This window comes from Neopelma chrysocephalum, unplaced genomic scaffold (assembly GCF_003984885.1).
Source record: "Neopelma chrysocephalum unplaced genomic scaffold, ASM398488v2 Primary Assembly neopelma1_22, whole genome shotgun sequence".
In the NCBI taxonomy this organism is placed as follows: Eukaryota; Metazoa; Chordata; class Aves; order Passeriformes; family Pipridae; genus Neopelma; species Neopelma chrysocephalum.
This window is the reverse complement of record NW_020897689.1, coordinates 11872343-12016521: the sequence shown is the minus strand read 5'-3', so window position 1 is coordinate 12016521 and position 144179 is coordinate 11872343. Positions and strand designations below refer to the sequence as shown.

At 39.5% G+C, this 144179-nt stretch overlaps 2 long non-coding RNA genes across 4 annotated transcripts; one reads left to right on the top strand and one right to left on the bottom strand.

The window, feature by feature from the left end:
- Nucleotides 1-31145: 31145 nt before the first annotated feature.
- Nucleotides 31146-69756, bottom strand: LOC113977701. 2 transcript variants are annotated; one of them, XR_003537408.1, is made up of 4 exons: nucleotides 69667-69756; nucleotides 63906-65767; nucleotides 35656-35918; nucleotides 31146-33526 (listed from the first exon to the last, which is right to left on the bottom strand). It is a non-coding gene; the product is annotated as an uncharacterized LOC113977701 (long non-coding RNA). The 2 variants fall into 2 exon arrangements; XR_003537402.1 differs by having other exon boundaries at nucleotides 35837-35918.
- A 2801-nt stretch (nucleotides 69757-72557) lies between these two features.
- On the top strand, nucleotides 72558-112186 carry LOC113977767. 2 transcript variants are annotated; one of them, XR_003537413.1, is made up of 4 exons: nucleotides 72558-72952; nucleotides 103421-103523; nucleotides 111368-111466; nucleotides 112084-112186. It is a non-coding gene; the product is annotated as an uncharacterized LOC113977767 (long non-coding RNA). The 2 variants fall into 2 exon arrangements; XR_003537418.1 differs by lacking the exon at nucleotides 72558-72952 and adding an exon at nucleotides 86264-86414.
- Nucleotides 112187-144179: the final 31993 nt, after the last annotated feature.

The window sequence follows — 144179 nt, the reverse complement described above, 5'->3', positions numbered from 1 at the left end:
ATGGCAGCACAAAAAGAACATGGTGAGATGCTGATAGAGTGAGATGACAGATTTTTGTCATTCCTAACATGTTAGTCATTTGTTTGGCCTAGTATTTCTGCATAGGGTACCAGTCTGTTCAATGATAGTGGTTTCTCATGTGATAAACCTTCAGTCAGAAATCTATATATTTTTCATGCCTTCCCCAGCAATGCCTGTGTTTTCTATCAAAAAAAGGCATTCAAAATTATCCATAGCCATTCTATAACATTAGCAACTTTGTTCTTTATGGGGATGAAAGTGAATTATGAATATATTTAAACCCATTCTGTATATGTACAGTACTTTTTTACATTTTTAATGTTTTCAAGCAACCTGAAGGCTGGTATCATTTTGCTCAATGCTACTGTAACTTCTTCCATAATTTTAGACTAAAATGGTCATTTAGGCCCCTATATACTCAGTGGAAAAAAATAAATGCTTCCAAAGGACAGAACACGACACCTTCCTAAACACTACTTTTCAGATAAGAGGAAGTGCTGTGTTTGGGTTCAGCTGGCTTAGACTGGAAAATTAGTGTTTAGGAAGCTTGAGTTAACACAGATAAGTATACAGCTCAACACAGCACACCACAAGGCATCACAAGTGTAAGACACTCTTCTGGTTCCTCATACCCTCCTGCTTTGGTAATATGGTAAGTATTGAGTTTGTCTTGACATTTAAACATGGAAAGGAGGAATGAGGCTTTCTTTATTAGGTGTTTCAAATATGTTTGCATATACATAAACACAATATGTGTAAAATGAAAAAAAAAACCCAAAACCGCAAAATTACAAGTGTTCTTCCTGGAGACTACGTTTCTTAGTTGAGACTCCTTAATCCCATCATGAGCATAAAACTGCACCTGAGAAAAGCTTTAAAATATTGGGATCACAAAATGAAGTGTTCTCAACTCTGCCTGTGCCTTATGCTCAGTGCAGCACTCTGCAAGGAGCAAAGTGGGCCCAGTCTGTGCCCTTAAGCAGACATACCAAGGCCATTTTCACAAACTTATTCTCATTTCTGCACCCAAAACAAAGAGACTGTGCTCTTCATGTGGAAAAAGGCACAGACAATGCATTGTAGTGCCAATACCAGCTAAGCTTTTTCATACAGCTTGTTCAAGCAGACAGTCATGGCCACAGTCATGGTTTGTCCTGCAATATGGGTATTGCTGCCTCAGTTTTAAAGATAAAGACCCTGAGGCAGAGGAGTGACAAGCTGCTTGAAACAACGTGATGAGTTAGTGACAAAGCCAGGTTTAGGAGGCCCATTCTTCAGTGCCTCAGCCTTGAAGACTATGGCTTCCCTGGTTCCTGCAAAGCCATGGCTTGTTAATTATGATATTTCTGCCAAAGAGTGTTTATTGAAGCTAATATATCTTCAAGTTACTACTATCCTAATATATATATATATATGAAAACCTGAACATAGGGGAACTAGTTCTACAGGCTGTTTTGATTTCACTGAAATAAAGACATTGATAAAATAATTTCAGGGCTATATCAGAAATTCCCTCCACAGGAAGAAAAGGAAAAAGCCCAGTAGTAACACATGGAAACACAATCTTTTATTTTTAGAAGAATGGTAATATTTCCCTGCAAGTAACACCTGATTAAGCAAACTTATTGAATAAGGTCCATTATGTCTGCTTGGAAAAGCTATAAGTTGAGACATTTTAAGTTAATCAGATTGTAAAAGTGCACTAAATTCTCACCATTAAGCTACCTCACCTTCATTGAATCCTGAATTCTCATTACAACTAATCATATTTCCATGCTAAGTAAAAATAATTCAAGTACTTGAAACTAGTGTATATTCTGCTCTCAATACCCACATACATCTCCTACTAGCAGTAATGGCAGTTAGACACAGAGTGGGAAAAAATATATATATCCCAGGTTGACAGGTACAATTATTATTTTTGTGATCAGAAAAACCAGCAAAGATGCCAATATATTCCAAACACCAGTTTATCTTCACACTGGAGATTTTAGACAGAGCATTTATTTATCTGCAATTGGCAGCAGAGCTTTGCTGGGGATGGGATTTATCTTATTTAACCTAAGCGTCCAAAAGTTAGATCCTATATCTAAGCTAGCTATCTAGAAATACCTTTCTTTTCACCATCTGGGGAGCTGAGACAGTGATTTTAGAAGGTGTTGAGTATCTCTTTCTTCAAAACATCTTAAAATTTGAAATAAAAATTAGATGAAGCACCTGCTAGCCTAGATATCTTTTAAAGAAAATGTAACAGTTTTTATGTAGGTGCATCTGCATGTGAAGTAATGGAAGTAAAGAATGAAGGCAGTCTCCAATTTCCAAGTGAAAAATAAGAATTTGTTTATCGGTTGTTTTATTTCTTTTCCCCATTTCTGAAGATTGATACAGGAGAGAAAGGTATATTACTTGGCAAAGTCAAGAGATGAGATGTGTAGCAGTTATAAGTGTGTTTGCAGCTGTGTGATCGCATTCCCAAGGTTTGCCCTCCTGTGGAGTTAGTCAAACAATTACTTGAAAATAGGATTTATTAGCCTCCTTTTTGGGAACCAATTTTTTTCAGTCACATTAGCTGATATCTAAAGTCAGATACAACATTCTCAGCTGCCTACAGTTCTTGTTTTCTTCATCGCATGTGATTGGTCAGTGAAACTTTTCCTAAAGGAGGGATTCTTGAGGCTAACCCCTAAATTTGTTGAATTTCAGAGGCATGATCTCAATTTAGGAAAGAATTTACATTTCTACTTCATCTAAGATATTTCTGATATTTTTCTTCTTGTTCCCCATTAAAATCTGTAGCTTGGTCCTTAAATGGGATACATAATTTATGTGCTGAAAGTTTCTCATCATCTGCTTAGGACTTCTCAATGTTTTTATTTGTTTATTTTAAGTGTTGAATTCCTCATTTATATTTAGTTTCGGTAGAATTTATTTGAGCGGTTAATTTCAGCCATCTCTAAAGGTTTTATATCCATGTGATGATGCACGTTGGTCGCTCTTGTTTATTATTTCTATGAAATTTAAACTTGGCAAATGGGGTTTTAGTGGTTTCAGGAAGACTAGCACAATAAAACCCACCTGAGTCTTACAGGGTGCTTTCAGGATTGGAACTCAGTGGGGAAGTGGTGAAGACTCTCAGTGATGTGCTGCTGTAGTCCATCCTACTGTAAATAGAGCTGCACTATGCAGTCTTACAACTTCTCTGGTGGAGTTGACATATTTATTTTTTTGGCTAAAATGAAACATTTTTACCACTGAAATGGAGCCTTCCTGTCCTGCAGCATGGCTGAAAAGAAAGCCAAGCTGGTTAAAACCAAAACAACACAATGAAACAAAACAGCATGCAGCTGCCTCCTCAGGAATATCCCTGCAAGGCAGACAAATGGATACATTTATTTTCCCAGATTTATTTGCTAATGTAAAGATCCCAGTGCACACATTGCATTTCAAATCGTTATATTGTTCTGGGGCAATCTTGTAAGGAGTTTAATTTCATTAAAACAAATCAGTAATTTGAGATTGCAGTAACTGTGGATATATTCTTCTTTCCATATATTCCATGACACAGGGCCAAAGAAACCATTCTTCAGATAAATGCATCATCTTGCTAGATGAGTAAACTGGACATAGTAAACAAAAAACAGCTTGACTTCCTTTTAAGTGTACATCTCCACTGATCAAATAAAACAGGTAGCACTTTCATATTTTCAAATGCTTTTGAAGTAGAAGTTGAAATAATTGTATGCTATTTAGCAGGAGAAAGCACCAAATTTATCAATTTAAAAAGAGGAAACAAGACATTTTTTCCCTGATATTAAAGATCTAACTTGCATGTCCAGCTGGCATCAAGTGATTGTAACCTTAGTGTGAGGTGTTACATTCCTGCCAGAGTCAGAGGCAGCAACTGCATTGCTCAGCAGAGCACCGGCCAGAGCCCCACCAAGGGCACAGCACCCTTCCCACCTCCTTGTTGCCACCCTGGGCTTCCTGTTGCACCCCTTCTGTCCTCACTACATGTGGTATTCTCTCTTGCAATGACTCCAGCCCAGCTTTGCTGACTGAATTTGGCAAGGTGCGGTCGCTGTAAGGCATTGTGTGTACAGGCTGGTGACTGGGACAACTGCACAAAGCCACTTCATGCTGCAGGCAGGAGGGACGTGGCTTTTCTCTAAGAGGGAAGGTGGGAGGGATCAGGCTTTCTCTCCCCAAGCACTGGAGCTTGCTGAATGTCGATGCCACAGCCTGGGCTTGTGTCCACATGCTCTGGGCTTAAGCACAGACTCATTATAATATAGCTATAGCCAATGAAACCCAAGTCCCTTCAGAAAACATGTTAGAGAGGCTTAGAAACCTGCATGTAAAACCACATCAGGTTTTTAGTCATACCTTTTTAATGTACCATCCTTAAGCAATGGTATGCTGATGGGCAAGATGGTTTTGTCACTGCTGTGTGAGTGGGAAGGGCAGTTGAGACCACCAGTGAGCCCATATTTTTCATACTGGGATGACAGAGCACTTTGGCCAATGTCTCTAATTAGGATCTGGTGCATTAGCTGGACAGTCTGTATGGGTAAATAAATCCTACCCTGGGATACCTTTAACTCTGTGTTGTTTGCTCTACATAGGTGAGACATTGCCTATGCTACATCATTTTTTTTCACGTTGCTGTATGGCCTGTGACACTGCAGTCTCAGGGATGTTGCGTAGTACAATCTAAACCTTTGCCTTCTGTCCTCAATGTAAAGCTAACTGCATTACACTGAGGATTTAAACATGCAGATAGACACAGATTTCTCTGACATGGGAACAAACAATTTAATCATAAAATATATACTTCAGAAAAAATTGAGCTTCTTTTAAGGTTTCTTTTCACAAATTAGACTGTTCATGTTGTGTATTTGCGAAATTGTACAGGGATCTAATAACTTCTGTCAATATGGATAAACCTTTCAACTTACACCAGGAGTGTCAGATCTCAGTCCTTGTTCAAGTGTGTTTTGACAAATCCACCACACAATTTTTGTGCTTCATTGCAAAACCTTGCAGAATGTCTTACTTTGCCTAGATTAATAACTTGTAAACAGTGTTTAAGTAGATAGGCAAAAAAGCAAGCTGGTGACTGAAAACCAGGCTCCAGCAGAAGGGTGAGGGAGAGCAGAAGTTTAGCCAGCTGTTTCGATAAAATGCAGGAAGAAGGCAGAATGCCACTTGACAATTTTTAATTCTTCTGGAAGAAACAGTTGGAGATCATATGCTCTCTAGCAGTTAGAATACCAAAATAAGTACTCCTTTTGCCAGCAGCAGTAGGAAAACACGTTTTTGTCCCTTCTGTACATTGTGCCATGCTTCCTAAAATCACATACTGATATCACAGCCGTGTTCAACCTGTGAGATCTGAACACTATATTGAGCTAAAATTTGATGGTTAAGCTGTCTCATGGACACAGTCTCCTTGTGTCATTTAAAAAGAAAGAAAGAAAAAAAGCAAGGTCATCTAATTTTATACATATGAAATCCTTTGGAAAAAAACAGTTTTCCAGAAGTGCTTTTATGAATCCTGAGGGTTAATCATGTCTGGCACATTTGGGTAAGCCAAATGTGGCGTTTCCATCAGTAAAAGGGAAATAGTCTAGCTTGGGCTCTTGGAAGTTCCCAAGAATTCCCCCAGCAATGACTGAGCTGAAGAGCCACAGACCTCAGTGTGTGCCACTACAGCTGGAAAGCTGCAAACTTCATCACAGCTTCCTTTGTCATATGTTAGTCACATACGATGAATCACACCACAGCAGGGAAGTGACATTTCCTAGTTGCCCTTAATAATCTCTCACCTGCCACTAGGACCAAAAACCTACCTCTGGAGAAGTCTTTCCTACTGTTTTTGGAAAGTGAAGAGGCAAGTGACGATGAAGACAGAAACACTCCCTTGATTTTCAGGAACTACATGGAAAATCCAGACACTTTTTCATCACAGTCTGCTTGGTCTGTGTTATTACAGTAAACAGTGGTTTGCTATATGAATACTTCCTGAAATTCCCCTACTTTTTCAGACCTACCTCATTCTGTTTCAGTGGGAAGAGTAAATTGCAGCCTACCTAAAGGAAAAACAAGTAAAATTGTACCCTCTCTGATTATGGAAACTCAGAAATAAGGACATTAATTAAATAGTTCTTTGACATATCTTTTTGCTCATTCAGAGCCTGACTTCATCCTCTGACTCATGCCTTGACTGCTGCTAGCCCATTTAGCAGAGACCCAGTGTAAGCATACAGAGTGCTGCTTAGGTGGGCAAGCTGATTCAGCCTAGAAGGCCATGTGGGAGTATGGCAAGTCTTCCAGCATAAAGAGAAAGTGCCTAGTCTAAAAGCTGGTCTCAGAAAATGTAGACATTTTCAAAGCCATTATACAGCAGAAAACCAGCAGGGTGGAGGGGGAGTTCTGGAAGGTTTACCAAGATGTCTGTTATGAGCATTGTTTCCCACCACCCCTGCTGAAGGTCGGCAATGAGAAGTATTTTCTTTCAAAAGATGCTTGCCATCAGGTAATGTTTTCTTTAGCCTTCCAACCGTTTGCTTCCTTTTTGGCATTCCTCTTGAGATGTTAGTTCAGGGTTAACAACAAAGAACATCATCTAACTTAAAACATCTGTGGAAATGGATACAATCTGCAAACACTGCATGATAGAGAGGGCTGATTTGTACCACAAAACTTAAATGAAAGTCATGGGAAGCCACTTGTTTTAGTGCTTTGAGCCACATTATGAATTGTCCTTACTCACTGTCTAACAGATTGCTAAAGGATGCTACTAGTATTAAGAAAAGTCCTTCAGCAAAGAGGATCAAAAGAGAACTTTTATTGTTTTGAAATCCATACTCTGTTGTTTTTTGTTGTAAGTACTCCAAATTAAAGAATTAAGGAAACAGATCTCCTTTAATACAGTAGCTCCCCTAACTCTCACATCGCTCCTCCCCCACCCCCACCTTTTCCTAGTTTACATGCTATAATCCTAGGCCAACTACCTCAAATGGCCACATTATTTCCTTGAATAAGTCTCTCTTTTTTTAAGCAGCTTTTGACAGAATGAAAAAAAAAAGCAATATTGAGGAATGTCACTATAACAATGTAAATTGTATGCCTGCATTTTTTATTAATAAGGTTGGGCTCTCTGAGGGACTAAGTTACATTGTTTTATGGGATTAAATTATTAGACCTGGAACTGAGAAGGGCCTTGTCCTATTGTTGAAGAGGCTGCTGGGGAGCATGGAACTGCAGGGAGCATTGGCAAATCATGGTGAGATCTTATTTCTCCATAGAGAACTAATATCCCAGCTGCTCCAAATGCACCTGAATGGGTACTAGAGAGATGAGGAAGCTAACTTGTGGCAGATGGGACCAGACCAAATGGTCAGTGAAATGAACACATTCAACTAATGCACTAACCATCTCTAAACTGTTATCCATCAATAATTTAGGGCCTTATGTCATAGTTTGTTAAAAATTATCTTTGATTAGTCATGTTATTAATACAATATGCACATTACAATAGTGTCACATTTTCTATCCATCAAAGTCAGAGTAAGTCAATATGAGTGCATCAATAATTTATATTGGATGTACTAGTCAATTTTCTGCATGCAATAACATTGCCTGCTGGCAATTACTGAATTCAACTGGTGCTTTTACCTCTATATTTTAAATCAGGTCATATTCATTTTCCAAAATACATGCAATACTGGATTATTTGGGTTTTGCTGTTAATTTTCAACAATGGAAGTGGTTTTTTGTGTAAGGCTCAAAGCAAAATGGAGAAGAATGTAATATTTCAAAAATAAAAGCAGACTATTAATGACTTACTGCATGTTGCTCCCATAAGATCTAGCAATGAGCAAATCCTTCTGGTCCGAGTTTAAGTAGAAATTAATATCCTTAATTTAAATGCATTTACAGTATCACAGAACCAAATCTGAAGCACTGGTTTGCAACCCTTATTTAGTTTCACATAAAACAGCAGCCTACTGAAAACCTTATTTGCATGACAGCTTCAGGGGAAAAAACTAGTTACAACTTCTTTAGGGTTTTTAAATATCCTTTTTTGTTTTGGGGTTTTTTTTTTGATGCCATCAGACTTGCATCAATAAGGGAGCATCTTCCAGAGCTCTATGCAAATCTACCTTTATGGAATCAGCCCTCTCAGCTGGAAAGGTCTAGTCACACTGTAGCCTGTATTGTTATGTGCAGAGCAAAGATGTTTATTCTGCTCCAGCTAGAACTGAGTGTACTACTGTCTGTGTCAATGCTAAGATAATCCAAGACTTGTTTGTTTAAAACAAAGATCCTTTACCTGTGATTCAACAACCTGTGGAAACTCATTCCTGAAAACAAGTTGTGTACATTGATAACATCAGGCATTTTTTTCTTCATGACAGTTTTTCCTCAGTTTTTGGATACTTTTGTAAGGCTTCTCCTTTTTTCCACTCACTCTGACTTTTGGAAACTAGGAACATTTTTTATGGGTTATGATGGAAGATACTTGTGTGGTTCTATAAATTATATACTAATTGTGCACTTCAGTGAAATAAAAATCTGCCAGAACCAAATTCTTTCCTCTGCTTTTCTTTTTACAGAAAAAGGCGAGGGGCAGATTTTAGAGGCAAAAGGCACAAAGCCCATCAGAACATGAAATAGGCTGAAAAAGAAGGAACCAGCACTATTCTCTCAAATGAGAGAAGTTAGTTATTGAAGAACTCTGGAAGGTTAGGTATTGAAACAACTTCCTTGTCATTTCTGTCTCAATATACCTCTATAGCAGGTAGCTCAGCAGCCCACTCCTTATTTATATGGATATCAGAGGCACAATTGAGGAAATAATACAAATTTTTTATTGAATAAAGATTTTTCAAGTGTAACAGAAATGCTTTGGCAGTCTCAGACTATACCCCAGTGTTAAGGGATCTACATGTCTTACCAGTAGTTCTGAGCTGCCTCAGGATCTACCATGGTTACAGCTGCCTTCTGCTGCTGGAGGAGTAGGCATGCTTGAAGTGGGGTTAAGGTGCTTGGCCCCTATGGCTTTCCACCTGCTCCCTGAACAGTTTGTTTTCTTACCACCAGCCCTATACTTGGTGTTCTTGTTGTGCTCTTTTCAGTCTGAATGGTCTTCATATTCACAGCCACAAAACATGACAGAGTTCAGATACCAGCTGACACTTGTATACAATGGAGCTTAGGTAACTCAATTTAAGGAGCTTGTTCTTGCTCTGTCTTTTACTGCTGGGATATGCAGCTTCCCAGAAGTCATCTCCTTTGTCTTTCTTGTGTCAGGTGTGACCTGAATTTCATACAAGCCTCAGTAACCTGGTTTACGTGTTAGAATTCCCCAACTTAGAAGGATTGCATCAATAGCATATGCTATCACCATCATGTCCATCAAGAGCAACATGTCTTTCCCTATAAAGGTAGACAAGTGTTGTGCAGCAGAAATGTGCAACACAGCACCTCTCTGAGAGATGGAGCCCCTTAGTCCCATGCTGATTGCTCTGACTACTTCATTTTGCTTATACCCGAATCATCCTGTAAGCAAGTTGGAGGCCTTGTGGCATGAACACCAAGAGAGGAAAATGAACTGTTACTCTCTCTATCAGACTAGTAGCATACACAGCTTCCATTTTTTGCAGACAAACATACTGCTTAAAAATATTTAAGAAGTTTTTAAAGCTTTATCACAGTGAATTTTCATTTTGGTGTATTACAGAATCAGAATTTTCATTTTGATGTATTACAGAATTGGAAAAGACCTCTGAGATCATTAAGTCCAACCCATGACCCAACGCTACCCTGTCAACTAGACCATGGCACTAAGTGCCATATCCAATCTCTTCTTAAATACCTCCAGGGATGGTGAATCCACCACATCCCCAGGCAGCCCATTCCAATGTCTGATCACGCTCTCTGTAAATAATTTCTTTCTAATGTCTAACCTAAACCTCCCCTGGCACAGCCTAAGACTGTGCCCTCTTGTCCTACTGCTGGTTGCCTGGGAGAAGAGACTGATGCCCACCTGGTTACAACCTCCTTTCAGGTAGTTGTAGAGTGTGATGAGGTCTCCCCTGAGCCTCCTGTTCTCCAGCCCCAGCTCCCTCAGCCACTCCCCATAGGGCCTGTACCGCAGTCTCTTCACCAGCCTTGTTGCCCTTGTTGCCCTTCTTTGGACACTCTCCAGCACCTCAGTGTCCTTCCTAAACTGAGGTGCCCAGAACTGGACACAGTACTCAAGGTGCAGTCTAACTACTTCCAAAATACAGGGGCAGAATCACTTCCCTGGTCCTGTTGGCCACACTATTCCTGATCCAGGCCAGGATGCCACTGGCCTTCTTGGCCACCTGGGCACACTGCTGGCTCATGTTCAGCTTCCTGTTGATTAGAACCCCCAGGTCCCTTTCTGTCTGATGGCTCTCCAACCACTCTGTCCCCAGCCTGTAGCGCTGCAGGGGGCTGTTATGGCCAAAGTGCAGGACCCTGCTTATGGAAGCAAAGATGAGAGAAAATTGAAATCACCTCTAGAATAAATGCTGAAGTTTAAGGATTTTTAAAACTCTTAATTATAACAAAGCTATTATCATCAGGAAGTAAAAAGTGAAAACTGAATCCAATAAATGGTTCCTGTCTAATTTCTGTAATAAAGAAATTGACATCAACATGCTATTCTAGTTATTATCGTGGAAAAATACTTAAATTACAGAGAAATATCCACTCAGGTGCACATTTTGGCTAAAAAGCAGAGTACTCTTGTTCTCCTGTTCATCTCTATTGATCACCAGACAGCCTGAAACCAATCTTTCCAAAGCACAGTATAAGTATTTTGAAGCCAGTGTAATAGTCACCTTGTTCACAAACTCGGGATAGTGGCACCTGCTTGCAGCACAGGGAAGGAGAAAAGACCTATGAAGAAAGTAAATTATCTAGAGAAGTGTGTACCTATGCAATGCCCCTACAAAAGCAGATGGGTTCATTGTTTGAAATAGATGCCAGTAGTACTAATAATCTCAGAATTAAGTTATTAATTTATGATTACCGCATCAAGAATTCTCATAGCAAAAGGAAATTAAGTCTTCAGTTGAAAACAGCCACTTCTATTCTCTCTGTTTGCTCATCTGAAGAGCATACAATGCAGCTCTGGATGTTACTCGACAAGTATCAAATGCTGTCATTTCATCAGGTTTGTAGATTTAATGGACTGTGCAAAGTTGGACTACTACAGAGGTAACTTTTATGAAAATGCATCATTAAAATAACTCCTCTGCTATAGATAGTATAAAAGATCATAGAGAGTACCAGAATATTTTAAAATATTTGGTGAACTTAATTCATAAGCATACTATTCCTCTAAACATCTGCTGATATGAATCACACTATTAAGAGGAGCTATCAACAGAAGGGAATTTTAATAAACACTGTTCTTTGTTCCTTGTGTTTTAATGACTGATATAATTAGATTGAAGGTTAAGGGAATATTTGTTTTCCTTCCCATCAGGGCTACTTTGAAACAGTTTGACTTGCAAACAGCATTTCAAACTTTTGCAGCTATAATGCTTGAGCATTCCAGTGTTGTACAAGGGAGAAACAAAAAAAAAAGAAATGGTTACACAGCAGAAGCATCAACCAAACTCTTTTGATTACAGCAAAGGACTACATGGAAATTAGCAGTCCCACACTCTGTTACTACATTATCCCCTACAGATCCAGTTTTGTAAATCCCCCTTCCACAATACAAGCAATGATAATACATGTTCCAGAAATATCATGATGCTTGGTAGCTCAGGTTTTTCAGGAATTTCATAAGGTCTAGTTAGAAATGAGCTGTGTGTCAATATTCATATTCACTTACATCGGTAATTAAAATGTTAGTTCAGCCAACATCTTGAAGTAGACATCATCTTCCACTAATTCAGACAAACTGACATCAGAAAAAGTGCAATTGTTTTTTTCTAAACTTCACTATGAACAGGTCAGAGACTGTTCACTTTCCTTCATATCAGCCATCTTTAAGATAGAATCAACTACTAATACAAGCTTGATCAAGGTAAAGTGTGGATTCACAACTGTCTATCAAATTAGTCAGAATACAGATTTCATTCTGTCCATATATTTTATGAGACTCTGTGTCATCTGTGGGAGGCTAGGTGATGCCTGATTTAGCAAGCTGTATGCATAGACAGTACTTGAGCTGTCAAAAAACATGCTGTATGAAGACATCTCTTCAAAAAAACTTTAAAGGGTTTGATCTGGTTGAATGAGTTCATACTAGACCAGCACTTATAAAGTTGTAGAGGACACAGAATTTGTATTCAGTCAAGAATTAAATCCTTAGGCACTCCAAAAGCTGTGAAGCACTATCAGTCCATATAGAGTCTGGCACTGGATCCAGAATCGTACCTAAATCTAGGGTACCCAATCTGCAGATTCAGAAATCTAGGTTTTTCTTTTTGACTGAAATCTTCACCATGAAGATATGGAGAGCTTCATGTTTTTCTAAATGTTTTGGAGGCAGAGCCATGCAGGGAGAGCTATCATTTGGCCCTACCAAGTATTTATACTGAAGTATATCCATAAACTACCTTTACATATGCAGGTTAGTAACAGTGTCCAAGTCCAAACCTTCCAAGGACCCTTAGATGGATCTTGCATGCCAGAGAGAGTTACTGTGGACAGAGAAGAACAGACAATATTTCTGGAGTGGATGGTGCAAGGAAGGTCTACTGGTAGTAGTTAAACAATTTGTCAATAAGATCATCAGGGAGGAAAATATCCCTGTAAACTGAGGGGTAATTTTGAGAACCAGATCCACTACAAAGCAACTTGAATCAGCTGGCCAAGATGCACATCAAATAAATACTCTTCCAAGGTTTTACAATTACTGTAGGCCAAGGGACACAGCCAGACAGAAGCACAGAAACACAGCCCATAGCACTGGGAACAAGTCAACTTATTGTAGTCATTATAAAGGAGATGACAGGCTCCCACATCCAGCGGGAGAGAAGGCAAGGATTTGGGAACATGAGTAGATCAAATTCATTATAGAAGCCTGGAGACATTGTGGTGGGAATGCTGTGTTATAAATAGTCTAGACAGGACACAGGTGATGCCAGAAAGCATGTTGCTAACGGTCTTCTTCACACACTGGGAATTTTGAGTGATTTGATAATTCAACTGAAGATAGTTTACTTCACATCCACATTGGAGGATCAAGCCCAGTGCCTTGCACTGGTTGTTGGCTGGCCCATAGGAAAAACTACGTGTATAGTGTAAGTATAGATCATCGTAGAACATTTTCTTCACCACACCATCTTAATTCACATTGTCAGAGTTGCACTGTCCAGACTTATTTCTGTGAAATCATACCCATGAGTTGAAAAGACTTTTTTTTTCCTGTTACAATATTTAATCTATAGAAATATGAACCATCATTTGTTGGTTCAATCCTGGGTTTTGATCATCACAATGGTCAGGCATTACTGTACTTTACCTGACATACTAAGGACACAAACAAAAGCAGACACTGACAATCATTTTTGCAAAACAGAATGCAGTCCCAGGATTTTTGTGGCTCCTATTACTAGAACATCACATAAGATAAAAAGGAAAACATCTCCAATTTTGCAGGTATATCCAACTTTTGTTATCTGATAGATATCTGTAAGGTGAATTTTAACTAAGTATCAAGAAACAAACAGGCATAGAGATGGTCCATTTTTATTTCTACTGAGGTAGTATTCAATGTATCATTGGCAAGTGTGAATTGCTCTTGTTTCTATTTGATACAAAAGATGTTTTTTACAAAAAGGCTTGATATGAACACTCTTAATCCTTTACGTGTAAATATTTGAAGTTTGGAGGGAGAAGCAACATTTATTACTAAGAAATATAAAACATCATGAACAAGCTGCTTCAGAAACATGCTCTGAGAGCTTGCCGAAATAAGAACCATCACTAGTATGAGTACAAATCTGATGGCGTTTTCCTGATTGTTTTTAATAGAAGTACTTCACCTTCCCACCCCACTACCAATTTTCAATCCATTTCTGTTTCATATTTAAGCAATCTATAGCTCTTAATCAGGTATAAATAATTAGCATCAAAAACACAATTAGAAGTTGCTCCTTGATGTCAGGACTGAAGTGACTGCAATCTGAACTAAGCAGAATTAACTCAAAACCAACAATAAGGAAATGGCAACTTCTGTGAACCTTTCACTGCAGGCAAACCTGCTGGAGCACTGGCGTGCTGAGATTAGAGCCTGGGGCTACCTCACACCCCAACTCTGGTCATAGTTCCTGGATGAAGCTGCTCTGGTGTGCAGCACACATCAGCACTCAGTTGGAGAAAGTGGATCCCGAATAGTATATAAATAGTGGCACTGCCAGGAGGAGCTCCAAAGAAGCAGCATCCCTGTGCTCAGCTGCCAGCTGCACAAGGCTCATGTGCCATGTGCTCGAGCCACGGTGGCAAGAGGTCTTTCCCTTCCAGCAGATGGTTGTTGCCTGGGTCAAACCCTGTCATGGTGCCTGTGGTGTAAAGTCCCTTCGAATTTACAATAAATTAACAAAACCAGACATAAACACAAGAGAATTAAATGACTGAGTTTAACTTCCTGGGTTTAGATTGCACTTGCCCTCCTGGAAACAGATTTCACTGTCTTTCTTTTCTGGGAACAAAGGCTGCATTTTGCAGGATCCTTTTGTTTTCAGTCTGCCTGAACCCTTTGCAAAGCAAGCCCTCCAGAAACACAAAGGCTTCTCGAGCTTTACTCCAATCCTACTGGTGATCACCCTTTCCTTGGTCCTACAAAAATCTGTTTAACATTCTATAACAGGAACAAACCTGAACATCAGTCATTCCTAACTTTTAGGGATTACCTTACATCAGTGAATCCCCACTGAAATATTTATGCTAGTGGTAATTTGTCAGTAAATGTTATTAAAAGCATGAGAAGGCTGGAAATACCTTCCAGCAAGACCGCATGAGTAATATCAACTGATTATTGTTATACCCAATACTTGTACAGTCTCTAGAGATTTACTAATATATAATGCTTCCATTCAGATTTAAATTAATATTTCTACACTATGATTTCATGGGACACTTTAAATTGTGTTAATGACAGATGCTGTTACGGTTATAAGAGCTCCAAACATGGCTGGGCTAAGTACAATTGCCACCCAGCATCTTTAAAAAGAAGTTTCAGCAATTTATCCAACATCTGAATTTGGTTACATACAAATACAATTTTACCCCAGGCCAGTGATAATTTGACCCGACTTAATATCAGTTTTAAACTCCTATAACATATCTGTGATAAGAAAACATCATGTTGCAAGAACATGATGATCTACCCAGTTTATGTTCTGAAGGGTGTTTGGTAAACACAGCCTCCTACTTTAGATATTTTTTTTCTCCTCCTACAGAGTGGCCTGAAAGGGAAATTCCAAAAGTTGCACAAGAAAAGTAATCACTGCTTTGCCATAGTGTAACACTGTGACCTCAAAAAAATGCAGTCCTATTTTTAATATTTTGTTGTTCGGATTTTTTTACATGGAAGGCTGTAGTTAGAATATTCCATTCATTTTGATTATTGTTAGGGACAGTCTGCAAGCCAGGATTTCACCTGGTGCAAACCTGTATCACTCTCCTAAGACTGATTCAGCTTCCCTGGTTTTTAGTGGCTGGAAATCTGGGGTTTTTTCCTCCATTATTCCATCCTGATTCTCCAAAGTGTTCTGCAGGACTTCTCCCTTTGGAGACTTCTGTGGGTTTGCGACCACTGGTGAGACTCAGCTGGCTGAGTGTGCAGCTGGTCCTTGAGGCTCTCCCCAGCCCTCCGGGTTCAGCTTGGCCTGGAAGCACTGCTTGGGTGGTGTCCAGCTCAAAGGTTTTCTTTGCACTTTGCTGTAAAGCAGCTCAGTTTCTGCTATAATTTATGCTGTAGCATCTTCCCTCATATACCTCGGGCTACTGGCATGAAGAAGCATCACTTAAAAAGTAATTTAGCAAATAAGTATACTTTCCCTAGGGTGCAAATAAGAGGAAAAGTTGTAGTAAATAGCTAATGTAAGCAAAAGGTGCCTTGGGGGAACCCTAAGAATCACTTCTTTGAAACCAGCAATAACTTCTGGTGCTATTGGTCCTGCGGCAGCAGCAGTCAACATTGTTTAAAAAAGCTCCCTTATGGTGTACTCATTAATTAACTGCACTGTTTGTTGATTCTAGATTGATTCAGTTTGTTCTCAGGAGAGCGTTTTTGGAAACTCAGTAATGCCTTGATGCAGAATTTCATCTTCAGGCCCTAAATTCCCAGGATGCTCCTTTACTGGGACATATAGAAGATGAAGTAAAAAGGAGAATTTGTTAGACAAAAATGATAATAAAAATATTTTAAATTCAGATGTAATTTTTGAAGATTTTCCCCACAGAGCTAAAAAATTACCTGCAGCAAAGTTTGACTGACAGGCAGGCTTTATCAAACAGAGAACAAGACAAATGGTATGCAAAACAGAGAGGAAAGTATTTGCTCCTAATTACTCGAGAAAGCATTTTAATTAAGTTGTTTGCCAATTAATGCCTCATTTTTAACATTCCATAAATATTTAAACACATTTCATAAAATTTCTTCACAAGGAAACAATTGCAAATGTTGTTAAAGAGATTCTTAGGGGTCTCTTAATGCAATACACTTTACAATTTCAGTTTTATTTGCTCATCTTTTGAAAGAATAAGCAAGAAAAGAAATATGTCATTTCATATCAGAAATGGCATATCGATATGTCTATATCAAATCTATATCAAGAAGATATTTCAAATATCTTTGTATGAGGATCCCTTCTATTATATGAACTGGAAACAGACAAGTGAAATGCAAAAGCAGATAAATTCAGATACCTCTCTTTTTCCATAATTCTTCAAACTGATTACTCAGAGCTATTTATAACCAGTCCTGCTACTTAAACGTATTTCCATTCAAGAAAAGTTAAGAAAAAATAAGGAGCAAGTAGCAAGGAAACTGGAATTATCTCAGTAGTGCTGAGGCTTCATTCAGCCTACATCTTAAGGCACACAGAACTATACCTTTCATCCACAGGGATTTGCTCAAGCTACAACCTTAAACCTTCTCTCCCCCAGTCTCGTTAGAGCAGAAACCTGCTCCTATGCTCATGTGCACCATGAGTGGAAATGAAAGTACCACCGCTCTCTCTACCTCGGCAAGGCTCTGTTTTTTGGTGTATGGAAAACAAATACCTCTTTCTCCTTGTATTTTAAAGGCTTCCTGGTTTTATGAAGCAGCTGACTCTAAAACTTCTCACAGGCACTTTTTCTGTTTATTTATTCATTCATTTGTTCTCCCCAGAACTTTCCTTACTTGTCCAAGGTTTGTTTGCTTAAATGACCACAACTTCCCTTATCTCAGAGCTTAACTTTAGATTTCGAAAGCCAGATCCTGCCCCATCCCCCTTTGCTGTCATTAGTCATTTATGCCTGGAACTAGGCTCTGCCTGATGATGCAGGAGAGGGACAGCCTGTCTCTAAAACACCAGGAGTCTGGATTGAAGGGGACACAGGTTGGGGGACAGGATGAGATTAAGGGGAAGGAGAATGATGCAGCTGGGAAGTCCACCTCTGGGTGGACTCATCTCAAGGGCTTTCCCAGCCTTTTAGCACTCACTGGGTCACTTCTTGAAGTGAGTGGGTCCCTGATGGCCCCCTGCCATCCAAAGATGCTGTTCAACCTCCTTACTCAACTCATAAAACAGCAGCAAACTCTGACCCCAGGGCAGGAGGGGCCCAGGTCTGGAAGGAGGCCCTGCAGTGTCATCTCTGTCTCACTACTGTTCAAACAAGGATCTGCAGCTCCTGAGCCATGACTATCCAGTGGACATTACAGACTGACAGCAGTTTCTTCAACAGTACTTATCTTAAAAAGTTTTGTTCCTAAAGACTTTTGAATTTACAGCTATAATCAAATCAGAGCACAGTGGAGCTGGCTGGTTCTACTGCATTCAGGTTTTTCTCAGTTTGCACATCGGTACCATGAAATAAAAGCCTGCAAATGTCTCTCCTTGGATGTCTCAGACAAACGTTCTCTTTTTGCCCATTTCTCTGTCTTCTTCAGTATCTCACTCAGACTTGGGGCAGTTTATACCTGCTATGAAGCAGCCCTCATGTGTCCATGGAGATACTCAAGGTACAAGGTCAGAATGAAGATAAGTTTGTGAAACAAAGTAAAAAGTTATTAGTTGGTTCAGAGGGTAACTTTTGCAACCAATACTCCAAAAGTCATAAAGGAGTCAAACAAAAATTTCCAACTAAAATTGTTTATTCAAAAAATACCTTCAAAGAGAAACAAAAAGTACTGGTCATTCAAACTGTTCCTATTACGAAAAAGGAAGATCTCAGAGGAAATTTTCCCCGGAAGGGAGGGTTCTTTGTAACTTAGTCACCAGATAAGATCTAGTAAGCACATTACAGTAAGTATTTTTTCTGTTTTCTCTACTGATTTTCAGAAACAAGACAAAGAAAGAGGTGACAAGCCCTTGAGAAAGAAAGGAAAAATAAATCAAACAAAGTTGAAGAAGCTAAAAAGGGGAGAGGAGACCTATTAACAGGTAAATAGAATAAAGGACAAAGTGTTTGAATGAAGGTTAGCACAAGGGAATCCTGAGACTGACTTAGGCTCCTGGGCCCTGACATACTACGAATATTAAGCAATGACTTATCTTTTCCTCTGCCTTGCAGCTCCCCTTTTGCCAGTGAAGATGCTAAGACAGGGCTCCTGATCATACCTATATACCCAGGGAAGGCACAAATCAAAATAAGAAGCACTCCCTTTTTTTCACCATAATTCATAGTGGGGTGTTACCCCCAAATGAGCAGCTTCTGTCCAAATTGTCCTCAGAAAGGGACACAGTCTCCACAGAGGTTCTGCAGCCATGCAGAACAGAATGGCTCTTTTCAGAGCAGTAAGACCTCCCTTACTAGGGAACATTTTAACTCTGCACTTCAGAGCACTGAAAACAAGAGCTGTGGGACATCATCTACACTAACTTCTCACTGCTGAACTTAGAAAATTATGTTCACATGTAGCTACTCACAGAGAAAATACACTGTTGGGCTAAAGGGCAGGATCTCACAACACCTGAAAACCTCGATGTTTCACAGAGGATGTGATTCCTGCAGCTCCCAAGTCTGCAGGAGGAACTTGGTAAGGCTGGGGAGACTGAGGAGAAGCAGCTGTACTTCATCTGAAAAGCATGCCTCCCCTTTGAAGACAATTAGAAATAGCAGAAATACATAATAATACAACATTCACAATTTTTCTTTTACCAGTGTCACGTGGAGCAGCCAGCTGCTTCCAGAGCAGGGACTGGCGCCTGTGCTTAGTGTGTTTGGGGCAATCCGGCTTTTCTTCCATTTGCTGGTTTGAACTGCAGCTACAAGCAATGAGCAGTCTCAAGTGAAAGGAAAGCATGGGGACATCTGTGTCTGTGTATCAGGCACAGATTTACCACTAGGCAGACAAGCATGTTTTAGTGTCAGGCAATTTCTGTCTGAAGTCTTTCCTTCTCCTGCAAGAGCTGTGTGAAAGAGACAAGTCCTTTGCTTAAGGACTTGTTTTTCTGAGTCTGGATTTTTCTGATGGCAATAAACCAAGACTTCAGGTTTGGAGAACTGCTTTTGCATGCTCCTTTGACCAGAATGAAGAAAAGTCACATATAACCATTTTGCAAGGTCTTGGTAAGATATGTAGGAAGAACATTTCGTCTCCATTACACACCGTGCTCACGGATGTTGGCTTTTTAAAATTTTGTTCTATCATTTGCTGAAATTGAACAAAACTCAAGGGATTTAAGGAAAGAAAATTGCTGTGTGTCCTTGTTAGCAAAGCTAACTCAATAATCAGTTTAATGGCTAAAGCACAGCACAGGAGCGAACCAGAGGTCTTTGGCCCCTCATACACATTTGTTACCTTTGTCTGCACTAAGGAAGACAACTATGAGAATCTGGAGTAACTCCAAACATTTGCCAGCTGGTTTTGAATGTTCTCAGCTGTATGTACTGTTGGATAATCTTGGACTTATTTTGTGCTGCCAGATAGTGTTACTGTTTAACGACAGTGTTAGAGGCAAAAGTGGGTCCAGCTTCTGAGCTAGAAATAATCCTACACAGCTCTGGCTTCAAACAGGAGGCCAGTTAATGCAGTCTGAAAAGAGAAAAAAACCAAACCTCCAGTGCATTAATTTGTTTGCTTCTCCTAATACTTGTGGGAAAATAAACAATTTTCAAACCTTTAGTTTTGGGGTTTTTTTCCCTTCCATTATTAAGGCCAGTACTTTTCTCTGATGTGAAAAAATTCAAGCACAGACTGAAAGCCCTTGCAGAATTTCTGTCAGATCAGTCTGCTCACCAGGAGAACTTAGTTACCTCAATGATTCACACACTCACAGAATGATTGAGGTTGGAAGGAACTCCTGGAGGTCGTCTAGTTCAACACCCCTCCCTTAACCACGCAACAAGTTTTGATGATTTTCCATGCAGGCCCATGGAATTTTTCTGATTTACTCCTAGATCCAAATAGAAACTTCATAGGCAGTCAAATACTCCTGCTTTCTGAGTACTTACCCAGCAGTTCAATGACCCAATGACTATTATTCTCTCTCAAAAATAAGCTGCTCCATCTTGACCCCTAAAGTCACAGTCAGCTTCTTCCCAGCACAAGGTCTAATTAAAGACACAAGTGATTGATGGAAATTTTGCCAAGGTCTGTGAAAACTGTGCATGAGAATTTGCTTAGAAAAGGCAATGTTTTTATTCAGTGAATGAATTCAAAACAGCTGAAACTCTTAGTTAAAAATACTATGGGTTTGTTCAATAACATATACTTTCATATTTTTTTCTACTTTTATTTTTAAAAAAAATCTCCCCCTTCAAGTTTTTTTTAATATCTCCTTCAAATTCTCCTCAAACTTTCAGCTATCCTTTTCATTTGCCTTATAGAAATGTTCCACTTTCTTATTTTAAATATGGAAAGTAATCAATAATTTGGATATTATTAACCTGTTCACACCTCCTCAGTCAGTCTGTTCTGTGGGAAATTTATGCCATCAAAATCTGTAGTTAGCTGCAAATAATTAGCTCACATTTCTAGAAATATCTAATAAATCAGCTATGTTTTTGCTGTCAGAGTACAGAATTAAAAGTGTGGTGAGAGCCTTGTTCTTGCAGACTCAGTTCTTCTAAACTTAAAACTTGTGGAGATTTCTGGACAGCTAGATTCTATCAGAAAATAAAAATATGTCACTCAGCTCTTCCCAGAAAAGAACAATTTCATCCCAAATCTCAGCCATTTTTGGAATGTTGGAATGTTTCTTTTTGTTCCTTGGAAACAAATAAACAAACAAAAAAATGTTAAGTACATGTACACTTCAAAAGCCTTTTTGATTACAAACATGTGATAAACTCCCCACCAAAAGAAGTTCCAACAAGTGGTTCCCCAAAATATTCACAACTTTTGAATCTCCAGATAATATTCCAACTGAATTGAGATGCTGTGAATCTGTTTGGTTTGGACTGGGCCTGATATTCGGTGTAGGTAGGGAGACCCTCAAAGCTAGCCTGGGCTCAGCAAGACCCTGCCCAATCTGTGGCACCCAGGCAGTTTTCCCAGAGTGAGCTGGCTCTGTCTAGGTGAGATTCAGGGATTTCATCATCTCTACCTTGCCATCCCAGAGCCTCCTTTTTTGTCCACAGAAAGGTTACCTGTGTAGAGGCTGGGCAAAATACACAGCGGGATTCAAAGCACTTCCCCTGCTCAGAGGACCAGTACCCTTGTGTGGGCATTCACCCATGCATAAATTTACATGCAGCCTAAGCAGGGTTTCCATGGGCTGGAATAACTCCCATGGCCATATATTTGAGAATACATGGAAGGAGGGTGCACTGCCACAGTCCGTGGGGGGAAAGGAAATGGGACCGGGCACTGCAATAAGGGTTCTGACACAGTTGAGGTCTCATGCAGCAATGCCACTTTATTTAGGGGAAACAAGGGTTTAAATAACGTAGGTTTGAGGGGTGGATTCTAACCTGGGGAGGCGCAAGAGATTGACAACTCAGGGAAAAATGTGATAGGGAGACAGGGGAAAGGTGGGTGGAACTCCCGGGTCTCTGAGGGAATGGGCCAATGGTAGCTCTCCCTGCACTGTGGCAGGCTGTGACCAATAAGCAGCAGAGGAGCGGGAAAACTGGGGAGACAGGGTGACAAACAACTTTTGGAGGGAAAATCTGAGGGAGAAAGGGAGACAATATGGAGGTATGACAGAATTCATAAAATTTAACAATAAACTGAGGTGCATAAGAATTCATAAACACACAATAATAGACTGGGGAAAAACTGTCAGTCCGGTGGGTGAATTATGCAGTAAGTAACAGGTCTCTTTAGATCCCATTTATGCTTTTCCAGGCAAGATATCTTTCCCAGTCTGTCTTCTTATCCAGCACAGTGCACAAAGGCAATTAAGGGTCCAGGGCATCTCTCTTAGGAGGAAAGACGGAGAGAGCTGGGCCCGTTTAGCCTAGAGAAAACTTATAAAGCATATAAGTATCTCAGTGCCAAGAGGATGGTGCCAGACTCTTTTCAGTGGTGCCCAGTGACAGGAGGAGGAGCAACAGACATAAACTAAAACACAAGATGTTCCATCTCAACATGAGGAAGAACTTCTTTACATTGAGGGTGGCAGAGAACTGGAACAGGCTGCCCAGGCGGGTGGCGGACTCTCCCTCTCTGGAGACATGCAAAATCCACCTGGACACATTCCTGTGTAACCTGCTGTAGGTGACCCTGCCTTGGGAGGGGGGTTAGACGAGATGATCTCCAGAGGTCCCTTTCAACCCTAACAAATCTGTGATTCTGTGAGATAGTTTTCAAAAGGTCTAGAAATGCCTTTACAACTGGCATTTCACGCTTACCTCTAGGACATTTCCCATGGAACAACCAAGTACCACTATTTTTGCAAGAGGGAGATTCTCTCAGGAGGACTTGAAATTGTAATTGTGTGTTGTCCTCATCTTTTATTAGAAAGGGCTCAGAAAGTGCATTGCCATATCTGACTTGGCCGTGTTGATCCTCATGGAATGAGATGATCATTTTAAGGAACTTATGGGGACAACCTAAGCGTTCCCTGAAACAACATCTCAGCCTTGGCCATATTGACCAACATAACTGGTCTACTCTGGCCTCCAATCGGGATGCCTGGAGACACTCCATCTATAATGCTGTGATGCTTTTGAGAAAGCTCGCAGGATCACTCTTGAGGAGAAAAGACAACGCAGAAAGAATTGTGCCTTGCAGAATATACCACCTAAGGAGTCTTTCTGCTGTGCCTTTTGCAACCAGACGTGCCTGTCTCATATTGGCCTTTTTAGCCACCAGCGCGCTTGTAACAAACGTGGGTAGAGCCCTCCTCAAATCTTCGTTCGCGAAGCCTAGCCATGATGATGGTGAAGAATGAAGAAGTTGTCCTCATCTACCTGACATGGGATTAAGAAATGTGAACTAGTATTGTTCAAATAGAACAGGAAAATGGTTCAGTATTGAAAATGTTCAGACCAGGCATAGACACCATGAAAGCTCCTGTGTACATCTGGTGCTCCCGAGATATACAGCTGGTGCAGGGGGTAGGATGAACAGCAAGCAGCTGCTCTCTGAGGTATGTTCCCCTCGGGACTGAGTGTATCTCTAGTCAGAAATATGTCAGGGAGTTAGTGCTAGCTGAACCAGAAGTCCCACCCAGCTGAAATAGCCAGCAGGAACTGCCTGGCAGTGCTGCCAGGGTGTTAACACTGTGTAGGAATGGAGAAGACAAGAAGCAGCACTGGATACCTCTGTGTGAGTGCAGCCTTGTGCTTCAGACCCTCAGAGTGTAGTCCACCTCAACAACAAGGGGTAGACAGGGGCCAGTGCCTGTCTCCACGCTAGGATCTCCTCATTGCCCTCCTGCTAGTCCCTGGCAAAAGGGAGCTTCGTGCCTGGCAGCTTAGCCCATTCAGCATAAACCTCTTATTTGAAATGGTGTTCTCACCTGCTAAGAAAAAGCCCGTGCATCCACAGGAAGACTGGAGTCCACACCAAAAACCTGACCAACCAAGAGGCCTGAGAGGGAATTTAGGGACCCATCAAATGGAAGAAATGTGATGAACCTGAGCCTTCCAGCATCAGTTTCTACTCTGTCCCAGAAACAGGGGAGAAGGGAAGTGCCACCTTCTCTAGGTCCTGTCATTTAATAAACCTGTGCCCAGTTTGACTGCTAGAAAGGAGACCATATCCCTGCTTTCACTAGAGATTACCATAACCTGGTGTTTAGGATTATTTCCATCAGTGGTATTCGCTTATTTGTCTGTGCTTAAAACGTTGCACCATGACTTCTTGCAGCTCCTTGCTTTGAGCTGTGTCCCTTTTAAACCCCTCTCCAAGACTTTTAACTCATCCCACTTACTGCATTTGGAGTCCAGCGTCTTCCCCACCTGAAGGCCTTTTCAGATGCCATACTAGACTTGACCTGTAGCCGAAAGTATAAACCTGACGCAAACTGGCCATTTATCCTTCACCTTAAATAGGACATTTTTACTTCCTGAAGGAAGCTGGATCTCCTATGGAATAAATGCATCCTCTGGCAATTTTAGTTTCCAGTTTAGATGTGCTTAGATTAGTGTAACAAAAGAACCTTTCTAAGAGTGTCCTGACTTAGTAGCAAAAGGAGCCCTTGTGAGAAAAGAAAATGAAAATTCATGCCTAGCTTTGCTGTTCCATGTAGTTTTTAGTCACTAACTCACAGAATTGCAATAAGGCTCCCACGTCCCAGCTCTCATTAGAAGCAGCCTACAGTGGTTCCACACATAAAATGGATTTACTTCCCACTCCTTTCTTGCTGAACTCTGGTAGATAGAACTATATAGTGTTGTCCATTTCACAAAGATATAAAGGATTAAGAATATGCAGTCCATATTTTCCTTAGCCCTCAGCATGTCTCCCAGGTCCTCCTTGTTTTTAAATTGCTTCACCTGCATCCATTAATATATAGGCAAACATATGTCGAGATAAATCTTTCACCTTTTTCTCCACTGACACATTACAAAGGTAACAGCTGCCACTAGATTTTGATTAACCTTTTTAGAAGATCTTTAACTAACCTATCTCCAATCCAAATCTCCTACTGTGGAGTGTAGTTTGTTCCGCATCCAGACAGCAAAAATATCCATGTTCTGGTGAAATGTGTCTTACATAAACTAAAAATTAAGAATTTTCAAGTTGGTTTTAAGAACTAGGTGTTAAAAAAAATGCAGAAGCATCTATAAGCTTAAAGAGATCCCCCACCTTCATCATTGTCCTCTAAAACCTGACCCCTGGGTCTAGATGCATCTAGAAAGAAAATATTTTATCCCATATTTGCATATACTAGATTGCTGTCTGGATTTTGCTAGTGAATACAGTTTTCTTTTAAGCTTAGTTGCAAAGACAGGCACACATCCATTTTTATGTATGTCATCCACTTCTGCAGGGATAAAGATCAAAATCCTTAATATCCTCCTTCTAGCCCTCTTTAAACAGAGATTTACACACAGATTTATTTCAATTCCAGTTGATAATGACTTGTAAGAGTCTTGATGTCTTTGGAAAAATCAGCCTTGGCAGTCCTCCATTGACCCCCATAGTCAAGAGCACCACATTAGTTTGAAAATGGCTTATTTCTGTGGCTGAAAAGAAAATCCAATCTACTTATAGACTAGGTCAATTATTTAAATTAAATATTATCATAAGTCTTCCTTTTAAGTGTGCTTGGCATGATTTGGGTTTGTTATTTTCACAAAATATCGGCTAAATATTTATTGCATTGTTATTTATATTAAACATTATCTGCTATCAGCACCATGGGTTAATGGATTTACCTTTTGCATTAGGGGAAACCAGCATGTGGGTTGTATTTCAGCTACAGTAAGTGGTATTATGCTCATGAAATACCAAAAACTTTTGTGCAGCCTAAGTTACTTAGAGGAGAAAAAATACAGTGTAGAAAATGACAAGAGTAAACATGGAAATTAACTCCTGGCACATATTTTGTTCTGGGCTGTAATACTCCTATTAAGATTGCCCCTTTTTAATAGCTTTTGAAAGAATCTCTTGCATAATGGCATTTTAGTCATCATGTTAATGTCAACAAACAAGGCAGATTAATGCTTATAATCCTGAGCTGTCTCACACTCTGCTTATTAGAACTGTAGGCAGATCTTCATTAGGATGAATGACATCTGAATCTATAAGCTCATCACAACAGAGGCACCTTCTTGCTGTGGTGTCACCCTGCAGATGACAATGTCGGCCATTATGAATGACACTCCACAATTCGTTACTTCCTGCCTCAAATTGCAGTTAATCTTTCATCCAAACTGTACACATGTGCAGCTTTAAGTGGGCTATCACAGCAAGTACCCAGTAATGCTGCAAGCACATGGAGAATGACAGAAGGTAAATTGCTTGTCAGGAGGTCTGTATTTCAATTCACAGCATATTCCAAACACGTTGTGGTGAAAGCTCTCCACAACAGCTGCTTTCATTGCTAACTATTTTTGATGTAAATGTCAATAAAGCTCCAGGCCCTTTCATATTTTTGGCCAAGACTGTCCATCTTTCCCTATGCAGGCTGGCAGGTTGAGCTCCATTTATCTACTCTTAGGAACATGTCCTATAATAATGATTGTCTCTGGAGACCGTTTAGAGTGATTGAAAGCAGTGATTGGGACAATAGGCCGCTGAATTTCATTGCTGGATTGGGTTGACAGGTGACTGCTTTTATATCCTCTGGAGGAGAGATGGAAATAAAAACACAGTTATATCTAATCAACAGACAGGCATCTACCGATTGCAAATCTATACCTTCAGCTTACCCTTCTCATCGGAACGACTTAACCACGCATTATTACAGGACTCTCATATTTCTCCAGTGGTGAGAGGGTTTTCAGGAGGAAGGAAGATAGAGAAGATATGTGTTGCCCCACTAGAGGGGAGAAGTAGGGAAAGAACATGTCACAGGCCATATAGCTCTACCAGTTTCACCGCCAGCTGCTGCTTTTAGTAGCTGCAGTTAAGATCATCATTTTGATTTAATGAAAATCCCTGGGTGTTACAGAAAAAAGGAATTTCATTTTTAATCAAAGATGCCATGAATGTTACACATTGTCCATGAATTTTAACACACTGATTGTAACAGCATCCTTTTTTTAGTCTTGCATTTAAGCAAAAGTTCTGTAAACTCATTAAGCTTACTGTGGATATATTTTTCTTTCATGAAGTTGGTAATTAACATACCACTGGGTTTTCCAAAAGAGATGGGAAGATGATCAGGTAGAATTCTGAAAACAGTATGGCAAATGGTCTAAAATATTCACTCTGCACCAGCATCTGGCTGTTTGGCAGACCCCAAAGACAGTTGTGCTGGCACCTTTGAAATTCCCTGTGAGTCCATGTAGTTGCCCATGGTTACACAGCAGCTGGGATCTGGCTTCCCTGCTACCACATCCCCCCCACCTTCATTCACCTTTGCTTCTGTAAACCACATGCCCTTCTGCCCATCAGAGATGCCCATGTTGTATCCATTTCCCCCTCTTATTTTCAGGCTAGGTAGAAGAGTTTAAGTGAGAGTTTACCCTTTCCCATCTCCTTTTGTCTAAATCCGTATTGGTGTAGTTTTGTTCACATTTTACACTGATTTTTGTTTACTAGATTCTCAATTTCTGCAATACTGAGCAGCTTTCTGTAGCTCTAGGCAATGCTGACACAAGTTGTGAGAACAATATGATTAAAAGCAGCTAACTACCCAGCTGTTAGTCACATATCTGACAAAAACGTAATTCAAAAAACTCGACGCTGAGTTCTACCCTTCAATTAAAAAAACCCAAACAACTGAATGCTGTATGAATTCTATAAGTCTTTAATAACAGCAATTTTATTTTGAAATTTTGAGGGTGTATTGGGTTTGCATGGCAAGGTTTTGGTAGGGGGGGGCAACTGGTGTGGCTTCTGTGAGAAGGTGCTAGGAGCTTCCCTTGTGGCCAGTGGGTCCAATGACAGCCAGCTCCAAGATGGGCCTGCTTCTGGCCAAGGCCAAGCCAATCAGCTATGGTGGTAGTGCCTCTGGGATAATGTGTTTAAGAAGGGGAAAGAGAAAACCAGGGGTTGGAGCAGCTGGAGAGAGGAGTGAGAATATGTGAGAGAAGCAACTCTGCAGACCCCAGGTCTGTGAAGAAGGAGAGGGAGGAGGTGCTCCAGATGCTGGAGCTGAGATTCCACTACAGCCTGTGATGAAGACCATGGTGAGGCAGGCTGTCCCCCTGCAGCCCATGGAGGACCCCATGATGGAGCAAGTGGATGTGCCAGAAGGAGGCTGTGACCCTGTGAGCAGCCCATGCTGGAGCAGACTCCTGGTAGGACCTGTGGACCCATGGAGAGATGAGCCCACACTGGAGCAGCTGTGAAGAATCTGTGGAAAGGACTCACATTGGAGAAGGTTGGGGAGGACTATCTCCCATAGGAGCAATGCCACACTGGAGAAGGAGCAGGGAGTGAGGAGGAGGGAGCAGCAGAGACAACATGTGATGAACTGACCATAGCCCCACTTCCAGTCTCCCTGTGCCGCTGAGGGGGAGGAGGTAGAGAAATCAGGAGTGAAGTTAGGTCTGGGAAAAAGAGAGGGGTGGGGAGAAGGTGTTTGAAGATTTAGTTTTTATTTCTTATTACCCTACACTGATTTGAATGGCAATAAATTAAATTAATTTTCTCCAAGTCAAGTCTGTTTTGCCCAGGATGGTAATTGCTCAGTGATCTCCTTGTCCTTATCTTGACTCACAAGCCTTCCATCTTATTTTCTCCCCTCCTTCATCCAGCTGAGCAGCAGAATGATAGAGCAGCTTGGTGGGCACCTGATGTCCAGCCAAGGTCAAGCCACCACAGTGGGAAAAATATCTACTATGTGACAAATCGTCATAGAAACTTTTATTTCTCCATTGAAATAAAACCAGCTCATTTGAATTAGGTTCATATTATAGATTCAATGCAAATTTCCTTTGGAAAGAGAAAAAGATGCAATTATTTCAAATTCTTGAATAACAATTTTTTATATACTTTTGCCTAACTTTAGCTGTATATTGCCAAAGGATTCCTTTTTGGTTTAAGGCCCTAAACTCAGTTTGGAATGTTCAAAACTATTATAAACACTGGGACCCTTGTATCAGATCTGCGTGCAAACTTACCAGTTTGTGCAGATTTCCACAAACTGGGGATAGGAATACTTGATGTGTTGCAGGCCATGTGAGGAGGCTGGAATGCCATCTTAGTGGATGTTACTGCATGCAGAAAACTTCCTAACTTCTAAATATTATGGATTTGCTGACTTTTAGTGCATTTCTTGACAATCTTTCATCCAATTTTCTTTTTAGAAAGAAATAGCACCTCTTTACAGAGAAAGTTACTGAGTGTCACTACCTCACTACAGAGCCAAAAGCACTGCAGTGAAAATACAGAATCTTGTTCTAATTTACCGTTAAAAAGAAAAAAAGTTTAGTTTTATTCACAGAGCTACAGAAATACATGAGCTTTCCATCAGATGGGAGCAGATTGCCATAGAAGGACACTAAGAAAGAAGGAAAAGCAGGGAAATGAATACCAGATTATTTAAACAGAGAACATAAAATAATTTTGCTCATTTGTAGAAGTGTGATTGTTCACTCAAGTAATAGTTTTTAGAAAAACATTGTCCAAGAACTTGCAGTAATTGTTCTTGGATTGTTTTTATGGGCAAGCCACCAAAGAAATATGACCAGCCAAGGCAATTGTCTATAACTTCGGAAACAAAAGTGAAGAAGCTGTTTACTGGCTTGCTTTTTGGTTTATTTATGTAACTTCCCAGAACATGAGTTGCTGTCAGATGTCTTTTGTAACCAGCTTTCACCTTTGATTCTCTGTGCTTATCTAGAGAGATATATAAAAGATTTGACATATGGTGCCATGTACATTGAACAACTTAGGTTTGCTGAGATCTTGTGTAAATATTTTTTGTAGATTTTCCCTTCTTCAGCATTGCTGTGGCTTAGATAAGCCCTCTCTTGAACTTTGTGCAGAACTCATTCAGTAAAGACTTATGTTAAAATCACTCACCCAGAATAAACGTCTACTAGCACTAGATGACACCTCTGATCTTCCATGGAGGTGTCCATGGGGTGGAATATGTTTGATAATGCGTGTGTGCATCCCCCACACCTCTTGTAAAAAGAACTCAGTATCTGTTGAAGATTTTGAAATATCAGTGTTAGTAAAATTCTAATCAACTGTCCTCAGCAGAGGAACCATGATCTGGTATTTCTATTGTTAACAGACATTTTTCTCTAATAGTTACAGGTCTGAACTTTCTTTCAGAATGTCATTAGATTTTAATATAATTTATCCCATGTACCATTTGGCACCTCACTGAGGTAAGCTAGGCTCAGTAGAGGGAGAGAGAGATGTAGTTCAAGGCTGTGAATCCTAATGCACCAGCACAAAACCCAATCAACCTAAGTTGAAGGGCACCTAGATTGCTAACTTAGTCACTTCAGTTACAGTACTAAAGTTAAACAGGATGAATCACCCTCCGTAAGGTTAAAGTCAATGTAGATATAAACCCACTTCACCACTCCCTGGCATACTGGGGTGTCACACACTAAGCTGAAGTGAGACATTATCAGCCCTGAAGAGAGGGTGGTTTATGGTTATTCCATACTCAGTGAAGCACTGTGTGAAACAGCAGCCTGATGCACTGTGCCAGATCTACAGTTTTCTACTAAAAACATTTCTCTGAGGAAGGCCAATATTCCTGGCCTTGCCAGGTATGGAACTGTTGGTTTTAAATTTCTACTGTGTGCTTTCATTCTTCACCAGAGTCCACAATGAAAAATTTCAGTAAAAGTATTCATTGCGTAAAAATGAACTCTGGAGTATTACAATATTCAGTAAGCTAAAGAATACTTTAGAAGACCAACTTGAAAGTCTGATAAGAGCCTGTGTCACATCAGCAGTGCTGTAGCTGTCCTGTGGTACAGAAAGAGCATGTGGCTTTTGGTGAGCATACTTAGCTTACAATATTAGATGAATAATTGTTCTAAACTTCCCTTAAAAAGAGATGCAAGGCATAGCCTGGAAAATGTCACAAGCAGTAAAGCAAATTTTTGATCTATGAGCATATGAAAAAGGTAAAGTGTCTAATAAAGACCTTTTATTTACAGTAAAGTGATTTTTTATTGTCTATAATTTTCCCATTTAATTGTTCACAATGAAGGAGTTAATGTTCAAGAGAGGAGTTCCAATTAGCTCACATCAAAAAGTCAGAAAGAGAGTTTGTCTTCAGAAAGGTGTATCACTATCCTGCAGTTCCTGCAACCAGTGCAGTGTCAGACACGTGTCTCCTGAAATCTCGAATCAGCTTACCGAAAACACATCTACCATGGTCTTACAACAAATCATTGAGGAAGCAAATTTATGTGATAGTGACTGACTGTTACACAATTAAATGTGATGGCATGAGGTATCAGAATAACATGGAAAATTTGTCCGTTGCTATATGTTATGTAAGGGATGATTCATCCCTGAAAATATCTCAGAGAAGAGGTGCAACTCAATCATCTTCATGCCAACTGCACCTCTGACATGATTATTGCTCCTTTGAAAGCAGCTGAGTTCTTTTCTAGTGGCATCATTAATTTGTGCTATTATAAGGCCAGTATGAAATTTATGAAGACGAGTTGGCATATAAATACACGTCCAGAAGGAATGTGAAAAGGAAATACATTGAAGTATGCATGATTTCAGGCATCTATTTCATTGAGTAGGGCATGTCTTGAAAAGAACATTTATGAAAATGTTCCAAATGGTGATTGCTGGGGCAATGGTGGGGTTTTTTTCCATTTTTAAAATGTTTTGTTAGCTGCTGTTGTTGGCATGATGATAAGGAAGAAAATGAAGAAATGTGAAAGGAGAAGAACAAAACTGACAGCCCATCTTTTCTAACACTGATATATATATTTGCTATTCTAATATCCTATAATGCATTATTACAATGGGAATTTTGATTGGTTCATCCATTCACACAGTTGGAGTCCGTGGATTTGAATAGTCTTTATTGGAACAGAACATTGTAAGCAACCAACATAAAGTCTGACCAGGCAAAGATTTGACCTCGTAAAGTCTGTAACTGGACTACTGTTTTTGATATCAGCATAGATCTGTACTGGAAATATGCTGGAAAACCCAAACAACTATTTTACTAGTTTGATTGCAATATCCTAACGAAGTTTTCCTGCTCTGCCGGTTAGAGTCTCTTTAAGATTATCTGACCAGAAACTGGAAAGAGAAGAAATACTATCAGACAGAAAGCTTTAAGTTGCTAATGTTTTTTATAAATGTTTTATAAATGTGTCAGAGAATCCCATGACCCACTCACAGAAAACCTGCAAGAGAGAGAAAAGCCACGCTGTGTAGCATCAGGAAAAATGTAAACCCCAGAGAAATTCCCCTTAGGATCTGAAGTTCACGACATGTCAGGCGGACCCTTTGTATGAGGCTGAATCGCAGTCTAACAAAACAAAGCTCTACTGCATGAATACCACAGTAATTGACATTATCTATTTATCACTGCTTGCAAGGGCTTTTTTTTCCAAGAGATATACTGAACTCTGATTAGAACCAGTGATGGAAATTGGGGAGAAAAGGTGTAAATATTTCAGGCATACATTTTTTTTAAGGACGTAAGAAGGGGTAAGAAAAATTTTCACACTCTTTTTGCATCCTTCTGGGGTATTGATCAACCTTTTGTATCTTGAATACTGTGGGCCTCACCAATAAACCATTTCAGTTGTTTTAGACTAAAAAAGTTTCTGGCATGGGTCAGAAAAACCAGGCAACAGATGCTGCACACATAACTTAGAATGTGTCTCCACAAAAGAGTGAAAAAGTTTAAAAGCCACAAAGGAGAAGTTTGAGGAGCTAGCTACCTCCTTGCTCCGTGCATAGGTGTGGATGAGTCAAGTGAACACACAGCACGAAGCTGGCTCTTAATTTTCCCAGTGCACAGGCTTGTGTTTATTAGTAATTCCCCCTCACTTTTGTGCAGGCACCAAGTCTGCACTCTTTAGCTGGCTGCCAGCAGGATGGTAGATTGGGCTGGGGAGGGAAGGGTTGAAGAAGGGAATGTGGGAGCCCTTGCTCTGGGAGGGTGGCACGGGGCTGTCAGAAGTGAGCAGGCGGTGCCGCAGACAATTGCAAGCAGGGGGGAGAGTACACGCTTCTCTCGTAGCTCCCTTTGATGCCTGGATCAGATCGTCTCTTGGACTAGCAAACTCTAACACCTCTTCTGAAATCAACTCCAACTGGTGATGAGCTACATCTGGCCTGTGAAATGAAAATAGCAAAACCTTTGATTGAGTCCAAGTTAAGTGGATCTTCATCATCTGCTCAGTCAACTTTTGCCAAGATGAATGATACTATGACAGTATTCTAATAATTTCTGAGGTGGATTCCCTCCTTTTTTCATCCATCTGCAAAGAACAAATTGCAAACACTTGGAAAATTTACTGCTCTGTAAGGGAAAAATTTTGCTCTTTTTGAACATATCCATGGCATTTCACTGAGTGAAATGGAGCGCTACCTGGAAGCCTGGTTCAACATAAAAACACAGACCTCAGTGTTGAAAAGGAGATCAGGCTTTTAAAAATGTCACAGTGCCTGTTTTTACATCGTTGATATGTCAGTGTTTTTCCTATAAGAAGTTGTTATATTTAACCGGACTTGGATATCTTCTTTTCAAAGAGCTTTATCTGTGGATAAAGTAGCCTGACAGAAAGAATACTCTCCATTTGCCATGTCTACCACAATGCAAATAAAAACATATCTTTACTAATACATTCACAACCGAGGTTATCAAACAAACAGAAACTTTGGCACTTAGAGTGCAGCTGTACAATGATCATTCATGTTATTCTGAAAATTTGCTGGAAAGCACTGGATTTCTGTACTTACCATACAGTGCATTGACTCTCCAAGTGCTGAAAGTAACTACTTAATGGCTCCAACATAATTTTCCATGTATGTATCAGTATTTCAGTATATCAGAAGATATTCAGCAGCCATGCAAAGCAGACACCCACGGCTTGCTTGCCACAGTGGCAGATACAGCACACTGGGACTCTGCTTCCCTCCTGGCCTTTCAGTTTCAGTGTAGGTCCTTTTATTTTTCCAAATGAGATAGTCAGATATCTACATAGTGATAGGAAAACTGACAAATCCTAGATAAGGGAGGCTACGACCCACCAAACTTTTCTCTCCCTCTGGGCTCAGGGAATAGTGAACTCTTCACCCGCCCCATTTCTGCAGAACATGCAGAGAGCATTTGCTTCACGACACACATTTAAGTAAGTTAGGGCAAGATTAAAGCTACAAGAGGTCAAGCAAAGCAATATGGATGGCTTTTTGCCAGGGAACCATGGTAAGACCTTGTTTCTCTCAGCTCTCCCCTTTACTGAAAAGTAAGAGTTTTACCACCCTGCAAAACAGCAGCCAAGCTGGCATTTCTCTTTCTCACTGTTCCTCACAGTCTGATGTCTGCCCTGGTTGGTTAAACAATACCAGTTCTTTCCTGATACAGGAGAGTAGAATAATGCTGTAGCCTGTCACAGATTTCAGTAATGGGATGTTTCTTTTCCCTGCATCAAACAAAATCATGTTGAGCTTTGTTTTCCTTGAGCTGATGAGCACATTTGACACTATCTTTGCCTCGTATCTATTCTCTCACTGGTTTAATTCCTCTGTTTTTCTCTCTTTTTTCTTCTGTCTTCTGTTTTTTTTCTCACTTTCTCTTTGTGTTCATTCTTTCTTAATCTCTTACTTGATTGCCTTCACCTTCTTCAGACCCACCTGCTGTCCCTGTCTGTCTGAGGTCATTCCTGAGGTGCTGCTGGTTGTCTCTCTCCCGTGGGAACTACAGCCACGGGCTTTATTTACTTCATCCTGCCCCAAAGCTGGATTGCAGCCAACTTCCAAGGTGCCTTGCTGCAGCCATGTGTCAGCATTTCTCCTGGACCACGGTGATTTTATTATGCCATGAGCTGAGATACCACCTTACCAGAGAGTGTAGAGTTATTTATCATTGTTAGATTTGACCCAAAGTGCTTTTAGGATTTTGGGGATCAGTTGGTGGCTTTGAAGATGAGGATAAATGCTTTGAAGGAAGGAATGATAGTTTTGAGCAAATCAGCTTTCTGTTAAATTATAGTCTGCTATAATGCAGCCTCCAACAATGACCACAGAAAATTATCTTTTCTTTTCCTGAGTCTGGCCTTAAGTAGTTGGAAACAATAGTACCAATAGATGGTTAAATAGATAGTTATGTATTACATTTTGTTATGGAGATGGAAAATACAGAGCGAAAATTTTATCATTGGGATTATTCAGAGACAGATTTTAGAGGGAAAGACTAGTAATTAGTCTCAGTTTAATCGCTAGTGGGAGATAGTTCACATTACCAAATGATTTGATGTTTCAGCACAAATGACAAACTGTGTTCAGAGAGGTCCAAGACTCTGTCAGCATGGCTGGAGACTAAATCACCTTTCCTCTTTATAGTAGATTGAGTTGTCCTTCCAAATCAGGGTTAAGGTCATTGGCAGGGCAGTCTGGGAATGAGAGCATCTGTCTGAAATATACCTGGACTGCGGATGTATTCAGAAATTCAATTTCTGACGCTGCCAGTCCCTTGACCTTCACAAGCACATGTGCTTACCAAAACCTATGAAAAGGAAAAAAAAAGAAAAAAAAAAGCCTCGATGTTTTTATTTGACTTGAGCTTCAAACTCCTGCGAATAGACCAGCAAGAGCTGCTGGATAGCATACATTACAGAGCCAAAAATAATCACGTGCTGTGGAGAAAAAGTGCATGCATTTTATCTTAATTCTAGCTTAGATGCTCTGTTTCCCTTCTTCACATGTACAGACAACTCTGCCTGCAAATTTTTTCAGGTCCTCTCATGCTCCATTGACGACAGCTAGACATTTGCTAAAGTCCTTGAGCAATCATGCCTTGTAGTAGATACACTGAAATTGCCACATCAAATAGACAAGCGCAGGAGTCCTAAATACACGTTTGAGCATTTTTCCCACAAGTTGATGTTGGGAGGGATGCTTTGCATATGCTGATGAAGTACAGACTTCCAACTGCCTGGGGAACCAGTGTCCCTCGGAGTTGAACGGTGGTGGCCTCTCCCGGGGGGCTGCAGGGCTCTGGAGGGCTGTGCTCACAGGGGCTACCTGCTTTAGCTCCGTGCAGCAACAGTGAGAGCCATATGTGGAGCTGCAGGAAAACAGATGCTGTTTTTCCATTTGTGAAATCAAGTTGTTGGAAAGTAGTCAGCTTTCCGATGTACAAGAGAGAGCTCATCTGATCAACCTGCAGAGACAGCGTGAGCTTGTTTTTTTAAGAAACATTTGTCAATATTTCCAAATTATTGGTGACTTAGAATAGTGAAAGAAATAATGGCATGGAAATAATCAGCTGATAAATGGCTTTAATAATAGGCAGGTTTTTGATGACCTGTGATTTTCATAAACAAAGGGGCTGTGCGACCTGGATTTTGACTGCCAGATCTGCTTCCAGGCATGCATCTCTAGATCAAGTGTAGGTTTACTGTAACATCTTGATTTATTATACAACAGATATAACCACTCAGTTAGATTTCTTCCTACCGTTAAACAATAACATTATTCCCCTAGAATAAAGTGAGACAGTGTTGTGTTCTCAGAGAAGCCTCAAACATGTTTGTGTTAAACCCAAAATAAATAGCTTTTGTTGGTTATTATCAACCAAAAATGTGTGCTTTAATAGTAAAATATCTAGCTCTTAAATAAAAAATGTTTATAATGTGAAGTGATTTTCTAAATCACTGTGACATAGTGAAATATAACTCTGTGTAATTTGACATCCTTTAAATATGCAATTTATCTTATCAGAAATGCAAAGATTTAAAGTATCAGCTGGCTCCAGTGGCTCCAGACTGATAAAAGGCATATTTTCTATTACTCTGATTAACAGGACAGTTTAAGATACTTGAAACAAACAAAGAAGACTTACTGGTAAATAGCAAACAAAGACTAGTGTCCTTTTACCAGGATTATGCTCTTTAAGACTGTGCCAAGATCTCTAGGATATTTTGTCAGCATGTTAGGATCCTTCACATTTCTCTGCAGTGTATCTACTTTCCACTATTTCAGAGCTATGGAAATCTGTCCTAACTTCAGTATCAAATCTACCTCTTTTCAGAAATATAGCCCTTCTGTTAATTGTATAAAAATTTAGGATATTAGTTGCAAAGAATTTAGGATATTAATCGCTCAGAATTACATCTTGGATGTCTAAAATAGATGGGGTAGAAAGTATGTAATCAGAAGTCAGACTTATTTGAATTTGTGTCAAAGGCAAAAGTTATGCTAAAGTTAACTCCAAAAGATTTAACTGCATGCAGATTTTGTCCATGTCTTTTGAATTTCTTTAATTAAACAAACCGTGTCTCACCATTGTGATGCAATCCTTGTTAAAGGTGAGGATCACTGTCACACCAGTGCAGACATCTCTGTTCAAACAAGGGGTCTTTTACAAATTGTAAAAGATGCACCAGTTCAGCTTACTTTGCCTTGACTCCCCACCAGTAACATTACACAAATTGCATAAATTAAGCTAATTCCATGTTAGTCCCTGGCACAAACAATCTTCTGGTACAATAACAATTTCTATAGAAAAGATAAAGATCATCTTTGCAGAGAATGAAGAAGATCTGAGATCAGTGAGCATCGAATGTTCACTTGCATTCAGAGAGCAAGGAACTTCCCACTGACTTTGCCTCCTCTAACCAGCAAGACAGGACGTGCACTCTGGGGAGGTCTGTATGGAACTGTATGTGAGTTTATCTTTTTCTCTCTCTTGAATACCCGCACTTGCAAACATGCTTAGAACTACACAAGGGGTAACAGCCTAAAACTGAACAAGGGTTGGTTTAGATTAGATGTTAGGAAGAAATTCTTTACTGCAAGGATGGTGAGGCACTGGAACAGGTTGCTCAGAGAGGCTGTGAGTGCCCCATCCCTGGAAATGTTCAAGGCCAGGTTGGATGGGGCCTTGAGCAACCTGCAAGGTGTTCCTGTCCACGACAGGGGCATTGGAACTAAATGATCTTTAAGGTCCCTTCCAACCCAAACAATTCTACGATTCTAAGATACTGTAAGGAGATACAGAGGTAGGACGTATGATACATATTATGTCACCATTCTTGTTACTTCTAAAAAAAAATATAGCTTCACCCTTTTGGGGAAAGGAAGAAAGGACAGAACACATCAGGCATGCTTACTCGTGCTGTTGGATGTTGGTCAGATGTTAAGATTAAGAAAGCAGTAGAATATAGAGCAACAAAGTCTGTAAAGCCCAGATTTCTTCAGCTGCACAGACTTCTATATCTTCACATTCCTACAGCTCCAAAAGCAAATCACTTCCATTCTTGTGGCTTTGTCAAATCAGAAGGAAATGCAAACTGAATATTCAGAAATGTTTTCTTGTAAGTGATATACCTTCATTCAAACTCTCAGCTTTTCTACTTCAGTCAATTAAACATTTGATGAAATTGTAATGGATATGCTTGCCTTAAAGAAGCAATGTCAGGCATAGGTTATATGCCTTATTTCACAAATGGAAGACACCACCCCATGCCCCCCTCAAAAAAAAATACTACCCTGGACAAATAAAATCTGATGGAGGGAATTTTCTGAAATTTTGTTGAACTTTGCTTAAGTCAATATTTTTTCATTCTTTATCAAATGATAGTAATGCTATTCTAGACAATGCACACGAATAGCCAAACTTCAGAACTCAAAGACATTTTAAGCTTCTGCCTAATTTTTTCTTTCATTTGGAATTGCTACTTCTCCTCAAGTGGAGGCATAGGTTAAAAAAAAAATCAAAGTATGAATTTGCTCCCCCATATTTCATAACCTCATTTACATAGCAAAATGAACTACGGGAGAGTGGGGATTTGAAAAGCAATGAAAGGTCTCCGAAAGCTGTCAGCTGCGTTTATTTTTGGTAGAAGAATAGCTTTTCTACAGCTGTTTGACCCATCTTGAAAATTGTGTATCTAAATTCCATAAGTCCCTGCTTATTTGTTCAGCTACAGTTCATACAAGCATCCAGACTTTAGTTATGTACTCAACTCATGGACATGCTAAGTCCATGGAGGCTCACCCATCACGGCTTTTTCATAGACATAATTCACGCTCAGTGAAACACAAAACTCTGAGCCAACATGGCTGCAAGTCTGGTCATCACTTTGGTTACACAGAGGTCAGGGGAAATGTGAACCAGTCATTCACAGTGTAAGGTGCATTTTCCCCTGGACAGTGATTTCAGGGCTAACTTAAAGGGCAACCCACCTGTCAGAGTGCAGGGCAGTGCTGGATTCACTCGCATTAGACTCTGTACTCCCAGCCATTGAGCTACATTGAGTTAGCACCAGTTTCACCTAACCCAATTGCCAGCTCCATGTGGGACTGCCTGAACATACAAAACCATCTGGGGTCTGATATGTGTCATGCTTGAGACTGCATAAAAAGCACTGCCCCACTCTTGCCCACGTTACTTTAAAAAGGGCTTTTTCAATGGCAATTATTTACATGATAAAATATCTATGGCAATTTTGGAGCTGTGGAGAAAGTAGCTGATGGGTAAGATTAACAAGACTTAGAAAACTTTTTCTATAGAAGATTAGCTTTTTTTTTTCCCTAAAATGTATCTCAAAGTCCAAATCTTTCTTTTTGTTTTTTTTTTAGCAGTTACTGTTTTTTGCAGCCAATTACAAGTCACTTGTAAATGAAATTGTCAGCATCCCAAAAATATATAAATAGAATTTAAACTATCCCATGAATGAGTCACTACCCTTGTGTCAGACTGGGCTAAGCAGAGTGGGTAGGTAGAACTGCTAAACTCTCAGTCAGACAACTGCTCTGTAAGCCATCAGTGCCAAGTTACTCCTGATGATTAATTCTGACTTATAGAAATATTCTTGACCTTGACTGCAACTCTTAGATTTTGTTTCTTATTGTTGTATGTGCATGGGGTTGTTTGGTTTGCTTTTTGAGTTTTTTTCTTGTTTTAACTTTATATCATGTTGGTTTGTTTTTTTTTTCATCTAATAAGAAAAAAAAGGAAAAACAGTTTGAATCGTGTCCTGTTGTGGGGACCAAGTTAATTAAAATCCTGATGTATATATACAGCTGATACTCCTCACCCTAATGAAGAACATTAATTCTAGAACATGTGTGGCTGTAGTCACATTGCTACAAATTACTGGACTCTTTCCTTTATCTGTTTCCAAGAAAGTCTCCCCCGGTTAGTTAGGAAAAAAGAAAAATATGATGCCTTAGTTCTAAGCAGCATAAATTACATGCATCAATCAGGGGAAGCTTAAATTAAAATACACATTTGGCAAACAAATATGAATATGTTGATCTCATCTGTGAATCAAAATGATTTAATGCCAGTACTGACCCCCCACTGATCAACATGAAGGTCACTGCAAACTGCTTGATTCTCATTGAGAAATGTTGTTGTGTCTGTTAAAGATGCAGTTTTATACATTCCCTAATGCTCAATCTAATCGGTAATTCCAATGTAGCAGAATTGATTTATTTCAGAAAGAAAATACAGAATTCATTTTTTTTATTTATGTAATCCAAAACAGATAGCTAAATTAAAATGTTAAAAAAATACATGTGGTGTATGGGTCTGGGCTGAAGGCTTTCCAAAGTGTTTATGATGTTTTCCAATCTAGAGGAATACTATTTGTTAAATAGAATGCTACACCTTTCAGATACCAAGTGATCATAAATCAGTCTTCCCTTATCATCCTGTTCATGCTTTCTGGCTATAGGAATAACTAGTTTAACTCAATTATCAGACAAAATATTGCTCTGAATGGATAATCCAAGGCCAGTTGGGTTGTCACTGCTCTCAGAGGTCTTGTGAAAACTGATGAGTAAGGCAAGTGGTTTTATGGAAAACTTGAACCAGTCTTTGCCTTTTATAATGTTTTTGCCTGCAGTTAAACAATCTTTGAAGTAGGGCTGGAGAAAGTCATCATGGCCCCAAGGTAGAAGGCACTGGGAAGAAGGGCCACACCATGTGGTAATGATACACAAGTTCGGGAGCTCCTGTCACTCAGTTTTGGTGCAGTCCCTGATGGGAGCAGAAGCAACAGGGAACAACATCAGATTTCACCTATGGGGACAAAGTCCCCAGTGAGGCTCAGGGGAAGAGTTCAGTCCAGGAAATATATCTTCCTGCAACAGACCCAGTGGATAGAACTCATGATGTTTAGATACATTCAGGCATGTATGGAAATGGGGTTTTCCCATGGGTATGAATGTTTTTACATGGTCGTTTGTGAAAAATTGCACTTTCTAAGTAAACATTTCACACCTCTGTAACTGGGGACTACAGCAGTGGTAAAAGCCAGCTTCTCAGTTCTGCTAAAAAACAGAGTCCTTTTTTGGCTACAGTGTGAAATTATGACTTTCAATATCCAAGACTAAACATTTTTCTTTCTTATATAATCCTTGCCTGTCTCTCTACTTAAGAATTATTTCCATCAGAGGATTTGTTCTGTTTATTTCCCTCTTCTTCTCCATGTGGAGCTGACACATTCTCCACTGATATTCAATAATCAGGTCTTACCTTCTAAAGCACCCAATAGCCCATCTACAGTGTGAAAATCCGTTAAAGCAGACTCCAGTTTTAACTATCTAGTGGGAAAAATCAGAAAGGGACACCTTAAAAATGCATCTTGACAGGACCAGATCAAATGTTCACTAAGGAGAAAAAGAATTTTGAAATTATTGTTCACCTTGAACAAAGCTTAATTCATTAATCTCTGTCATTTAGATGAGAAGAAACAAGAATTCACTCATCTTTTTGTTTAACAAAATAAAACCATCAAAAGCACACACTACTGCAATGTTACAGTGCAAGCCACGAATGAGCTTTTTGGATCTTTGACTTTATTTAGGTCTTACTGGCCTTGACGAAATTCTCAAATAAAGTATTGCAGAACAATGAGGGATAATACTTTTGAGCTTTTCCTACCACATAAACACACACTACATAATATAATAAACCATAAAATTATAAGAACTGCATCTTTGTCTTTTCTACTTCCCATTTGCTATCTTAGGTAGTTTCCTGCCTTAGTCCATCAGTCAAAAATCCCTGAGCAGTCAGAGGTAGTTTCTATTATCAACTGGATATAGAAATATTATGCACCTCTCTATAAAGAAAAAATTTTGTCATTATCAGCCCTTCACACCTCTATGTAGATGTTAAGTTGGACGGCTCCTGTTTGAGTGAGGCATCTCTGAGTTCTAGGGACTAAAAACACTAACGTTTGCTTTGGAAGTTGGAGAGCAGGTAACTGTGGCTCTCAGGGTGGTCTCTGGAACTTGGTTTCAGATCAAGGCATTTTGTAATAGCAAGCCACTGAGACTGTGGACGGCATAGCTAAAAGGCCATTGTAGATACACCTCAGCAAGAAGTAGATACACATGATACGTATGTCCATTCTGCACTTTGAGGCAGAAAGAGTTTTTCAATGAAGAAATCAAATACAAAAATCCACCTCTTATGACAGAAGTACGGCATTGCTGGACCACTTCTTCACATCTCCAGTTACTTCATATTAAAGTCTGCTGGGACAAGGGCAGGTATTACCTTACCTCAATACCTCAGAAAATTTCAATGTCCATAAATTCCAACACTTTTGACAAACCTGAAGGTCATGAAATTTTATGTAAAGGAACAATGTCCTTATCTCAATTTTAATTAAAAGCACATATCATAAATGTACATAATGCACTTCCCAGCTTTGCGTCTTTGAAGTCAAAGCTTTCCCATTACCAAGAGTGGTGGTCTGAAAAAAAAAAGCTAGACACGATCCCAGTATGGGGAAACTGGAATCTTTTACTGAACACGAGAACACAATTTAAAGGCATCTGGGGCTGGACATGTTAATGAAGGGGACAACCTATGTTAATTGGGGAGTTGCACAAGTTTTTACTGCGGTTTCCAAATAGTTAATTTTTCTTCTAGTAGGATTACATGGGAGATAGAGGGATTACAGGGGTTTAGACGTGCTTTTAACAATCATCTCAAAAAGTCCTTTCTTAATTCTTCTTGGAGCCAGGTTTATATCTCCGGGTTGCACATTAACAGGTCTCAAGACAAGGGTCCAAACTTCTTGAATTACGAGATTTTTGTCAACCGAGCTTTCTTTTGTTGAAAGCTGGGTTTGGGCTCCTACAACCAAGCTGTCAGAAAAATTTCAGCATTGATTATTTGCTAAAAGTAATTCTTTGTTGTCTGTATGGAGCCTCTTTGGTTTAAACTAATCCTACCTCTGACACTGAGGAGTGAGCAGGCCTCACTGTTCACCAGCATTCATGTGTGACTGACCTCAAATGAAGTGTAAAGACACAAACCCAGCTCTAACTGGACAATGGTGTGAACATGGCCATCTTCTCTGCTGTGGCATTTGCAGAGCCAAGTAGAGAAGCAAAGCCTGACGAACTTAAGCCATTTTTTTCCCCAAAACTTTATTTTCCTTCTCTGAAGAAGAGAGACGATCTGAGAGAGCATCCCTAATATGATGAAGATGGAGCAGAAACTGACGGTACTTCTGCACTCTGTGATGACATTTGGTGCAGTCACACACAGAACTAGATAATCCAAAAGATCTGACCACTGAAAGTGAAGTAATCCTTTAGATAATGCTGCACATTGGAAACCTGTGGCTCTTGCCACTGCTTACACTTTAACCAGTATCAGTACCAGATCCATATAGGAATTGCATTCCTGTTGAAGTTGAAGATAAAGTGCCAGTAGCCAGAGACATCATTTCAGCGTATAAATGAAGAGAGAAAAGACAATGTCAAGTCAGTACTAGCTTGCAAATAGGGCATGATGCTGCTAGTGAGTTTGCTTCATGAAATTCTATATCCTTGTCATGAGTAAAACTACTGTAATGTCAAATGTCTTTATTTTTTATCTGCTACAGTATGAACAAGGAAAGAATCTTTCCCCCATATCTTTTTAATTTCTCTCAGAAGGTTATCGTTTAGCTATTATTTTAATTTTTAGTCAAATTTCAGACCTCTTTCAAAGCAAGTTTTTATCTTTATTTGCAAGAGGAAGAAAGCCAGATTTTATCTGTTACGATATCAGTAATTATATTAGCATTATATTAGTAATTTTTTGCTGAACAAATGCATAAAAACTAAGACCCTTTTACTCAATGAGTTTACTTTTGGATGAGTTTCGACATGCTTTCTCTTTGCTATCAGTCATAGATTTAGTCAAGACAATAAATCCTCACAAAATAAACATTATCACTTGCAACATTGATGGATATTTATTTATCAGTAAAGAGGAACATTGCTCTTTTAATACATGCAGATTAGCTCCTAACTGATAAACAATTTCCCAGCTTTGCAGCTAGAACTGGTTGATCAGAAATAGATATATGTGTCTGAGTGACTTGACCTTCATCTATTGATCAAGGGTAGTTGGCAAGAACTTAAGTAATAGCGTTCTTGGCTTCGCACATCACTTTCATATTGATAGGGTGAATTGTTTCTGAGTCCAATACTTATCTGCTGGTGAAATAGGGGAACATATGAATCTAGTCAGTCACACCCAAAATATTGTGGAAACTAGAAGCAACATATGTACTTCCTTGAATTTCTCCCACTGTATGGAGCATTTGGAAATGCAGCGACTCTTTGGAGAGGCTCTTGCTCAGTATCTAGCTAATATGTGGCATCCCCTGTTACAATCTGGAAATTGCTTAAACCATTGGGGAAAATCAGCTGCTTCTGTAACAACACAAACCAAAATACGTCTCCCAGCTAAAGCTTCACTCCCAAGCCTTTTAAAATGTCTCTGTTAAAACTACAAAGGCAAAATGAACTCATCTTCCTAAATGCATTAAAAAGAAGGAAATTGGATCCCTCTTCCCTTGAGGTCCAATGTCATCATCATGGCTAGGCTTCGCCAACGAAGATTTGGGAAAGGCACTACCCACGTTTGTTGCAAGCGCGCTGGTGGCTAAAAAGGCCAATACGAGATAGACACGTCCTGTTGCAAAAGGCACAGCAGAAAGACTCCTTAGATGGTATATTCTGCAAGGTACGATTCTTTCTGCGTTGCCTTTTCTCCTCACGAGTGATCCTGCGTGCTTTCTCAAAAGCATCAGCAGCGTTATAGATGGTGTGTCTCCAGACCTCCTGAGTGGAGGCCAGAGTAGACCAGTTATGGTGATCAATATGGTCAAGGCTGAGATGTTGTTTCAGAGAGTCCTTGTATCCTCTCTTCGGGGCTCCTCTCTTGTGGCAGCCGGTGGCAAGTTCACCATAAAGCAAGATCTGAGGTCCAATGTATCCTGCTAACAAAGGTTAGTCATCTTCCGTCACCTTCATCCTCAAACAAACTGTTCTGTAGAGTGTTTTTTGTGCATTGCTGGGGAATAAACATGCCTTCAGCATCCCACCTGGCACCCACACGGCATGGTGGAAGAGGAAGAAATGCTCACTGTAGAGTCAGCTTCTTCCCCCTTCCTGTCTTTCAGCAGAAGAACATCATCCTCCTTCTTCAAAATAAATAGAAAATATTTTTATTTGGTCCAATCTCTCACTGAATACAAATCAGGGTAAAAAGCTCTGCAATGGCTCTACAGCTAAGAACTATTATCTATGTGTTTTGATCAGTTATAACAGCAATGGTCTATAGACTGCAATTTCCTGTTCTGAAGTGCTAAAACTTATGAAAATAAACTCCAAAGCTTAGTAAGCATCCTTTAATCAAATAAAATTGTCAGTATGAATCTACCTATGCTAGCATAACCTTATAAAAAATGGTCAATGGTAGTTTTTTTGCGCTGTGAAATCAAAAACTGCAGTTGACCTCAAATTATGAAGGATAAATTTGATACATCAGTGATGCTTTGTGTTTATTTTTTCCTTATTTATACTCTTTTTCTTCCTTTCTGTCTGTTTTACAATGTTTTCTCATCCTTCTTTGCGTAATCCTCACCATTTTAATTATGTCTGTTTTATTAAATCATGTCTAATTAGAAAATTTTAAATTCCTCATTACAGCACATTCTCATGCAGAATTTGAAATAGGAGTGATTATGAATTGTTCTAATAAGCACCAGATTTGCACTCTTTAAAAGACTGGAATTGTTGTTTATATCTGTATGCACATTAGTTTACTTCAAGATGTGTTAGATTACATTAATTATGTTTGCATTTGCAACAGAGAACATTAACAGTCAATGCAAACCTCATTCCTCCGAATTCTTGAAGAGGTTTTTTTTTGTTTTTCTTCTTGACAACATGTATTTGTCATATAGGGAAAATTTAAGAGGGATGAGCAGATCTTGCTGCTGGAACCTGCAAGACCAGTTTTTCATTGTGCTGCAGACTAAATGTAAATACCTGCACCTTTTTAAGAAGTCTGTTAAAAAGTTCTGATTTTGCAACTAGCCATACTTTTATTTCACTTCAATCCTGATCTGTCTCAAAAGCAGGCAGATTTATTGCAGCAGTGTCTCCATGTGGGCTTCTAACAAAACAAATGTGACCAACTGAATTTTGCCTCCAGTTTTGATGAAAACAACTCCTTGCTAAGCAAAATACAAATAAATGGTTTTGATAGTTTTTAACCAAAGTGATTTAAGTAGGAATTGAGAGAAAATAACTGTCAGCCAGTATCTGGAATTAGCCTTCTGGTGCTTCTATTCTGTCTCTGCCTGCTTATTTCAGGCTGCACAAATCCCTGTAGCTAGCAGACATAACCCTGCTGTTATCAGAGGCAGCATGTCCCTTATATGCACAGATGCACATCGGGCATCCCAGCTGACCTATGGACGCAGTTTTCACAGACTTCTAAGGCTGGCCAAGGGTAGAGAAGAATGCAATATTAAGTAGTTAAACTCCAGCTCCTTAACACTTGGTGTCAGTTTATAAACAGACTCAAGACATAAGCAAAGAAACTTGCTTTATGCCTCATGAGAATAAGTACATCTTTTCAGATCCTTCTAGCCTATGGCCAGAAACAAAGATACTGGGTCAAGTGGTCAAATTATATTTCTTTTCTATTGTTTGGCATTTCCATGGCAAAATCTTTATATTGCAAATGGTACCAGAACCAATCATACCACTGAAATCAATAGGATAAGTTACAAAGCAACTTACTGCTCAGAGGATCCAAGAGCATAGCAGTCTAAACCTTAATTAGCACTGAAGAGTTTATTTAAATATTTTTACTGTATTTGCCTCTTTCTGAAACGTCTGCAGTCAAACCATAATTCCACAACATTTATTTGTTATTCAAAGCAATTTGATGAATAATTCTGTAATAATTTTTCTCAGTATATTGTGAATATTCAGGATTTGAAACATGAACTGTGATTGCTCTCCTAAATCAAGTGCTGTTTTACTATTTCTTTGGTGAATGACAGTCTTAGAATCAAGTGAATGTCTGGGGGGGAGGGAAAAAAGAGAACTAAAAGTGAATATTATTCAGAATTTGCATAAATTAACTTATGGTGGGCACTCTTGCCATGGCAAAAGCAAGCTCATTTATGAGAAGCAAACATAAATGGCAGGCAGGCATATTGTTAAAACATATTTGTTCAGCAATAGTACATGTAACCTGGAATTATACTTTTTAGTTATTAGATGTGCTATAGCCTAAAATTTGATGGAAAACAAAAAGGGGAAAAGACAAGCAACAGGTCTGAGGAGGCATTAAAAAAGAATTCTTGCAAAGGAATTCTCACAAAGGAAGTCTCTGTACAGTTAAAATCAGTTTAGGTATTCCCCTCCGGCTCTGGAAAACAGACATTACAACACTGCACCCAAGAACTTCAGTGTTTTATGAGAATGCAGACACACACTCTAAATGCAGTGACCTCAGAGGCAAAGGCTCATGTTTGGAGGCTGACCCTTACCTCCTGTTTGTTAAATTACTAATCCCTGCATGTTTCTTCAGCAAGCCCTCCACTATTTTCTGGATGACTGAAAACCACGGCTTGGCTTAGCTCTTTCGAGTTTGGCCTGTGAGCAGTGGTGATATGGTGATGCTTGAGGGTGCAGCTGACACCACTGCAGCTCCAGAGGCAGAAGTGCTTCTGCTGGGTGGTCACCAGGCTTAGCAATGAGCCTCCCACCACCACCTACCCCGGGGACGAAACAAACTACAACTATTTGTCCTTGACATTCCTGGGCTGCATGAAAAGAAACATGCCAGGCACCCACCAAAGCTGCTCTATCACTCCTCTCCTCAGCTGGACAGAGGAGAGAAAATACAATGAAAGGCTCATGAGTTAAGGGCAGGGAGAGATCACTCACCGATTACTGTCTCAGGCAAAAGGACAGTGACATTTCCACTTGTGAATCAAAACAAATTGATATTTGATTCCACTTACGAATCAAAATAAAAGCGGGACAATAAGAAGTAAAACAAGCTTAAAACACCTTCCTGCTACCCCTCTGTCCTTCCCAGGCTCTACCTCTTCCTCCCCTGCGGTGCACAGACAGAGGATGGGGGTCCTACAGCATGGGTTCTTTCCATGGGGTGCAGTCCTTCAAGAACAGCCTGCTCCAGCACGGGTCTCCCAAAGGGTCACAAGTCCTACCAGGAAACTTGCTCCATCATGGGCTCCTCTCTCCATAGTCTGCAGGTCCCTGCCAGGAGTCTGCTCCAGCATGGGCTTCCCACAGGATCACAGCCTTCTTTCAGGCATCCACCTGCTCAGGTGTGGGGTCCTGCAGGTGGATCTCTGCCTTGCTGTGGACCTTCATGGGCTGCAGTGGCACAGCTGCCTTACCATGGCCTTCACCATGGGCTGCAGTGTCGTCTGACTCCTGGAGCGCCTCCTCCTTCACTGACCTTGGTGTCTGCATAGTTGTTCCTCTCACATATTCTCACTCCTTTCTTCTCTGGCCTCAATTACTTCTGTGCAATAACATTTTTCTTATTAAATATGTTATCATAGAGGTGTTACCACCATTGCTGATTGGCTCAGCCTTGGCCAGCAGTGGATCTGTCTTGGAGCTGGCTGCCATTGGCCCTGTTGGACAGGGGCAAGCTTCTAGAAGCTTCTCAGAGAAGCCACTCCTATAGCCCCTACTGCTCCCAGAACTTGTAATGCAAACCCAATACACCTGACCAGCACATCGAGTGAGATGATTAACCCCCTCCACTCTGGTCTCATGAGACCCCAGTTAGAGTACAGTGTCCAACTCTGGGAACCTCAACATAAGAAGTACTTGGATCTGTTGGAGCAAGTCCAGAGGAGGGCCATGGAGATGATCAGAGGGCTGGAACACCCTTCCTATGAAGACAGGCTGAGAGACTTGTTTACCTGGAGAAGAGAAGGCCTAGGGAGACCCTAGAGCAGCCTTCCAGTACCTAAAGGGGGCTACAAGAGAGCTGGAGTGAGACTTTTTACAAGGGCATGTAGTGATAGGACAAAGCGTAATGGCTTTAAGCCGACAGAGGGTAGGTTTATATTAGATAGTAGGAAAAAATTCTTTCCTATGAGTGTGGTGAGGCACTGGAACATGTTACCCAGAGAATCTGTGGATGCACCACTCCTGGAAGTATTCAAAACCAGGCTGAATGGGGCTTTGAGCAACCCGGTCTGGTGGAAGGTGTTCCTGACCATAGCAGGGCAGCTGGAACTAGGTGATCTTTAAGGTCCTTTCCAACCCAAACCCTTCTATGATTTACACTGAAAGGGAGTCTTGTGCTGTTGCTTTGGTGCAGATCCTTTAAAAAGTATGAGGAGTTAGTTGGAAAAAAACCAAACATGTCAGAGGAAAGCTGGAGGGATGACACAATTATAGGAAATTCATAGAATCAACCAGGTTGGAAAAGACCTCCAAGATCATCAAGTCCAACCCTTGATCCAACACTGCAGTAGTTACTAGACCATGGCACTAAGTGCCACATCCAGTCTCATCTGAAAAACTTCCAGGGATGGTGAATCCACCACTTCCCTGGGCAGCCCATTCCAATGTCTGATTACTCTCTCTGTAAAGAATGTCTTCCTAATATCCAACCTAAACCTCCCCTGGCACAGCTTAAAGCCGTGCCCTCTTGTCCTACTGCTGGTTGCCTGGGAGAAGAGACTGACGCCCACCTGGCTACAACCTCCTTTCAGGTAGTTGTAGAGTGTGATGAGGTCTCTCCTGAGCCTCCTCTTCTCCAGACTAAACAACTCCAGCTCCTTCAGACACTCTTCATAGGACTTGTGCTCCAGTCCCTTCACCAGCCTTGTTGCTCTCCTCTGGACCTGCTCCAGCACCTCAATATCCTTCCTGAAATGAGGTGCCCAGAACTGGACACAGTACTCCAGGTGTGGCCTCACCAGCGCTGAGTACAGGGGAAGAATCACTTCCCTGGACCTGTTGGCCACACTGTTCCTGATCCAGGCCAGGATGCCATTGGCCTTCTTGGTCACCTGGGCACACTGCTGGCTCATGTTCAGCTTCTTGTCAATCCAAACTCCCAGGTCCCTTTCTGCCTGGCTGCTCTCCAGCCACTCTGTCCCCAGCCTGTAGCGCTGCATGGGGTTGTTGTGGCCAAAGTGCAGGATCCGGCACTTGGCCTTGTTGAACCTCATCCTGTTGGAATCAGCTCAACTCTCCAGCTTGTCCAGGTCCCTCTGAAGAGCCCTCCTGCCTTCCAGCAGATCGACACTCCCCCCCAGCTTGGTGTCATCTGCAAATTTGCTAATGGTACACTCAACCCCCTCATCCAGATCATCAGTAAAGATATTAAACAGGACTGGGCCCAACACTGATCCCTGGGGGACACCACTAGTGACCGGCCACCAACTGGATGCAGCACAGTTCACCAGCACTCTCCGGGCCTGGCCCTCCAGCCAGTTCCTAACCCAGCACAGAGTGCCCTGTCCAAGCCATGGGCTGCCAGCTTTTTCAGGAGTATGCTGTGGGAGATGGTGTCAAAGGCTTTGCTGAAGTCCAGGTAGACACATCCACAGCCTTCCCCTCATCCACCAGGCAGGTCACCTGATCATAAAAGGAGATCAGGTTGGTCAGACAGGACCTGCCCTTCCTAAATCCATGCGGGCTGGGTCTAATCCCTTGTCCACCCTGTAGCTGTTATGTGATTGCACTGAGGATGATCTGCTCCATAACCTTGCCAAGCACTGAGGTCAGGCTGACAGGCCTGGAGTTTCCCGGGTCCTCCTTCCCACCCTTTTTGTGGATCAGTGTGACATTTGCCAACTTTCAATCATCTGGGACCTCCCCAGTGAGCCAGGACTGTTGGTAAATGATGGAGAGCAGCTTGGCGAGCTCTTCCACCAGCTCCCTCGTCACCCTAGGATGGATCCCATCTGGTCCCATAGACTTGTGAGGATCCAAGTGGCTCAGCAGGTCACTAACTGTTCCCTTGTGGATTACAGGGGGGCTATTTGGTTTCCTGTCTCTGTCTACCAGTTCCGGAAGCCACTTGTCCTGAGAACAACCTGTCTTACTGTTGAAAACTGAGGCAAAGAAGGTGTTAAGTACTTCATCCTTCTCCTCATCTTTTGTGACTATGTTCCCCCCCATGTCCAACAAAGAGTGGAGGTTTACCTTGCCCCTCCTTTTGCTATTGATGTATTTGTAGAAGCACTTCTTGTTATCCCTAACAGAAGTGGCAAGATTGAGTTCAAATTGTGCCTTTGTCTCTATAATTTTCTTTCTACATGACCTAACTATATTCCTAAACTCTTCATGAGTAGCCAGCTCTTTTTTCCATTGTCAGTAAGCTCTCTTTTTTCCCCTAATTTCCTTTAAAATCTCCCTGTTCAGCCAGATCGATCATCTTCCCCTCCAGCTCGCCTTTCGATACACTGTGACAGTCTCCTCCTGTGCATTCAAGACTTGGTTCTTGAAGCATGTCCATACCTCCTGGACCCCTTTGTTTTCAAGGGTTGTTTCCCAGGGTACACTCTGAACTAGTCTTCTGAGTAGGCCAAAATCTGCCCTGTGGAAGTCCAGGGTAGAAGTTTTATTGATGGCCCTCCTTGCATCCCTGAGTATTGAAAACTCTATTATTTCATAGTCATTGTGCCCCAGATGGCCTCCAACCACCACATCTCCCACCAAACCCTCTCTGTTTGTGAACAGCAGGTCTAGTGGGGCCCCACCCCTGGTAGGCTCATTTACCAGCTGCAGCAGGAAATTATCCTCTATACACTCTAGGAATCTCCAGGAATCTCCTAGACTGCCTCTTCTCCACTGTGTGGAGTTCCCAGCAGACATTTGGCAGGTTAAAGTCACCCACAGGAACAAGGGCTGGCAATTTTGAGACATCCACCAGCTGCTTGTAGAATAATTCATCACCCTCATCATCCTGGTTAGGTGGTCTGTAACAGACTGCCACCAGGATATCAGCCTTGTTGGCCTTTCCCTTGATTCTGATCCTCAGGCACTCAACCTTATCATTAATGACTTCAAGTTCTACAGAGTCAAGAGACTCCCTAACATACAGAGCCACCCCTCCACCTCTCCTACCTTGCCTATCCCTTCTGAAGAGCTTGTAGCCATCCATGGCAGCACCCCAATCATGTGAGTCATACCACCACATTTCTGTGATGGTGACTACATCATAGCTTTCCTGCTGCATGATGGCTTCCAGCTCCTCTTGTTTGTTACCCATACTGCGTGCATTGGTGTACATGCACTTCAGCTGGGCTGCTGATTTCAGTCTTAACTTAGGGTTTCCACCCTTAGGCTCATCTCTGGAGAGCCTGGTTTCAACCCCTTCCCCCTTCAAACCTAGTTTAAAGCCCTCTTGATCAGCCCCAACAACTTATGGGCTAGAGTCCTTTTGCCCTTGCAATGAAGCCTGTCTGACTCTAGCAGGCTAGGTACCATAGAATTTGCTCCATGGTTGAAAAAACCAAACTTCTGCTGGCGGCACCAATCCTTTAGCCACCTATTGATGAGTTTTCCTACTCCTCATTCATCCCTGCTACTGCAGGAACTGAGGCAAACACCACCTGTACTCCTGTCCCTTCAACTAATCGACCCAGCACCTTGAAGTCTTTTTTAATTACCTTGGCACCTCTGTCATTAATGTCATCACTGCCAGCCTGGACCACCAGCAGTGGATAATAATCAGAGGGCTGGATTAGCTCAGAGAGTCTCCTACTAATATCCCTCACCCGGGCCCTGGGAAGGCAGCAGACTTCCCTGTGGGATGGGTCCAGTTGGCATATAGGGCCTTCAGTTCCTCTCGGAAGGGAGTTGCCTACAACAACTACCCTTCTGTTTTTCTTTATAGCTGTGGTTGCAATCTGTCTGGTAGACAGGGTGCAACAGGGAGGCCCTCCAGAGAGATCCCCTTCTTGACTGCCCTCTGCCTGACTCTCTGGGTCCAGGGCCTCATACCTGTTCTTTAAGGGAACCATGGGAGGTGATGGAGTTCAGGAGGGGATTCCTTTACCTGCTCGATTGGGGACCTGTTTCTATCCCCCCCCATCTACTTGGTTTGCTCCATCTGCCCAATGGCTGGAGGGGCAGGGCTTCACCATCTCCTGCTGGGCTTCTTTTGGGGTCAAAAGGGTACAAATCCACCAGTCTATTTCTATTTCACTCTCTCTAATACTTCTTAGCCTCTCCACTTCTTCTTTGAGCTCTGCCACTACGCACAGCAAATCATTCACCTGCTCACATCATACGCAGGCATCTCTCACACTGTCCTCCGGAACTAACACCAGGCTCAGCCACTCTGTGTAGCCGGTGACCTGGACAGCTGCGTCCTTCCTGGGCGTTCTGCCTGGGTTAGCACAGTCCCCCTGATAGCAGCAGCAACAGCTTTCGCTCATTTGGAAACCATTGCTGCGTCAAGTTGAGTTGCAGGGGGAAAAAAAAAAATACCCACAGCCACATACCTACCTCACAACCCACCAGAGAGAGCTGGAAGGGTGGCTGTGCCCTTCCTGCCCACCCTGCCTGCACAACCCACCACACAAAGCACCATACCTCTGTTTGCCTGCTCCAGGTCACCCCACTCCCTGGAGAAGTTTATATCCCCCGGAATCAATCTTGCCTCCACCTCCTGGTCAGCTGATTAGGCCTCGCAGGACAGCTGGGCCCTGAACTAGGAAGAGCAAATTGCAAGCACCAGGAAGATTTTACAAGTGTGTTATCTGAGGGCTCTGGCAAGTATGGCCCCACAGCACCTGGGCCCTTCATGTGTGTCTATATGACTCCACCATACTGGGATGTTAGAACCCTGTAGCCTGTGTATCCTCACAGTTCTTGTGAGCTGGGAAAATGCTATCCTTTCTACTTTACAGGTTGGCAGAGAAAAAAAAATTACTTAAGTAGGGTTTCAGGAGTCTGAAGCCAGGAGAAATTTCCTCCTAAGTCAAAAGCAAATCTGTTAATCACAGGAGACATGAACTGTAGAACCTGCTTGGGCAGGAGAAGATACTGTGTCTGAACATTCACCAGTTTGCTGTGAGGAAATAAGCGAAAAATGGCCAGATCAGACTCATTTGTAGTTCTTGAGCTCACTGTTAAAGCCAGGGCTGTATGAAACACCCCACTCTTTTTATTTCTGTAGGACGAACTGGTGGAAAAGCTGATTTATTTTTGACTCTTTAATACTCTTTTTGGAATCTCCATCAACATATGACCATTTCTATGCTATTGTGGCCATTTTCCCTAATAGTTAGACCAGACTCAAGGAGCAGATGGCACAGAGGGCCACAGCTTTGTCAGGACATGAGGAAGGCAGGAGACCAGGCACTGCACCTCTGTGCTAAGGGAATCCAAGGGCACCACCCCCAAACATATGTCACTCGTTATGGCTAAGTCACAGATGTTTTCCCCTTAACCAGGAAGCCCTAGGTTAAATAGGTAGCAGCATGGTAAAGGCTCTTCTGCAGCTTCCACCCTGCTTCTGGGAAATGAAACTATTGAAAGACAGAAACAGTGTTTAACTGTTCCTGAAGAGCTTGGTTTTGAGGTGATGTTCAAGTGTCTTAGCAGTGGGTAGGGCAGAAGTCCTCAGTTAGTTAGGATAGATGCAATATAATAATAATGACAATAAAACCCCAACGTCTGTCACACATCTGAAATATGACTGCTTCACTACATTTGTCATAGCAAACATATCAATACACATATTCAGGTAACTGGTGGAGTGACACAGTAAATGTTGCCTAAGAAATTAGGAATTTCTTTTTTATAAAAATCCTGCCCTGTTACAGGATTTGCCTACCAAATCCAAAAATCCCATCCTGGAACCCAAAGTTTCAATTCCAATTGCCTAAAATTTGCCTACTCAAATCCCATTTAAAAAAAAAAGTTCAGAAAGGAGAATGCTACAGTTGTTCAACAATATCTCCTTCGGCAGGGAAAGCAGCGCATCAGTGCTACGATGTTCTATCCAGGCTGGTTGTCAGCGTTGGTCCTCACAAAGCCTGAGCAGTAATCTTTCACTTTGCTTCAGACACTGGCTATTAATGTTAATTTAATAGTTGGTTTTGGCAGTGCCATAGTATGAAGGGGTTTGTCACTTGTGTGAATAGAAGTTGTGGGGTTTGGATTAGGGCTTCCTTTGTACTTGCTAATATGCAGGCAAATACTGATGCAAGGGCTGGGCAACAGGCCGCTCATTGTGAGCTGCAAGATTGGCTTGTGTGCAGCTCCCACAGGGATTTTCTCTTCATTTCTAGCAGTCATACTTCATGCTGAGGAACAGTGTTTGCTCTCAAAGTGTTCTCTCAAATTCAGTATTATTACCTCCACTGCCAAATCAGCCATTTGCCCAAAGTCATGGAGCAGACAGCTTTCAGACTGTGAGGGGTCTCTGGTGATGCCTGTCCTGTGCTACCTACAGGCAGCACTTCTCTCCTGGACACCCATAGGCACTAGATACGCAACACTGTATATTCTTTTCCTTCTTGCTTTCAGAAAAGCAAAAGGAAAATAAGATCAGAAACTTTGCTTATAACTGGAACCAGGATTTCAAAGTCAGAAGTTTAAATTTAGGGTCTTGAATACACACAGGGACATTCAGAGGAGATCCTGAGTGTTAGAACTTCCCATGGAAGCCCATGGTACCAGGGCTCTGCAAAACATGCTTCAGACTGGATGTGGCCCAGGACTGTTTGCACACAAAGCTTCATATGCTTTCAGAGCACATTAAGGCAAACAGCCTTCTCACAGTTTAGATGTGATTTACGGTCAAAATGATGTGAGCCACAGAAAAAGGTATGACCAGGTAGCAAGTCCCTGCAGCAAACCAGTGACTCTGGGACTGCTGAGGACACAGAAACTGAAGAAACATCTCTGACAGCCTTTAAAATGTGTTACATGATGGTGCTTGTGACCCTGCCTTTGCCCCAGGCTGTGCTATAGCTGCTAGAATTTCAAATCTCTTTCAGTGAGGGCTGAGTGGTATCTGGGCAAAGAAAAGAAATAAATAGGTTTGGACATTCCACATTTTCCATTTGGGGAAAGTTAACTTTCCTCAACTTTTGTTCCCCTTGGTTTATTTTATTACTTTTCCTCTCTAATATTTGAAATTTTTATTTTTTCACATTTAAAAAGTCATATGATTACTGGTATCTTGAGTTACAGAATGTCAGGTTACAGAATCCCAATGGCTTAAAATGGCTTCATCTGTAAAGGCTGGAGACCACCACTTTGTCGTCAAGGCCTGATAATACTCAAACATTTCAGGTTCTCATTTGAATCAATAGGGGCATCCACATTTTCTGAGCATACTATAGTAAGACCTAAACACTGACTTTGAAGTTGAAGGTCGAAGTTTTTGTGTTAAAAGCCAGATGTGACACAACCAACATGACAGTAGCAGAGAATATCTTGTACCATATTCTGATTTAACCTTTTTCCTTTTGTCCACACCTTTGCTTTTTGTTACGGTAATTATTCTTGGTAGATGTGTGTGGAGAGGGGCAGGAGGCTGGAGGGAGTGTTTTTTTCCTTTTAACAATAATATCCTTCTTCCATAAAAGATATGAAGCAGAAGACTGAACAGAAAATCTAGCTATTTTATTGCCCCAAGGCATTATTCATTTTCCTGACACATTATGTTTTTAATTAAAATTGCACATGAGTTAATTAAAATGTTCATTCAGCTTTTTTTTTTTTTCCTTGCATGGGTGCCTTGTTACTCTCCCAGCATTTTAGTAGAAGGCTGTTACATTTCAACAAACTGCTGGCTTTATCAGCTCAGACTTCCACTGACAGACTGTCATGTTCTCTACACCTTTTTATCTTGGATGTTCTAATTTTTTTAAATACCTTTTCTAGTGTGGGGGTTGGTTTTTTTACAAAAGTATTATTATTATTTTGCTACCAGCACCTTCCACTAGTTGTTTGAGCTTAGGTTTATTAAGAAGACATTGTCAGGAATGGGCAGGAAGGTTTCACAAATGGGGGTCGCTGAAGTGTTATCCCATAAGAACCAGGGAACATTGTCAAAGCTCACTCTTACGGAAACCGCTCAGATTAATCTGCAATACAAGTACACAGTAACTTGGGAAGCAACACTAAAGAAGAGGAACATTCAAAGAAAATAATCCTCAAAATCCTGCAGACACCTTGCTTACATTGAAATATGTGGAATCCTTCAGATCTATCCATTACACGTACTGAATTTTTGATCACTAGTTTGGAAAAAGGAAATGCTGTAAGACAGACACAGACTTTTGTCCATCTTGTCCAGTCTTAAACTCTATTTTCAAAAGCTTTAGCACAATTTGAACAGTTTGAGAAAATGTTCCTTTTAAGCTGAAAGCGTTCTCGGTGGTATATTAGGAAGAGCAAGAGAGATTTCTTAGGCTGTGAACTAGTAAAAGCTGCTTTACTCAGTTCTCAGGGAATTTATTTCTATCCTTTAAATTCCCAAGTCACTAGTGGAAGTCTGTCCTGATTCCTTTCTCCTGCTACATAATATGCTGAAATGCAGTTATTTCCCCCAAGCACCACCAGAATTCATTTTGGGAAGGGAGCCACTGTAAAAAGTGTTCTCTGCCCCAGGTGTCAACCAGGTCCAAGAAAGGAATAGATTTCACAGGTGGGTCATCTCCGCATTCCACAGAGGTTGTAAACATAAATGGTGCACTTGTTAAGAGTTATCCTTATTGAGCATCACAACTTAGAAAGACATATAAGGCCAGTAAACTATAGCAGGGGTAAAAGATAGAAAGCTCATAGAGCAAATGTTTTCTGAATAGGTGTACAGTAAGCTGTTGTGCCTTTGATGAAGCCTTCGAAGCTTGCAGAAACAGATCAACGTTTGTCACTAACATCTTGCATCCCGGCTGCTGAGCCACCACGTGCATAGAGCTTTGGTGCAATGGAGCTTTCAAGGAAAGATTTATGTTATGTGTAAGTGCCATGCACGCCTTCTAACAGCAACACTGAAGCCAAGTTTAAAAATCAGACCTCAAAACAACAGCTCCCATAACTCAAATAGAGAAGGAGGGATGGGCTGAGAGGTTCAAACTTTTGTCTCAGCTAATATGCATTAGTGCCATTTGCTTTTTTCACACAGCATGAGTTAAGGACAGACTGTCAGCTGTAACTTCGAGCTTCCTGGATGCTGTCAGCTCATTTCACAACCTTCATATTCTTCATATTATTGAAGTGGAGCTTTTTACATTTTATTCTTTGACTTCTCGTTGTATCTTCGTAAGAATAATGTGATTTTGAGGGAAGTGTTGAAAGGTTTGAATGTGGTAACTAAACATTTACAAAAGATCTTTAGCCTGAAATATGTAAATATATTTCTGTCAGTGGTTCAGATAGCAGTGTTTAATTTTGCAGAAAAATTGCAAAGGTTTCTTTTTATTTTTTATACTGAATTTATGTTTTGATGAAAAGCACTTCAGGAAGTAGAAGAAATTATTTATTTTTAAAAGTCTCTTAATATGGCATTTTGCAAAGGGTGTGAAAGATAAGGTTACCAGTCAAGAATAATGTTTTACAACATCATTACCCTCATAACACCAAAGCAGCTCTCTTTGAATCATATAATTTGATATATATCTATATTTTGAATCAAATAATATCCTCCTTGGTTTTGCTAATTTTGTTGTGTGATATTTATGTAGGCATCAAGAACTACTTCACTGAAACTCAGCTAAGAAACCCTATTGCTTTCCAAAAGATCAAGATTTGACTGGTTTGGTTTCAAACATACCTTGATATTTCATTTGTTGTAAGACTATACTCAGTTCACAGGTTATTAAAAATTCACTCCTTTATTACTCTATATTATCTACACATTGAGTAGAAAAGAAACCCCAAAATATTTCTTTGCAACTTTTATTGAAATTTCACATTAGTGGAAGTTTTCTTGCAGAACACAAAAACAGAAGAGGGGGAAAATATACCTTATGCCTGTTGTGCAGCCATATGTAAGCACAACAAAAATAGCCAGTGGCTGGTGCATTTATCACCATTTCTAGGCACAGACTTGAGAAACCTTTACTACTGTGTGGAGTTCTGGGCCCCAAGATTTAAGAAGTATGTGAAGGTCCTTGAATGTGTTCAAAGGAGGGCAACAAATCTGGTGTGAGGGCTGGAAGGCATGTGCTGTGTGGAGCAGCTAAGGACTTTGGGCTTGTCTAGTTTGGAGGAAACAAGAAGACTGAGGGGTGACCTCATTACTTTCTCTTCCTGAGAAGGGGAAGTGAAGAGAGGGGTGAGGATCCCTTCTCCCTGTACCCAGTGATAAGATGCATGGCAATGGTTCAAAGCTGCACCAGTAGAGGTTCAGACTGGACACTGCAAGCATTTCTTTGTTGAGAGGGTGGTCAAACACTGGAACACTCTTTCCAGGGACATGGTCAATGCCCCAACCCTATCTTCTTGCCATTACCATTTTCCACTACTTTCTGACTTGTGTGTAGGGTTTTTTTACTTTCCTGTCTCTATTCCCAATTTTTACTAAAGTCTTCTGGTCCTAGTAAATCCCTAGCCCTTCACAGACTAAGTACCTGTCCCTACCACAGATGCCTGTGTAAAATTTTTATAAATAAGTATCAGTAAAACTGAAGCATTTCATGAAGTTGCATTATTTTTACCAAATTTTTCATTTAGGAATATTAAAAGGCTCTAAAGATACACTGGAACAAAATGAATTATTTTTCTTCAGCACTTTTAAACACCAGTTCGAATTTGTGGGTTTGTAATAATTAGTTCTTCTTGGTTTACAATGTTCTTTAACACCAGTGAAAATCATTTTAAAAACAAAGAGTTTATTCCATTTTTTTTTTTAACAGTTCATCATGCTACCAACATTTCAAAAACACTGATTTGGAAATGGCCTGGAACATTTTTCCAACATTTTAAAAGGGTTCTAAAATTTAAAAAAAAAAATCCCTTTTCTCCTTATTTTTACACCCTGTAATCTGGGTACCTTGAACTTCCCACACAGCATCAACCTTTCGTGCTTTCATGTAGGAAAAGTCAATGTTTAATCATAAAAGAGTTTGAGAGTCTATATTAAGAATACAATCTAACTTGGTATCTGCTGTTTGAGATCCTGCACACTATGAATTTCATACAGTAGGAATTAAAATCTGGTATAATTTCATGACCCATATCACCTTCTCCCTCACAGACTCCAACTGTGTGAAGTTATTTCCATAAAAAAATGTGGGGATATTGTAGGAAGCAAACTGGATTTACCAACAGTGCAAAGCTGTGGTGAATATTACATCTAAAGCCAACTCCTCTTATTATAGATATGTTTAACACTTCCTGAAAATTCCCTTCAAAAAAGTAACAGTAATTTTCATCAGCTCTGGGAAAAGAGTCATCAAGTATCTCCAGGTGTAATGTATTTTTAGTAAAACCACCCAAACTGTTAGCCACAGTTGTGAACTCTGCTGAGGAAGTCTCTCGGTGCTGCAGTGGCAAGCTATCTGCCCACAGGCAGTTTGAGTGCCCCAGATAGAGGTGCAAGACCTTAAAAAAAAATCTAAAGCCATGCCATAAACAGTAAGCATTTTTAAAAATTATTTTTCCCCAGTTTGGAAAGGAATGGAATAATAGAAAGAGAAACAAACTGTTCTGAGAAAGGCGCAGCCTGAGGAGATCGGCTTTGCTGCAGGGTCATTGATCCTCCCCTGCTCTACCTCTCATTTTCTCATGTAGGCACTTACCTAATTCTGGACCTGCAGAAGCCCCTTGGCTTTTCTCTGCTCATGCTCATGCTCTGCCTCCCTCACTCCCTTTATGCTTTCCTAGCAATTCCCAGGAAGTTGATTTCCAATAATCACCTAATTTCCTGCATGAAGCAGCACAGGACGCCCCAGGACTCCCATCATCTTGCATGACCACTTTTAGCATGCTCAGACTTGTAAAGTCCTGCTGCTTTCTGCCCTTGTAGACACAAAGGTTAACGGAGATTAAGCAACTTTTCTTAATTGTCAAACTTCAGCCATGAGACTGGGAAAAGAGGATTTGTAAGAAGGACATTTACAGCCCTCTCACGTTTCCCCCCATTAAGGGGCAGATCTGAGATGAGAAGTCCAGATTGGCTCCAAAAGCTGAGGTCTGTCAGAACAGACTCCTTTTAGAGATAGTTTCCTCTCCTAGAAATATAGGAGAACAAACGAGTAAACAAACAAAACTCTAGCCACCTTGGACACATTTCCTGCATGCTCACAGATCATCCTGCCTAAGCACAGTAGTACTGACAGCCCCTGGCCAGGCCACAGCAACACCATCCAGTCCTGCTGGAAATGCAGCAGGTGGTAACCTCTGCAAGGGAGATAAAGACTTGGAAATGGCAGTGATTTGTACCCTACAGAGATAAAGCAGAGTCACTGCTAAAAATGTTTTTTTTTTTTCTATTTGTTCACTCAGCTTGAGTAAAGCCATTTGGGGAACTTTTTGTTTGCTTTTTTCATTTTATTGCTCTTATTCTTCTACATCATACAAGACTAAAACCTTGCTACGAATGAAAATATGGAGCTGAAAGCCTTTTTTTCGTATGCACAGAGTGAGAGTTCCACTGTGCAGACTTGCATCTCTCTTCGCCTATATCAAGATGCAGCAGGGCCAAAGCACAACTGTCACCCCTTGAACTCTCAAGCTGGCAGTACAAAATAGGTTTTCTTCTGCACTCAGTGAATTTGGAGGTTCTATGTATGTATTTCTATCTTTTTATTTCTCAGTGAATATGGATGGTCTCAGACAAATAGAGAAATAAGGTAATAAAATATCTGGTTTGCTGTCCTAAATTTCATCTATGTATAATTTTAAGGCCTTTGCTACATTTCTTATTCCCATTTATTCCCCTCACTCTCATCAGTAGGTGTGGATAGCAGGTTTACCTACTGACTTGCCAGTTGTATTTGTTCAACAGCTCTAACTCAATGACATCATTTATTAGAGAGATAAATGAGAGCAATTAAGCATCATGGCCATAACTGGTGAAACTTTCTGCAATGAGAGCATTATTAAAATGACAGAGTGCTTGTCTGTGCCTGCCCAAGGTGTATGATTCAGCCTTTCTCCTTTGCCTGGTGGAGTGACCCCCAGCAGCACACCTCATGTGCATTGTTTCTATAGGGCTATATATAACCTCTCCTGTAAAATAGCAATATCTATTGATTGATGGTCATTTAATTTTTAAGAGCCATCTTCCGCTATGTTATTTAGAGTTAAACAGGACAGCTATTAGATATTACACTTTAGTTCATGTTTGTTAAACTACTCACTTGAATAACCTCCTCAGATGCTGATAAATGGCACCTTCACAAAGAAGAGCTGTTACTTTTACACATAATATACTGGTGTTTAAGGCTTCTTATAGTATATCACATGCACAGCCTCACTCTGTCATTCAAAATCTGAATGACATTTTATTAAAACTGTGTTTCTTTTTAATCCTATCTGGCTAATGTTTCCAATAATTTTTAATACTGGGTTTGGAGGAAGAAGGAAAATTGCCCTGAGGAGAGGAAACTCCATTCTGCCAAACCAAACAACTAGGTTTCAAAATAGGGCTTGTTTCCCTTAAAAAATTCAGTTCTCTGATTTGGGAAGAAAAGTGGCTGTAAAAGTGTAGAAAGAAACATACAGCTGAAAAAATAAGACCATCAGAGGAAAAAAAGTAGGAGTAATACATGGAAAGAGAGGTAAAGATGGTCAAATACAGTCTGAAGAAAAAAAAAAGGCAAGAGAGAGAGAGGAAGTAGAGAAGGTGCTCCAGACTTCCTCCAGTATCACCAGGTTATAGGACTGAGCTGTAGGACAGCAGCCTTACCAGTTTGAGGCATCCCTGCCTGCTCCTGCCTTCCTGCAGTAGGGATGTGATCTGCAACCCCAGTGTCAGGAAACCCTATCATCTCTCATGGGACATGATCCCAGCATAGGAGCCCTGTAAGGCTTCTTGGGTGTGCTGGTCTGGCTGCAGACATGCTATATATGTATTGAGCACACACAAAATGCATATAGATGAAGCAGCTGTGATGGCAGATCCTTGCCTTTTTTAGATGTCGCAAAGTAAATGTATTGCACAGGCTGTGATGTGGCTGGCAAGAAAATGGAGACAATGTCCCTCTACTCTTGGATCCAAACGCTTCATTTTATAGAGCATATGATTTACCTGTGGTTTGTATCCTTGCAGGCACTGCCCAGAGCACGGTGCCCAGAAGCCTGTGTCCAAAATGGATCCATTGCCAGGAATGTCAGGGAAGTTGAAATGGGAGCCAGGACCAGTGGGGTAGTGCAAGCTGAGGCCAGCTGCACCCTGGCCTCCAAGGGCTGCCTGGGAGAGGAAACCTGAAGCAAAGCATCACTTCTGAGGAATCTCTTCCAGGTGTGTGAGGAGGGAGACAACCCTGGGGTCTCAAAGCCAGAGAAGAAAAAGAGGCAAATTAAGGCTGGATTTGAAAACCAGACAGATACCTACTTTGGAAAGATTTTGCAGATATGTTAAGCAGAATTTAGAGTAACCTTCCTCTGAAATGCTGCTCATTTTTCTAGATGGCAGGATATCCTGAATGCATTTATTGCCGTCCTTTCCATCCCTGCCAAGCCTGCAACAGTGGTGAGCCTGTAGTATGAAGGTGCAGAGAAAGATGGAAATGAATTAGTGCTTTATTCTTTAGGGGTGTTTTTAAAGGTTGAAAGGTGTCAAAGGTTAAGGAGAAAACATACGGAGGGATGCTGGGGAGAGGTGATGTGTTTACAATGCCAAAGAAGGCATGGGATAGGGGCAGCCAAGGTATGTGAAGTAAAGAATATATTTTTATGTGCTCAAAAACATGCCTAAGTGATGAGAAGGATGATGCTAAAACAGACACAAAGTTAAGCATCTTCAGAAGGGATGTAAGAGTAACCATGCCAGGTCAGACCAACAGTCCATCTAATTGGCCTCTGACATGTCGCAGCAAGATTTAAAAACCAATATTGAGTCATCTCCTGCACTGGAAATAATGTCCTAGCCAGGATGAGCAGGCAATCAGGGTGTTTCGTACTGTAGGATAGGAGTACTCATACTGTTAGGAAATAATTTATTCTAATGTAATGTGACTGAATGCTCTCAATATCCTCAGAAAGGCTTTATACATTTCCTGAATCCTGCTGATTTTTGGCTCAGTAATATCTGTGAAAAGAGTTACACTAGTTATTAAGTAGTTACATAAAGACAACATTTAACTTTGATCACTGTTAAACTATCTGCAATTCAGTTTCATGTATTGTTCCCATTTTATGCTGTGTTTGTGGGGAAATTGTTGCTTCTCTAACCTCCACTTTTTGCTTACCCATCCGATAGTCATCTTGCTCTTCAAGGAGCCAGAACTTCTTTGTTGTCTATGATCAACAGTTTTGTTTGCTGTTGACTTAAGCCAAATAAAAAAGCAAACTCAACCCTTGTATTTCATGACAGGAGAAAACCAAGATGGTAGTGGTTGTTACTGTTATCAAGGATACATGTTTACCATGTGATGCTATAAAAATGCACAACCCTATAATATCCATCCTTCCTGTTTCCTAGAGGAGATGATTTGCTGGAAAAAAATGGATTCTACAATGAAAGCCAATATACATGGTCTGTATTTCCCCAAGTGTACCTGCATCTTTTAAATCAGACAGCCTCTGGCATGCAATGAAATCGGTGTCAGAGATGAACAGATTAATAAAGAAAACATCTTCCTTCTAGGGAAAAATATAACATATATATTACTTTTAAGTTTATAAGAAAGTTCTCACCTGGTTACTTCTGTCATACTCTTTAACCTTGGATGGTGCCTGTCACATCTCCTTGACCTGCATTATAGATGAGTTCCTAGTCCTCAAAGACTGGGGAAGTTTCCACTCTCACCTGTGAAAAAGTTGTAGATACATAGATGTTGAAGGATAGGTACTGCACATGGGATAACTGAGTGCCCAGCTCTAAAATGGGATTGTGTATCTTGCTTTTTTCATCTAGACATCCTTCAGCTGAAAGTTTTCTTCTTATTGCTGTGCAAGAAAAAAAAAGGTTGGATTATTCTTTTTTAGAAACATGTTGATAATGCGAGACCAGGATAGGATGATTTGTCAACAAATTATAGCACAGGTTATTTCATAGAGAGTTCATTCAATAACAAAATTTCATATGTTAGTACCAAGCCATCACTTTATCACAATACATTTCTCTTGCAGTTAGAATTTACCCTGTGCAGTTAGAATTTGTCCTGCACAGTGAATAGATTTTCATTAAAAGATTTTAAATAAACCTTATCTTTTCTCATTAACAATGAAGAGAAGTGTGTGTCACATTTTGCCTTTCATCTCCATCCTTGTGCATTTTGATGTAAGGCAGCAGAATGCCTGCTACTATTTAATTAAACAGAAATCTGGATTAACTCCAGCTGTGGGCCATGCAATCAGGGCTTGTGTGTGTTCAAAAAGGGGTGTTTTCCCTGGCTCATATTTCTTTCCAGCATAGAAATCTGCTCTCACTCAAACCTGTCCACATGCTGCAGCAAGTGATCTTCCCTCCCTTCTGAATCATACACTTAGGACCCCCCCCGCTACAATTCTTTGAAAAGAAACAAAAAAGCAAACAGTTTGACTTGTCCACTTACACTAAGTACTATTTAATGATAAGGGGCTTTGCTTGTTCATGTATAAATCTAACATTTATTCAAGTTTATATTGTCATGACTGCAGGATTTTTATATTGTTTTATTCAAATTCTCTCCAGATGACTAAAATTTAATTGTCTGGTGCCAATCTCTCAAGATGAGCTTGATGCTCAGAAGTAATTTTACCTTTCCTTAAACAGACATATCACCATCATGGATGACAGGCACACTTTCAATTCTTACTACTTCTCAAAGTATTTTTGTTACCATTCAAATAGTAAATTACATATAAAATAAACATGATAAATCTGTCTGAAGTTGCAAATCTTTTTCTTTCCTGATAGAGGAAAATTATCACAGACCCAAACATATATTTTGGAGAGAGTCTACTACACCCATAATATCTGTGTGTTCTCAAGTCTGAATATGAGTGTGCAAATGTGTGTATAAATTAATGAACTGACACATCTGATGCCTGCTCTGCTGGTGCTAAGAAAAAAAAATCTAGGAGCTGTTAGCTGGGGTGAGATAAGAAAGGGTTTAATTATGCCAAGGCAAGAGATGTTACATGACGCGCGCACCAGGGTGTGCCCGAGATGTTACATTTATAACAATATCTGGCCAATCCCAAGTGTGTCCATCCTCTGACTTTTGCTCTGGTCCACCCCCTGGCCCACCTCCTGGAATTGGGTCGGGGGGCTTTTTGGGACCCCCTCTTCATCATCCTTCATCATCTTCGGGGTACAGAGAGCAGAGTCACCCAGTTTCTTGACTCTGTCCTGCGGTTTAGGCCAAGATACAAGCGTTCTCCAAACAAGACAGGCTTGCCCTGACTAAGAGACTAAACATCTTCTACTGGATACGGGGGTAGGGTGATATGGGGAGTATGGAATGGGGTAAGAGGGTTAAGGAATGTATAAACTAAGGGGTGCTAGAGGAGGAGGGAGAAAGGGTTTCTAAAATCTACTTCTATTACCTATAAAACTTATAAGGTAGAAAAATAAGAAAACCATTATGGGCTTAAGGCATCACATCCATTAGAATTTGTGATCATATTTGATTTTCAATAGTCTTTCTGAGTATGCACTTTGCCCCTTTAGATGTCATCATCGATCCATGGTGGTGCTTTTGACAGAATATGTCTCAACCAACAGAAAGACAATTGTCAAATGATGTTGCTCATTGTTCATCTCCTTAGACTGGAAATCTTTTTGGAGTAATTTGATATAGCAAGTTTTCTCAGGCTATCAGCAGAGATTCAGACTACAGATGATAATGAAAACTAAATCAGAGTTCACCATGCATAAAAGATTCTGAAACTTTGAATTTTTAAAATTTTGTAGCTTGTGTGGAGGTTACAGATGGGTAAACTCAAAACGTTTGGCCTTACCACAATATTAGATTTTCTGGCCAAATATCACCTGCCAAAACAAACTAGAAATAAATAGCTCTCCATTTTCAGCAGAACAGAGCCATTTCCCTCCCTTTTTTATTTCTCTTTTAGTCTTTCTTCCAATCCATCAGCATGAAAAGACTGTTGAATGAAATTCTATAAATACATCCAATTATTTTAGACTTTCTAATAAATTCCCTCAAGGACATTGTAAATGGCAATTTTGATCACCACAAATTTCCTATGTGTTGTATAGGAATATATAGTTGCATGTGGCAGGATATTTCCTTGTATCCCGTAATGTATCCCGTAGTGTCTCTGGGGGAATTGAAATTTTAGATCTCACTTTTTTTAGTTCTTCATTGTTTTTTTTTTTAAATTAAGAAAAAAATTTTTCTCATTTTCTTTTTTCTCTTCAGGATGTTATCTAATTAATTTCTTGATGTTGTTCTTCACTGATTTTCCACCTACCCTTCATGCCAGTCCTTACAAAGAAACTAGTCATTATGGTACTGTCTCTATAACATTTCTCATCAAGACAGTGGGTGAGAAAGTTTTAATGTCAGTTCTAGAATCTGCTCTGATGAGATTCTAATTAAGTTGCCAGTATAGAGAAAATTAGAAAATCACAGCAGTTTAAAGCTTAACCTTCAAGGAAGCTTGAGCGGATATGAATAACGTTATTTCTGAAAGGCAGTGTGAGTGCATTTGCGCGCGCTAATGTGAAGCAATGCATGTTCAGTACATCATCTTTCCACACTGTTAAGTGGAACAAGTCATAGCACAAGTGTATGTTTAAGTGCTTGAGGATCGAAGATATACTCTTATTCTTGAAGGAAAATGTGGTGACAAAGGCAGTTTAAACGAAATCATATGGTCAAAAGTACCCTTATACCTTTTATTTGTCTCCAATCCAGGTCATGGTTGGGCTGCACCTAGATCATTTCACTGTTACCAGCTCTCACCAGCCATAAACAACCAGACAAGTTTGTATGACATCTGAATATTTGAAGCAAACTCAGATTTATGATTACACTTCTATCCAGTTTCTCATTCTGGATGGAGAGCTGTTTGTCTCAGATTTTACATCATGTTCACCATTCTAATGTTTAGCAGCATATATATAAGTTGTGGCAACTACATATATGCTTACATTCCACTCACTTGGAGATGAGGACATCTAAAGCAAACTTTAAGTGAAAACCTGCCCATCCACATTTTTATATATTATCATTTTATCCTTCTTCTGAGTGAATACACATTGGAACTGCTCTGTACAGATAACTTGCAGCTTTAACAATACTCCAGATTTTTGCCTCCACCTCTGTTTTTAATATTGCTGTGGTTTTCAACCGAAAAACCAGTGGAAGTCAGCCAGGCAATCCCATGACAAACTCCACTAAGGACTTCACAGTTAACAAAACAATGAATGAAACATCATTCTGGCACACAGAGCAGCTTTCTGCTGTCTTCTGCCGCCTTTGCTTTTTTTTTTTCCCCAAGTGGAAAAGCAACTTCAAAAACAAGGTGCTGTCATTTTAGCAAAGGAGAATTAGGACTGTGAAAGGATGAAGTGTCCTTGCACAGAAAGACTGCAGCTAAAATTGTATCAATATTCCTGTTATAAACTGATAAACACAGAGCTCTGTGAGGTCAAGTTGTACATGCTTGAGCTGACATGCCAATCTGCCAGCAGTCATATGGTTCTCATATGGCGACACGCCACAGATGCCAGGAAAATGTGAGAAGTTTCTGGCTCATTTCATTTCACTCTCCTGAATGCCATGTTTGCCTGCACACACACACACACACACACACACAGAGTAGATTTTCTATTTTAAATAGAGCTGTTATAGCCCATGTATTCCCATTTTCTTAAAGGATATGCGATAACTCACCCAAACTGATTCCTGAGACTTCATAGCAAGACTTGTCTAGGAAATGAGAGCAGGTTTTTTTTTCTTACAAGCCTTCAAAACACTCCCCTAGCCATTTTTAAATGACATCAAAAGACGGAATTAGAAAAAGAGACAGACAAGATAACAACACATCATATGTGGATGCATTTTGCACTCTTATAATATACATTTAGGGAAAGGAATCTGAAAAGTTTTAGTTGTCTCAAATAAGACTTCTTCTAATCTCTAACAACATTAAAACAGCTCTTATTAATGCTTGAACAGCAGCAAGTATTTCTTTCTTTGGTTCTGTTTCTTTCTTTTTGTATCAAAAATATAATGCCTCTATCTCATGGACTGACATGATAGTACATTAACAATTGTCTACATTCATATTTGGTAAACAGACCACAATTATTCATTGAGTATATAATGCACAATTTACAAATTGTTGAAATATGTATTTCCGCATCAGACCATCTTTCAAGCTTTTACATTCTTTTGTGTCAGGTTCAATTGTCTTCAAGATGAATTGTTTTCCTTTTCTATCTTATAAACTGTTACGAAAGTTATAAGGCTAAGACAAATATAACTATAGCCATTTTTAATGAAAAGACTTGCTTCTACAACTGAAAGCGTACACTTCACCCTTGCCTCACCAAGTCCAGCTACTGTGATTTTAAATTAACTTACTTCAAACTGTTAATGGAAAAACATAAACTGGTTTTAGGCTTAATACATGAAAAACAAGAAATTCACAATGTGTGTGTGTCTCCACACACATGCAACTATAAAAGGAGTGGTGATTTCTCCATGCAGGACCATGTTTGAAATTAATTCACCTCTGGCACCTCACCTACCTTTGGTCAGAAATCCATCTCTTCAAGAACATTAAAATACCACATTTCTGGCAGCCTCAAACACTTCAGATTAGTCTATAGGGAAATAATTTCTGTTTTTCCAGTGTTAAGTCTTTTCTCCTTAGGATCACACTTTCTAAAAGTTCAAGAACAGTAACTTTCTCGTGCGTAAAAAGGTTAGCATTTGGTAGTAATAGCCTCTAAATTTACAAAACCTGAACTAAAAAATTCAGAGAATTCTCTGTGCTCTGAAGATGTGAACATTTCGATAATAAACATTTAGATTTTTTTTTCATTTCCATTTACATGTCACTTGTAAATCGAGAGAGGAAGATCACCTCAGGCATTAAGACAGTAGCCTACAGTTAAGGAAAAGCAAGTTTGACTCCTTACTTGGCCTAAAGTTTCCTGCACAATCCTGCTCCTTAGCCTCTAATTAACTTCCCCCCCATCCCCTTCCCCAAACCTGTTAAGGTTTGGCACTTGACCTATAAATGTAGGGAACCAGGAATGCTTCTGATATTGTGGATCCAAATTAATGTCCTATCTGCATCCTGGTGCTGGAGAAAAGCCCTTATTGTTCTTTCCAGCACCCTAAGTTTCACGGAAAAACAAGTGCAGATGCCAGTGAGAGCATAGTTGGGCTTTGGTGAGGTCCCACATCTTGTCAACAGGGAGGCCATAACCTCAGGGCAGGGCATGTCAAATACCAGAGGTCAAAGTCTCAGCTCCTGGCATGCCTCACGTGGATGCTCAGACAAAAAAAAATAAAATGTGATATGAGAATTCTGCAAATCCTGACATGACTTCTGTTAAGTATCTGAAAGACAAATACTAGTTGTATTAAAACTAAACCAAATAATTTCCGTACTAAGTAGGGGAGCACTACTGGAATATGCTTCAGTAACAAATCCCTATTTTCCTTCCCTCAAACCACGATTTTAATATTGCTTGCATAGGTCTTTCTATTTTTTTCAGGGTCTTGCCTAGCTTCTCAGGCTTGTGGAGGTAACTGCCCCATAGAGATTGCTTTAAAAAAAAGGCTGTTCTCAATAGAATGATAAAACATTCCTGAAATATTTTTACTTGCAAGTATCATCAAAAAACAGTATTATGTGAAACAGGAGTCCTCAGTACAAGTTTGGAGTTTCCTGTTCATCTTTTTTTAGAGGTGAATATCTGTGAAAAATGTCACAAACACAAACTTGGATCTAGAGTCTTTTTTAAGAAGTCTTTTTTTTTTTTTGCCTGGTATATTTACTCAAGGGACCCTCGTTATTGCAATAAAAATAATAAAGAAGCTGAGGAACAGAACTCCAGTTTGTTTGTTTCTCTCTAAAACACATATATTTGCACAAATGTTTTGGAATAAACATTTGTGTTTGTGCTTGCACAGCAATTAACAGATTGTAAATATCATCCAAAGTACGCCATTCTCTTAGACTTATTGCATACACAACCCCTACTTGGATTTTGGTACGTAAGACTCGGGTCCTGATTAGATTTCACTTTCCTTTTATTGTTAGCCGTCAGTGAGGATAAAGGAGTTCTTAAATGCAGTCAGTCTGATTTAACTCAATGTACTTCCTCTTGAGATTATATTAATGGAATCAAAACAGCAGCAGTTTCAAATATTGATTTCAGCATTGCAGACATTGTATATTGTGTATGTGCTATCAATACTATGACCTCCTTCCAGTGATCAGAACAGTTTCTGTCCCCAAACAAATTAAAATATTAGAACGTAATTCAGATGACAACAAACATTGTACATGTAGCTCTATCTTAATACTCGAATCATAATTTTTTTAACTTAATTTGTCAAGTTCATAACTATCACTTGAAACTTGCTGACAAGGAACCTGATAACACATCATATCAAATTCCATTTTACAACTGTTTCCTTGGAAACACAGGCATAAAAATGGGCCATGCACAATGGAATGAAATCAAAGAAATTAAAATAAACCTTAAAGAATTCCCATTAATAAGAAACTCTTTGCTTTGTTAAAATTCATGAAAAAACAGGGTTAATGAGTCTTACAATAAGAACATCATTGGTCCCACATTGCCATAGGCCCTATTTGTTTTGGCCCTGATCCATCAAATCACTTTAACACATATGCAACTTTAAATGCATGAGATATCCCACTCAACAGAATGAGTCATGTGCTTAAGGTTATTCATGGACTTAAGAACTGCACAAGAGGTGGCTTTGTCTCCAGAGGCTCACTGGTTATTAGAGAGAGCACATATACACAGACAGAGATAGATATATAGATATATATGTGCACATTGCAGGCTATGCATACATCCTTGGAAGCCATGCTCAAGAATAAAAATAACATATAAAATCCTCAAGTCTTCATATACCATAAGTTATGACTTCTGATTATTTAAAACCATGAAAAGATAACTGGATAAAGGTAGGAAGACATTAATTTTAAGCAATCTGTTTATATAGGGGTATAAATTTTATTTAACATAAAAATTGCATGCCAGTTCAAAGAAGAAAAAAGACTTTTTTTGTTGACCTTTGGGATTTTCTTCCTTGGGTTTGAAGTGACTTTGGAGTAAGGTTACAGGTCACCTGATAAGAGAACTGTGCTGAGATTTACAGCTACCTTTCTAAAAATTTCCTGCCCATAAAGTTTGGTTTTGTAAATTATCAAGCAAATCAACGGTTTTCCTCCTTTTTATTGTAATCATTGTGATAAAGATGGGTATGTAGATTTTTGTGCTTGCATTTGAGACCTAGCGCATCAGATTTATATGGCAGGACTATCAAAATGTAGATATTATGCTGGCAAATATATTCTTTCTCCAAGTAAAACAGTTACCATGTACCAGATAACATGTTAATTCTACCACTCCTAGGATTAAAAAAAAAAAGCAATCTGATCAGAGGCTTTTCAGAATACCATTCTTCTTTTTTTCCCGTTTACATTTAGGTAAAAATGTTAAGAATAAAGAGGGAATTTCCCTTGGGGAGTTTATTCCATATTGTACATCAAAAAGTATCTTCTGTCTTTCTCTAATATAAGTGGTACCAACAATTCACTACTAACTGATAACAAAACCTGGTTATTATATAGTATGTTCAAAGATTTCAGATCTCAAGGTATTTTGCAAAGGAGTTATTACAGTATCATTTCTACAGACAGGAACACTCATGCACAAACCAACTTCTCATCAGTATTATTTATTCCCCACAGATCTTAGATTTGCACTGAGTTATTTTAATTTCACAGATTTTTCAAGGATCTCACAGCAATCAGACTGTAATGGATGTCTTACTTGACCTAGGCACAGTAAAGAAGAGATAAAACTTAAGCTTGCAAAGGGAAAGATATCTAATGTAAAGAAGAAAATAGATGTCAAATGCTGTTGAAAATTAAGCCCCTTTAGTGTGAGTGCTTCAATTTCAGAATACAAGTCCTGAGACAAGGAGAGAAAATTCATAAATACTTGAATGTTCACTTCTTCTACCTTTTCTCTTTCCCCATATAGAAAATAAATGTTAAAAGTACTCATCTATCTCTCATGAAACTTTTTTTCCCAGTATTTTTGCCTCATTAGCAGAAAATATGGAATATTTTAGTCACAACTTTGTACTTATGAGAATTTATAACCAGACATCATATAGTTGATATTTCTTTGGTAGTATACATCCAGCTTTCCAGAGTTCACCTCCAGTTTTAGCAGTTTTTTGTTATATCTCTTAATGAAACCAAACCTTCCTTCTCCAAAAATCATGACTATTAATTTTTTCTTGAATCTTATCTATTCTTTGCATAGCAAGTTGACCCTTAAACGTTCGAGACAAAAGCTATCTCTCACTAAATATTTGTAAAATGTCTGCTAGCCCTCACATTTCTTTGACACAAGTTAATGCATAAAAATTTGCATTAATCATTTCAAAACTCCAGAATCTCTGTCTTTTTTTTTTCTTTTTTTTTGCCTATTGTTATATTTACTTTCACTTCAACAGCAGCCAGCTGCAGGAAATCTGATTTCCAGAGCCTTAGGATAAATGACTGAAGGTGTAAAACATCTCAAAGTCTCTTGAAATTGAGCTATTTATTATCTATTCCCTTATTCTTGTGTAGAGTGGCACTCTATTATTAATGTTCTCAAATGTTTTTTTACTGCTGTTTTCCTCCCATGATTTCTGGCAAAATTTGTACATATAAGTGGAATACTGTGATTTTTGTTAAAGTTAAACTTAAATCAGGTATATATAACATGAAGAAAACCATGAAATGCAGTTGCTAGTTGTCACTGTTGGCATAAATTCAAATCGGCCAAGAAGGGACGCATGGGAAAGTGTTCTTAACTGCCCTCACAGTTAAATGTGAATGCAGTTCCAGTGTTTGCTAACTAAAGGTTTAGAACAGGATTTGAAACTGTTTTAATAGAAGTCAATAGGAATTCGTGCCAACTGTAGAGAGAATCCTGAGAGTGCCCAGTTTCTTTATTTCATAGGACCTAACTTTACATAAAGTTTAATGCTCATTCTTGGAGATCTTCTGTGAACCAAAAGAATGTTGTTCCTTGCACAGTAGAGAAATACCTTTGTATTGCTTGGTTACTAATAGGTGGCAACAGCAGGCAAACTGAGGGTTCAACCCATGGATTTAATTTCAGTAGTTGCTAAAATATGGGTACATGCTTCAATGAAAAATGTGTCTTCTCACAACTGCACATGGCTATCACCGTTTATAGCAAAAGTTACTGGTACTCAGAGGTAATTTTGTGTTGAGAGATGTGCCAAAATCAGCATGTATATGCTTGAATATTTCTGGAAAATTGCAAAATTAATCCCAGTTGAATATAGGATTTAATATAGAGCTGCCATCTCCTACTAGGGACTAGAGTGTTTTTTTTCTAGCATAGTGGCTTTTGGTCTCTTTCTAGTTATTTTCAAATTTTATCCTACACATTGTGCCAAATAAGTAAAATGAACAGTTTCAGAAGGCTTTAAATTATGTTAGTAACTAAAAGATGTGTACAGCAGATTTCTGTAAACATCAAAAGGCCTTTTTTACCTGGAAGTCCAACAGAAAAGGTTTTAGGGCTCCTGTTGGACATTTCAGACTTTTTTTGAGACTTAGTTTTACTGAGATTTCTGTTGGCCTTCTTTCCTCACCTTATTTCTTCCTCTTCAGCTGAAACATTTATACCTCTGGAGCATGTAACATTCCCCACCTGTGAGGGAACTGTCAGCAGTGTGGGAGCTGCCTTTCACGTCCTGATCCCAAAGCAAATTGGTTTTCCAAATTCTCTGTGGGGTCTACAGGGTAATGATATGGCTGCCCAAAATCTGTAGAAGGATCTCCAGTGTAGGATAAAATGGTGTAGACCATCAGCAAAGAACTTTCTATGTTTAATCCTACAAGACTCCAAACCTCCTGGTATGACAGGAAAGAGAACTGCAGTCACTGTCCATGTAGCACCATCAGGAATCTCCCCATGCAAAATGTAGTTAGTATCAAATCACCAAAATTACACAGATACACTTTTTTTAAAAAAAAATCCGCTGCCTCTCACGTCTCTTTTGTTACTTAGTTTCTGAACCTTCTTTCCTGTCTCCTGGTCCTTAAGCATTTAGCTTGTCACACCTTAAGGAGAGTGATTCACGATGACTGAGAAAGTCAAAAGTCACTAAATTACCAAAGGAATGAAGTATTAGAATAAAATCTCCCTAAAGGTTGTTGATTTCTAATTTTATGTACAGAGAGGAGGGGCGGTGGGGAAGGTTTTGCTTTTCCCTTAATTCTGCCATATTGTCTGATTCACAGCCGGAGACAAACTGAAATGGCCATCTGGTTGATGTGCATACAAAAGGAGTGGTTTGCCAGACAAAGAAAGTACCTTTTATCATACAAAGCAATGCATCTCCTCTTATCAGGATTCCATTCTTTGGCTCTGGTGGAGCTGCAGGTAGGTAGGAGCAGACCCTACATACCACCCAGATGTAACCCCTGCTGTTAAAATAGTAATGCAAGGACATAACAGTCCAAGGGCTCCGTGGTACATTCATAACATGAAATATACCGCAATCAAACTGAATATTTTCAGCTCCTGGTTTCTGATTTTAGCTAAACCATTCTGAGTTCACTAATTTTCTCCTATCACAGGAGCAATTACAGCATTTTATGTTCAAATAATGATTAGAAATCAGACTGGGACCACTGTGTAAATGGACCTTTCTAAATAGGAACATGTTTTTTGTAGCTATTTAATACTGTCCACAAATGTATCTGTCTACTTTTTGGGATGGTAATTCTGTGTCCACATGCATAAAAGAAAAAATTGCGTAAAAAACATCCTGGTTTTGCCCAGTATCAACGTTTGCATTTTTAATCAACACACCTGAATACTTTCAAGTGGACACTCCATACTGGTTTGATTTAATCTATACTTTAGTTTAAACTGCTAATTGCAGTGTATCCACCACTCAGACATGGCATGTCCCAGAAATTTTAAAAGAAAAATTGACAGTAGAACATTATGATAGCCATTCTGCTTTCATGGTGATATAGCTGAACAGAGGAATGCAAGACATTCATGTTAGTTCACATGCACAAGATATCTGCTGTGTTTACGACTTATTTTTCCCCTCTATGAGGTACATTCATTAGATGAAAGACAGTCATATGTATGAAGCACTGGCATTGTTGGTCAATCCTCTATTTCAATTTTCTCATCCTCTCTTCTCCATTTAAACCTCCTGCTCTTGATACTGGACTCTGTTGACCTCCTCTTAAGGGGTTTTTCATTGCCTTTGCTGAGATGATAACTAGGGAAGTAGAACATCCCATTTCCCCATAAAGCTGTCCAGGGAACTGGAATGGAAATTGCCCTGAACTGCCAACGGAAGAGACTCCACTCCTGAGAGTGGGTTGTTTGATGCTGATATTCCCCTTCTCCCGATTTCCTTTCATTTTAAATGATTTGTAAAAAAGATTGAAGCAATATGCTTTTCTAACTAGAATGAGGGTCAAAGAGATAAAGCCAGCAAACAAACAAAAGGAGGGTAGGGAGTGATCCCGCATTTCTAGGCATTGTTGGGAAGTTCATTTCCCTGGTATGTGGCAGAGATGGCAATATTATTAAATGTTCCCCAGGCAACAATTGCTAGGCTCCAAATTCTGTGTTTTTATTCCAGAAAACAAAACATTTTCCTTTTACAATCAACTGTCCCTTCCATCAATACATAACAAAATAAAAGCTGTTTCATTTCAGACAGTGACTTTCACTGTAATTATGCTGTTGTGATATAAGGTCATATTAAAACAAGGAACAATCAACTTAAAGGTTGATCACAGAATATGGGAGTGTAATTGCGGAAAATATTCCAGTAAGATTTTACAGGTCCAATGCATTATTTTGAAATAAATGTGCACAAAGGATGTCTTGAAAGATGTTACTGAATTGTAAGTGTCAGTCATGCAAGAAGTAGAGATTTAAAAGCAGTCTTTGTATTCACAGGTCCATGACACAAAGTCCCTATTTGGAATGCAATGAAAGAACATTCAAGGACAAAAGTGTTTCTGGCCCTAAGTTTCCCTTCACTTCATTCAATTATCTAGAAACCTATCCTTTTCTCCTCCTCATAATATATTACTTTAAATTTCTATGCATTAAGTGAAACTTCCCTCTGTTGGGGAAAGCCCTCCAGATTTCTCAGCCATACAGTGGCAAATTTCAGTTGGGCCAGGCTTTTTTCCATTGATCTAATGCACGTGTGTATTGAAATGTGCTGTGTATTACGTGTCATGCATTGTCACCCACTGAACAAGAAGTAAACCCATTCATTATAGTCAAACCAGGCTTTGAAGGTGATTTCACATTCGTCTTCCCATGCAGGGACCCCTTCAAGCCTCTCTTCCAACAGGAGATAGTGTCCTTCTAGAGATCCTCTGAAGATCGTGGTAGGAGAAAACAAACTCTGCAATAAGGGCTCTTCTTACTGTGGGTGTGGGCTGCGGCTTGTCAACCAAATTACCTGATTTGGACTTTGCCCTCTTTACCGCAGGAGCAAATCACACTTCCCTGCTACTCCCTTTGTGATCAGCGTGAGAAACAAACAGAAAATAAAATGCAGTGATTAGGTAGCTGAAGACAGAAAACTACCAGGGTTTAGCTACAATTTAGAGAGATCCCAATTCGGTGTTGCTTGTGGCAAGTGCATTATTTTTTCAAAATAATCAAGTTCCAAAATCTTAGTGACTTATGTCTAAATGTCTCACCATGCAGGTTGCTTGCCATAATAAAGATGTCAGGTATTCAGATGTTTTGACAGGGTCCACACAAGAACCTCAAGCTTATAGTATTGTATTTATTATTTTACACTGTTATATCAACTCTGTTTTGAAAACTGCATCATAGGAAATGCCCCTGCAATACTCAAATGTTTCCCTGGATTGTTGTCCTGGATGAACTGGACACTAGCAGCACAGTCAGCTGTGAGAAGATTCAGTTCTGGGAGAAGCTGCTCATACACCTGATCTGCTGTGCTCCCTGTTACCACATAACAGGAAAAAGCAGTGCAAGACCCAATCAGACTTCTCAACCAAGAGAGTAGAAACCCTCAGGAGTTTATCTCTAAAATTCCCTTCTCGTTCTCTGAGCAGCACCTCTTTGTTCGTCAGATCAAGGTTTTGCCACTACCTCTTTATCCAACCCCCAGGTTGCTGGAGCAGCAAAATACCATTTTGCCAGGTCAAAACAATGGGCTTACACTGGGCCATTTCTGTCACAATCTCTTGGCACCTGTGTAGTCGTGAGAGGGAGCATAGCTCTTCTCCCATGCATGCAAAAAGTCACGTTGGGAGAGAGGAACAGAGATAGCTAGTGCAAAGGCAACCTGTTTATTTGTTTTGCAGGCATAAAATGTGCAAGCCATGATGGTCAGCTATATGTGCAAAATCAGTCAGATGGAAGAGAAACCTGGAGTTTAAAATGTGACCCATGCTCCACACCCAATCAAAAAATAAAATACAAAAAAATTGCCTTTGATAACGCTCTGTTTTACAGAGATGTATGTGCCAAGGACTTATTCAGACCCAGTGAAGTTGTTGAAAAGACTCACTGCTGTTTACAGACTTTGAACCAGGCCAAAAGACTTTCTAGAATATTTCACGAGTAACGAAGCTAAAAATGAGTAGCTGGAAAGGCTAAGGGCGACAGGGACATTTTAAAATGTGGTGGTAGAAAACCAAACATGCAAGCGAGCAAACTGAGAAAGACAGTGACCATCTGCCACACGGAGCAGGGACGCAGACGTCGATCCACTTCTTGTACCAAAGCAGGCCAGGAAGATCTTGGGGCAGGATCCCGCGGGCAGGAGGAAGGCTGCCCTTCACTTCCTCTGTCACCTCTCAGTGTGTTCTTCTTGCTTCAGCCTGGCAATAGAGCTTCTGGAAGTTCTCATGTGCAAGCTTGAAAACAGTGACAAGCACATTACTTTACCTTCCTTTAAAAAGAAAGAAGCCATAAAAATTAAGGACAGCATAAAAGGACACTATAAAAAATAAGTATAAAAAGTAGAAAGAATTAGGAAAAATAAAGGAATGGATATGTGTCTTCATCACCATTTTCAGATAAGCTCACCTAAGACCCTTGGCTACTCACACAGTTGCACAAATGACAGAAAACACCTGGCAGGTACCGCCCTGCCTGTATGAGGGAGGAAACTGGGCATTTGGGGCTGCTGGTGGTGTGGGTGGTGGCCAGGGAGGGACAGAGCGCTGCAGAGAGTCTGACCCCGGCAGGCTGATCCTGTAGGGTACTGATCCACCTTGTCAGGGCTGTTGGGATCCTTGCAGGATTGGGCCCTCAATGCCTATACTTTATAAGTAGTCATGGTAAAAAGGCTGTAGTCAGATATTCATACAAAAACAGGGAAACAAGAATCACCGTAATTAGCAGTAGATGTGGAATTTTTAGCATAAATGGGAAAACCCAGCATTTAATACATACCGCAAGGTTCATTTGCAGCCATATAATTGCTGTAAGCTAATGCCTGATAAACCCTGCCTAAATTGTGTTTTTATTATATATATTTTATTATATATCTATATTTACTCTGACAAAAGTTGGACAAACTTGTCCAAAAGACTAGGGGTCCATTTTATGTGCTTGGGTGTCCAAGCACCTGCCAGCTGTTTGTCCCTTGAATTGAGGACATCATGTTTTCAATTTCCTTCAATAAAGCTATGAATCTGGCAATTTGCTGGCCTGCTTCAGCTAAACAGAAAGGACAATTTGAGAAAGATCATAGTTCAGGCTCAGTCAGACGGAAACGATTGAAAACAGAGAGCTGGCTGCTATGTTTCCCCAATGCAGCTTGCTGTCGCAGTTTGACTGACAAACTGACTTTTTTGAGGTGTTCATGCCCATTTCAGTCAGAGTTTATTGAAGGTGATTTTGATCTTCTCCATGAGGCCACAGCAGCGGCCATGCCATCTGTCACCTTGATTGCATCGTGGATTCTCTGGAGAGAGTGCGATGGCTCCTGATCATTTACAGATTGTGCTGCTTTCGCCTCCATAAGGACCACATGCACAGAGCCAGATGGTGAACATACACGCTTATTATAAGTCTTTATCTCTGTGCAGGAAGGAGAGGCACCATTAGATCTCCCTCAGGAGCTCCGCTCCTCTCTACCATCATGCTGCTCTTCAGCAAATACAGTCTTCTTCAGCTGTCATCAACCTACCTCTGAAAATTAAAAAAATAAACAATAATTCCATCAGCGCAGGCATGAGACGTACAGACACTGCCACAAAACAGCTCCCCCCGCCCCTTCCCCCGGCACACACACACACTCGGGCTCCTGCGACTGTCAGCGTTAGGTGGAAACAAGTTTGTTCGCGAAAAGACAGTTAATGTGCAATTAGGAGAGACTTCTTTGTGAAAATAAAGCAATGCCATCCTGGTTGTTCTTGGCACATTTTTAATTCAGCGCGTTCTCTCTTTAAAGCAAAGCCTGAGCGCGCGATTGCTGTTTTTCCAAAGGCAGCTTTGTGTTTGTGTCTGTGTTTCTCCTGTCGGAGAGCAGCGATGGGATTCTGGTTGCCACGGGTTGCGTGGCTGAAATCTGACTGTCAGAGCTGGGGAAAGGAATGGGCTGCAGGGAGCTGTGCTGGGGCTGGGGCCTGTTGGGTGAGGGAGTAGGGCAGCCACCGGAGAGGTGATGGCAAATGCAGAGTGTGGGCCACTGTAAATAGATTCGTTGAGTCCTCTCAGCAAAGAACGATCCTACAGTCACTCTTTGCTGAGGGAGGGGGGAGCTTTGGCAGCCTGCACATAGCACAGACCCTCACCTCAACTCGTTTAATACATGTACCACACACATGACCTCGGGTAGGGGCTGCCAGGTTGCACAGTTTGAGCGTTTCTGTCTCTAAAAGTTCCGTTTTGTTTTTGCAGTTTCTGCGTAACAAACACTTAATTCCTGGTAACACAGTTTTTCCTTGTTAGCTGCTGTGTTCCCACTAAGTTGCAGTTCCTCCTTTAAAGAACTGTAATTATTAAATTTCAAAATCTTAGCAGAAGAACCATTGCAGACACACATTTCTGGGCTTTGCCAAGCACAGAGCATCCTTCAGAGTGAAAACCTGGCCTACTTCCAACTACAGTGTCTTTCCTGAAGCACATGGAGATTAATTTGTTTGTTTCTTTCTTAAAAGTGCTTCTTTTCTGAAGATTGAATGTCAGGCAGATAAGATTCAGACACAAGACTGACACCTTCCAAAATGCTAAGGGAACTTGTTAAGGTCACTATCCCAGATACAGGGATAAAAATCAGGAAAATGAAAAGTAATGGATTAAGAAAGATGAGGGTGATAGATGAAGATATCATCATTTACATTGATTTTTCTTCTCTCTTTCTCTTTACATGTAAAAACAGGGCTCATATCAATGTTGTCTATGATTTCTCCGTATTAATTATTGGTAGAAATACTACAGTTGTTAAGTAATTCTACTACAGGAAAACTTCAGCTTCAATATGCTGAGATTCCACTCCACTTTTCCCTTTATTCAAATAACAGGGAAGAGAAATGCACGTTTTCTTAAAAAATAGTAGATTTCTCCACAGGTAAAGCCATGTTTAAATGCTAGCTTTGGCATCTCTCACAGATGATGGCAAATCCTTTTTTTTTCCCCTACTTTCAATTAACTTACTGTATCAAATTTCCAATTTTGGCACAAAGCTTTTAATATTTTACAGAGTCACTCCCCATACTTTGTGTTTCAGACCCTGGATGCTGTGACATCAAAAGACAAAAAAAAAAAAAAAGAAAAGACCTTCTCCCAGCAAATTAAAAACAAGGCTTCAATGAAATTAAGTAAGGAAAAACACATGCATAAGCTTACTGTATACCAATCATAAGCTTATATCAGGGCATTATATTAGTCATTTTACAGGATTGTGTAGGCTACTAGGTAATGTTGGTGTTAGGTTTTGTGAATTTGTGATTCCACTAGAAAATATAAGGCCTCTACGTGGTATTACAAGTGCAGTACATTGAAAAATCCCTGAGATAACTAGCAATTTTTTCTACCCTCTTTTGTCTGGGTCTCTCCATCCCTAGTATCCCTTCCAAATTAGGCTACCATGTGGCTATCATGTATCCCCTCTGTGGATAGAATTATTTTTTGTGTTCAAAATCTCTGATTAATCTGATTAAGCTAGTGAGTGACTAATCCTTTAATCTCTTTGAGAGCACTGTTATGTCTGCTGTGTGTCACATTTGTAACTAGTAATCAGTTAAGTAAATGCTAAAAGTTAAGCAAAAACTATTTTGGACCCACTTTAGCAGCTGCTTTTGGTTAGTGACCTTTATAGTTGAAATTCTGTGAAGAATATGAGTGAGAAGAAGAAATTACCCATGGTGGCAAATCTGCAGTTGCAAGCACATCAGTCGCAAGGACCAAGTTGCTGGGGCTCCCCTAGTCTTAAGTTAATTACAAATAAACAGGTAACTTCACCTTTGCTTTGCTTCTTTTGCTCTGGAAAGCAAATACAACACATTGTTTCTGTGTATTTATAATTTAGAAAGGAAATTCTGTTGCTAAGTAATTTCCAACTGTTTGATTTACTCTTTCTGTTCACTAAAGTCATCATTACTGTGCTGGTTTTTGATGGGATAGAGTTAATTTTCTTCATAGTAGCTGGTATGGGGCTATGTTTTGTATTTGTGCTGGAAACAGTGTTGATAATTCAGGGTTGTTTTCACTGTTGCTGATCAGCGCTTACACACATTCAAAGCCTTTTCTGCTGCTCACCACACCCACCAGTGAGCAGGGTGGGGGGTGCACAAGGAGCTGTGAGGGGACACAGCCGGGACAGCTGATCCTAACTGACCACAGGAATATTCCATCCCATATGGCGTCATGCTCAGCATATAGACCTGGGGGAAAAAGAAAGTGGGTGACATTCAGAGTGATGTTGTTTGTCCTCCCGAGTCACCGTTATGTCTGATGAAGCCCTGCTTCCTGGGGATGACTGAACACCTGCCTGCCCTTGGGAAGCGGTGAATGAATTCCTTGTTTTGCTTTGCTTGTGTGCTTGCAGCTTTTGTTTTACCTATTAAACTGTCTTAAACTCAACCCACAAGTTTTCTCACTTTAAGTCTTCTGATTCTCTCCCCCATCTCACTGGAGTGGGGTGAGCAAGTGGCTGCGTGGGGTTTAGTTGCCGGCTGGGGCTAAACCACAATTGCAAAACCTTTACCTGAGCAAACACAGACACATTTTAAAAGCTGCACTAAAAAAAAAATCAAAACAGTTTCACCTTAATAAAAGGAAACTATGTGGAAGGAGATTTGGGGCAGGGGAAGGAAAATGTGCAATCTTCATATAAAAAAAATGTGTAGACCTATTGCTGGCAGATGTAGAAGCATCAAGTCAATATGGTAACAAGGATCAATAAGCCCTCAGGCAAGATATGACTATGACAATGCTGAATGCATGTATAAATTTGCCACTCCATCTAGCTGCCTAGGAATAAATTCAAACCAACCGTGCAGAGAGAAGTAAATCTTGAACCTGGTATGAAGCTCAGAGAGGTGGCCAGGGCACCAGGTGACATTCAGGGGGCTCAGTGGGAATATTCCAGAGGACCTGGCCCTTAGCACTATCCTTCCTGTTATCACCCAGGTCCATATTCCCCACAGTAGTACCCACTGGGAATGCACAGGATATGTTCAATCTGATTTTCATGGGGGCTACATCCTGAACTGGCTTTTCCTGGTATTTTATATTTACAAATTATTTCATCCAGACAATCCTTTACTCCTAGACAAGCCACCTGAGTGAAGAGGGGGGCTGATCCTGTGTCACAGAGGCAGTAGAATGTTTCCTGAATGTCTCATTTCAATCATTTTCTTTGGGGAAGGCAGCAACTTACAGGCAGCTGAGGATTGGCAGAGTAAAACTTGTGGTGAAATGACCATGTTTGCTCACTTTGTAGGAGAGATCATCCAGGTCGGACCAAAACTCCAAAAAAATGCAGAAACACCAGATTTCTGTAAACCCACTTATATAGTGGCTTTTCAAGGAAGCCTTGTATGAAGAACTTCCGTTGCTTACCGTCACAAATAAAAGCATTATAGCACTAGAGGTCTTTTATATTTTATTTTTTGAAGAATATCTTTAAATGTGGTTATTTTGCCTCAATAAAAAAGTGAGTAAGTCAAGTAGACACGAGAAATATCTAAGTAACAAGGAACATAAGCACAAGAGATTTTAGGCCAGCTTCTTCTTTGGATGCGCAAGCTGGTCTCCCACAGATTTCTATGACAGCCACATTGACAGCAGTGGGAATCAGGCATACTCATCCAAGGGCATAATTTGGCCCATAATGTATGAGGTTTGTCCAGCTTGTAAAAGCAGCAAGCAGTGTATTACAAATACTGCCTGTGTGTAGCTTACTGGGGGTTTAAATCCTCAGTGGCATTTCCTGTGCCTCTAAAATACATTTGATAAAAATAGCAGAGGCTGCTTGACTCAGTACCTGTCGAAAGAACAGACCTGCTAAAAAAATTAAAATTTGTTGCAACAAGGTTATCCATTTAACAGGTTTCTACTTGAATAACCAAACAATCCTCATTTTATAGCCTAGCTAAAGCCATGGTGTATCCACTAGAGAAAGTCTGATATTTTCCATCCCTGGTTCTTAAGCCTGTCTTTGCAAATGTTTTCTACCCCTGCTTGCAGCAATTTCTTTTCACCCGTACAATGATAATGGTTTATGTAATTATGACTTTGTACTCGAGCTGAACTCCCTATGGATGTTTAGACTCTTATTATCTTTAACCTCACCCACCGCTGCCAATGAACTCTCACCTCAGTGGCTTGTTGGAAGGATCAGCTGGTGGCTGAGAGGACAGCAGGGTGGTTATGGGGCCTGGAAGTTGGGCAGGCAGTTCATTAACCCTTAATGGGGTATGATCACCCCCATCCCAAGGAAGGGAAGACTGGAAAAAGTCCTTTTCTATCCAGTTCTTCCAATTTGACTGGCATCACTAGAAGGTGTTTGCAGCCACCTCTGAGAATCCAATCCACTCAAATGTGAGCTTGGGGGTCAAGCTCACCAGGCTGTGGTTTTGCTTTGCTAAGAAATCCCATGTACTTCTTGGGGGACCTTGACAAGCTGTTGTTGTTGTTATTATTTTTCAGCTCCCATGAAATTAATTCCCATTTTTTTCCTTGCCCGGATGCGCTGGACAAGCGATTCAGGGAAGCCCTCATGAGTATTAACTGCTCACCCTAGGATGCTATTTGCCTTCTCCTTCACCCCTTCTTTCTCTTGCATATCCTTTCACCCTGTGCCATTAACAGCAGCAGTAGAAGAAGTGTCCCCATAGCAGAGAGGTAAGGCTTCCTTCTGGCAAAAAATGTGGTTTGGGAAACTGGTGAACTCATCACAGGCTGATCCTTGTAACAGGCACAGAAAAGTCCTGTCACTATGAGGGACTGATCCCCCAGTCTGAGCTGACTGTACTGAAGTCAATGAAAAAAAGTAGGTTTGAGTCCAAGTAAAACACAGTTTAAAGTTATTAAATGGAAACCCATGGAAAATTTTTCAAACCCTGCTGAAACTTTTTGCTCATTCTGAGGTTTCTAAGTTCTTTTAAAATAATTTTCCCTTTTATATATATATATAAACTATAATAGCTATATATATATAATATAATAGCTATATTGCCCATTATATGAGAAATAAAAATCAAAGCATAAATGTTACAGTAGAAGTTTTCTGAAACTGAACAACAACAGGAGGTATGATGAACCATTTGTAAAATTTTTGACAATTAGTTTGAGATCTCGGTCCAATTTCTTCTGGCCATATTAAACACTGAAGTGGAGGTTTTCTTTCCCAGGAAAAACAATCACCAAGATTGAAAATTGGGAACTTAGTTAACAGGGATCCAGACTGCTAAGATCCAAACTGTGTGCCATTTCTGGTCCCATTGATCTTCTGGCATTTTTCAGTCACAATGTATTTGTTGGTGTTTTTCAACCCTCTTCAGTAATTCTGTGTTAGTGCACGAGTTCTAACAGTAATCCTTTTTCATGGAATTTTGAAACCAACGCTGAATGCTGATTTATAACATTGAACATAGGCTACATACATGGCATGTTAAGTGACCATTGAACCAAAACTCACAGTGATATAAGGTCCAGGTTTTCACCAAGGTGTGCCCTCATCCATATGGGCAAGCAAGATCCAAAGTCAATAAAGAAATTGCTGTTTTTTCTCTCGGACTTTACTGAGCTTTGGATTTTGTGTATGTCACCAGAAAATGAAATCAACAAAAGCAGTACAGCCTACATTGTGTTTTCACACTGTTAAATATATAAATGACCTCTCTATATGAGAACCACATGTTAATACATTTTTGATAGTCTAAATAACTCCTTTTTTTTTCTTGTCCAAAGCAAAAACAATTCAACTACACCAACACCAATAATGAAGTGAAATGAAACTGTTATTCCAATATTGATCCATTTGAATATTACTAGAGCAAACTCCTAGATCAATTAAAAATCACACTTCAGTGCACCATTTAAAAAAAAAAAGGAAAAGAAAAAAACCGGTAAATCAGATTATACCTAATTCCTTTAATCTAGCAATTTTCTTATTTTTTTCAGTATGAAACTTTTCATTACTTTTTTTCTCCATCCACCTTTATGCAATTGCAACACTGTTTTGCACTGTATTCCTCTTGTCTTCTTATTCAAGGATGAAGTGTGCATACCTGCTTTGCATGGATATGTAGGGATGGCTTGACAAACCATCTCAGGATGAACACAAATGCAGTGTGTATAGCATTGTTCTTGATGGTGGAATTAATAGCCATATATTTAGATTTGCTTTCTGCATCCCATTGTCTGATGAGATTAAATGCCTATCACTGGTGCAGCAAAGCTTGTTCATTTTCCTATGACCTTCGGCTTTAATGGCCAGAGAGGTTCTGTGGTTGCATTTCTCAGAACTTCTCACCCCAGGAGGATCTTCCTTCTGAGGTACTCATCATTCCCATGTGCCTTTCCTCTTCAGTGTTAGCAGCTGTGGCTATTCTGTACTGAACACTAGTTGGATATAAGAGCACAGAGGGTTGAGCAATAACTGGAATAGTTAGTGTTGTCCATATGGACAGTACAACTTAACATTAAGGCCTTTCTTTACTGGGTTTGATCCTGGCCCCATGAGTCAACCTCTAGCTGTCAGGGGATTTGTTGTAAGTAATGGTCATTTGTGTTTCATAATTATCTTGAATAAACACAATTAGTTCCACATTCTGCTGTTTTCTTCCTAAGGCATCTGTAAACATTCTGTACTATTCTAGCAAATGGCTCTTGGCAATCATTAGAAAAAAAACCCTAAAGCAAAATGGTTCTCAGTGGATCCTTTTAATTTATTCTAAGGAGCATGCCCAGAGGAGTAATGAGACCTACTAGACAGTAATGGCAAAGGGATATTATCTTTCACTTAGTTAACCATTGTAACCCACTTTGAAGTATCTCCAATCACAGTCCTCATGTGGTTAAATTAGAACACAGACTCACGAGTTTTCACTTCAGGGTTTCTCCCACAAGCCAACCTAATGTATTTGGTATAGAAGTAGTGTAGGCGTCCTACTTCCATTCTCCCATTAAAGAAGATATCCAACAAAGCTAGCTGAAAGTGTTACTAAAACAAAAAAAAGGAGTGCAGAAATTTTTTACAGCACCAGGCATGCACAAATCTGTTTTTTTCTCAAGGCTGCTGATTCTTTGTATCCTTTGGGCACTAGACAATTTACTTGTCCTCTCTGTACCCCTTTTATTCTGTCTGTGACATAGGGACACAGAGCATTTTTCTGCTTTTGTAATTCTCTTTCAACTGAAAGCATTGCAAATTCATAGTAATACCATCCCCTATATAATATTGGCATCAGGTTTATGTGTGGTTGAGATAATAGAATAATATTTCTTCAAGATAATGGACTCAGGTTTTTTTTAGATTGTACGTTAGAGAAACAGAAAATCAATAGTCCCAGTCCATTAAGTATAAATAAAATGTTTAAAAAAAGGATTATTTAATAAGGAGAAAGAAGCACCGTAGTTCTCATTCTAGTAAACAGGCAGTTAAAACTACGAGGAAAGTGTCAATTGGTAAAATTAGCTAAAAAAGTTACTCTGAGTTTTTGCCCTACATTTGGACTATCAAAACTGAGGCAAACTTTTCAAAGCAAATTGCTGAGGATTGCCAAGTTAACAAGCTGTTCTGTGCTGCAAGGGACATATTTATGGACATACTTTCAACAAGACGTACCTAGTGCTACCAAGCTGTGCTGTACTAAATAGCAGTAAGTATCAGATAAACTGATTTTTTTTAATAAGAGATTTCACACATGAGAATGATTAAACACAGCTCAAATATTCAGAAGTGTACAAACCTTTCCCTCCCCCCAAACCCACTCCTCTTCTCTGCTACAATAGTGTCTAAACAAAGTAAGAAAAGCCAGGAAATTCAAAGATAAGAAGATACAGAATTTTATAATTCATGCACTTGTGAAGAAGACACTGAAAAGTTAATTATGGATGAGTACTAGGTCTTTAGTAGTAATTTTTATTTTAGTGGGGTTGTGTTGTGCGTAGCATCTTTAATGACATTTCAGAGTATGCCTTTTAAATTTATCAGTTTTTTTCCTTAAGGGCTGTGTTTTTAAAATGTTTCCCAACCTTTTCTCAAGAAAAACACTCTAAAAACTATTTCCAGCCTACAAGACTAACAAAGCTAATACAGCAAGCAAGAATAGCTAGGCAAAGAGCTAACTTCTGGTCACTTTTTATAAAGAGCAGGGATTTTAATGGCAGGGTTCTTCAAAATCAACCTTAACCATTTGTATGCAATGGGCCATATATGCAGAATTTCACTGTAAGTGACTACCAAGGCAGATATTATCTCCAGACACAGGATTGTTTTGCATATCCAGGTTCCTTTACAGCTTCTAGGCCTCAGGAACATTACTGATCCCAGGTGGGCAAAGTACTGAATATGTATACCTTTCCAATTACTAAGGACATGTGCATGCAGGGTACTTGTATCCAGGCATCATATGTCTAAACACACCAGTGGTGTTGCAAAACCTGCTAGAGAAAATCTACATAGCCCATAAACAAAGACAACTTTAACTAAATACACCATTTGCCTTCAACCTCGTTTGTGCTCCCTGGTTCAAATTAGAAATGATGCTGTGAATAGACAAGGATTTGTGTTTATAATTGTGTTTCAAAGCTAGCTGGGCATTTTGGATCTACTTGTATGTCCAGAAACACTGTAAGCTTCACTGGTATGTGTTAGATATTTTTCTGTTTTAGAAAAGACCTATTTTCTGGAGTTGTGCTTCTCTGAGAGTCTTGCAATGTCCTTCACTGAAGTGCAGGAGCTCAAGATGAAGCTTATTCCAACCAGAACCAGAATGTCACTCACCAGGAGGTAACTCCAAGATTTTAAAAATGCCTTGAGTAATTTCATTTTTTCCTGTAACCCCTTTCTTTCATGTAACCTTAACCATGTTTCCGAATATCTGCAGTCTCCCATGTCATTTGTATATTGGAAGTGCCATATAGAACATATATGTGCATCTTCATTTAGCCTGTGTATCAGCTGAAGCAATTCTATTCAGTACACCTCTTAATACTTCTGAAAGAAGTAAGAAGTTAAAATTTTTGAGTTGTGAACAAATATGAGGTTATTTTTCATTATTTTAAACCACAAAGCTCCTAATGGATTGAATAGAAGAAAAAAATTTAAAAGGAATTTGAATTACAGGAGTGCAAATAACAGAATTTAATCTAAGTAAGTATCTGCATGTAACACAAAAACCAGAACATTGCAGAATGTTTTCTCACTTTCCTTCTGGACTCCTACTGTTCTCAAAAAATGGTTTACTATTTACCTTTAAGAATAACCTTAACCTTAGGGGCTTTCAGAGAGATATATTGATTAACCTACAGCAAACATAATAATATCCCTTACTAAAATATCTGAAAATACATTTATTCCTGAGCCTGTAAGACAGATTCCTGCTTTTTAAGTGTAAACTTGAGTTTTAGAGGATTTTTCCCTCCTAGTTTTGGTAAGAGATATTTAAGCAGAAAGAGCAGCTTGTTTCCTTGACAGCAGAGAAGCAACTGTTTTGGTTTTCTTTGTTCCATGTCTGCTCAACATACTGTATCCATAGAAATAGCTGCTGTCCCAGAAGTTCAAGCATTTTGTATTATATATACCCAAAGGCTGGGTTAATGTTACCTTAACTTTACAGAGTTTCTATCATAAAATTTCAGAAATTAAAGAAATTTAAAAAAAAAGGAAAGCAAAGGCTCCCAAGGCATTGCTGTACATTCTGTATGTTTTCTGATTTATATTTAACATTTAAAAAATATCAGTATTAAGCTACACATTTAAGAAATAAAGACGAATGTAATGTGTTGCTTATAATCCATGTTACTGACTGCCTGTGACAGTAGAAACTGCTGCTTTTGCTTTTGTCATTTTATGTGATGCATAACATGATGAACTGCTTGTTTGCACCAAGCATGCTAGTTTGCAGTACACCTAATACTTCACCAAATATTCCCTCTTATTTCAGAAGTGAAGTAATGTAAAAACAGGTACTCTAGGTTTTATATTTGAGGACCAGGGTCTCACCTCAAAGGCAAAAATGATGAACAGCTGAGGAACAGTACCTGTAAGCACCCCCATCTTGCCTCCCTCCTTCTCGGCCTCATGCACCACCCATCCCCACCCCTGCACAAGAAACACCATGTAAATTGCAGCTTTTTGCACTCTCTGAGATGACAAATATTTTGATGATTAAGGTTGGAAAGGTTTTAGCTAAGATAAGGGTGAGAGTCTTGGGCTCCACGTTCTCCTCTAACACAGCATTTTACAAAGACACTTTCCACCATGTGACAAGTTTTACAGGGAAGGATGACTCCCAAAGAGCTATAAAACAGTGAGAAGGGATATGGCAATGAGGTTATAACTGAAACAGATTTGTAACTTCTGCTCCCATCTCCTTTGCTTGTAATTGTTTACAAAACACTTGGGTGTGCATGTGGAAACCACAAAAGCAGCTCCCATCCTCCTGAAGAACAAACCACCCTCTAGGTTTCAGGATTTAGATAGTCCCCCGTCGCGAGGCCCAGGCTGCTCCATGATGGCTGGTGTATGGAAAGGGGCTTAATTAAATCACAAATCACACAATTCCAGGATGAGGCCTAATTGCTATTTGACTCAGGATAGACTTATTTTTCCCCCAGAAAGCAAGCAATCTCCCAGCAGTGTGCTACCCAGCTCAGAGTGGCTCTCTTGGCGACCCTCGGGTGAGGAATTGAGGAGGGGGATGTGGGATGGGGCTGGCTGTGCTGTGGGAAGTGTGAACCCCCATGCATGCCTGGCCTTCCTGGGTGGTGGAATATTGATGAGCTGTGAAAAAAAGCAGCGAGGCTTGTTCCCGTGATTTGCTGTGCCTGCTAGCTCTGTCTCTCTGTATATATGTATACATGTTTATGTGTGTGCTAGTGTAGGAGTAAGTACATATTCTCAAAATATAAATAAATACGAATAAGCACGCATCCACATATCTGCACAAATATTTAGAAAAGAAGTGGAAGGGAAACAGTGATGAAGATCAGCACTTTTGCTCAAAGGACTACCTGTACATAGAGGAAAATGTATTGGCAATGGATTTTTTTTTCTCCTAAACCTCGGCTCAACTTCACAAAACCTGATTTCCAACATGGCCTCATACAATTGCTTTTATCACTTTCTCTCATTGTGTCCTTATGTACAAGGGTAAAGACTATTCTACTGCATCCAAGTACAGTGTGCTAAAGGGAGGGTGAGCAGTGGGGAGCCGTGCCTGTGCCACTGTCCTTTGCCTGTTCCTGATTCCATGGCCTGAGGCAATGGTTTGCATTTTTAGGACAACAGCCGGCTATCTGCAAGCAGGAGACCACTCGTCAGGCTTCATTACTGCACACAAAATGACACTAGTGAGCCTGTGGTCACAACTGTGCTTATGGTGCGCTGAAAAGCCATTACATCTCATTGCAACAAAAAACTGCACAAATGTACAGGCTGACCGGCCCCATAAATTGCCAAAAACCTGACAGGTCAGCTTATTTATGCAATGTAGTACCTGTGGTACAAATTTCTGGATAGAAGCAATAGTGAGGGACTAGGAACTAAGAAATCTGTTCATCAAAGGTGTTATAATTTAATAGGCAATCCCTCTGTTTTCTTTATTGAGTACTGAGAAAATAAAGAATTTGATTCTGCTGCATGCTTGCAGCATTAGGCATGGTCAGCCGAAGTGCCTTCCCCATCTCCACATTAACAACCCTAGAGCATAGTTAAAATCTAATGACTAGCATGAATGGATTTTCATGTTTGACAGTTATTTTTCATTGTTTAAATTTTTGTTATTATACAGATCACATTGACATATCTGATACATAGCATTTTAGCTCGACCATAAGTGAACTGATTTATGCTATAATTATGGACAGTATTATTTGTTTAAGTCAGGCAATGAGTGTGTCTAATAATGTTGCATGTAAAAGGCAAAACTCCAAGAGACAAAGAAAATGCAGCCATTAGAATTCTGGAACATTCCTTTCTAAAGGAAACTCATATAAGAATGTGACTAGGATTTATTTATGTTGCATATAGTTGGTACTCATTGGCAAGTGCTGTGAACAAAAGAATTGTGGGCCAGATTCTGATCTTGTGTGAATGTGTACATACAAAGAGAGACAGGAAATAATTTTATCCTGGTGAAGCAAGATTGTGAGGTCAGGAGCTAGAGCTGGGGGAAACGGAGAGGCTTACAGGTCCACAGTGGCTTTCTCAAGTAATCCTACTTCCCTAGCATAATTTGTTGATTACAGTTATAGAGGTGTTGAATAACTTGAGATCTCTGATGGAATTGTGTCAGTGCATGGACATTGCAACTGACATCAACAACAGGATGCTTCTTTATTAATAAAACTGTTCTGCACCCATCAAATATTAGCACATGTTTTCCTTTCCTTAAAATATATTCCTCCTTGTATTCTAATCTACAAATTCTCACACACATGAATGTAGCAGTAGGTTATTGTGATAGGGAGAAACTTGTTATTGTTGTCAAAAGTCCTAACTGGTTCTTCCAAGTGTAAGGGTTTAACTACAGGTCTTGCACCCAACGTCTTAGTGGGAGGCAGAGCTCTGTAAAGCACACATTTCTATTACAATAATATCTGGCCTTCTAACTTAGCCTTTCATTTTCTTCAAATGTAAAGGACATTGGGTATGTTAAAATGTGGAGGAGGGGAGTTCTCTGCAGAAAATACTTCAGGGGACTCAGCCATGTGGATTGAACTTTACCTGGAAGCTGCATTAAACTTTTCCAAGGCCTTTGGGGTTCAAAAAATGTAGGATGCTGTCACATTGATTAAATATCTGGGTCTTGACAGAAGGTCCATCAGCTGTAACTTTGAAGGCCACAGATATGATGATGGGAGTATAAAAGCAGCCCATGGATCTGTTAATGGTAATGCATTACTTTAAAAAGATTGATATATTGTCACAGTAACACCTACCAGTGAGAGGAACTAATATGTCAGAGGTTTTTCAGCCTTAAGTCACTGAGTTGCTCCTATAGAGACTCTTGCTACAGATACCGAGTCATGTGGATGTTGGCATCCTGTAATGTGCTTCTTCCCTCACATACGGAGCAATGTGTAGGTAATTGTTTTCAGCAGTTCACGCTGGTGGCAATAAGTGTAAATTTTATTGGAAACAGCAATTTTCATTTTTGATAGTTATTTTTCATAGCATTACTTTTGTCTTGATAGCTTACACATAACCTCTTATTTATAAGTATCATGTTCTCTAGAATAAAAGTGGAACGTGGGCAAGTGCACTCATGGTTAAAAAGATTTCACCAGTGAGCTGAAGATCCCTGGGCTCTGTTGAGATGCAGTAGCAGAACAGGTACCTGGTGCTAACCAGCAGTGCTACGAAAGATTCTGCATAAGCCATCTCCATGGCACTTCATTTTCAGCAGAGATGTGAGCTGACCCATTTGCCTTGTGTTGTGCCTGATAAACACAAGTATCATGTCTCTGGATATCTTGATTGGTATGGGTTGTGATGGAGTGTGTTATGGAATTAACCACTGAGAAGAAAGCTTTACATACAAGGCTAACAGGACACAGAGGCTTGTCTGGTCACAGGATCAGAGCCCTTTAGAGTCTAATGACTATTTTAGTTAATTTCAGAAGTTTTAACATAGAGCCAACTGAGATCAGAAAAACTACAGGTGTACAGACTGTAGTCTATTAGCCTCATCAGTTTGGAAGAAAATACCTGCAGTTTTACCCACGGTGTATTTAATAACACCTGAGATAGCTGCTGGGCAATAGGATAACACCAAATTGATTAAGCAAAAGGAGTATCAGCAACTGGTCTTTTGTCATCCTCCAACTGTAGCACCTCCTGGAGCCCAAGAGTCTGGAGTTTAAAGGCAGGAACAAGTGTAGCAAATACTTATCACTTGTATAGCGCTACAGCTTGCATGTTAAATATGCTGCCTGTATCTAACTTGAAAAGGAACCACAATGTCCCAGTGTAGGAAGTAGATAGCAAGTAATTTGTATTTTCATGCAATAAAAGCAATATTTCCTGGGCCTGCTAAATATCTTTCCCAAGCATCTTCCAAGAGCCTCCTATAGCTCTAAAGTGAAAAAAAACTTCCAGAAAGACCAGCAGTGACAGACAAGGCTCCTTGCACAACTTAGCACCATCATGGTTTACCTTCTGGCATTTGTCCTGTCTTCCTCACTTTGCCCTAGGATGTAAGTTGGGATGTATTTTTATATTTTTATGGAAAAGTTAAGTTGACCTATTCAGTGAATCAGTGAGCAAGCACACATGTGCAAAGAGACATGATAATTTGCCTTCTGTGTTTCTAAAGTTACTGCACTACTGGGCCTCTGGAGCCCAGTTAAGCCAGCAGCTGAATTTCCTGTCTGTGCAATGAGATGAGCATCAACATCCTAAGCAATGCAAGTGGGGAAAAAAAGTAGATTTGCAGAGACTTGTGGGTGGTTATTGGTGCAATACTAACCCATGTGCTAATTAGGACAGGTATCACATGCAGGGCTCGGCAGTTCAGTCTCTCAGCTCAGCTGTGACTTATACCACCACACATCAAGCCCCAGTCCCTCAAAAACAAGCTACTATACCCCAGTGCAGCTAAGTTTAAGCAGAAGAAAAAAACTGTAGTCATTTCACTTCCCTTTCAGCTTTACAAAGCATATCAGTTATGCTCTGTGACGGGAAGGCTGTGCAAGCTTCAGTTGAATTCAGGATATTTTCTCCATCAGAAATATGGGTGACTAGAGCTGCCCTTCTCCCTAATTCCATGTAATGTAGTTATTTCCCTTCTAGAGCAGACATACCTCAAGACACTGCATGCTGCAAGTCAGCAATAGGTGGTTCACAATGCTATGGCCCCGAAGAGATTTCCAACAGCTGGCATGAGTAGAGAGAACCCAGAAGAGAACCCAGAGCCTGGTACACTCCTGCCTTGCTTCTACTCTTGCATCAAATCCTTAAGCATTTTCTGCAGCCAAAAGGTCTTGCTGAGAATTTTGTTGCCATCAGTTCTCCACTCATCCATGCCTTCAAACTTTTTAATGCTGTAGGGATAAGAGATTGTTACACTACCTACAGAAAATGATGACATAATAGTGGTGCTGTAGAAAACTCTCAAATATATGGATATTTCAATTTATTTTAAGTGTTCCATCTGGGATATCATAATGCACTATTTACTGCTGTTTCTATATTTAAAACTGATAGGCTACACTTAGAGTAGCTGTTAAGATAATAACCAATGGGGGACAGATTGATATATAACTTAATATGCCAGCCTTTTAAAAGCTCTTAAAATAGTTCAAACCAATTTCAGCTTCAAGGTTTACACATGTTCAGTGTTACAATTTCTGGGGTGAAAATCCCTTATGACTTACTGAGCCTTTGAAGCCCAAGGTTATCACATAAGACAATCTGACCTAGGAATACTGTGTTTGCCAAATATCCTGATGTGTCACTTTTAAAAATCTAACAAAACATGAGTTCCAGATACTTTTTTTTCATCATATCAAAAATTATTCCTCTTTTCCCTTTTCCCCTCTACCCTTTTTAATTCTGAGCAGTTAGGCTTCATCATTGGGATTGATTTTTTGCTCATACTTGTACTGAAAACTTGCTGAAGTAAAGTCAGCACAGAGATGCAGACCAAGATCCATGTTTGCCACCTCAAAATTCTTCATTCTGCTATCAGGGCACTAGTCTCCTCTCAGGAACCAAACATCGGGCAGAACTACCATGCTATTATGAACTAGATGAACATCATATTAGTGTGCAGATACAAATTTCTTGCCCAGAAGACACCTGGAGTCATCTTTACCTCTGCTTTACACTACCAGGACATCAGAAAGTATGGAGAGGAGCAGCACTAGGGGAATCTGTCACCACCTTTTTCCATGACAACTGGCACTCCAGAAAGAAGCATCTGGCTTTAAACTATAGAAATGGAAACAGATTTGATCCTGGAAAAAATCTGATTGGATCAACTTTATTGTATTAGAAGGTTTTAAAGAAGAAATTAGCTAAACACTTGCTGTCACTGCCACCTGTACTCCATGGCTGTGGCATAAGCAGCCCTGTTTGGGGACAGTCTACTTGGACTTTTGAACTCTTTCCTGTTTTTCATCTGTATTCAATAATACTTGTGGTGGGGAATGTAACCCATTACTACATGGTAAAGTGAAATGTAAAGCTGGAGACGATCAAGTACTGGAACCCAATAGTCTATCTTCACTTTCTTGGCCCACAGCTCCCTCCTCTATTTTGCTATCATTGTTCATCTGTTTATTTCCTTCACCTGATTTTCAGATGCTCTGATCTCTGGCTTTCCCCTCTGGCTTGAACGGGAGCAGCCAACACCCAGCACTCAGGGTTTCTGATGAGACTGGCTTAAAAGGAATTACTTCTCTGTCAGTGAAACTGAGAGCACATTTTTCAGCTCCTTCTCTCTCGCACCCTCTTTTTCTCACCACTCATCCCACTCCTGCTTTAGGGTACTTTAATGTGATAAGGTGCGATACACAGTTAATCTAAGCTGCTGTTTTAGAATTGTTAGTGAGAGCTAGCTAACACGTGCACTGTGCAGACATATTTTAGTATTACCTTTCCAGCACAATCAAGTCTGTCAAGGGAAGTATGGCTTTATTTTACAGTTTTCCATTATATTTAACGTTTTACACCTCAGGAATGTTTTATGAGTAGGGCATAAGTTGTAGGAGCAATTGAATTCGAATCAGATGCGCAGTCTAACTCCACGTCCCCTATTAACTTTTTTATCTCCCTGCAGAAGTTCTTTCTGTCCATATTTTTATTTCAGCTGGGCTGAGTGGGAGAAAGAACTCTAAGGGAGGTCTTAGCAGATGGTTGTCACAAACTGCATACGGCAATTGAGAATTAGTGTGCAAGCATATGCAACCTGGTACAGTATGAAACATTCCAGCATATGAACACTGAAGTAAATCAAGCTCGGACAGGATTTTTTTTTATTATGAAAATTAGAATTTAGTTTCTCTTTTTATCTATGCATATGGATCTCAGGGCTTTGCAACATATGGGGTCAAACTCTGGACTTCAGTGTGACTCCTTGCAAACCTAGGCAGTTAAACTAAATACAAATTTCATTCACTAAGATTAATGTAAAAATAAAACATGCACAAATACAAACACAGCCATTGTGTGTGTGTATATTTATAGGTATGAATATATGTATATATATTAAACACCTAATTTAATCTTCATTATTTCCCCTGCTCTGCACACTCTCTAAATAATCTGTGAAAAAAACCTAGTGAAGAAAAGAATGGAGAAGAAAGGCGGTTCCAAAAATTGTAACTTGGGTGCATACATTGTTGGGTTTTCTTTCCCTTTAGAGAAGCAGCACGTTTTCTGGAAAAAACTGATGGAAACAGGAAAAATATCAAGTGGGTGAGAAACACCCTTTTGTAGGTCATGTTTTAAACAAGCAGGAGGAAGGTATTTGATATTTTGCCTTGAGATACAGCAATGTTCAGGCAGGTCTCTGACTGAGCAGGGGTTCAGGTAGCATCTGTTCCCCCATGTCCTGCTTTACAGGCTGCAGGAGTGATCCTGATCCAGGCTGGTGACACCCACCTCCCCTCACCTCCCTCCCCCCTGTTCTCTCTGTGCTCGGGGTGCAGAGCAGGGGAGCAGGGGAGAGGTTTCAGGAGTGAATTTTGCTGTGAGGAGGTCTCCCAGAAAATATGCCTCAATTCTTTCTTAACCTTCCCACTTGCCCTTCTTGCTAAGTTATGGTGGACAAATAGAACTGAAATGGAGAGAGAGGAAAGAATGAAAATACTGGCACACAAGGAAATACTGAATTACATATTGGTCGACCAAAACACAAATCAACTCAAAACTACAGGAGTCCACCAACATGCACATAAATCATTTATAACGATAATCCAAGGCTAGGTCCAAATCTCATTAAAGTATATGAATCCTTAATCTATTTTGGCAAAAAAGAGCCAATACACATTTTTTCTTTTTATCATAAATTACAGTTCTGTGGCACTGTGCAAATATTACCAAGCTGTAAGACAGCTGTGCTCCATTAAAATGTGTAATGGTCGCTGATTTCTTACAGCACATGGTCATCAGGCTGAATCTACAGCCAGTAATTAGGAAGATGAAATGTTTAATTGTGCCTTAATTTTGATAAAATTTATCTGTCACACATCCCGTAGTCAAGCAGTATGCTCACAAATCAATGTCATCAGGCCTGAGCAAGAACTGAAGCACTACACTCTTGTTTCTGACAGATTCATTTGAATATCAAACTGCTCCGGATGAGCCACCAGACTAGCAAAACAAATAAAAACTTTCCTGATGAGCACAGCTACTGTAGAACACGTCTCACTACCTAGGCTAAAAGACACAGAGGTCAAAGCAAAAGGCAGGTAGTTTTTTTTCATCTCTTGCTCAGCAAGTTCCGTGGTCACAGCAAACAACCTAAAATTTTTAAAAAGCAAAAAACTTCTGATTGACTACTTAATCAAGTCTCAAGGGCTGGGAGATGGTGGAGTCAGGTAGCGGTTTTCGTTCCTTATTTCCTCCCCTGTTATTTGTTCTCCTGCTGAAAAATCATGCGAGGCAAAGCCAGTGCCCATTGTGTAGGCGAGAGGCAATCACTCACTTCCCTGCTGGCAGTACAGCAGTGCACATTACAGCAACCAGTCATGTGCAGATTATTACCACACATATGCATTATTATTTTTTTCTCTTTTTTTACACTGGAGTCCACATGGCATGTCAAAATGGCAGTGCACTGCCTGAATAGTGCCCCAGTTCCATTTTTAAAAAAATACATGCTTTGCATTTAATACATCCAAATATGGGACCCATTTTGTTCATTAATTGTTTTCTTTTACTTTCTTTTTTTTCTTTCTTTCTTTCTTTCTTTTTCTTTCTTCCTTTCTTTGTCTTTCTTGCTTTCCTCTCTCTCTTTCTTTCTCTCTCTCTTTCTCTCTCTCTCTTTCTCTCTCTCTCTCTTTCTCTCTTTCCATCAGACTAACGGAAACAGAACCCAAGATAGACCAGCTACTTTACCATGATCGTGGGCAGTGGCCTCTGCTCCAAAATGTTTCTTAATTGTTTTCAAAGAGTCACTGTTGATATTGCCCAGTGTGTTACTGGAGGATACAGCTGTAGTATAATAGTACCCTGCTACAGGGACTGAATAGAGCAGTACTGTGTTAATGAACATAAGCCTTCCATTGCCTGAGAGAAAAGACAGTGCCCATAATTTCAGATGTTATAGCTGATCCAGAACCATTGATACATGGTCCAGACAGACTCAGGGAAGGAAGGATAGTATTGGTCTTCCTGTGGGTCGCAATATAAGAGAGACTACATGTGAGTGAGAGCAATTATCACCTCCCTGATTTGGAGCAAAGCCACATGAATCCTCAGTTATCATCATATGGTATTGGGGTTAGAAGAGCTTACCACCGTGTGTTCATTTGACCAAGTCTCCTGGTGTTTGGAATCTAGTTTTTCCCTTTTGCACCTGTTAAAGGATGAGCCTCTGCGTGTCTCAGCAGACCAAGAGTCCCATTTTTGTTGCCCTAAATTACATCCCTATACACAAAGCCATGTATTCTGCAGATAGTTGTAAAGAGAAGATTATTGAAAAACTGTCAAAAAAGGCAACTTTGGTAGCAACTGCAATTCTGATAGCTAACTCAGATGAAAACAGCACTGTTTTTAAGACAGAACACTGGGTTGCTTACTACTCTCCTTTTCTCTACAGTAGTCAGGTGTCTGTCCTTCTTCTAAATCTAAAAGCAGGGTTTGCTAACACACCCCATAACGTCCTGTTAACCTACTATCTGACTGTATTGCTTTTGCAGCTTTTCCACCATTTGTACTCTAGAATATGAAGATCCTCTGGAATGACTGATCAAAGGTCACAGTTGGGTTGTCCCATGAAAACTTCCTATCCCTCTCTCTGCTTAACCTTTACATGAGCTTGATTTTTTAAAGTGTAAACAGATGAGCAACTAGAAAGTTAACATCTATGCAATAGCAGTCATAATTAAATGTATGAAAATGTTCCTGTCTTGTTTGTAATCACCTCACTGTGTCATTTCTGCTGTGAATATAAAATGTGTATTTCTTCTCTATGACCTCTCTGACACTGCCTCAGTCTTAATCTGAAGCATGCCATCTATCTGAAATGAGTTATTTTTTCTCTGTTGTAGAGTTCTCATATTCTTTTTCACAACCAGATGCCATCTTTAGCAAATGTTGGAGCATCAGAGACCTGGACTCTGTTTTCTTCAATAACATCTCACATAAGGTTTTTATTTAATTTTACAATAGAATGTTAAATAATCAGATTTGCAATCTAAGAAATAGCTGCATTCTTTGAAAATTAGTTAGTTGCTGTGAACAGGTCAGTTGTTGGAGTTTTTTCCCTACTTAGAAACACACTTGCTGACAGATACTAACTGCTTGTATCAAATAGAAAGTTCTCCCCTTTTTTGGTTTGTTTGAGTTTTTTTTTAAACTACATGCATATTGAAGCTTCAAAATCTTCTAAAAATGTGATGGGTGACAAAAGAGCACAAAACCACCTAATGGCGTTATATTTATTAAAAATCTCACAATTCTGTCTGCAAAAACAACAATAACTTAGGTATATAATCTAGCTAAGCTCACCAGCTCCTTCTAACCCACATAAAAGCAAAAGTACAAAAATACTGATTTTGTGCTTCTAACCTATGAGGCAATTCTGATGTTAACAACAAGAATGTACTAAAATAGTCATTTGAGGTAAAAAAAATCATTCAACAGATACGCAGGATTTTTAACAATGGAGAAAACTATGAGCTCTGCCATTTGGTCTCCTCTGGTTTTATTACTCTTATGCAACATTTGGATACACCCCTGTCCCACATGACAGAACACTCTTAAAAAACATTAGTTTGGAGTAGATGTAAGATCTTCAATTGTAAGTGCTGGAAAGGAAGGCTGGAGATAATTCATCACAGCTTTCATTTCATCAACCTCTTCTGAAATGTTCTTGCTGTCCTTTATTCCCTCTTATATTTCACAACAGTACTGGAGGCTATAGTAAAAAAAAACATTATCTTTTTTTAATAATTTTTCAGTTTTGTTCGGTTTGGTTCCAGTTCTTTGATGTTAATGAGATTACAGATTTTAATAGTGATTATGAGAGTGTTAGCAGCCTATAATCTGTCAAATCCTTCTGAAGTCTGTTTTAGCTAAGGTTTCTTATATAATTGTCTGTTTTACTTATTTAGTTAGTTAATTATATGAACTTAGTGCCTTTTTGTAACGTCTCAAGATAAAGCTGGCAATCAAAATATTTTTGATTACCAATCTTAATTTTAAGATCTTTGAGGTAGTCAAACATAAAGTTATAAATCCCTTCTGGGGCAATCAGACATGCAGGTAACTATGTTGCTACTGTCAGTGTTATCAGAAGATGATAGTCCTTCTTTTTATTTTTTGGAATTGTTTGTGTTTTTTTGCCAGACAATCCACAACAGGGGGTTTGGTGGGGGAAATTTTCAACTCAGTGTGCATAAACTCCGTAGTAGTTTCTTCATGGGTTTCTAGATCGATGCAAATGATCTGTAGACAGAACACTAAAAGGAGCTACAAAGATCTTTTATTATTTATTTGTTTATTATAGTACCTACCTGTACAGATAACGAAAAATGGGTGCCTGCCACAGACAGGCCACAGCCTGGCTTTCTGAAGGGACAAAACAGATGATGGAAAGAGACAAATCATGGGTAAGTGAGGAAATGAAAAAAAATAAAAATGTTTTACTATATAAAAAAGGGACTCCTCTCCCTGTGCTTAGTCCTTGTCAACTGGCATTTTTCTACTGACACTGTGTTAGAAACTAATTGTAAGGATGAAAATACAGGAGCATAGCATGGCAGATTTCTGGATTTAGACAAGCTTTTCCCCAAGCTAAACGAGTGCTGTTAATTAAAGAGTAATGATGCTCATTGTCAAAATCACTGAATTTTTCAGACAATATCAGCACTTTCAATGCAGTAGTCTGTGGTCTGTGATTATCCTTCCAAAGCTCAAAGTGTGAATTCCATCTGATAACTTCCAATTAAAAACAAGATGCTCCTGTAACCATAAATATGATCATTCTACAATTCAACTGATGTCAGAACTAAAGCTTTTAACTATTCCTTTGCACCATTCTAGTCCAGTTTCAGTTTGCAAGAGAAACAATCAGTGTCAAATACATCAAACACTGGCTTGGGCTAGTTTGTCCATCAATCTTGCTTGCACATTATGCCTCATCCTCTGTCTTTTTCTCCCAACTTTATGACTGGTAGAATATGAGAACACTGGCGTTCCCATGGGAAGCTCGTTTATGGTCAATGAAGCGGCGGTGGATGCAGCAAGCTTCTTTAAATACCAGCAATTGCAGAAGTGCTCTAGGACTGTAAACTCTGTGATGTTAAAAACCAGTGCTCATCTAGTTTTTGTGTTTGTAAATGGGGTAGCACAATGGTACCTCCTTGATCAGGAGATGCATGCAAATTGATCATCAGTAATGTAATGATGTTATACAAACCTACCTTTCACTTGATAGCAGCTGAACCAAAAAAAATCATCAGAATTCAGCAAACATGCTAAAATAGTTTGTAAATGAGCATATGAGAGGTCATAGCTGTCACAGTCAATATCATAATCTTACTTCAGAACAGTTCATTGTCCTGCTAAAATACCAATGGAAGGAAAAAAAATCTATGTATCTTTAAGTCCTCACCTTTGGGGAACTTTTTAACTACTTTTTTTGCAAGACCTCAGGAAATCAATATCAATGGGTCATTAAAATGAAAAGTAAAATGTACAGGAATGACTGCAAGGTGTAGAAAATGCACTTCAAAATCATTTGGAAGGCAAAAAATGTACTGCTTACATAATTCGTCATTTTACAATAGTTTTTTAGCATGTTTTCCTTACCCATATCCTGTGGTCATTCCTTTATACATAAAAGTACTACTATTAAGCTACATATGTATACAAGTATCATAATTAAGAAACTAATTGATCTCTTTTTTGTGTATGAGTTTTTCACTGATCTAATCAAAGAGGAGGAATAATGCAACATAATTAGAAGACCATGAAGCCCCCAAAGAGGGAAAAGGCATTTCTAATAATTTGCAATTAAGTAAACAACTTTCACTGTTTGTAGGATCACCATACAACATTTCATATGGTGAACAAATCTAGAAAACATCACCTGTTTTTAGGAAAGCCCTTAGAAAAGAGGGGTGAGGTGATGAACATAAACCGTTCATCCATTTCTATTTAGGATTTATTTCTTAGCACCCTGGTATAGAAGGCTACAAGCCAATACTTGGTTGTAGTCCAACAACATCCCACATCCTCCAGGCAGATGATTTTACATTATAATAAATTAATATATTTTAAAACAAAAGCCACACATGAACCTAAAAAATCCTCTGCCAAATAAGGTGCCCTTACTCCTAGGAAGCATTTGAAACCTGGGACAGAAAGGTGCAGGGTACCTTAATTTTAAGGAACATGCTTAAATTCAGGATTTTCTGGATTATCAGAAACTGGCATAACCCCAAATGTCTGAAAGCTGCTTCCTCAGAAAAATGGGCTCCACAGTACTGACAGCAGGAACAAAGCCTCATCTCCAGCCTGCGTAACACAGTGTCCATCTGGACTGTGGCCATGGTGGCAAGTGACGGGGACGAGTGTAGGAGTGGGTCCAGCCTACGGGTCCCCACTCGAGTGAGCCGGTGGTAGCGCACCTCAGCAGAAGAGGCTCCACTTGGGCCAGCCAATCTGCCTCTCTGCGGTTGTATGGGCTACATACCATAACGCCACAAGCTGCCATGCTGCCGCCTGCACTGCTCTCCCCCAGCAGCCCGTGCCCAAGCCCTGCCACGCCTCCTCTCTGCAGTTTTACCCTGACCATGGAGGGGGAGCAGTGTGTTTGCCCTAGAAAAGGACAAAACCCCCCTCAGACCTGTTGGACCATTTGTTACTAACTGTCAAAACTGAAAGTAAGGAGGCAAATGCAAACCTCGTGGATCAGTTCCATGGTTACAATAAAAACACATTGAATTTATACTGTATCTTAAGACAGGCTCAGTGTCTAAACTCTTAACCTGCCTGGTGAACGTGACATTGCCCAATCCAACGGTGTGTATCTGCCAACGTATCTTCCATACAATCACAGTGCTGCTTTCAGGGAGCACTGTTAAATTTGTCGTATGTGCAATAATTGGCTTTTGTTTGAGCTTCTTGGACCAGAAAAAAAAACAACTTCTCCTGCGCTGACCCTGGGCGCCAGCCATATTGAAGAGTGAAGGGTTGTTGGCCTGCGGTGCCAACATACTCCACCTTCACGGGGAGGCCATGCCCCTCACGCTCCAGCAATGCCAGACGGCGCTCGGATGAGGCGGGCTGGGTCTGGCAGGTGGCGGCACAGGAGGTAGTAAGTGAGAGCAGCACAGCATAACTAGCTGTAGCATAGCAGTAGAATAATATTCTCGCGTCCTCAAAACTGTAGGAGTGTTTTTGACTTTGACTGCTTCCAATACCGAACAAATATGAGATCATGGCTTCTGGCATAAAAGGGACAAATTCGTAGCCATGCCAGTAAGACTGCCAGTGGTGGGAGGAGGTGTCACCTACCCTGTCCAAACAGGTAGTCTATTGACTTCAAACCAACACGTTTGCTCCTCTGTATGCTGCCCCAAAACGCTTTATATTTACCCAGTCTACACCCATGCAAGCCAGCAGCTCCCCCAAAGGCATCTTTCATGTGGCAAATCCCCCTTTCTTTTGAACTGGGAAGGGCAGTGTGGTGTGCAAACTCCTAGGTTGGCTTTGTTTGCTTTTTTAACTCTTTGCAGTAAACAGCTCTTTGTTCTCAAAATGTTTTCCTTCTAAGGAACACAGATCTGTGGAAGTCAATGAGCAAAAAGTGAAATATGAACAGAGGCAGACGAGCTCACAAGCACTGGGCCCAAACAGCCAGACGACTTCACTATGCAATAAAAGTCCATGAATAATTGATTTCACTAGCTGAAATGAAGATTTGTTTTTGAAAAGCTGGTTTTGGTATCAAAAATAGAAATACACTGGACTGGAAAATGTTGCAGTGCAACGTTTTAACAAAGTTGTCCTCCAAAATGTGTACAAATGCCCCATTTTCTAATTATGAATATTTCAACACCCAGCATTTTCTGCCAGAAAATCCTTGTCTCTGCCAGCTAGTTTAAAGGAGAGCAAGTTTGAAGCAGGGGTTTGCACTCTGGACGATCTATCTATCCCATCAGTAACTGTGTCTGTGATTCATGGGTGAGACTGCCAGAAGGTGGGATTAAGCAAATGGCTCTAAACTTCAGTGACACATATTGTTCTGTTGGATGTATGCCCAAAAAACAGAGGAGAGAGTGTATGTAAGTGTATATGCATGTGAGTGTGTGTGTAAAAAATGTTGCAAATTCATATAATCATACTGCTATTTGCATTTTTTCTTCAATACCAATAGAAAAATAGGTATATTTGAATTCGCTGCTGTAGTGAGAATATAGTCATGAATTGCGTTTTATGAATCTTCCAGACTAATTTGGCCTTTCATTTTGTCAACACAGTGGTGAGATGCTGAGGTACAAGGAACATGTCAGAAACGTACAGATATAGTAATAGCAGGATGAATGAGACATCCTGTTTACATCAGGTAGCAGGGAAGGGTGTCAGCCGGGGGGGATTTTGGATCACTTCTATATACTCTAACTGAAGCAAATGAAAGTTCTGAAAGGTCTTTCATTCAGTTATTTGGTGTCTAAAGCAAAGAGACAAAATGACATTAACTGAAAAAGCTAATTTCCGTTTTTTTCTGGTGCAAAGAATTCTCCCACTGAGAAAGTACGGTCTAGATAGAGGAACCACAAGTATGCCAATGGAAGGTCATCTGAGAGTTTGCCAGAAAAGCAATACGTGGCCTATAGGAACTTCATCCAGAGAAATTTTGGTTTATCCTAAAAAAAACGCTTGCAAAATGGAGATTGGCTGCTGTTTTCATGGTTTTGCTGCTAATTCATTCCATTTCCACTTGCAAGCCTCCATTAGTATTGGCTGTACTGATGTTTGCTTTTGAGATCAGGGTAGCAGCAGCTGTGTGATTCTCTCCTCTCACAGTTAGCACAGAAACATTCAACAGGAAAGCCTGAGGAATTGTGTTGCTCTTTGAGGAAGCAATAAGGGGAAGGGAAGAAGGGTAAAGTAAATGACAGATAAAACCAATGAGACCCATCCGTTTTGGAGAATGAGCCAAATGTGAATAGAGCAGAAAAAAGGTTAAAGTCTGCAGAAGTTTGAAAGCTAATGTGCAGCTCTGGGCACAGGTTTCTACATTTCTTGTACTTTATGCTTCTCCCTACTGAATCCTTCTGCTGGCAAGTATCATACATTATTATCAACTTCTGTGTTACCATGGAGAAAAAGAGAGACAGGGAGAGAATGAATGAAAAAAAACAATGATGAAGAACAATTTATTTAAAAAAAAATCTTTGCTTTTGGAGACAATATTTGTCTTTGAAGGTACAATGGAATCACTCAAAAACAGCTCTTTACTTTTAATGGAAAATTGGCATTAAAAGTATTTTTAAAGTAATACCATAGCAGAAAGGTACTTCTGAAGAAATTTCTTGCAGCTATGGAGTTATGTAATTGTGATTTTGGTCAAATGACACTTCTGTTCTGCAGAAAGATGCTAAAAGATATACAGTGGTTCTCTGGGCTTTTTATCTTCAAGAATTCTCAACTGAATTTCTTTAGTTCCAAAGTAAGAAGGCACTGGGCATTTGTTGCTATTTATAAATATAATTTCTGCAAATGTAATCTTAGATCTGAAAAGAAAAATTATATTCTTTCTGATTTGAGTATCACTACAAACAGAAAAAGGGCTGAAAGGCATATTCTGTTCCTAATTTACCTCCATGCAGTGCCATAAAATTCAGATAATCCAGAATGCAAGATACAAGCAAAAATTCATTTTGCACTGATATCTGCACTAATACTTCAGCGAGTATGAAAAGAAAGAGGAGTCAAAATCGTAGAATCATAGAATCAACCGAGTTGGAAAAGATGTCCAAGATAATCAAGTCCAATCCTTGATCCAACACTGCTGTGGTTACTAGACCATGGCACTAAGTGCCACATCCAGTCTCATCTTAAAAACCTCCAGGGATGGTGAATCCACCACCTCCCTGGGCAGCCCATTCCAATGTCTGATTACTCTCTCTGTAAAGAATTTCTTCCTAATATCCAACCTAAACCTCCCCTGGCACAGCTTAAGGCCGTGCCCTCTTGTCTTGCTGATAGTAAGGGAGAAGAGACCAACCCCCACCTGGCTACAACTTCCTTTCAGAGAGTTGTAGAGTGTGATGAGGTCTCTCCTGAGCCTCCTCTTCTCCAGGCTAAATAACCCCAGCTTCCTCAGCCTCTCCTCAAAGGACTTGTGCTCAAGTCCCTTCACCAGCCTCATTGCCCTTCTCTGGACCTGCTCCAGCACCTCAGTGTCCTTTCTGAACTGAGGGCCCCAGAACTGGACACAGTACTCCAGGTGTGGCCTCACCAGTGCTGAGTACAGGGGAAGAATCACTTCCCTGGTCCTGCTGGCCACACTGTTCCTGATCCAGGCCAGGATACCATTGGCCTTCTTGGCCACCTGGGCACACTGCTGGCTCATGTTCAGCTATTCTTTTTGAAGAACTCTCCTTTTTTATAAAATACGTATGGTTCTTACTCACAGTAGACAAAGATATGACGCACAACAAGGTTCTTGACCTAGAATGAAATCAAGCTTTATGGTGCAGTGAGATTACCAGATCAGAAGTTTTATTACTTCCCATGGGAATCGTGCCTTCTCTTGTCAGCATATTTACAAATCGTAGAATCATAGAATCATTTTAGTTGGAAAAGACCTTTAAGTTCATTGAGTCCAACCATTATCCTGACAATGCCAAGTCCACCACTAAACCATGTAAACACCTACAGGGATAGTGACTCCACCACTTCCATAGGCAGCTTATTCCAATGCCTGAATGTCCATTCAGTGAAGAAATTTTCCTTAATAACCAATCTAATCCTTCTCTGGTACAACTTGAGGCCATTTCTTCTTGTCCAATCTCTTGTTACTTGGGACAAGAGACCAATCCACATCTCACTGCAATCTCCTTTCAGGTAGTTGTAGGGAGCAATAAGGTCCCACTGAGCCTCCTTTACTCCAGGCTGAACAACCCCAGCTCCCTCAGCTGCTCCTCACAGGACTTGTTCTCTAGACCCTTCACCAACTCCATTGCCCTTCTCTGGACATGCTCCACTGCCTCAATGTCTTTTTTTCTTGTAGTGAGGGGCCCCAAACTGAACACAGGATTTGAGGTGGGGCCTCAAATGTGGTGTACTCAGCACTGCAGAGTACAGGGGGAGTGCTGAGTACAGGGGAACAATCACTGCCCTGGTCCTGCTGGCCACAGTATTTCTAATGCAAATGTTGGCAAGTGCTTGCATTTGCCTGAAATTCCACACCAATAAATTTTTCTATTTAAAATATTGCATTTGGAATAATAACTATTTTATTGGGAAATAAGCACTGCGAGTTTGACTAGAGTGTTTTACTAAGGTTGGGCTCAATGAGCATACATTGATTATCATGTCACACACTGTAGCTGATAGGTCTGGTCTGGTATTTGTTGAAACACTGCATTCATCAGGTGGTGAAGCCCTGCAGTAAAGGGAAACTAATGGAAGCAATTAAGAAAGAACACCTGTCAGTGGAAGACTGCAACCCCTACATTGACCATAGCCAGAAATTGTTCCCAATTGTTATTCACAACAATGGAAGACCTCTGGGCTGTGAATGCAGGCAATGATGGACTGCAATAAAATTCGCAAATGAGTTTTCACATTGTCCCATAAAATTCTATGACTTTATCAATCTGTGTTGACACAGACCAACACATGGCTAAGCAATAAAATGATGGAAGAAAGGTCCTAATTGCTGTTGTTGGTGAAAAGTATTTTTGCACTTCTGAAGGACCTGGGTCCAAATTTTCCATTTGTCAAAATTGGTCTTGGGTATATTTGTTCTGTTCTAATCACTGGTGGAAGTTTAGCCATATGAAACAGGTTAGGTCAGCTAGCATTCTCTGTTCCACATCCAGGACCACACAACAAAGTTATTTGCTGCCACAGCAGCAAAGTTGTAAGGAAAACATCTTTCTATACTGCATGGCATTAGCCAGCAGATAACACAGAATTGCACATTTTACTAGCAACATATTTTACTTGTTACCTGAATTATTGATATGAACTGTCCACAGAAGTATTACCTTTTGACTTTAAGAACTAGAGGTATTGTTAGAAAGAGTTATTCAGGTAAAAGCATGTGCTTTTCTTCCAGTTCTCAGTTGGACAATAAATATTTGGCACACATTTTAAATCCTCAGCTTTCCCTGTGAAAATAAGGAAGGGCAGGAGATGCAGTAACAGTATTAGAGAGGGAGGAAGGGTTGTGGGGAGAGAAGAAAAAGAGATGCTAAGAGGAGTCTGTTTGCAGTGACTTCCACAGACTCAGCACACTGTATTGCGTGTGAACCATGAAAGACCTATGAACATCAAATCTTCATGTCCTTCAAATGACCGCGGTGTCAGCAAGGTAGGATTGGCACAAGACCTCAGGTAGAAACCAGAGGAGTCAGTCAAATGTTGCTTTTTAAATTCTTATCACCAAAACATCACAGAAAATATTCCTCCTAGTTTATAATTGCCTGACTGTTTTTTAAATTATTATTATTATTATTCTGTAAAATGCATATTGTAATTGTTTTAAATAGAACAGGCAATTCCCTTTCCCTTAAATATTCTTCCCCTTACTTCTGTAATGTAACTAAATGAGACTATTTCATGCCTCCGAAAAAGCCCAACCACAGAATGAAAGTTTAATCAATAGATTTAATTTAATTCCACAATGATGAGCTGACTCTCTTCAGGACCTAATTTTCTCTTCTCTACAGATAGTAGAACCAAATTTTTTGTTAGTGCAACTGTTTACATACAATAAGACACAAATGTATATGTAGAAATTGATCAATTAGAAATCTATTAGAAAAATATAAATTGTAAAATAATTAAAATTAAAACAATGCTGGGTTTGCTTGAGTAGAATCTTGCACCCATAATTTAAATGTGATTTTCAGAAAGTAGATAATTGCTACTACATTTCATTCTCTCTCCTCTTTTCTCCATCTCCTCTCTTTTTATTTCATTTTTTAGGAACCAGGTACAGAATAAGTTTCTGCAGATGTGCTCGCAGTCTGAGATATTCAACGCGACCTTTCAATTGAGTAGACTACTTCTAAGAATAGCTTTTACTCACAATGTAGAAAGTATCAGAAAAAGATACTAAGAAAAATTATCTCTTAATTATTTATTCAAAGCCTAACAGTGATTTGTAGAAGAAACATACTTCTTGCTCTCTGTTTCAACCAATCCAAAGCATGCAAGGCTATTCCTTGTCTGGTGACTGTACAATTTTCACATATAGGAATACAACATCTTATTGAATTCATCTGAAACTGTGTCTTAAATTCCCACTAACATTGGACAGAAAAATAAAGGGTTCCTTGGTATAAAAGTTTTCAACAATAAAGAATTCAAACAACAGATTTACTGAAGGTTCTGTGATACGAATATATATATATATGTATAAGGATTTTGTGTTTCCTCTGCATTACTCTTTTCTTGTAGCATGCTATGAAAGTGAGAAATAGTAGAAGGGAAATCAACATGTTCTCCTCCTTCTCCAAATGGGAAAATTCATCATGCATTTTGTGAGATGAGACAAGTGTATAAACAGCTGAGGATGAGCCAGCACAGCACCCCTTAAACAGAGACGTCCAGACACATGCAGTCTGGAAAGCAGATCTTAGCAGTGCACAGAAGCAGCACATGGGCAACAGGCACAAGTTGTAATGAGGAAAACTGAAATGAGATACCAGGAAACAATGGTTCCCTGTGTAGGAGGTCAAACACCAGAACAAGTTACCCAGAGAAATTGTGGAATCTCTGTCCTTGGAGATACTCAGTCTTGTCCAGATAAGGTACCTGATGCAAAAAGTCTTATGTTGAACAGGGGTTTGGACTAGATAGGTGGCCTTTTGAATTAATTTCGTTCCTAAAATGTTCTATGACTTTTTATAAGTCTACAGAGCTATCTTGCAAGTTGCTGGAAAAGGGAAAGCCCTGCCCCCACACTTACAATTGAGTTTCTTTAAAAAAATCAGGAAAATCACCCCTTCCTTGAGTCACTGTGAAACAAATGAAAACGGTGTTTATAATGCAGCAGTCTGCTTGTCTGGTCGTGTCCACAAAGTTTGTTCTAGTTAGGAGGAAGATAAAGCCAAATTACTCACTGCTAATGCTTGAAATAAACAGAGGACTGAATATGAAGGAAGAAAATAATACAAAACCTCTCTTTTCCAGAGAGGGAGATCTATCAAAGATCTCTGGACATGCAGCTCCATAGTGAGACCATGGTGAAAACATGAGTCGTGATGAACACCTCTGGGATTAATTTTTGCATGAGAATGGTTCCTGATCTCAGATAATGGCAATCATGTTTAATGATAATTTCACCAAATGGGATGGTTTTACCTTTTCCTTTTCTTTCTATTTTTCTTTACAGAAATTCTTCTCACCAGAAAAAAACCTGAAAAATAGACGGACTCATAAAAGACTGCATGGCTGCCAATAAACCTTTAACAAAACTTGGCACCTTAATATACCATTAAAATGGAAAATAGCCATTTAAGTTACAGGCAGTTGTTTTACTTGAGCTACATGATAACCAAATATTCCTCCCAGAAACATTTCCAGCCTAAGCTTTATTCTGAGACATGCTTGCCTTGTTTGCAATCTGGTTCTTTTTTCTCATAAAGTGCTAATGACCAGCATGGATAGGGCTATTCACCCAGAGGTTGTTGAATGTCATGTAAGAACTTCAGTCTTCTCTCTTGCTTTGTATCTTCCTTGGCTTAATCTAGGTTACAGCTGAACAAACAAGAACAGTTTCTTTTTAGGATCACAGGCTGGCAGCCTTATTCAAATTGAACAGTTCTTTGCTCTCAGAGTGATCTCCTAAAATGTAGAGACTCTTAGCTTGTTCTGCAGAGATTGATCTGCACGGGACAAGGTGTGAGGTTGGAGCTTGAGGTGGGACATCTGGCAAGCAAGTGTGGAACAGCGCAGTACTCATGTAGGGTAAAATCATATAGAGTGAAATTACTTCTGATTTGCTTTATGCACAGAGATCTTCCTGCATAAAATCTTGAAGAATGGCCTCACTGGGTACTTGAGCAAACAAGTAAAGCCCTGAGCTTTGATCTTCATCACATATGTGTTAGTATTTAGAAGCATGTGTATTCAGCATGCTGACACAGAAGTTATGGTTAAACCCTTTAGTATTCAAGACAACAGTTGTGAAACTTTTATTTTAATTTTCTGCTTATGAAAGGAAGTGGATCAGACATGAGAAGACAGAGAAAGATAGGGAGAGGGAATATGCAGAAAATTTTAACAAAAATTATTCCTTAAATAAGAAAAGATTAATTAAGATGATAGCCCAAAAAATAAAGAAATCTGGCAACTGCACTGCAAAGCAGCATCACAGATGTATACTAGAAATCAAAATCAAAGATTGTTTGTACATTCACCGTAAGACAAGGTATTCTTATGAAAGTAACAAAGCTGTAGAATGTGTCTATGAGTATTTGAGTTCAATATACAAATTAATACGCAATACGTTCTTCCATTTAAATTTCTTTAGTTCCTATACTGCATTTCTGAATTTATTCTTTATGCATAATAACCAGGAATTATCTGAAAAGACCTCACAATACTGAGACATCCCCGTAAGTTCCTGATTAGAAAGTATTTACCAGGAATTGGATTAATCTCATCTGAGCATTAGCCATGTCTAATCAGTCACTCCAGTAATTGGAGAGAATCCAGCTTTTCCAGGGCATGTTTCATCTGGTCTCTAGGACAAGTACTTTAGAATGACCTGAGCACCACCAAAGTATGACTTACCCAATACGCTTCTGTAAGGATAGAAGGATTCCCCTCCTGGAGTCATCTAGCTCTCTTCAATGACTTCAGAGGAAGTATACACAATTATTTGTGATTCAGTGTCTGACTTTCAGGTAACTGAAGTATATGCATAGGTTAGTAAATACCCACCAAATGTTATTGCAAGAAAATTTTCATCATAACAGTTGTGGAAAAACCAAGTTCTGTTTCCAGCGCAAAACTTAGTATCCCTCATATGAGGTAATTAGCATAATAAATATGGTACAACTGAGCAAAGTAACATGAAGGGGGAAATAATTCAAATTTTGCCAGGAATCATATCCAGGTTTTGCATTACTCTTGCAGTACCCTAATGCATGAAGCCCTTTCCAATACGTCTCCTGTCCCAGTTGCCACCTACTGCAATGACTGGCAGGCAGCAATGACTCCATATGGCCTTTTCATTTCTTATTGTCATTTCTGGCATGTATCACACTAATTTTTGGCCCACCAGAAAGGTGTGGCTGTGCTGGCGTACAGCACTAGGGCAGGAAGAGCTCACTTTTGTAAATGTTGAAAAGGCCCCTCATTCTGGTCACAGTCACACTGGGCATCTGTGATCGAGCAGACTCTGTCAAAAGCCTTGGATCCACTTACTCTGGTGTCCTATTCACTGTCTTAAAAGAAATAAAACCAAATTATTATTATTAGCAGCATTTCTACTATATTATATATTTATCCCTGTAACAGCAAGATATCAAATTATTGCCCAGGTTTTGAAAATTGCTTGAAAGACTTAACTTTCTTTTGTTTAATTTAGTTGACATATTTAGGCTGACTAAGAATGACTTTTAGTATTTAGTACAGTAAAACTTACTCTTATGGGGCATGGTAAAAATTTATCCCAGGCATTGACAAACAAAGGAATGTATAGAGAATATCCATGTACACAACAAAATCTCAGTCTGCAGTTGGCCTAGTCATAGAGAACTACTGCTGAGAAGTCAAGGTCATTTCCAGTGTGTTAATCTCAAAGCATCAGGACAGGATCATGATTTTAGTCTGGTACATGTGGAAAATCCACATAGTTGCTGGGTAATTAAAACATTGGGTGTCCCACTGGTCATTCCTAACTCAGTTATCAGCAAGAATCTCACTAATCATAAGTCAGGGATGAGTCTGTGCATGTGCTGTACATGTGGCTTTCTGCATATGTCTGCACATCATTTCACAGGAAACTATTTCACACTACACCAGCTTGGTGAGTAGCTGTTGTTCACACCCACCAAGAAATAAGTACATGTGAGAATAGTACCTTTACAACTTTGAAATGTCCTTAGACAGACTTTTAATCTCCAGGCCATCAACCTGCTGTGAACTCTCCTCCTGACTTTTCACACTTACAGAGAACAGGAGTCAAGCAACACACCATAAGGCAATATGAAAAGACAGAAAAATTCTGGGAAGTGCAAAATTAAGTGTAAATAAAAATATGTCATCTTTTAAAAATATGCACCTATTTCATCATATATTTAAACATAAGCATGTATATTCTGATATAAATTGGATTAGTAAATTATGTTGCAGTATTCAACATGCAAGATGATACTGATGCATTCTAACAATAGTCTTCAGTTCCATCTCCTTGGTGTCTGCTCCATATGTCATGGCTGGCACAAAAACACCAGTAGTTAAAACACCTGTGTTTTCACAGATTTCCTACTAATGTTAAGTTTAACCTCTGAAGGTCTTTTCATTCAGTCTGCTACTATTATTTGTGTATTGAATGAAATATATATCTCACTTAGTAAGGATGTAGCACAACAAAGTTCCTGACCTCAGGATCTTTCCGCTCAAGGCCTTGATATGGTGCTAGTGTAAACCTTGATATCAACACCAATTGATCATTTTTAGAGATGAAAACAAAAGAAGAAAAACAAAGGCAGTGCCTACTGACCTGCATCCTTTTAAACAGGGAAAATGAAAATATGAGGGGCATATCATGCTGTGCAGGAGAGTTAGTATTTAATGATAACAGGTAATAACATTTGTAAATCTTGTGTCTTAATTTATGTTTTTTTCTGGTTTTGTTATTTCCTTGGTGAGATAAGGGTCTACTGGTCCATGATACAGAGAAATGGTCACTGGCAGGTGAAAAGCATCAATGTGAGCTAAGGATGGATTTGAAAGAAGAGAGTCTTGATGGTTGGCACAGTGGATGAAGAAGGTTGTTTCAAGGGCACATAAAACCTCACACAAAGGATAATGGGAGGAGTGCATGGACGGAGAAATGAAATAGAAAGCACACTAGTAATAGTAAACCAGAAATAGGAGGAGAGAGGAATCCAACAATTTGGACTTGAAGAATTGTAGTCTTGTAAAAGATTTCAAAGGAAAAGAAAGAAACTTCATGGCCTTCAGGAAACTGGGAGAAAGGGAAAGGCAAATAGGGGTCAGAATACTGTGTAGATCAAGCAGGAGTGACCACAGTATCAAGAGGTGAAAAAATATGAGGCAATGTAAGTATTTCAGTGAGAGACTTACTGAAAAAGTCATTTGAAGAGTTGGGTAGCTAAATTTAAAGGAAATAGATTATGGAAGGAGCATGAGCATACATCACTATGTCAGGTTAGCTTGAAACCTAAATTTCTGTCTGTGAAGAAAGGATTTTACAATCCTTCTTCTCTTATTCTTCTGGGAGGAAGCATTTTTTGTTCCTTAGTTTGCTACAAAGGAGCTAATCCTTGATCCTAAGACCCTTGATCCTTAATATCATTGAGATTCACAAAACCTGAGGGGGAACTTCAATCCTTTTAACAAGTTAATATCAGTTTTCCAGATGAATGTTTAATTTTTCTTTTTGAGTTTACTTACACAGGACAGCAGAAAGTTGAAAATGTAATTGCCTAACAAGGTCAAACAGGTAGAATTTTGTTTTGCACACACTACTAAATGCCCCAAATTCTTCAGATTTACCATTTCCTTTTCCTCTCAAACTGAATCATAACACAAGCTGCATCATGAGCAAGTCCGTTTCCCTAGATGTAGCAGATATATATTACTTTCTAAATTACTTGATTTACCCAACTTTCTGTCTAAAATGGATCTCCTCCTCCTTGTCACTGTTGCCACTTGAATCTTCCTAGTTTGGATAGCAAAGGAAGTTAACACATCATCTCTGGACACAGTGCACAGATGGGACAGCCCACCCAATTTAATTTCAAGAAGTCAAAATGGCAGTTGTTTCCACTGGACTTTGGATATTTGCAAAGAATGCCGCTTGGTAGGACAGTTTTGGTCTACTTTAAACAATTCACAAAAATTTCACTCTATAATTGCCTGCAACAAAATGTCACCTCCCTGTAAAGAACGATTAAGACAGGCAACACTGAACTTCACAAACAGGCTGTCTGACAATCTTGCTCAGTCAATACATGCTAGGGAATCATCATCCAAACAAACCAGACAAGCTGTCTCTTTTGACATCTGCTCTTGTTTCAGTACATGAATTATCCTCTTGGGTTATCCCATTTTCAGTTGCTTCAGCACTGATGCCATCTCATAACTTACCTATTCCAACAATTTGTCTGTCGTTTCAACTGTATGCATAAGTAAAGGAATAAATAGAAAAAATAGCCAGAGAAACATCACTGACATTTTCTGGGATGACAATTATATGATGGGAGCATAGAGGGCTATGGGTTGAAATGGATTTTAAAAATTCTGTATATGTCATTAATAAAAGGTTTAAACAATCTACTCATAGTTTGTGAATATGTAAAGCAGTGAGATTATTCTGTTTATTGTCATTGCACTAGTAATTAATGCCTCCTCTCTTCTTTTGGTATCTTTTCTTAAACTAAATAGTAAGGATTCTGAGAGAGCACAGCATCTCTCTATCCCTCTGAACAATTCCAGGGAATGGAATTTTGATCTCTTGTTGACTTTCAGGTTCTTTTAGGACCATCATTATTTATGTTCGTTAATGACATAGACAAAGGAATTAAGTGCACCATCAGCAAATTTGCAGATGACACCAAGCTGAGTGGTGCAGTGGACACACCTGAAGTATGGGATGCCATCCAAAGGGACCTGGACAAGCTTGAGAAGTGGATCCATGGGAATCTCACAAGGTTTAACAAGACGAAGTGCAAGGTGCTGCATGTGGGTCAGGGAGATCCCCAGTCACCCTGGGGGATGAACTGATTGAGAGCAGCCCAGCTAACAAGGACTTGGGGGTGCTGGTGGATGAGACGCTGGACATGACTCAGCAATGTGCACTTGCAGCACAGAAAGCCAAGCGTGCCCTGGGCTACATCAAAAGCAGCAAGGCCAGCAGGTCAAGGGAAGTGATTCTGTCTCTCTACTCTGTTCTGGTGAGACCCCACCTGGAGTACTGCATCCAGCTCTGGGATCCTTGTCACAGGAAGGTCATTGACCTGTTGGATGAAGTCCAGAGGAGGGACACCATGATGATTAGAAGGAGGGACACCATGATGATTAGAAGGATGGAGCACCTCTCCTGTGAGGAAAGGCTAAGAGATTGGGACTGTTCAGCCTGGAAAAGAGAAGGATTTGAGGGGAACAAAAAGATTGCTCATCAAATTACACAGGCAAAACTTTTGCACACTAGGAAGTAACATTTTCTGGGAGTAGAGTGATAGTTTTTCATAGGCCATGGTTTGACTCAGAAAGATGGAGAATGTGTACATGAAGGATTATTTAGTACTGTAATAGGAAATATTCCTAAGAGTAACAAAAATTCAAGTACACATGAAACCACATTATATGGGGGAATGAATCAAAGTCACAAAGTGGACCTGGCTTAGTCCCAAAATCAAGGATGTGAGTTCAAGTCCACCTGTATGAGTTGGCATTAATGTAAGTTTTGCTGTAACTCTCAAGATGCATGATACCTGACAAAGTCTCATTTGCACTGTGACTGAGAGGAGTGCCATGATCTTTCAATAGGAAAGGGTGACAGGGTTTCTGAGATGTGGTAACAATCTGGGTAATAATCCTAATTTTTAATGTTAAGAGCCTCTCCATTTAATATTAAATTGTTAAAACTGAAGTGGCACACTGATTTTTTCCAGAAGTAACCTGTGTCTAATTTCTTGATTTTTTTTCACTTTGTAGATGGGGAGATTGTGCCAAACAGATAAAAAAACCCAGAGAGATCACCAGTATACCATCAAATTTCCAAAGTAAGTCACCAATAGGCAGCCGAATAAAAGTACCATAGGAGCGAGGACTGATATACATGGTGTATAGGAATTCTCCTTTCTTGATAGAGCATTTCCTACCCAAATCCATGAGTATGGTCCATTATGTTCCAGACAACTCCCAAAAGAGAGCTCAAATTACTGTTTAATGGGTTCCTATGAGCTCAGCAGTGCTATTGTGTAAGATAATGTCTTACCATCCTTTAGCATCTGCTTTTTATATTGTTATCCCCCTTCTTCATTCTCTTTGTACTAAGAGATTTGTATTCTTGCAATTACAGAGAAGGACCAATTAATGGAATTAGACTGGAGTAAACCCCACAGATAAAACCCTTGTTTTATTTTTTCTCCTTCTTTACAAGACAGTTAATCAGCTAAGTATTCTTCACACTCCCTTCTTATTACTTTTCCCCTTCAAGGGCATGATTCTATCCAACAGAATCAAGCAGACCTTACTGTGAAATAGGATCACAACCAGAGTTACAATGGAAGGACTGATGCCAAGCATTTTATTTTTACCGCCTGTTTTAGACAGAGACTGACATAGTCAGATGAGGGTTTCACATCAGTGAGAGACAATTTCGTTAAGCATACAGATAGTGCGTTATTCCAGCACTGAGCCAGAGCGCAACAAGGAGTGCATTCTGCCCTCACAGGGAGGACTACAAATAGTACAAGCTACAATGGAGTTGTAGTGGTGCACAAGTGGTCTGGGATCAGAATGGAGGCAGACTTTCATTAATATCTGTGGTTTTACCCTGTTGGGTACAAATATTTCTACTGGTTCCCATTGGAACATAATCTGCTAATGTTCTAGTACAGAGGAGATCATTATTTTCTAGTGTTGCTTGCCTACTTTCATTCCTAAAACCTCTGGACTGCTCTCTTGTCACTCAGTAAGTTTTGAGGTCTTTATTTAGCACTCATTCAATGACATATTTGAAAAGGCTACGAAAGTCAACAAGATTTTTTCTTTTTTTCTTTTGAGCCAGGACACAGATTCTTGGACTGCTACGTGAGTTGAGTTTTTTACTGTGCAGCTATAAATGATGCAGAGCAGTCAGTCTGCATCAGAACTAGCAAAGTAGTTCTCTCACTGATCATTTTACAAATTACATCAGTCTGTTTCCAGGAGGCACTGTATATTTATTTATTTCCAGTTGACAGTCTCTTGAAGCCATTGTATGTGCAGCAGCTCTGGAGTGTGTTCTGAGCTGGGTGTTAGCCCATGAGTCCAATGGCAATCTCATAAAACAGATTTCCTCCCTTAGACAGCACAATGTTGATGACAAATCTCTAGATGTTTTTAACATTCTATTTGATGACAAGATTTCAGATTGGAAAACTACTAGATCAGGCCTGGTTTAGGATTACGTGTATCTCTAGAAAAGAAACAGGGAGCATGAACAAATAAATGCTCAGAAATATTTATGGACACATATATTCTGACTTGAATCTTGCTTGAACAATACAGCCAAATGCAATGTTTCTGTCCTTAGTATAACTCAAAATCCAGCCTACAAACTCTGTCAAATTTTATATATTTATTTAATTGCTACTTCCTTTTTATTTTTTCATTCCTCCCAAGGTAAATTTCTGTTTAGAGAACATTATAGTCAGTCTTTACATAAAAGGAGAGTTTACTTACCTAAATCCAAAATTACAATTTTTGCCACCTTTTAATATCCTAGTGATTTTTTTCCCGTTAAACAACAAATTTTATATATTTATGATTTTTATTTTAATAGTTGTCATTTCTTACACCAAAACTCTTCCTTAGGAAGGTTAATTATCTTATTCTACTGAATGTGACATGTAGTGTAATAACGAAAGTGCCTTGGTACTAGAGAATTAGAGTACTGTACACAGCTCTAGCAAACAGAATGAATAATTGAAATCCAATGCTTTTATGCTTCACTGAAAAAAAACAATATTTCATGGCACATAAAGTTATTCAGCTTATTTGCATTCAGGTTGAATGATCACCACTGACCAAAACAGAAGCAATGATGGTACCTTGATGTAAGTGGCAAAGAACATACATAAATATTCTTAGGAAGCAAGATGTACCTGCATTTAATCAGTACTTATTAAAATTTTATTCCCTATAGTTATTCAACAGGATCTGTGGTATAAAAACATAATTACAAAAATCAGATTTGAGCTCATTTGACAACAGAAGGGTTTTATGGTGACCTATCTCCAAATGTTCCTATTTGTAATTAAATGCAGCGATCAGCAGTAAGGATTTTGAAGCTGTTTTAGTAGTTCCGCTATTCTGCTTAACATGTGGCACCCGTAATAATTAAAATGATACTAACACATGCACAATTTTATGGCCCTTATGGTGCAACCCATTATGCCAAATAAGGGCCTCTGTTTTCACAGCATACTGCACATGGTCTCATTACACCCACTTTTCTTTTCCTGTCTTCACACTAACAACTGTTAAAGTGAATAAACACACGAAACGTACTATAACAGCTTAGTGTTTATGATATGTGTGCTGTTAGTCAGTGAACAGGAAAATCTAAACATTTACTGTTTATGTAAAGAATAGCGTTAGTGTTAGCGAATTGCTTGGGTCTGCTTCCTTTATTATCTAGATCACAAATGTAATGACGGGTGTCAGTGGTACCTATATTTCCCCTTTACTTTGCTCTCCTGTGTAGATGTCTACAAGAATTAGAGGAACCTCACATTTGCAGTTCTTGAAATGGTTTATGTTTAATAGTTTTCCTTTTCTCCATTAAAGTGGAAGAAAAATATTTCTATCATAAACTCCCAATATATAAAAAATATTTCTGTACATTTGCTCTTTCTCTTCAACATATTGTACTTGGACCGGTTTGATTTATCCAAGGTGTTAGAAAGTTACACATTTTTCCTGTGACACCTCAGGAAATTCTACAAGATACTGTGAATTCTAGTTTAGTGCTTTTTTATCATGAATAATTTTGCAATTACGCAGCTACTCAAAGACCTCCTACACTCATTTTACAGTCATCAGTTTGGAATGGCTTTCACTCTCTTGGTCTGGGATCCATTCCAAGGGAAGTCCCATAGGTGGGACACCAATGGATTGGACTAAATCTATCCTCTGCATTTCATATTATAGCTTTGTGTGAACATTAGTTGAAAGTTCATATAAAGAGGAACAACCTGTCCTTTCATTTTCCCCTCTTTTCCCCTGAGAGTTGCCATTTAAACTGAACAGTGTCAGGAATTTGCTGTGTTATCAGTGGTAAGGGAAAACTAAAGCCCCTGAATGCAAATGGCAGATTTGATTTCAAAGACATAGTGAAAATCGTCACAAAATTACAGTGACTGGGCTCCAGATATGATGAAAACAGAGAAATCAAGCAGAAAACGCTAAAATGTGTAATATATGGGGGCTACATACACATTGAAGTGCAGCTTTAAAAAAGTACATCTGAAATCATGTGATTTTAAATACCAATATCAGTGCCACAATGCAGGAAAATGGAGTAGAAGCCAGAACTGGACTCCTTTCATGTCTTCGTGCCCACTGGTGAGTAATACTGTGCAGAAAACTTGCAGTTTTGCTCTCTGAAGATTCAGGAGGAGGATATGATGGGGGGAGATGCGAGGGAGAGTACCAAGGCAAAGAAGGACAATACCCTTAGTGTTGTAACAACTTCTCCATGGCCTGTTCTGAAAAAACCTTGCTTAAAAACAAAAACAAGCAGACAACAACAACAACAACAACAACAAAAACACCCATATCACTGACATTCAAAAAGACTAAAGGGAGAAAAACCACTTGATAATTACGTTCTGTCTGAACATCAGGCAAGTTGAGTTCCACGATCTCTTTTTCTTTGATTAAAATGAATGTTTGTTATCAGCATTACTATTTACTACCCCATGATCAAAAACAAATAACCCACTTTGTTTGTTTCTTACTGCAAATGAATTAAATTAGACGCCATTAGGAGCACTAGCTGTTTATATCCTTGTTTCAGCAGTGGTAGTATTTGAAGTTTCCTGCGGTAAGTTCATTACTCGTATTTTGTCCAGAATTAGTGAAGCGTGCTGAAAATTGCTAATGACAGATGTTTCTCCACTCTGTCACACTTCTTGTATCATTTGATTTGGAAAGCAACATACGGTGTTCTGCTCTATCAGTATGTCACAGACTGTCTGTAAACAGCTGGTCATAACTCAGTTCAGTGAAAACCATTACTTTCCAATGAAGTGCTGGACACCCTCCAAATTGCATTTTGGCATGGCCTGAGCTGCATAATGCACAAAGTTCTTCTGTTCTGAGGTTACCTAAGGAAGGATTTTTCTCCCCCTTCCACTTGTTTATTGTGTTTCAGGAAACAAAATATCTTTTCAAATGGTTGGATAAGGGATGAACAACACAGGAAATAAAAATGCTTTTTCTTCTCTCAAGAACCCATAAAAACTGTGACTGGTGCTGTGCTAACAGAAAAAAAAATGCAACTTTACCTCACCATTTCTGTTTGTGCCTCAGGTTGAATGGGGTGTATTATCGGGGTCAGGGCACACAAGATGATGACAGATTGAAATGTCTCCTATCAAATAGTTGTGGCATTCTAACTTTGCTATGACTATGGGGCTATTCCACAGCTCCTAATCACAATGAATCCTATTAAAAACATCTCCCTGCGGTTTATGTGTTGGTCAGATGCAAAGAAATCCATTTCACTTATGCATGTGAGAAGCACAAAACACAGAGGGCAGATTTAATGCCACACACATGGGGATATAAGGTACAATCTGCTGTTTCTTTCTAACAAAACCACTTCCTTGGTTGTTTTAAGATGATATAATATGTTATTAGCGTATATTTAACTAAATATGCATCATACATTTCATGAATACCAGTATCCATTTCTGAGACAGAGAGAGTTTGGCATAGTTACGTGATTTATAAAGTAAGTATAAAACATTTAGACAGCATGTTTTAATAACTGTGTTTAATTGACAATAATTACCACTTGTATTGTATTTAAATGAAATTTTTACATAGATCCTCTTGGTTTAGAGTATGACAGTAGGAAAAGGCACCAAAGCCACCTGCAGTCCCTTGAGACTTCTGCAATGCCTGCACATTACCAAGGGAAGAACATCTTTCCAACTACTATAAAAGGATGATTTTTACATTTAAATTTAGGATAATAAAACAAATATTTGAAATAAAGAATCATGAAACTCAAAGATCCCGTGGAAAAGGGTAGAGATAGATCTCAAGATATCCAACCATTTCTGTATCCTATACCAAGGTTAACATAAAAAAGATTGGGAAAAACCCTGCATTACCAGGGTTTGGATTGTCTAATATTTGATAAGATAACATAACATTTCTCCTCTCATAAGACGTTATCAAAAGTTATCCCTGAAGAGGAATCCACTGATAAAGAAAAGAGCTCTCATACACAGAAATAAATTTTCCAGACTACTAACACTGAGGAAAAAAAAAGACATCTCAGTGTCTCTTTTATTTCTTTGAAATGTATCAATCTATAGGAATAGGCCATTACATTAGATAAATTTTTAATTTTTTTTTTTTAATATGTTGAACACTAATGAACAGATGGGCTTTAGTGAGATTTGGTCTTATAGAAACGTTCAGTTGAGTTTTGTTCAAGAGGATGCAGCTTCTCTTTTGGTGCAGAACTTTTGTTGAGCTTGAAGTATGAACCTGCATGGAGGATCTGAAGGACTCTACAAGGAACAAAAAGTCACAAAAGTCTCTACCCATTTTTATAGCTGTAATACATTACTTATGCAGAGAAACCATGCAAAATGTTTCACAAATCAGTACAAAACCAAGAATCCTGCCCTCACGAATTTATTTTCTCAACAGAATAGGTAGCATAGGAAGAAAAGGGTCATACAGCTACAACACAAAAAACAGAGCAGCTCAGTTTTGCCATGTATTAGCAAAATGAATACTGCATAAGCTACTGGCATCTGTTAAAGAAAAAGTTTTCAAATTAATATCTAATTTAACTCAGTAAGTAGATACTGTCAAAAATTTAAATAAATTCATTTTCCCTCATCAGAAGTGGGTACCTGTTGTTCATCATTACACAGGCTGCCTATAACAGGATTATTCACTCCTACAGCTTTTACCTTTTCAGAAAATGTCAAAGGTTTTTCATTTGTCTTGGTATCCCATCCCACACAATAGGTCAGACACATCCTTTAGCTTATGTTATAACTTATAACTCATGTTGTATAATAAAATCTAATTAAGAAACTTCACTTTCTTTTACAGCTATTTTCCTGTTAATTTTGTGACTGTGCCCTCTGGCCCAAGCAAACTGCTGTAACATTTGCAATCCGAAACCCTTGTAATTTGTGTTCATCTCTTCCATCAAAAATAATTAGTCATATAGTTCTGTGAAGTTTTCACCAAAATTGAGGTTTGGACAGAATATTTAATTCTGGTTTTGGAACTGCAGTGATCTTATTTCAGCATAGAAGTTAAGTTGTATCAATAGAAAAAGGCTCAACATTCACAGAATGTAAGAGAAGATGCCACAAACTCTGCCTTATGCTCAGCCCCCAATGCACACCAGTCAGAAGCACAAATAACAACCAATCATGGCAGGCTTACTGTCTGTGCAAATGGAATCAAAACTAAGCAAGAACACCCAACTGAAAGTCTCTTACTGCTTTACCACACCATTCCCTCGTCTGCCCACTTAACTCCTTGGATATCTGGAATTCCCCCACTTATTTGACCCTCCAGGACCAATCACGTTCTCTGAGGGTACTGAAGAGATATCATTTAATGGCAGTAAATGCAAAAGAACCTGATGACTGAGCTGTCAAACCATTGCCTGAGATCTCAGCAGCTCTCTCTTGCATCCTACCTCCAAGTTTGACTAAAATAACCTTCAATGCTACGGTATCACTGAGTCTCCATAAGTTTTGATCTAACTAGGCTGAACACATTTAGGTAGCCAGTACTATACATTACTGGGCTGAGTTTCAAGTTCTTTGTTCACCATATGGAGGCAATCATAACAAGACACAAAAGCATGCAGAGTAAGGGGGGGCTGTCTCATATCTCCAATAAAATTTTGCCAAAGTGTGTCAATCTCAGCACAAGTTGCAAAGACACATAAAAAGGAAACATATTCATGAGTGCACCACAACAAGGCAAAGCTCGGATGATGTTGATACCAAAACAGAGGTCTTTGTTGGGTCTGTTGATCAAAGCAAAATTCTATAACAGATTGGCTTTGTGAAAATGGAAATAACCAGTCAAAGTAAATTTCAAAATAGATACTGCAGCTAAATACAATTATCATCATTCTAAGCACATGCAAAATTAAGATTGACCTCCTAGTACTAAAAGCAAAACCTAAGTTTTCCTCATAACACAATCGCAAAAAGAAAACAGGACATAGAATGTACGAACTCATACTGGCACAAGATATCTGTTGAAAGATATAAGATGAAGGGAAGTGGTATAACTGTCTACAAATCAGTGTTCAAAAGCTATTCTTAAAGAATCTGATGAGGCAGTTAGCAATCTGCGAGGCTCTAAGAATATAATGTATCACAGTTGCAGAGATTTCAGTGTGCCATCAAAATGCTTGCTCTGTTAGTACTAGGAGATAGAGTCTGAACTTGAGTGAATGATAAAGTGAGAAGTTATGGGCACATTCACACATCAATTGGCTGGAGTAGCAGCTATGTTGCCATAACAAAGCCAACAGTTAAAGATTGTTAAAATCTATAAGATTCCAACATGATTATCAAATATTATCATTAGCCAATAATGACAGCTGATATGGAGTAGACCCTGATATTCAAAAACATTGTGATTTCCAAATCCAAGCCATAAATAGTTCACAGTGAGGAAAAGTCACTAAACTGAGCAATTTCCCATGCCCTCCTGGTATCTGCCTAAGTGGAAGACTTATTTTCAGACTTGTACCAGTCTTGAAGGTCACATTCTTACAGGGGTGGATTAAGTCCTAACATTTGTTGTCTGAAGTCTTAATTCCTTGATTTTCATCTGTGTTGTAACCCAGAATACTACATACACATCTCTACAAAAACGTTCCTTACTCCAAAAATGTATAAGTTTAATTTCTTTAAAAACTAAATAAGAAGATGTTTGCAATGCTTTAACACAGAAAAAAATAATTTTGTATTTGTTATGTTTTTATAAGTTCTGATTGTCCAAAGCATTCACATATTTGATTTAATGTTGTGATTCAAAACAACTTTTTGAATGCTGGACTTTTGCCATTCAGTATTGTAATATGTACCAAACTGAAAAAAAAATATCTAAGAGAGGAGACTGATGGAAAACAAGAAGTTCAGGAACAATCCAAAAAATGACATATGTATATTAGCTCATATTTATGGAGCATGTCTAACTATGAAAGTTGAAGAAGATTTTGACCTAACCTTGCATTTATACTTGGAGAACAAACTGCATGTGACAGATTCTACTCATAATATTTAATGCTCTAGGGGAAAACTCAGGTACTGTGGCACTGTGTGATGTAAAGAACCTGAACAGACTAGAGTAGCTTCGAAAGGCATTTGAATTGTTTCTACCATTATCCATAACTGTAGATTTTTATGCAGTAGGAAGTCCATCATATCCTGATTACCTTGTGAATGGGGGCATTACCAAAAGAAAAACCAAAAAACGAACAGTACACGGTGGCATCTGATTGCTTTGCTGCAAGAGAGATGTATATATCCTTCTTGGGATTTTGACGTGGTCCATTATGAGGAGGTCAGATGCAGGAAATTCTCAGCCAAGGTTTTCTCCTGTCACTATGGCATTGTCTGAAAAATGCAATAATTTTCTCGTTATGAAATACTGGTGAATTTTCCCATAAATTATTTGTACATTTTATTTAAAAACTGTCAAATGGTACTTGGCTCAAGAAAGGAACAGTAGCTCCTTTGAAGCAATTCCTACTCAGCACATCAAGTTTTATAGTTTTATACCATACATCTTTTAAAAGGAATGAAAAAAATTCAATGTAGAGGAAAAAATTAGGAAAAAAAATCTGTAGGAAAATTTTTAATTTTGTCCAAAATCTGAACAATTTCTCTTATTCCTCCTTACATTACAGAGTACTGTTTCAAGGGCGATAGCATTAGGTTGTTTTGTTCCCTCCTTAATTACTGTTGCATATAGTTATAAATAGCAGACAGAAGGTGAGCGGAAAATGACAAAACAAGTTTATTCTGAAGTCTAACATAAAACACTACAGGCTAAATATGTACAGGGAATTACACAAACAAGTGTTGAACTATATACACATGTTATAACAGAAGGAAAGACATTTCATACATGCAAGGAAAATCTTCCTAAAATAACTTCAGTGAAAATACCTACTTATCCTTAACTAAACTAGTGATCTAAAAGGCCAGAGAAAGCAGTATCTTTCTCTAGATACCAACATCTTCTTGAGGGTAGTCTTTCGGTAGCTTCACAGGCTTTAGAGGGTCTCCTGCAAGCTTCTCTTCTAATCTATCCTCTCAATCCTTTTGGCACCACTACAATGCCCAGGAACCAGTACCCAGGTAAGGCTGTCTTGTCTCTGAATGTGCAGGCAATATAGATGGGTTTGCCAAGCTGCGCTGGATCCTTCCTCAGAGCAACCAGTTGTACCAGCTGGTCTCTTCAGGCACCTTCCAGGCCCATATTTCAATTATTATGTTGTCCCTTGTAGAAGATTGTCATTTCAACTCAGTGACTCACAGCAATCAACCAACCTCTTAGGCTGGATTCCTGGTACAAAATAAATGTTACAAGACTTGGACTATCAGATACAATGATGCATTGAATCTGCCATCCTCAGTTTCCATAGAGATGCCATACGGATGCCTCCTCAGGTCTCTTGGTCCCCAGCTAGAGTAGCATTCACACTGAAGAAAGAAAACTGTACTAAATCTGTGCCTTGTCTACACAAGCAAAGCAGTCAGTAGGATCATTTAATATTTGTTTTCTTTTGTTCAAGACTGGAAGATCTTCACAGAGTTCTGACTATCGTACAAAATAATTTAAAAAAAAAGTCATAAACTAGCTATATGAATATGTGACACTCAAAAGCTATCCAGAAAACACATTGTTTAATTTGACATGAATTATTAAGCTCGGAAAATGCCATATCCAAGGCACAAAATATAATTACAGATTTCTTGAATAGGAATCAATTAGTGGTTCACTAGGCTTAGATAGCCTTTGCAATGACATATCTGGACTAATTTCCCACAGGTGAATCCTCTTTCTAGATGTGATTCTGATAGATGATTGAAATAGGACCCAGGTCTGGATTAGACACATCTGATACCTTACCTGACAAAGTTTTCAGAAAAAAGGATTTCAAAAGAGTTCCAAAAAATGGAGCAGAGCAAGTTAGGAATATATTATTTTAAGGAAAAATTGTTTTCAAACTCCATTAGATTTGGTTCGAGAGCTAGTTTATGTCTTAAAGTACAAGAATTTTATCTTCAAAAAAGTGCTTGCATGCTTAATATAACTATGTTCATATCTATAAACATGAATCATCTAAAATCCCAGATTTGTACACCTATTAATATCCTGCACTTTTGTAATATCCTACACTTAGGTGTGAGTGGTGCAGAGGAGAAGCCCCTTATGCCACATTTAAAGGCATCACTTTTCAGATTTGTTAAATATCTCTTCGGCTATTAAAAAGAAAGGTAAATGTGAATGAAAATGAGAATGTTCTCCTTCCCTTAACCATTCATGACTTACAGATATCTATTATTTTTGCTTCCATTCACCGTCTCTGAACAAATCCAGTCATCCATTCTCTTGTCAGAGAGAAGCTTGACATACAACCAATGATTTTCCTCATTTAGCCCAAGACCTTGCATTTGTCTCTTAGATCTTTTTTATAATAAAGTTATCCACTACCTTTGTGGTAAGGTGCATCAAGCAGCATATATTTGTATGTGAGTTTACAATGTCACCCTTTGTTTCCTCCTACAATTGTTTATAGGTGCCACCATTTTCTTTTGCCATAGTAGTATATCAATATACATTAAAAAGAAATTTTCATTCATCTGTTACAATTTGAGTTTGGATATGCAAATTATAATTCTTTTGATTCTTTGCAATATACATAACTTCACATTTACTAACACTTAGTTCTAGCAGTTTAAAATCTGTGTGTTTCATAATTCTTCTCGTATTGATCTATACTTGATTACTTGTCTGTACTTGAATAATCCAAATATCCAGCTTTAGTTCTGACATTCAGAATTCTACTTTGCTGTGTTAATAAAATTCTTCTAACCCAGGGGGATTTTTCTGGAACACTTCCAACCAACTCCCCCAAAATATCTGAAGCAAATGCCACAATGTGCTTTCAGACTGGCTTCCAAATGGATCCTAGGAAGGGTTGCAGACCAGTGTACAGACCTTCAGATCACCAGCTAGTGATGGACATGAGAGCAACAAAATCTTCTCTCAAGTGCATGAACACTAGTCCCATAGATTCTTGATTACAAAACAAACATGGTGACAGTCAGGAATCTCACTCTAAACACAACCAGGGAACTGTAATAGGGACCGCCTCTTTGAATTTCTCTTTTGATTGAAGATATTGATTCACCATTTGGAAAATTAGTTGCAAATAAATATGTTTGAAAGTAGCTTTTACAAAAAATTTGGAATTGATTTTCTGAACAATATACTATTCAGGGTGAAAGCAATTATATGGTTTAATGTACATATATTTATTTTTATTTTATTGTGAAACTACCTTTCCTATTTACTAGATTATGTCTCTACTCACATTTGTGCTTTTGGGTGGATATCAAAATTCAATTAACAATGCAGAAAATTAACATTGCAAATTTATAGTAGTTAAAGAAAATTATTTCAAATATGCTGGATAAAAATATCAATATTGACTGTGCATTTTGAAATTACTATTTTAGGATAGGTTGATGATCTGCAGTTAGAAATCCTTCAGACAAGAGAACTTACTATTCTTAGACCCTGAAATCTATGTTTAAATCCAAAAAAAAAGGGGTAAATCATAACATTTCCTAAAATTACGTTTATTATGTTTTCATCTCCTAAGTAGCTTTTCGGTTTCCATTCAGTTATTCAAGAATTTCGAAAAACCTGACCACATTGAAGTCAAATTAGTACAGTCTCCAAAAAAGGTTACAGCTTTCCAAAGTAGATATTTTTTTCCACTTTCTTTTCAGACACTGAACTAATGATTTCTCCTGGTTTAGCAATCTGATTTACTTTAGAGATGTGCTGGTTTTTACTCATTTTAAGTTATTTAAACGGATTATTGGAAATTATGTCTAAAGATATGTTGTCATGGTTTCAAGTTTAAATTTTAATATGTTTGCATTTACAAGGAGAGATGTATGCAAAGGCAGTCAAACTGCAGTAAAACACATATCTTAAATAAATGATTAATTTATTCTGCTCCACAGTCAGCAGTTATGACACAGACTTGCAATCAGTAGTAGTGCATGCACAGTGCTGGAAAGACCATTTTGTAGGATGGCCTCAGTCGTATATCAACATCCCTAATGCCAATCTAGACACTAAAAATATTCTAGTTAGCATACTTAGCTTAAGAGGATATTTGGTTTACAGATCAGCTCAGTTAGTTCTGTAAAAGATAAGCTATTTATTTAGGTTTCACTTAAAGATCAAAGAGTGTGATTAAAAGCAAAGCCTTCTTGTCGGCTTTTTAAGAGACCCTGGAAATTGTCATCTAAAAAATAGTTACTAATATTGCCAACTCCTAAATTTAATGATTTCAGGACAGGTAGTTACTTTTTCCAAAATTTGAGCATAATGTGGATTTCTTGCTTAGAACTTTATTTTGATGTACAAAAGCACTCAAAAACCAAATACCAAGATTGGAAAAGAAACTAGGACAGAAACACTGAAAAATATAATTCATTTTAACAGTAGGTGTTTTGTCCTCATTTATTCTCCTCCAAGTCCACAATATTAAGAAGAAACAGCAGAAATCAGATGTGTCCTAAGAAAGGCAATTTAAAGGACAAGTAGCAAGGTGTTCATTCTGTTGAAATGGAAAATTGATTTATTATTTGCAATGAAGGATGATCACATTATAAAGGTGTTATATAGAGTCTCTAGAAATAAATAATCAGATTTATGAAAAAAAAATTTAAGCTATGGACATTTGTTCCATGATTGCTCAGTACAAGGAATTCCACTGTACAGTACAGACAATTCGGCACATAAAACCATGGCCAAAGGTGAGTTGCAAAGTTGAGACACGAGCCCTTTGTTTACCACAATAGCAATCAGCATGAGTGTGTCACCTCTTGGGCCAAGCATGCTGAAAGCAAATCACAGTCACTGTCTCATGAGGCTTCTTAGGAGTCGTTAAAAATAGACATTTCAGCCACTAACAAAATGCCATGGCAGTATAAGGCAGAGTGACCTTGGAGACAACAAGTAATATGACTGTGAGAAATCAAGTTTTTAGTTTCTGCTTTGTCCCAAGTGTGGTTCTTCAGCAGCTGCAGAACTCGCCTTGGTATCATGCAGATGTATTGATTTGGTGCCTACAGTGACCTCAAGGGAAGTGCAAGTGATTCTGTAGCCCAAAATCTGCCTGTTGCAAAATGGGAGGGGAGAGGGGAGCAAATCAATGCACTTATTTCCCCTTTAAGAATTGCAAAGGGCTGAATTTGAAGCAGAAAAATACTTCTACCAAACGGTTTATTAACGTATCTGTTATAGCAAATAGCTGTTACTATCTGGCAAATAATTTTCCTACCAGCCCATCCATTGTGGTAGTGAATGCTCAGTTTGTCCAATTGAATCCCTTTTCTGTTTGGTCATGTAGGAAAATCACCTTCAAAAAGGTGATTTGAACAGTTTCATACCTTTATGTGAGATCAGAGGTAAGAAGCCTCTACCTTTATTTATTATCACAGTACTTTTCTGCTTGACCAAGAACTGGGTGGTGCTTACCTTACCTGTGTAAAACAAAGCACATTTCTCTCCAAGGATGCTGCACTCTACCACCGGGGAGGACACATCTACCCTGTTCCTGCAGGAGCCCCAATGCAGGGATGGGATCCTTAGGGCTGGGTGCCTGCTCTGGCAGACCAGAACTGGCCCTCCAGAAACCAGCCCTGCCTGGATATTGCCTAGCTGTGTCTGGCAGGGATTAAGGAGCTGGGCACAGCACTGCACAGGCACAACCTAGCTGTTCCTGCTGGTGCACATGGTGCCAGCAAAGGCACCTCTCTACCTTCTCAGGCCAGGCATTCAGCAAGTTAAAACTAGCCTGTCATGTTTGCTGAGGCAAAACAGATGTATTGTTAATGCCCTGCGGTGTCATTTTCCAAAAATGATGGTGCCACTTCAGAGGCAGGGTTCACATGGACAGGAAAGCTTTCTGGTCACTGGAAGGAGAGACATTCAAGGGATGTTGAGTAATATTAAGCAGGATAGAAGACAAAAGCTTAACTTTTGTTACCCTGAAAGCAAATGAGAATAATTTGCGGTGCCCCATGGAATTGTTTTCTTATGCTTTGCATTGGACATATGGCCCAGAGAGACACTGTGCTCCCACATTGCACATGGAGTCAAGGATAACCCTGGATGTTCAGTGACACTTAGCACCCAGCTTGCTGTAACTCACATGTTGAGGTCCTGGCAAGCTGAGAAAAAGCTTGAGAGAAAGCTGTGATCCTAGAATAACAAAAGCAGCATCTTCTAGTACATCTATATACAGTGGAAAAGGGAATGGCACAGATATCCCTCACCCTGTAAAACCCCAACAAGTAAGCCTGTATGACACAGTGGAGCTAAGCAAATGCAACAGCCTATGTCCGAGAGAAATTTAGCTATATTTGTGCAGCTCTGTGCCCAAACCATGAAGCCCTGCATCCCAGTATGACCAGATGGTTGAGAGTAGTCTGCAACCACCAAAGCCTTTACATACACTTGTTTTAATCATGCTGATGAGATAAGTTCTCCTCAGATTTTAAAGAGCTTCAAATTTGTCTATATTTCCTGTATCTGCCACTTATCTTTTCACAAGACTATTCCCTCATGCCCTCCAAGGGCTAAATCCATTAAAATATGCAGATGGATTGAACTGTTTCTCTGATATTTTATTTTCAAGGAGACTGCAGTCCCAGGTCACCCTGTAGCCATGGATATTCCAGGTTACTGGTGAGCACAGTTTTATGTGATAATGAAGATACCTCTGTTTGTCCAGAGACACTCTCAAATAATGGAAATCAACACAGATCCTCATTCAATAAAATAGAAATTGTCACCATTTTGCTGTGCTTCCGCCAGAGCAACATATGGTAGCACAGCTGACAAATATAATCTTTTCCTTTTTTTTTTTTTCCATTTCACATGCACATTTCATTTTGTAGAATACTAAGACTTTACATAAATTGCCTGTTAACCCCTTGCAGTCACAGCACTTGCTTCTTGGGCTCCCTTGAGCTTTCAAATATTTGAAAGATGAAGTTAAAATGCAACAGTCAGGGAACAGTTTATACCTTCAACATGTAGCCTACTTACCCTTTTCACAAGGAAAATCTGCTCTTTTTTTATTTCTCTCCAACCCAAACTTTCTTTTTAGGCAATATACTGTATAAACAGTATACTCTAGCTATATGAAAACTTATTGATATAGTAAGTTGATACTCAATTCCCTTGCTGCTTCTCTAGGTGTTTTTCAGTGCCATAAGCCAAGTCACACATGCCCAGTGACTTCACACTCATGTGACTCATTTACACTGCTTGTACCAATTTGATTGTATAAAACTGAACAATGTCCAATTTGAGGTGCCAGTTTAAGATACTTTCTTTGTTAATCATTACATCCACACCAAGATCAACTTCTCCCCATTCAGGTACAAGAAGCTTATTGGTGTTTGGTGGCCTTTTCTGCAGTGGGAGACTCCTCCAAGGAGTCCTGCATCTAGAGAAATCTCCTGGGCTTTCCTTACTCTTCACCAGAACTGATTCCTTCCTTTTACTCATGCTGGTTTTCCGTCCTTGTCCAGCCATCCAGGAGATAGATTATGAAAGCTGCATTCATAATTATCATGGATACAAGCCTAGTTTGACAAGGGGAGAGAGTTGTCTTTGTGTCTTTGCTTTTTCACAGGACTTTTTGGCATCCAGTAATAAGGCTTAGGGCTACAGAGGGCACACAGAGAAGGTATTCACACTGTCTCACTATAAGTAACTTTTTTGTGTAAGTTTGCCTAAGCTAATTTACTTCTACTCTGAACCACCCTATTGAGGATCCTTTCTCTCTTTGCTAAACATATAGGGAACCCAAAGAAACTAGCACCTAATTTCTGTCTTGTACAAGGAACCCAAAGCTGAGCTAAATGAATGCCCTCTAACACAGGTGTCTCCATTCAGAAACAGCATTTGTGTAGGGGGAAAGACTTAGAGGACTCTGAAATGGCCCAGTGTTACTGTAAAGCAGAGAAGCTCACTGTAAGGTAAACCTGCTTGTTCTAATGAGGATTATTTAAAAAGAATAAAACTTCTCATTTGTTTGGTTTAAAGACAGATTAACCTCAATTACAAGTGACTTTGCTGGTATATTTTTGCATGCATTTGCTATGTAATGTCTTGACACAGATACAGCATGAATCAAAGCTCTGACCACTTAAACACATTTGCATCCAATTTGTGAGCAGAAAAGAAAAACCTGCTTTTCACAAATGTCATTTGCTTCCTGACAGTTTGCAAAAGCACACTGCAACAAACAGTTGCTTTTAAGAACTGAGAGCACCTGCACAAGCTAAAAGGGAAGAGTGGGGGTTGAATCACAAAATTCTGACATGCATGCTAAGTATTCCACAAACAAAGGCTAACACCACACACTACGGGGCTGCCAATATGAAGTGGAACAAAGAAATATGAAGGAAAGTCTATACAGGCTAAAATCAAGAGTCAAATATGACTTAACCACTCATCCAGATTAAGTCAGTTTTATATTCTTTTCTCCATTCAAGTATTAGGCAGCAGCGTCACGTCTAACTGGATGGGGAGCTTTGGGCTGACTCAGCACGTATGTTCTTACGAAGTGTTGATACTTTGAGATACCTGAAAACCTGTTCATTACCTGGATTTTAAACTGACTGGAGGTAAGTTTTGCCTGGAGTAGGAAGGTTTCTGCCACAGTAAAACACAGCCTCACTAATGGCAATAAACATCAAAATATTAGACACTATCTGAAGTGACTCATTTTAAGGGGAAAAATATTGTTGCAGAAGCCTTTGATTTTCACTTTAATAAGGGGTTTGGAACTTGCCATTTTGTTAGCTGACATATCTTGAGCATTTGCTTACTTTTTGTGCTGTTCATTTTACAGACTGATACTTTCATATTATATCTAAACAAATTATCAGATCCCATCTCCATGAAAAACTGTATCATATTTTATTACATACTGTAAGCAAAACCTTTGGGGGAAAAGGCACATTATGTCTTTTACAAATCACTGCATTTTTCCAGATGTACGGTATGTTAGAAAACTGACACAAAAGATGTGAATTGAGTTAACAAGCCCAGCTATATTTTCACCAAAATGGGCTGTTAGTTCATTTGAATCACTTTGACCTTTTCAATTTACTGTCTTTCTAAGAAAAAACAAACAAACAAAAAACCAACCAAACAAACAAAAACCCCAAAACAAAAAACACAAAAAACAAACATGAACCCAAAAAAAACCATAAAAAAAAATTCACAGCCAATCATTATGATCACCACAAGTCTACTCAAGCACCTTGACAGCTGAATCACCATCTCATATCAAGAGATTTAGCCTTGGGCATCTGACTCAGCTGACACACATTAGTTGGTCCTTTTTACACATTAAATGTCTTTACAGTTTTCATATTTCTTCTGTTTTTACACTCTCCAGCTCTGCATTGTTGTAGAAGGAGATAGCTAAGATACATACTGCACAATGAACACCATTAACACCTTGCAATTTTTTGTTGTCTTTAAGAAAAAGCTAGACACAAGGGGGATGGTTAGATTTAAAAACCACCCAAAAACTACATGTACCAGATATTTGGACAAGAACAGAATGAAAATAACAAACTGATAAAAGCCTAGAATTATACAATTCCCTGGAGAGTTTCCCATTTAGTCACACTGCAGGAAAGAATAAAATGAGGTAAAAACTAAAAGGACATTGTGTCATCTCCCCCCATACTTTGCATTCCCAGGCTTTTGTTGCTCTGGAAGAACTTTTTTTTTCTAATGAGATGGGAAAAAACCTTTTGGGATGCAGAAAGATTTACACATGGGCCTGATTCAGCAACCTGACTCACTTCACACGGGAATAGTCCCAACTGGTTTCATCTTCTAGCTGTGACTTCAGTGATAGCCACTTTAGCTGGTTTACTCATGCAAACAAACATTATTCCAAGTGAGCAGAGACTGTAGACTGGAAATGTCCCCCTCTGAGCTATGGCCAAATGGAAGAGAAAATGGAGGGAGGCTGAAATATGGGTACTGAAAGGTATTTTTCAAGGCCAAGCTCAAGGGAATTTTTCAATATAGTCAGAAATCTATTTAGCAGTCTCTTTGCATTTTAAAATCTTTGGAAGGAAAATGTCACTTTTCTTAGATTCTACCTCCTTGCCAAGATTTGTATATCACGAAGCAGAAAGAAAACACAGCAGACAGAAATAAATGAAAACCCTAATGCATCAGCTTGATCCAACCACGTTTCCTGACTGTAATCATTCAGGTTTTTCTGACCATTGAAAATCTTTTACATTAAAACCCACACCAAATCTTTCCTTTTTCTTCAGTGCCATAGTCTTCCTATCCATAACTATGTCTTTTACAGTCAAAGATGGAGACTGCAAGATGTAAGGTGCCTTGTGGTTTTGATTAACTGAATTAATTAACAAATACAAATACCAGGAATAAGGCTGGTAAATCTGTTTACCTGTGTTTATTAATTTAGACAGAAGGAAAACTATCTTCTATTTCTTGAGAGTTGATATCACATCCAACTAATATAGCATGGTTGCATCTTGGACTCTCTTTAATACTGGTTATCTATGAGCCAGGCAATATATATGGGCTTATAACTTTTACTCCCACACATGGATATGTCTCACACAAGCAGGAGGCAGAAGGCCAATTTAGGCATTTTAGACCCTTAGTGTGCCATGTACTTTCCAAGCCAGTGCTGAGTGTGCAGGAGAATTCCCTCAGGGTGCATCTCATGCAAGCAACGGACTTCGTCTGAGGAACGTCTGTCTTTTCTGCTCAGCACTGAGACAGTGGGAGCAGAAAAGTTCCTCTGTGTTTCTGTAACTCCTTAGCCAAAGGTGGTTTCTTCAGTTTTCCTTAAAATGAAGAGGAGGCAAATACATAGTATTGATCTTTCCATTAGCATTGGAGAAAAGTATTGCAGATTTGACAATGGGAGAATTAAACCATCCACATAAATGCTACCACTGTACGAAAACGACAACCCAGGATAAGTGGATTTAGTCTTCCATGCTCTCCTTGTAAAATCTTGCTGATTGCTTTAAGATTGTAATTCTAAAAGTCAGAAACAGTCTTAATTCCTGAGGACAACCTGTGAGCTCCATTCCCACAGTAAAAAAAAAAAAAAAAAGGTAAGAAGAAGAGAAAATTTGCAAGGCTGCAAGGGAGAGGTATTAGAGCTTGAATAAAAAGTAACAGCATGTCTATGCTAGGGCAGGAAGGAGAGCAGTGCTCCATCTCTCATAATGCTGCTGAGTCATGTTGGTTTCAAGCTGTAAGATGTCCCCACTTTTCTAAAAAAAAAGAAACAAAAAAGAAAACTTAGTTTAAGAAAGTTCAGGATCCATATATCTTCATTTTTTGAACGATCTTCAAACACCATTGCTGGAGGTTTCCCAATCTCCTAACTCTGTGCATCAGGGCACTGATCTCAGTGGTCCATAACCCTAATCATGACTCTGAATAAAGGGTCCAGAAAGCTGTTCTGGGCTATACTGTTGAAATGAGGATTTATTGCATCTCTCTATATTACTATTCAATTAACATATCCATTGCATGCCAAATGTCTCCCATCAATCAGCTCAAAGAACTTCACATATCACTATTCAACATATTCTATCAGAAGATGAACAGATCCTAAAGAGAGCTCATCAAAATTTTCTGATTTTTAGTATTTCAATCATACTTTTTCAATTGATGTTTCTATTTTGTGTGAAAGATGTGTATAATATAAAAACAAATGACAAATTTTCAGTTGTAACTCTTCCAGTTTTAACTTTCTTCTTAGATAACTGGAAAATACTTCCCTAATATAGCATTTCTCAAAATCAACAGTGTATTTTTTTTGACAGCATGATGACAAAATTATAAGATATTCAGTCCAGGGCTGGGATAAATTACCTTATTTTTCTAGTGAATTCTACTGCTATTTTCCAACTTGGTATGATTGCCAGAGAGGACTTAGGCAAAATAAACATATAGAGAGTAAAATAAGCCATACAGACAGCAGGGGAGTATTTTTCAGGCACCACTGGAATCTTATTAAAATATTTTAAATGAGAAGGTCCAAATTATCAGCCAAATCCAACTACAGGAAATATGTGAGACTTCATTAACAGCTGTGATTGTATGTTTGTAATAACTTTACTCTGTTTCATGTTCATCCAGGTTGTTCTTCCCCCAATTTAACACCTCTGTAATACCACACTGCTGCCTCCTTTTTGCTTCAGCCTCAGCATCAGAAGCTTCCCCACCCGGCACTGCAGGGACCACCACCAAGGGTAATTGAATTTCCATGCCTATTCAGCCCCGGGTCTGCACAAGCCAGCAGCCAGCTCCGGTTTGTCTCTGCAGAGCACTCGCCGCTGCGGCATTGAGGGCTGCTGCCAAGGGTCGACGGGGTGGTTCTCCTGGGGGGAAAGTATCGAGGAATAAGTAGCTTAACCAGGATAACCAACACATTGCAGATAAGCTCTTCTCTAGACATTGTATGAACTATCTGGCTACTAGCAACTCCAGCTCGCTTTAAGTCTGAAGGATACATCTGAGGGACCACGCCTTTATTTTTGGTTTCTATGAACCATTTACTCCTTTTTCTGTCATTTGTCCCTGTGCACGCACATACACACAATTACATTTTCTTTTCTATTTTCTTTGACCTGCCAAAGGATAATCTAGAAATTTAAAAGAGCACTGTCATCAGTACAGTCAAGTGGTTCACACCCAACAGTGAAATTTAAAAGTTTAGCCAGGTAAATACATACTGTAACTGCTAAGGAAAAGCATTTGGTGCAGATGAAAAGGGACATCTTTCTTCTCCCTTATCACCATGGCTAAATATCCTCTTTTGTAAAACAGTTGAGCTGTTAAGTTCTATGCTAAGGCACGTACACACTTTGGAAAGGTAATTTGAAAGCGAGTTGAGCCATGACAAATAGGGACAGCTGGCCTAATTGAATCATTTGATCTAAGACAGCTCAACTTGGTTATCCTCACTGCAGCCCACATTGATATTAGCGAGTGAATCATTAGCCATGAAATCATGTCGACTTTCCCAATGCAGCGTTCTTGACATGACAGGGAACGCAGTCTGCCTTTCATTACAGCACCAATGAGATCTTCAGTCTGTCATGAAGGGAGGAAAAAAAGAAAAAAAAAAAAAAAGAAAAAGTGCTTTGAAAACTTTTAGGCTCAGCAACAGAAAGTAATTTGCTCCTCCATACATCATGGAGCAGCTAAAGGAGGAAAAACCCTTTCTGGTGGGTCTTAGGTTACCTGTCAGCCTCAGCAGAGAGCTGGCCATGCCTCAGCCTTGTTCAGCTGCCTGTGGCAGGCACAGTCTGCGGTGAGACAACGGGTGACCATTTAGTAGCTATTTCCTTATTTCCTAGGGCTTAATTCCTTTCCTTGTGTTTGTGAGGATGAGAGAGCCCACAGTGTCATATGCATTTGCACAGGTTGTTTCTAGGAATAACTTCTTATAACTCTTTTGTAGATTAATTAATAGCAGACTAGAGCTGCATCTTTAGCATTTGGACCACAATTTTAAATACTAACCGGACTGCTCATAATCCAATTCACATCTCAGCTATCCTAGCACAAAAATAATCACCACAGATATTTTCCAAATGTCTCCAAGGCATTTAGGAAGAAATACCAGTTTTTAAAGTCCTTCCTTGATTTGCAAACTAATGGGCTCATCCAGCTGCCTTTGAATGGAATAGAAATTTTCTGTGGTAACAGAGCCAAAGCCAGATCCCAAGCTCTTTTAACAGGCATAGGTGGAAAAAATTATCTGATGGTTTAGGTCGGGTTATTGGTGACAGGACCAGACAAACATCATTTGGGCTAAACTAGGAGCCTGATGAAATTTGTATAATGTCCAACTCAGGAAGAGCGACAGAAGCAGAGAGGTGTTTTTGCAAGTCAGAGAAACATGCCAGCACTGGATAGGGATGAGATTCAGACCTTGGAAAAGAGAACTACCATATCTTACCCTGCCAATAGTGATCTAAATGGTATATCTGCAGTCTACCAGAGAAAGCAACAGAAAAAAGAAATAAGCCCAAGGGCAGGGGTATTTATAAATCAAACTGGGGTGATCCTAAAGACAAAGCAAAACAAATTGCAAGCCTGAAAAGATACGAGAAAGTCTGAATAAGGCCCAAAAATCTTATTTTCTTTGGGGGGGTTGAGGGCTTACTCAGCTTCACGGCAGAATTTCTGTTCTGTACAAATCACCCAACGCTTAGGAAACTCATCTGGCTGAGTTAGTGTCCTAGCTTCTTGGTTATAATGGAGTAGTAACCCTTAATTGAGCTGCTTTGTGTGAATAACTACATAAATCATAGCGAAGGCAGCTATTTGTCTATTCTGGTGATTAGACTAATCACCTGGGAAGTGGGAAACCTGTGTTCAGGCCTCCCCTGTGCCTGATAAACCATGTTTACACTTCAAGTATATCCCTGTGGTGTTTCAGAGTGTGTGGGGAGACAGGCGCATGGGCTTGGGAAGTGTTCCCGGTGCTGGACCTGAATTCGTAAGTCCTGCACAGGTGCTGTGTTGCAGCCAGCAATCCCAGGCTGTGTTCAGCAAATCTCAAGCCATCTCGGTCCGAGCAGAGATGCCAAAACTCAGGTCTCTGAGTCCCATACCCCATTGCACACATAAAAGCAAGATCAGCTCCATGGAAAACTACTTCCAAGAGATGTGTGTCTTAAAAGCCTCCGGAATTGGAGCTACCATGTTTTCCATATGTAATCTGTCCTATGCTTATCCATTCCTCTTGTTAGAAAGATTTATTCACTCTGCAGCATGTGTCTCAGCTGTTGAACAGCTTGGAGACTGTTGTATTTCCCCTCACTTTTCAAATGAAGATAAAGACATCCCTTACTTTCCTAGCTACTTGGCAAAGATAGGGCTGAGGTAAGTTTGTAAATCTAAGTTATGCATTTTTAAATAGTTTGTTGTACTGAGATAGAAAAAGATAACATATATCCACTAAGTTTTGGAAAGGGATTTCTTTTTCACCCGTTGCAAGTCAGTTACCAGTTTTCTGCCATTGCTCACACTTTCTAGCAACTGATAGCTGATGCGGTGTATTTGTCAGGATGTTCATTTGTCTGCAAGAGAGGCACAAAGATTATATGTAGGTCAGCCCAAATGTGTGGCAATGAAACTTTCATAGCATCATTGTCTCGCATTCAGTAGATGTCAACATGCCACAGAAAAGATGGTTCTGAAGGATTTTATTAGTTCTGAAGTTTTTCATTAGCAGCACATACGTGCGTGTTGTAAAATATGTCAGATTCTTCTATTTCCTAGGGAGAGGAAAACATATATACTTCAGAAATTTCTAATATGGTCTCAGATGCCTTTTTTAAAACATCAGGAAAGTGACAGTCACTCTCCTGAGCTCTCCCAACGCAATCTATGCACAAAAGTTTTATGTTTGGAAAGTAGATTTCCTGCCTTTCTAAAACACAGAGCAAGACCATTTTTTCATTTCAGGCTGTTCAGATGGTGGTGGGCCATAAATCCATCCAAACCCCCAT